This window comes from Chlorocebus sabaeus, chromosome 25 (genome assembly GCF_047675955.1).
Source record: "Chlorocebus sabaeus isolate Y175 chromosome 25, mChlSab1.0.hap1, whole genome shotgun sequence".
Lineage (NCBI taxonomy): Eukaryota > Metazoa > Chordata > Mammalia > Primates > Cercopithecidae > Chlorocebus > Chlorocebus sabaeus.
Window position 1 is genome coordinate 68,926,451 of NC_132928.1, and position 121,896 is coordinate 69,048,346.

General features: G+C 40.5%; 2 protein-coding genes and 1 non-coding gene across 8 annotated transcripts; 1 reads left to right on the forward strand and 2 right to left on the reverse strand.

Annotated features, from left to right (window-relative positions):
• Nucleotides 1-1,454: 1,454 nt before the first annotated feature.
• LOC119619885 (small nucleolar RNA U13) lies at nt 1,455-1,562 on the reverse strand. The gene has a single exon (XR_012091332.1). It is a non-coding gene; the product is annotated as a small nucleolar RNA U13 (small nucleolar RNA).
• Nucleotides 1,563-11,929: 10,367 nt separating this feature from the next.
• Nucleotides 11,930-87,854, reverse strand: TTC13 (tetratricopeptide repeat domain 13). 6 transcript variants are annotated; one of them, XM_007989772.3, is made up of 23 exons: nt 87,531-87,854; nt 68,001-68,095; nt 65,076-65,151; nt 61,186-61,256; nt 52,175-52,240; nt 50,588-50,680; nt 47,616-47,732; nt 46,239-46,349; nt 40,589-40,671; nt 38,459-38,600; nt 38,021-38,195; nt 35,642-35,798; nt 32,148-32,278; nt 31,474-31,606; nt 30,478-30,570; nt 27,746-27,829; nt 26,830-26,914; nt 22,558-22,664; nt 18,345-18,480; nt 17,190-17,269; nt 14,653-14,731; nt 14,424-14,503; nt 11,930-12,699 (listed from the first exon to the last, which is right to left on the reverse strand). In XM_007989772.3, the coding sequence occupies exons 1-23, from the start codon at nt 87,799-87,801 to the stop codon at nt 12,585-12,587; spliced, it is 2,580 nt and encodes an 859-aa protein (XP_007987963.1). In that variant the 5' UTR covers nt 87,802-87,854; the 3' UTR covers nt 11,930-12,584. The 6 variants fall into 6 exon arrangements, with proteins under 6 accessions (XP_007987963.1, XP_007987962.1, XP_007987965.1 ...); XM_007989771.3 differs by having other exon boundaries at nt 22,558-22,667; nt 87,531-87,853; XM_007989774.3 differs by lacking the exons at nt 50,588-50,680; nt 52,175-52,240.
• A 188-nt stretch (nt 87,855-88,042) lies between these two features.
• Nucleotides 88,043-108,409, forward strand: ARV1 (ARV1 homolog, fatty acid homeostasis modulator). Its single transcript, XM_007989770.3, has 6 exons — nt 88,043-88,250; nt 96,535-96,654; nt 98,306-98,459; nt 103,584-103,808; nt 104,932-105,078; nt 107,952-108,409. The coding sequence occupies exons 1-5, from the start codon at nt 88,077-88,079 to the stop codon at nt 105,072-105,074; spliced, it is 816 nt and encodes a 271-aa protein (XP_007987961.2). The 5' UTR covers nt 88,043-88,076; the 3' UTR covers nt 105,075-105,078; nt 107,952-108,409.
• The last annotated feature ends 13,487 nt before the right edge of the window (nt 108,410-121,896 follow it).

Sequence of the window (121,896 nt, forward strand, 5' to 3'; positions counted from 1 at the left end):
CAGAAGCTGTTTCTCATCTCTGTTACACAGACACCATGACTCCTGTCTCCTGTGTGATGGTCTGAGAATCATCTTTATGCCAGTCACCAATATGCTTTTTCCTAAACAAAAAAAATGAGCTATTTTTGTTTTTCCTAAACAAAAAAATGAGCTAATCATTTTTTCAAATGATTGAAAAAAATAGAAGGCGGGGTGTGCCTGTAGGCCCAGTTACTCAGGAGGCTGATGCAGGAGGATCGCTTGAGCCCAGGCATTCTGGGCTGGAATGTGCTATGCAGATTCGGTGTCTGTACTAAGTTCAGTACCAATGAATTCCTGGGAGCAGGGGTCACCCAGTCACCCAGGTTAAGGAGGGGTGTACTGGCCCAGGTTGGAAGCAGAACAGGTCAAAACTCCTGTGCTGATCAATAGTGGGATTGTGCCTGTGAATAACCGCTATAACCACCGTCCCCCAGACTGGACAACATAGTGAAAATTTAAAAAAATAATAAAACTAGAGTAAGTGGGATAGAATAAAAGTGGGATGTGGTTCCTCCTTCACATGCTTTCTCTTTTTTCTTCTTCTCTTGTCCCATTGATCACAAAATCCACACCAATACCTAACTGACACTATGCCTGCCAACACCGAGGCTTTAGTCATACAAGGAAAATAGCCATTTTATAGTGTTCTTTTGTGTTGTCATAATGTTTATGCCTTTTACTTAAAGAATTCCAGAAACTGGCCTTAGGAGATCCAAATATTGAACCAAGGTTCCCGAATGCCCCACCCCAGAAAGGAATGCTGAAAACCTGATGTACAGCCTTGTTGCTACTGGCCAGACTACCAGGCAGCCCCTGCCATCACAGCCAGGTAGGGTACACTGACCTGCACGCCCTTCCCCTCATGTGCCTCGCCCAGCCCAGCCTGCACACCCTACCCCTCCCTGATGCCACGTCCCGTGCTTTGACTGATTAAAAAAAGTCCTACCAGCTCTTCCCAGTGAGCTACCTGGAGAATCCTTGCACCTTCACTGTCTCCCTTCTACTGGAGTACAAGCCCCAAAGTAAAGCCATATCTGGGAAATCTGCTTGGCCCTGTGTTAATTTCCATTACATGGGGGAGCTGAAGAGCCTGTGGTCTTTAGGATAAGTAGTGAGCTATAGTGGTTAAGCTATTTTATCATAAGTGTGACTCTAGAGGATGTTTTCTAATGATGCAAATTGCCACAGATACATCCATAAGCACAAGGAAATGGTAGAGAAACAAACATCTACGGTGAAATTATAAAAAGATGGATGGGCCATATGATCTCAAAACTTAGGGCAACAGTTACCTTTTGGGGATGGCAGGGAATCAGGGGAGAGTGCACGGAGGGCTCCAACTGCATTGGTGAAGCTTGCTTCCTTCACGTAGCTTTTGTGCATCATTATTTATATTCTTTGTGTGTTTCAAATATTTATCTTTTTCATTCTCATGTCCGACAGGTAATGTGCCAACATTGTCACAAGGTTTGAGGGAGGGATATCTCACATATGAGCATGAAAAACCGTGTGTGTTTCACATTTATGAACCACAAAATAATGTGTTTCAAATCTTTCTTAATACATTGAAAGCAACAGCTGAAGATCATGAAGACAGTTCAACAAAGAAATACAAGCTGGTGGCTTGTGCATGTAATCCCAGCTACTCAGGAAGCTGAGGTGGGAGGACTGCTTGAGGCCAGCAGTTCTAAGACCAGAACGGGCATCATAGTGAGACTTCATCTCTAAAAAATTGTTGTAAAACTTAGCTGGGTATATTAATACATTTTGCATTTCTATAAAGGAATACCTGAGGCTGAGTAATTTATAAAGAAAAGAGGCTTATCTGGCTCATGGTTCTGCAGGCTGTACAAGACACACAGTGCTGGCATCTGCTTCCAGTGAGGCCTCAGGAAGCTTCCAGTCATGGCAGAAAGCAAAGAGGGAGCAAGCACTTCACATGATGAGAGAGGGAGCAAGAGAGAAGGGAGGAGGAGGAGATGAGAGGCTCCTTTAAACAACCAGCCAGCTCTCATGTGAACAAAGAGAGCGAGAAGTCACTCATTACCACTGGAAGGGCACCAAGCCACGCATGAGGGACCCATCCCCAGGACCCAAACACCTCCCACTGGATCCCATCTCCAACTTACTGGAGATCACATTTCAACATGAGATTTGGAGGAGACACACATTCAAACCCTATCACTGTGTGTGGTGGGGCATGCCTGTAATTCCAGCTACTCAGGATGCCGAGGCAGGAGGATTGCTTATAACCAGAGTTGGACATCAACCTGGGCAAAAGAGCAAGACCCCATCTCTACAAAAAGTTTTTAAAAAATAACTAGGTGTAATGGTATATGCCTGTAGTCCCAGCTACTCAGGAGGCTGAGGCAAGAGGATCGTCTGAGCCCAGGAGTTCAAGGTTATAGTGAGGAATGATCATGCCATGGCACTCCAGCCTTGGCTACAGACCCTGATTCCAAAAAACAAAAAAAAGAAGGCCAGGCGCGGTGCTCATGCCTGTAATCCCAGCACTTTGGGAGGCCGAGGCAGGCGGATCACCAGGTCAAGAGATTGAGACCATCCTGACCAACATGGTGAAACCCTGTCTCTACTAAAAATACAAAAAATTAGCTGGACATAGTGGCGTTGCAGTGAGCCAAGATTGCGCCACTGCACTCCAGCCTGCTGACAGAGCAAGATTCCATCTCAAAATAATAAATAAATAAATAAATAAAAAAGAAAAGAAATACAAGTGGCCAATAAACACATAAGAGCTGTTTAACTTGGGTTGGGGCAGGAGAAAGTGGAGAGAGAGGGGAGTGAGAGATCCAGCAGAAAGAAACCCTAGACAAAGCAGATCGTAGCTCTACCAACAAGCAAGAGGAAGCAGCTCTGCAGGGACAGCTGCTCTCCCAGCTGTGCTTCTGGAGGGATCAAATAGTGCAAAGCTTTGCCTCCAACTTTTGACGTTAAAGACAGAGTAAGTATCTGTCACTGGGAGCCAGAGAACAAAAAGGAGTTAGAAAGGCTTTCTTGAGAGTGCTTCTGAGTTTTGTTTTTTTACTCTAAGGAGGCAGGAAAAAACAGCAAAGTTTACATTATGAAATTATTTCAGCCCTTGTGACCAAGACAGTCTGGTATGAGGAAAGCAAGAGCCAGAAACTATTATTCTACTGGCCAGTTTTTACGTGTTTGTTTGTTTGTTTGCTTTGAGACATGATCTTGCTCTGCCGCACAGGTTGGAGTATAGTGGCATGACCATGACTCATGGCAACCTCAAACTCCTGAGCTCAAGTGATCCTCCCACCTCAGTCTCCCAAGTAGCTGGGACTACAGGCATGCACAGCCATGACTGCATAGTTTTTAAATTTTTTGTAGAGACAGGGTCTTGCTATGCTGCCCAGGCTGCTCTTGAACTCCTGGGCTCAAACAATCTTCCCACTTCGGCCTCCCAAAGTGCTGGGATTACAGGGATGAGGCACTGTGCCTGTACTGACCAGCGTTTCTTGGCTGGTTTCTCTAATTATCCCTACATCTCCCACATGGGATTCAAAATGCAGAGATCCTTTGATAAGTCTTTATCAGTATAAAAGCCTTGGTTATATCAAAAGCATGAAAAAGGAAAAACTATTTTAAATGAGCTCTGGTTTTTCTGAATCTTCTCAAATTGGCTAGTAAGTTAGAGAAAACTTAAGAATTTGTAATTGGCCCACTATACAATCTATCAAAACTGTAAAACTGGATAACACACTGTAGATGACGTAGTTTCACGCTTTCCTTTTCCAGGTAAAGTGAGGCCAGAGAGATTAAACACTTTGCTTGGTGGTAGGCGGCAGGGTTGGTTTTGGAGCCCACGTGTCCTGACTGAATACTCTACAGCTGGTCATTACTCTAGCTCTTTCTAGAGCATCAGGGAGTCCTGACTCTGGAATCCTGCAGTTCCCTCTGCCAGGGACTTGAGGACGTTCTGGTGTTCACACATGGCACAAGCACTTCCCCCTCCTTTCTTCTGATACCTGCATGCACACCTGAGACGCCTACTCCAAGACTCAACCTGGGGATGAAGTGGCCTGATTTCGTTGTCAAAAAGGCATCCCTGATGGGATTCTCCCAAGTCAGTAATCTTCTGTGAGCTTTATGAATAACAGACATCTTAGCCTTGGATTATGTAGCTAATAAAAATAAGAGGTATATTCTAATATGCCAGAGTCAACAATTGGGAAGTTCATGTCACCCGGTCCAATGTTGCATCCTCTCTGGGGTCTTTCCCAGTCTCCCCAGGCAGAGCTACTCCCTGCTCTTCTGTTCCTACCCAGACTTCTTAGGCTATATCATGACATAATTTGTACAATTTCTGCTGTTAGGACTGTGAGCTCCTTCTGGAAACGGTTACTGTCTTACTCAACTATATCTCCAATATCTAGGACACAGTTTGGTCTCTAGTAGTTGCTGGGTCTGGGAGGAAGGTGCCATGTGGACCAAACAGGGATACAAGTGAACTTTCACACTCACCAAACAAAAGGTCACTTACAGTCAGGGGCACCATAAGAATGGTTATCCAAACCAGGATACTGTTGAATGGAAAGTGGCATTATTAATAATTACAATGGGACAGCAGGCATAAATCAGGACTGTTCTGAGCAAATTGGGGTTTAGGGCTGTCTTCCTTGTAACCTAGGTTTGGAAAGTTTTAGCTCTGGAAATTATGTACAATAAGAAAAGAAACATTAAGTGAACGCATGACTTGAAACCACTAAAAGAGAGCTCTGTTCAAATAAAGCAATTCCATTCTGCCAAAGTATAATATACAATGAAGGGATGGTTAATCCAGAAATCACCATCCCTTTTATGATTTAAACAAGGGGTATCATATGACTCTACCCTATGGCAGTCTGGATTGGTCCAAGTGGTCACCTGACCTAAGGTGGCCCAATCACGAGTCCTTTCCCTGAGATTCTGGGACGAGAACTGCAAAGGATGGGCTGTTTTTAGGTCTCCAGTGCAAAGCTGAACACTGGTAGTAGCCCTGCACCCACCATGTCAGGAGAACAGGTTTGCAGATGGAGAGAGGAGCAGAAAGGAGAGACATCCAGCACAGCTGAAACATTTTGAGGGTCCAGGGCCAGAATATAAATGGACCCACCTATCACATATCTAAAGACTTGGAAGTTACAAATCCATTGTCAAATAAAACATATCCTATCTTCTTACTTTAACAAATGTACTTTCATAAGAAAAAAAATGGATATGGAACATGTATAAAGCTACAGGCTTAACATATTCAAAAGTTTGCAAAATGCCAAAGACCAGCGAATTTAATCATTATTACACATCTGGTGTTCTTGATAGGTTCTGACATCAGCCAGACTAATAAAGATATGCATGATTCAAAAATCACATTAATTCCTTAAAATGTATCATTCTTGCCTTCATTTCAGCAAAATCACTAATGTGGTTATATTCAAGATTTTTACTGAATTTGTGCTCTATCATCAGTAATGGATTAAAAAGAATTTTTAAAAAGATGTAATTGTAGTAAAAATATGCCAGCTCTAATATATTTTCAAAAAATTTAAATAAATGTAAACATTTTTAAACTTGGTTTTTAAAAAATTTTTTAAGTGTTCAATACGATCTATTAAAATTAAAGGCAGTGTGCAGATTATAGTTTACAAATATTAAATTAAAAATCAAACCTTTAAATCTAAATTTTATTTTAAAAATATAATTTCAATTTTAAATATAAAAATTATTTGCAATTCTAGCATTTGATGTCCATTTGGTTGCCAGTGTAAAGAACTGGCATCATGCTTTACGTGTTGTGACTAGACCTGCATATCTAAAGTTATCTCATGCAACTGTCACGTAGTCCATGCTAATTCATGAGAACTTCTTGAATTGGAACAAAGCAAAGAAAAAAACAATCTGGACTACTGGAAAAAGGCACGTCACTATGTAAGAATCCAGTGCATTTATACTATCTGATGGGAAGAATTTGACAAAAGTTTTTTCCCCCCTTATCTAAGGCATTTCAATTGCTCAAATAATTTTTGGAAGGAATGTGCCAGCATGTAATTTCAATATTCTTGGTCTCCCAAGGATGTGGAGCACAGAACTGGGCTGCTCAATGGCCAAGCTAGCATCTCACTCGGAGGGCCACAGCTGTGCTCCTATGTACACACATTACCAAAATCAGAGTATTGGTTAAAGCTGCCCTGAAGGCAGAGCAAGAAGAAACGTAACAGATACAGAAAGGGAAAGTAGAAGGGTCAAGTAGCATAGGAACAGAAGAATGAAGATTATTTTAATGAAAATGTTCTTGTAATGAAAGGATTACGAAGTCAAGATTTTACTTTTAAGTAAAGGCTCTTAAAATAGAAGTGTTCATAGATGATAATTTTTAAAATCACAAACAGAAATATAATATCAATTGTTATAATGATAGGAGTGTTTCTGGAAAAAAGATTGGAGGTGTAAAGGCTGGAGTAAGCCTGAGTTAAGGTGATTTTTCTTATTGGATTAATCTTAACAGAAATCACTTATGGCTGACACAAAATAAACAGGGTGATAATATACTGGATGAAAATCAGATTTCATAATACAAAAGAAAACAGCTATAAGAATGGACTGATATTAGATGACACTTGGTGGAGGTAAAAAGATTAAATGGTAAAGCTTTATTAACAGACACAGCTGCTAGGGAAGACTGAAGTTAAGAGATTTTTAGTTGACTTGGGTCAACAGTGTGACAAAGCTGCCTTCGAGAGCTACTGTATGTAGCTGTGTTTATATGAAATATGTTTATATGAAATATGTGATGTATATTTATTTATACATATACATATATTTATTTATACATTATACATATAAACATATGTTTATATACATTCTGGGGTGCTGGTAATGTTCTGTTTCTTGATCTCAAAGCTGGTTATGTTAGGTTTGTGAAGATTCACCAATGTGCACACACATGTACATTTTTCATATGTGTGTTGTATTTCAGTAAAAAGATTTTATTGGACAGACCACATGTGGACTATTATGTTTAACTATGAACAGTTATTTCATTTTAAGGAGTATGAAGAACAGGTGGGAGGAGCCACAGGAGGAGCTGTTTAGGCTGAACAAGCAAAGTCCTGGCAGGGGAGCTATCTGAAGTATTTTTGTGCATTTCGCTCAATGACGGTGTTTACCTAGGTTGACCACCAGCTCCGTGGCATTCCCTGTGTGACCTTTGGGCAGCTACTCAACCTCTTTTTGTCCCAGCTTCCTCAATGGCAAATTACAGGAGCTTGACTAGATGATCTGAGAACTTAGCTCTCAAGTGCTATGAGCATTGAAAGGCATCTGTATAAAACAAGTATACTTGATCAGTTAGTTGCTTCTCCCACTCATATTTTTCTTACGTGTTGTATTTTTTTTTATCCAGCTGTGAAACTGGATGGTTAACATTTATGTACTTACCTGAAACAGAAAGTGCTATATTCACTTTAGAAGTTACTTCTACACCAAACTGGTAATTCGAGGAGTTAATTTGCATATAAAAATTGTTCTAGTTCTTTGCATTAGAAGCCTACTAAAAGATGCATTGATTCAGAATCTATTTTTGGACAGATATGTATTATTTTAAATTCTGATCCTAGTAAGTGACAATTTCCAGTTTTTGTTGGGCTTATACATAAGCCTTGACAAATCTGTTCATTCTGACATTATCTCTAGAGTTGTGTTATACAACAAGCCAATCCGCCTGGCCCCTAATGGATGACTGCTGGAAGCCCCTTGAGTAATATGGTGTCATTTCTACCTGGTAGATGGCTGAAAGCAATCAAGCTCCTTGACAGAAGGGCTTATTTGTTTAAGGCCAAGAATGTGGCAGTCAAATCCCCACTGGCCCCACCACCACTCTTCACTGAGGACTTAACCTCGCGTGGCAAGCACCCTAGGCAACATTCAAGAGCTATGGCAGGTAAGTCACTTCCCGTACCTGAGCCTGTTTGTCACCTAAGCGGGGATAATACTAGTGCTTATCTCACAGGCCTCTTCAAAGGATTAAATGAGTAAAACAATGTACAAAACTTAAAAAAAAATCGGCCAGGTGCCATGGCTCACGCCTGTAATCCCAGCACTTTGGGAGGCCGAGGTGGGTGGATCACGAGGTCAGGAGATCGAGACCATCCTGGCCAACATGGTAAAACCCCGTCTCTACTAAAAACACAAAAATTAGCCAGGCGTGGTGGCAGGCGCCTGTAGTCCCAGCTACTCGGGAGGCTGAGGCTGAGGCTGAAGAATCGCTTGAACCCGAGAGGTGGAGGTTGCAGCGAGCTGAGATTGCGCCATTGCACTCCAGATTGGGCGACAGAGCGAGACACCGTTTTCAGGATTAAAAAAAAGAAGAAGAAAAATGCCAGCCGCAGGAAGTGCTTAAAACACATTAGCTCCCAAAGGGCCCCAAACTCTGGGGAGAGAAGCATCCGGTTGCAATCCCCCACCCCTCGAGAGGTGGCGGGAAGCCCAAGCCCAGTGTGTCATAGAATAGAGTAGGGGGCCCAAGGGGGACCTCCACAATGGCAGGGCACTTGCTCCGAGTTCTGCATGCTCAGTACTGGCAGCCCAGGGCTCTGGAGGTAGAGAAGTCTGCTGCACAGAGGCCGCGAAAGCAGCAGCGCATGCGCTGTTGGCCAGCGGACCCGAGCGGGCAGAGGTCAAACAACAGTAGACACTGGACCGACCAAGGCTGGCTACCCTAGCACAGGGAACACGAGCTAAATCTCAGTGCGGAGGATCCGGGCAAAGGCCCGAGGGCGGCCGAGACTACAGGCTCAGGAAATCAGACTGTTCCCCGAAAGGCGAAGGCAAGGAGGCTGGGAACTTAAGACAATTTAAAACTACACATGTCTGAGTCACCTTGAATGGGCCCAAGTTAAATTCTTTATTCCCAGTAGGAATTGAAGCTTGTTCAACCAAGCTGCCTGTGTTCAAGACTTAATTACATATATATTTGTATATCCAACTTAAAATGTTACAAATATATTTATTGACATATAATTCATTATGTGTTAACTGAAAAAAGTAAATTTTAAATATTAAGCACAGTGTAGTGTGATCTCATTTTGTATATCCAACTTTCTGTAGACTAGTTTAACTCGTAAAATTTATGTTTACAACATATAAAACTAAAGGGACTCTATATTTATGGGAACACAGTTTGAAGCAAAAAGGACTATTATAAATCTAATCACAGCTCTAATATTCAAAAACATACTTGGTTTCATGATGGCAGTTAGGGAGAAAAAAAAAAATCTCTGGTACAGTGAGGTAGATTTTCATGATATTCTAGTTTGATGTTTCTCGAGTGTGGTTCCTGGACCACTTCTGTGTGAATCACGTGAGGTTCAGGTGAAGCTGGAGATCCCGGGCCTAACCACAGACCCTTTGGATCAGAAAACAGAAGGAAACGTTTTAAGCCAGTCTAGAGGTTTTTTTTCTTTCTCTCATTTGTGCCCCCATGCTGCCACCAAACACTGTGGTTTTGACCCTAAAAGCCCCTGGACCCTTGCTTAAGACCACAGGGATGCAGCAGTGTGCTGGGTTGAGCTGTTTGCTTTCAGGATAGCAGTGCTGCTCAGTGGGATGTCCTGTGGTGATGGGGCTGTCCTATGTCTGCTCTGTCCAATCAGATAGCTGCTAGCCACATGTGGCTGAGCACTTGAAAGGCAGCTAGGGAGACAGAAACAAGCATTCTATTTAGTTTAATTTTAATTAGTTTAGCTTTAAGTAGCTTGGGCTTGGGGGTAACAATGGAGATAGTTAGACATGAATGGATCTGGGATATTCTTAGAGGTAAACAGGATCGGACTGGATGGTGATGATTTGAAAACTGGAGGAGGGCAGTGTAGACTCTTAGAGGCCGCCTGGGTATCTGGTGGAAGCTGCTGAGTGAAGAGGGAGCCATTTCTAACACACAGAAGCATGAGGAGGAACAGACTTTGGGTGAAGGAATGATGGGCTCCATTACAGACATCTTAAGAGGTATTCATGAACCCTCAGATTTTGCTGGTCTGGGACACACTGGGTTTCTTTAGGTGATTTTGCTCATCTCTCCTCTGAGGCATATCAATTTCATTCCATATTTCCAAATTATCAGAGAGTAATGATCACAGAGTTGGAGGTCAGTTTCTTGTCCCTCATTTCTATACCAAAGAAATTCCACACTAAAGTTCTTAATGTACTAGCAAATTTTGCTCTAGATTTTTTCAAGTTAGTTTTTTAAAAGTTTGAACATCTTGATTCACAGGAGCAATTTTATCAATAGAACTGTGATACTGAGGTAATAAGAAAGCTGTATCTGATCTCTGCCCTCCAGTTCCTGGCACAGAGCTCGTAAAACTCTTGGTATTTTCTGAGTGATCAGGGTGAGAAGTGTTTTTTGTTATTAATAAGCATCTTCTAATCATACCTGAATTTATGCTGATGAGATGACTTTTGGAGGATGGGGGTTGGGGGCCAGAGGAACTAACCATGTGATTAGAGGAACTTTCAGTCCTAACCCCCAGCCTCCAGAGAGAAAAGAGGGGCTGAGAATTGAGCTAACTGCCAGTGATTTAATCAATCATGCCTATGCAATGGAATCCCCACAAAAAACCTTAAGTGAAAAGGTTTGGGGGTTTTAGTTGGTGAACACATCGAGGTGGAGGGAGGGTGGTGGGCCTGGAGAGGGCATGGAAGCTCCATGCTGCCCCCCATACCTTGCCCTGTGCACCTCTTCCATTTGACTGTTGATGTGTATCCGATATAACAAATCAGTAATAGTAAGTAAGGAGTGTCCCGGAATTGTGTGAGCCATTCTTGCAAATTATCAAACATGAGGTGGGAGGGTGTGATGGGAATCTCCAACTTATAGACAATCAGTCAGGAGTACAGGAGGCAATGACTTGCAACTGGCGTCTGAAAAGGGGGCAGTCTTGTGAGACTAGCCCTTAACCTCTGGGGTCTGTTTAACTCCAGGAAGTTAGTGTCAGATGTGAATTGCAGGATCCCTCCCCACTCCAGCTGATATATGGAAAGCTGGAGAATTGGTTGGTGTGAGGGGAAAACTCCACACATCTGGTATCAGAACTCTTGTGAATAAAAACGGATCATAGTAAGAGCTTAGCTACTCAGGCAAGTCTATAACCACAAATTCAAAATGATATTAAATTACCCTGGGAGACCACCATTCTGGATCGTTTCTGTGCAAAAACCTTTAAAGTCTCACTAGGAACTCTGTAGGCTGCATGGACCAATACAATAACCACTAGCTACATGCAGCTATTTGAATTTAAATTAATCAAAACTAAATGTGAAACTCAGCTCCTCAGGCACACCAGTTCTGTTTCAAGTGCTCAGTAGCCACATGAGGTTACTGACTACCATACCGGCAGCACATAGAACATTCTGGAACGTCATCACAGAATGTTCTATCGGACAGTGTCAAGTTAACTGAAAAGTTCTCAAGGAAGGAAAAGGCTAGGTGAGTTGATGGTGTAAACAAAGGGGAGTGTGGGGAGTAAGAGATTCAGTTTGAGAAACAGAGCCACGTCAGCTAGGCTATAGCAGGAGATTGCGTTTCATCTTAGGACAAAGGGAGGCTGTGGGGTTTAAATGGAGCAGTAGCAGGAAGATGAGTCAGGAGACTACAGAAGTGGTCCAAGAGAAATTACAATGTACAGGGAGAAGTGGTCAAGCGAAGAGATGGAAGGCGCGTCCTGTAGAAGAGAGAGAAGAGCAGGCTTGCTAATGGATGGTGCCATTTGGAAACAGCAGCAGTTTTGATTAACCCATTTTACTCACTGTCATTTACCGTGCCTGGGGAAAAAAACGAGAGAGATTTTCTGAATGTTCTTATACCTGAAAGTGAAACTGGTTCACAAAATAAACACATACATAATCCAGTGCCAAAAACTGGTGATTTATAGAAATCACCCCGGTTTATTTTTTTCAACAAAGGAAAAAAAAACATGGTTCAATAATTCAGCATTTGGGACATTGGCAAATACTGTCTGTATCATTCAAAATAAGTGTTCCTGGGTGTGAGCTCTGCAACACATACTGATGGCCCAGGAACCTTCTTCCACGGTTCTAATAAAACGAAGGACCCACACATGGAGGTTATGTGAGTCAACAAAAGATGCTCTATCACAATGTGCATAAAAAGAAAGTTTGAAAAATATTCAAATCTCTAAAGGAATACAAACACTCCTATTTGGTTTTGTTTTTGTTCATCTTCATTATTATTTTTTAGTTGTTGAGGAAAATGTTTTTTTTACTGTAAGAAAGAAGTTATATGACTTTATAAGTGGAAACCAACAGGTTGCTGGCTAATACACTTTCCCTCCAAGTCAAGTAGCTTTTTCCCCCGAAAGCCTCTTTCATGATTTTCGTTATGGTTCAGAAAAGTAAAGAAAATGATTTCAAGTATTCAATTCCTATCAAAAATTGGTATCAAAAGTAATAGAGGACCTAATTTCTTTATAATTCCATGTTTTAAAAAATAACTTAAGAAGCAAGAGGTCCGGCCCTTTACTTGTATAAATACAACAGAACTAGAGTTTCTTAAGACAACGTGGAGAAGAGTCCGTGTTTAGCACCTCAATCATCGATCTTAACGTTGGAAACGTTTCTGATACTGACGGAAGAGTCTTATAAGAAGGTGAAATACTGAAAAAGAAAAACACAAAGTAGTGGTATGAAAATTAACAAAATTTGCAAAAAAAAAAAAGGCAGAGCTTATATTTTTTCCTATCATTATATTTATTATATTCATTCTGTAATATCAAACAATGTTAGAAAGGCAGGGAGGAGCTATGAACAGAATGGCTCCTCTCACAGCGGCCTGTGGTATCAGCCGACATGTGACAAGTTGCTTGGAATTTAAACCAGAGCTTTGAAAGAGAAAATTAAACTCTTGATTTACATGTCCAGCTGTGGTGCATGCTGGGCTTGGAATCAAAAGACACAGGTTTTAGGTCCAGCTTCACTCCTTATTAGCTTTCTTTACTTCTCTAGGCTGCACTTCCCTGATCTGTCACAGGGACAGTGTTCTTAACTCGCAGAGTTACCATGAGCTCTGAATGAGATAAGGTATTTCGAGGTACACTGTAAAGTGTCAACTGCAGGATGTAAGGTAGCATTGTTATTCCTTCCTTAAAGAATGTTCAAAAGAGTCACATTGTACAATTATGTAAAAACAGAAGCAAGACCTTTGGCCTGGTGGTCGTATTACTAAAACATGTGCAAACTAATAAACCTGAAACAAGAATGTACCAGGACAAGGTGTAACTGTTAGAAGCTTTCACTGCAAAGCTAAATTACAAATTGAGCAATGGTGGACTACAGGCACACATTTTTCTGTTTTAAACAGAATATAAATTACCCAGAAATAGAATAGTTGCTATGTCAAATAGACGTGAAAGGCAAAACTGGGGGTGGTTGGGATGTAAAAAAGCAGGAGAAGGGGCAAGAATAACTAAGGTTGAACAGTGAGGCTTACTTATTCTTCATTAACTACTGAGGCATCTATGAGTTTAATTTCACACACTTCAAATTCACACAGTCCTCTCCAGTGCTTCTGGAAACAAGAGCCAGGAATGATCACGGTCTGCTAGACTCCTCACACACAGTGACTGTCAGGGATAATTCCTGGCTGCTATAAAATTCCTGGCTGCAATAAAATGCAACTAAGTAGGCTAAGTGCTACCACTCAGAGTAATGTAAAATGGGCTCTGTCTACAAGTTCAAACACTCCTGAATACTGAGCCCAAGAGTAAGTAGGCCAAAAGAAGTGAATACTTGATCATATAAATAAGATTTTGGTAATTTTCTTTCGCCAACTACTTTTTAAATTTTTTATTCATGGTTCTTTTTTTTTTTTTTTTTGAGTCAAGGTGTCACTCTGTCACCCAGGCTGGAGTGCAGTGGTGCAACCATAGCTCACTGTAGCCTCAAACTCCTAGGCTCAAGCGATCCTCTCACTTCAGCTGCCCAGGTAGTTGGGACTACAGGCACACACCACTATGCCCAGCTAATTTTAATTTTTTTTGTAGAGGGGAACAGTTTCACTATGTTGCCCAGGCTGGTCTCAAACTCCTGGCCTCAAATGATCCTCCCACCTCAGTGTCCCAAAGTGCTGCAATTACAGGTGTGAGCTACCGTGCCTGGCCTTCATAGTCCATTTTTATCCATACATTCACCCTTAAAAGGTTATCTTATACAACAGCAAAACACTTTAACCTTGAAAAAGTGGATCAAATTCATTGTACTACATATTAACTTATAAAAATAAGTAAAACAATTCAGGTTTTCACAGAGCTCCAAAGTAACAGGAAACTCCCTTTCCTCCTCCAGTTATGATACCCTTGTGTGGACCCCCCTCAAGTAGTTACCTTTTCAAGTTCATCCAGCTTTTGGCGACTTTGCTAAAGGCCTCTGAACCAGGGGCTGTCATAGCTTCAAAGTCTACTAACTGAAAAAGAAAGACATTTAGGAACATTACTAAACGTGGAGGACACAGGCTCGGCTGGAGATCGGTGTAACTTGTGTACCTTAAAATAAAAATCTGCCAATTGGGACTTAACACACAACCAAGCATGTCTCCCTTCCCCTCCAACGTACCTTCCCTTTGGGAATTTTTCCTGCTACTTCTTTTCCACTTGCCATCAGCGCTCCCACGATGACCGAGTAAGCGATTACACTATTTAAATAAAGAACAGTGGTCAATCCATCCTGAACGGTCTACACTTACCATGGTAAATTTCACCATGGACTTCCCATCATGAAAGATAAAATTTATTCAAAATTTCTTTTGAATAAAACACTAAATGTTTCATTTAACATGAAAATATGTCTATTTATTTAAGAATAGTTTACTATTTACTATTAGAATGTATTTACTGGCCAGGCGAGGTGGCTCACACCTGTAATCCCAGCACTTTGGGAGGCCAAGGCGGGCGGATCATTTGAGGTCAGGAGTTTGAGAACAATATGGTGAAACCCTGTCTCTACTAAAAACACAAACATCAGGCTGGGCATAGTGGCTCATGCCTGTAATCCCAACATTTTGGGAGGCCGAGGCAGGTGGATCACTTGAGGTCAGGAGTTTAAGACTAGCCTGACCAACATGGCAAAACCGCATCTCTAACAAAAATACAAAAAATTATCCAGGAGTGGCAGCACGCGCCTGTAGTCCCAGCGACTTGGGAGACTGAGGCAGGAGAATCGCTTGAACCTGGTAGGCAGAGGGTGCAGTGAGCTGAGATCGTGCCACTGCACTCCAGCAATGCATGTATACAATAAATACAAATACATATGTTAGTTTTACTTTTTAAGCATTAGAAATGCTGGCCTTCAAGGAAGAAATGCAGAATACATTCTCACAATGTACTAACGGATAGATGGTTTGGAGCTTTGGGCGTGCGTGTGAACTGCCAGGGCTCCGAGGTGGCTGTTAGAGGCCAGGAGATTGTGGGATACCTTTGCCTGCTGACTCGGAGGCTCGTGGGGCAAGGTCTGCTGCCCTGTCACTCCAGAACGAGCATAGAGCTGTGAATGTGCAGGTCTGGGGTAGGAGGCGTTTGCAAGGTGCTGTGCTTCTGCTCTTGGTGAGGGGAGAGAGGGAGCTGGCTGGTTCTGGGTGGAAGGAGCTGGCAAAAGGCCATGGGACCCGCTATTGTAACCACAGTGTTGTGCTTTTCCCAAAACAAATCGGCTCAAGATAAAGACAGCTCTCGCCCATGAGATAATGCATCCTAGCAGGGGGAAAGGATGGCATGAGCACCTTCAGAGAAAGCTAACAAGTGCCACAGGTGGACACCAAAAAAAGCGAGTCAAGGTGATTCATGGGGTTCTCCAGCAGGGAAGACTTCAGAGGCTAAAGACATGTGCCCTGCATCCTCCAGGACCCCCAGGCTGAAGATGAAAGTGGCAGAGAAGGCAAGGAGATGCGGCGGATAGCCCATGCGGAGAGCCAAGGGGAGGAGAAAGAGCAGCGGAAGAGAGCGGTGCTGCAGCCAAGGCAAACCGGGGCAGGGCAGGTCTGGCACTGTGCACTGTGCATGCTGCCAAGCTCGGCTTGAGCCCATGGTTTTCAGAAGGTGCTGGAGAGCCGCAGGGCACAGGGAGGAGCAGGAGCAAAGCTAGCTGCAGCGGGTATAGGGAAGAGAGAAACAGAAGTGTAGGAAGCACAACCAACAGACTATTTAGGACTGAAGAGATGTAGGGATGAGGGAGAGTCGAGGACAATCAGAGCTGTACTTCCTTCAATGTCACACAGGAGCCAGCAGAACTGCTGCAAGGACAAAGGACAAAGGACGGATGCTGGCTGTTGAGCACGGTGCCTGCACGTGGGGCCCACAGGCAGTGATGTGTACAGGCCTCACATCACTTATTCAGTGGACACAACTAGCAATATTATGCTGATAAGATAACATTTATGTTTCTATTTCATTTCAATGAGTCTTAAATACTATAACCAAATTTACTATCGCGTTTAGGGGAGTTTTACTTCCTAAAGCATTAATCAAAGATAAAGACATTCAAGTGTATTATTTTTAGCCAAAACATCTTAAGTTCAACTATGTGCCAGCAATGGCAAAAGGCCATTTACGTGATTTACTGCACACAGTACTGGGAAAAGGAGAATGAAATGAAAACTCTACAGTCATAGCCCTTGTTTTAATGATACCTAAAAAACTCCTGATATACAAGTAGCAAGAATTTATCCAAAATAATAAAAATAGTACAGAGTGACTGGTGACCCCAAAGTATAAAACATGAGGATTACAGGTCGCCTGACAGCCCAAAATGGAAAAGGGAGAGGAGGAGGAGGTTCAGTAAGAGGCCGGCAGATACAAAAAATTAAAACACACTGAGCACGGCGCATGGTACACAGTAAACTTCCCATGAACTTGTGTTGAATGGATGAATCCCTATCCTATTAAATGTAAGCACAGTATATTAGAACTGTCTTCTATAATTCTTTTGATGATGTGATAGACTAAGGAAATATTTTTTCGTGTAGATTTTGGAAAAAAAACAGGGAGCTCCTTACCATTTCTTTGTGTACTCTGTACCTACATCCATAACAGGAAGGATAAGCAAAAAAGAACACATTTCTCAATTTAAAATAATTTTAATGACAGGATATTACTTACCTGGATCCTCGAGAGAGTGGCATTAAATTATAAAAGTAATAAACTAAGGATAATATTAAGTTGCAGACAGCATCAGCCTCCTAGAAAAAAAGACACAGGCTCATAAACTTAAATACTAGATTACGAACTAATTTTTCATTAGGTGACAGGACACACAAGAATAATTTACATCAAGAAAACGATTGTTTTCTTCCTCTCCCATAAGAACCTACTTTTCAAATTCTTGAATATTCTATACCCTTTTGTATCATTTTTTCCAATTTAGTTCAATTTAGAGCAATGTTTTCCCAGCTGTTTCTTAAATTGCAACTCTTTGATAAACATAAAATTCTCAGTCTCCTTTAATGTTATTTGAAATGTCAAAATATATATTGTGACTAAAATTTTAAAAGGCATTTATTAACACCAAATATGTTTCCTCAAACAACATGCATCCTTACCCCAAACGATCTGGGTAAGCCCCTTCCCCTACTCTGCATTGAGATTCGGATGATGCTCAATTATGTATATAAACTTAGATGTTTAATTATATGGACGCAGTGATTAAATGTTGGAGAAATAAGCTGACTTTTCAAGGGTAAGGAGCATCCGTCCACTGCAGAACACAGGGAGGGGGCGTGGTGGGGATAGAATGTCCACCATACCCTGCTGCCTGCAACGACGCCACCTCAAGTCCAGGCGGACAACCAAGGGAGGAAGCCACAGACCAGGAAAGGGCCACTAAGTGCAAAGTATACACAACTTCATTGTACTTTCCTTGCCATTAACTCATCAGAATACATCATCCAGTTTACATTCAAAAGCTCATTATAAATATATGGTTATAAGCAACAACCACAATGAAGGGAAGAAAATGGAAGGAAAAGGTGAAGAACAGGTCATTTTCATTATGGACCAACTTTTTTATATCTTGTCAAAGCTCAAACTTATGATAATGTTGTAGCACAGTACTAAATTATTAATTTATTATCCTCCCCATTACTGTAGTTACTAAATACGAGAATTTTTGCCTGTAAGAAATAAGAAATATTTTTTAGGTCAATTCATCCCAATTTCAAGCATAAGATGTACAATCTCAATGAAAGGGCAGAGGTTCAAAAAGTTTTAAAAATAATCATGAGAAGAACAGAAAAATGGAAACAAAGAGAAACCTACCCCAAATTCTGATGAAAGAATCAATACTTTTCCTTTTGCTGTCAAATCTTTATAAAGCGCATCTATTTCAGCATGATATAATTGTGTCCTTTCTTCTGTGGTTTGAGTTTCCACAGAAAATAATATATTGCCAACTCTGAAAATACAAAAATAAGAGTCAAAGGCATATATTATAAGTTCAAACAGCCAAACACACAAAGTTTTTTTAAAAACCAAAGAGCATGCTGATGTGGCACTAAACATACACAAGAATGTGCCTTACCTTTCTAACTACAGACAAGCAAGGCAGGTGTCATGAGAATGCATTATTTCTTCATAAAATGTGATAGTTGCCTCACAGTTAAGTGATCAGTAACTCATTTGCTCACAGTTAAGTCTAACTACATGTACTTATTACACAAACTTAAGCTAATATGTGGAAAACAATTACACACAGTAAAGAATGCATTTAAATGACCAGTAAATATTTTCTAAGCCACCCCATTAGGATTAAAGGTCACAAGCAAGAACTGTGTGTAGGAAGATAGTTCAGGGACGACAACATGTTTTTGTTTTTTATCAAAACAAAAAAAACGTGGAGCTTAAGGTCCACTTAGGTTCTACAGAGGATATAAGTTTGATACAACAGGCATTTTTTGTATAATGCCACTAGCAAAGTTTGCATTTAGTCCTTGGAGCCTACAAAGAAAAGCCCAGCTGCTGCCTTGATTGAGGAAAGAAGGAAGAAACTGGGCCACAAATTATTATTATTAGAGATGGGATCTTGCTCTACCATCCAGGCTGGAGAGCGGTGGCATGATCATAGCTCACCATAGCCTCAAACTCTTGGGCTCAAGTGATCTTCCTGCCTCAGCCTCTTGAGTAGCTGGGACTACTGGTACGCACCTGTAGTTATTTTTAAAAATCCATTGCAGAGGCAGAGTCTTACCATGTCGCCCAGGCTGGTTTCAAACTCCTGGCCTCAAGCAATCTTCCCATCTTGGCCTCCCAATATGCTGGCATGAGCCACCACTTCTGGCCAAGGGCCACAAATTATTATGAAACCATGATTCAGGTCATAATGTAGCTCATCAGAGGTTCAAAAAAAGAATCTAATTTGAACAACATAGAAAAAAGCAGGAAAGGTCTCATGGGAGAAGTGGCCTGACCGTGGGTCGGGATGGGAGTGAGAGACCCAGACATCAGAAAGCAGAGGTGAACTGGGGAACAAGCATTCCAGTCGGACTAGCAGGCCAGGTTCCAACAGGGAAACGGTCCAGGTCAAGCAGGAAATGTCTGAGGCCACTTTGTAAGAGGCTGTGAATGCCTGGCAGGGAAGCTGGTTTGGGTAGCCACAGGAAATGGCTGCGTATGGAGAGGGGAGAGATTTGTGGAGCTAGGGGAACGTCCAGTGAGGTGGAGCTTTAGTAACATTGGTGAAGCACTGCTGAAGCAGGAGACAGGAGATGGGATGCCAGGCAGAGTCGTCTCGAGGGGTCAGGAGGCCCAGAGCAAGGGAGGCAACAAGTGGAGTGAAGCAGGCAATTGAGGAAAGATGTCACATTTCAGGGGGAGAAATTTCATGTACAGTTGACCCTTGAACAACATGGGTTTAAACTGCATGGATCCACTTATATGAGGATTTTCTTCCGCCTCTGCCACTCCTGAGACAGCAAGACCAACTCCTCCTCAGCCTAATCAATGTGAAGATAATGAGGATGAAGACCTTTATGAGGATCCACTTCCACTTAATACATAGTTAAGTTTGTGTTCCTTATGATTTTCTTTTTTTTCTTTTTTTGAGATGGAGTCTCACTCTGTCACCAGGCTGGAGTGCAGTGGCGTGATCTTGGCTCACTGCAACCTCCCCTTGCAGGTGCAAGCGATTCTCCTGCCTCAGCCTCCTGAGTAGCTGGAATTACAGGTGCGTGCCACCATGCCTGGCTAATTTTTGTATTTTTAGTAGAGATGGGATTTCACCATATTGGCCAGGCTGGTCTCGAACTCCTGACCTCATGATCCCCCTGCCTTGGCCTCCCAAAGTGCTAGGATTACAGACGGGAGCCACCGAACCCAGACTACTTTCTTAATAACATTTTCTTTTCCCTAGCCTACTTTACTGTAAGAATACAAAATGTAATACATATAACATATAAAATATGTGTTAATCAGCTGTTTATGTTTTTGGTAAGGCTTCTGGTCAACAGTAGGCTATTAAATTTGGGGGTAGTCAAAAGTTATATACAAATTTTTGCCTGCTAGGGGTGGGAAGGTCAATCCGCCTAACCCCGGAGTTATTCAAAGATCAACTGTACTTAAATAGTAATTTCATTTCTGTTTGGGAATCTGATCTGAGGATACATATCATGGATGTGTGAAAAGGGAGGAGAACACTTTTTACATTAAATAGCACACCCTGCAATCAGGGGAGAATGATCTTTATTGGGAACGTACTTTGATAAGAAGCTTGAGGTGAAGATCAAGACTTCAAAGATATAGAAAAGCCCCGAAATCTGGAAATTGCTGAACTGGTGTTTACTCATGAAGACCTGTTTAAGTTGTTTTTTGTTTATTTGTTTGTTTGTTTGTTTGTTTGAGACAGAGTCTTGCTCTGTCGCCCAAGCTGGAGTATAGTGGCGCAATCTTGGCTCACTGCAACCTCCGCCTCCTGGGCTCATGCCATTCTCTTGCCTCAGCCTCCCAAGTAGCTGGGACCACATGCACCCGCCACCACTCCCAGCTAATTTTTTTGTATTTTTAATAGAGACGGGGTTTCATTGTGTTAGCCAGGATGGTCTTGATCTCCTGACCCCATGATCTGCCCGCCTCAGACTCCCAAAGTGCTGGGATTATAGGTGTGAGTCACCGCGCCCCTCCCTGTTTAAGTTTTGATGTGAAACTTGAAGAGGTGGCTCCTTGTAGCTTAGAGGAAAAGTATGTGAGAAAGTCAGAGCCCAAGAGGCAGAGGGGCTACAGAAAGTGAGTCACAGTCTTACTGTTGAGCAGGTGGAAACCAGGGGGAGGGCATGGCACTTCCCAAGGCTATGCACCTGAAGATGGGGTGTGTGTATGTGGCGGGGGGAGGGGAGGGTGTGTGGGTGTGCACGTGCACAGCTCAAGGCAATTCCACCCACAATTCAAGGAATATGGAGGCTGATAGACAAAGCTTGGATTTCAGATGTAAATAAAACTAGAGTTAACAAAAATGTTTACTACAGTGCTATTTATAAAGTAAAACAATGAGAAATACCCTAAGTGGTAAATAACCAAAAGATCAGAGAAATTCTACATCTATACAGTGGAATATTATGCAATTACTAAAAATACTTTTAAGAATATGACTGGGGAAATGACTGTGATAATGTAATGGTAAGGGTAAATAGTGGAACAGTCTAACCTCAGTTTTTAAAGAAAATAACTTGATTTTTGTTTTGTTAATTTTGCTTATCTGTATATTCTAAATTTTCTATAAGATTATACTACTCATGGGCCAGGCGCGGTGGCTCAAGCCTGTAATCCCAGCACTTTGGGAGGCCGAGACGGGCGGATCACGAGGTCAAGAGTTTGAGACCATCCTGGCTAACACAGCGAAACCCCATCTCTACTAAAAAATACAAAAACTAGCCGGGTGAGGTGGCGGACGCCTGTAGTCCCAGCTACTCGGGAGGCTGAGACAGGAGAATGGCGTAAACCCGGGAGGCGGAGCTTGCAGTGAGCTGAGATCCGGCCACTGCACTCCAGCCTGGGCTACAGAGCGAGACTCCGTCTCAAAAAAAAAAAAAAAAGATTATACTACTCATTAATTATTAAAGCTGTTTCTCTCTCTCTCTCTACATATAGATAGATAGATAGATAGGCTTACATATATATATATTTAAATCTACAATGGACTTCAATCTGTCAACTGCTCATCTTTTTTCATTTTATTAGTAAAAGCCTCCCTCGCGCCCCCCAAGGAACTTCAAAAACCCAGAAGAATGTCTTCCACAAACTACATCATACTTAGTATCTAGAAAGTCCTTAGATTTAGACAGTCAGAAAATGTATCTGCTGGTGTAATACATTAGATGTCACATTTTAAAAAATAACTGGTTATAACTGCTCACTGGACCTTGATACTTTTTATTTCAGGATGGAGCAAAAGTTCAACATGACAAAACTCTACAGCGACAATAAGCACAGGCACCCTTCCTGCCTCGTCTCTAGCTTACATCACATTAAGAAGCGCACATACTTGTCTCCTGTAATCGTGATTGTGAATCCATCATATTCCTTCCCTTGGTCTTTAAGGCTGGGAACTTTCGTGTTCACGGTGAACCCATCCTTTGTTTTAGTATTAAACTGCTTTCAGGGAAAAAGAAAATTCACGTTACTAGTGTTTCATTCACTGTAAACCCCAACTGCAATTCTGTAGTGCTGGCTCTACCTTACATGTTTTTAAAAAGGGCCAAGGAGGTCATCCGATACAAGAGATAGTGTCCTGGTGGCCAAGGACATCTCTGTCTGTCCTCAGGCCCCAACAGAGCCCAGGTTATGCTCCCCACAGCTCCCACCAGAGGCCAGCAGAGAACCTCAGCACCAAAAGCTCACAGGTTCTTTTCATCAAGAAGGGGCACTGCTCACTTCTAAGAGCTCCCTTTGAATGTTTTCTCATGCCCATCTTAGTAGGCAGCAACTTTGAATCATGGCAAAATAGTTGCACCTAACATCCCGTAACTCAAAAATCCAACTTTCATACTAGTGCTCAAAGCAGAGTCTGATTTTTCTGAATAGTAGCGAGGACTATATCCACTAACTGGAGAACTTCATTCACACCCACACCCACACCCACCCAACTCTGTGGGCCACAGAGAAGTTGGTTAAGTTAAAGGAATTACTCAAAGTTAAGAATGGCCTTCGGGGTGGTAAGTGTATGAACACAGTTTCAGATGTTAGCTTTCTGTTTAAAACATTTGGGACAAACCTGCAATGGCAATAAACAAGTTTCAGAAAATGACCCCCAGATTCAGTTAACTTAAGATTGCCTTTTTAAAAAAATTGATGGACGGAAGTTAAGAGAAGCAACAGTAACGTAAGAGGCTGCTGCTTCATGAGGGGAGAGTTTGTCTAGAAACAGAAAGATGCACCACGTGTCACCAGCAGCCCAGAAGCCAGAGGATGAGTGGCACAGGCCATCAGGGCCACAGCAGGCACTGAACAGGCAAGCATCTTTCATGCAAAAAAACTACTTTCAGAAGAAATGCACTAACACACTATGTGCCATTTCTCATCTAATCCTCACAACATACTGATAGCACTAGGTATGGTCTCAATCTTACAGATGAGAAACGAACTAGGTGAGGCAAAGTGTGGCTGAGTCCCAGCCAGCAGGGAAGCCGCAGAGTTGGAATGTGGGCCCAAAGGCCTTGGTGAATTCCAGTCCGCGTTACTTGCTAACAAACCGCCTCTAGGGGGCGCTGACATACACGTTAACTTGGTTTTTCATCAACAGCACCGTTGTGCCTTTCAGTGGAAGCTGACCTGGTGCATTTCACCAAGCACTTTAAACACTGAAATATCTTGTTGCATATTCCGCTGTGTGTGCCTTGCAAAGTACCAATATATCCGTAATCCTGGGTAAAAGCTGGATGTATAATGCTGAAGTGGAATGTCATCCCACCACAGAGAACAAACATCTTACATCTTCCAAACAGTTGGGACTTCACACCAAGAGGCGCACTGAGACTGGCGATGCCGCGTCTCTCCGGCTGCATGCTAAGTGACTACAGTCTTGTAGCCCACTCTGTTTTTCTTCTTAAACAAAGACATATCAAATATTAAAATCTCCCTAAGCTGATGCTGTATTCTGCCTGATACCACAGGACATCTAAATGCCTGACTAGAATACCCACAAGAAGGCAGCTGAAGAGCCCTCGCACACACTCCAGTTTCCTTTCTATATGCTACATCTCAGGGCCTGTGGTGAAGCCATTCTGCCCCCTGTGGGGCACTGAGGGAATTTATGGGAGACTGATTATTACAGGGATTGGAGAGTTGGGAGCCAAGATTACTATATGTCCCACAGTACAGGGGATTGTCACACATAATGTGTAATTTTCTAATGTCCCACTGGATTTTCATGTAGATGAAGAACATGTTTATCATTTAATCAATATGTGGGCCTGGAACCAACTGTTTTGCACTTAAACACTGATTATTTATTATAAGTTTTCATACCACTGAATTTGCCAGGAATGCAAATAGCATATACATTAAGGAGTACACTACATATAGCTTGGAGCTTTGCTAAGCGTGGTTTACCATTTCAGAAAACCACATTGCGAATGACAACGTAGCTCACCAAATAACTCACAGATATGGGGCTGACGGACTTGTAACTGTCACATTCACCATGATTTTATGTGCAGGTGTGAAGCACTGGCTGCTGCTTTCCGGCTTCTAGAGAAGGCATGCCCGAATTTCCACATACTGAGATACACTGTGTGGACATTGTGTGAACTGAGATACTGAGATGACTTTGCGTGGACATTTTTTAGTAGGTGAGACATATTCTCTATGAAGTTCATCCTAGTGCAATAAAAGAGTAAGTAAAGGGGGCATCTGAACATGTTTACTGAGTCAACACAGTGAGTTTGAGAAGGTTGAGGGCCACTGTGTTAGTGCATCAGACCCTCACAATAAACTCTCCAAGGTAGGTCTGGCCAGAATATTTGGTCTTCAGCAGACAAAAACCTGGAATAACTGTAAAATAGGCTCATCCACACCCAGCCAGGCAGATGTGGGTCCTGGGTCAGATGCTCAGCTCTGTTCATGACATGCTACTTCCTCGTTATTCCTTAGAAATGGACACACTTTGCTTATTCATACAAATTTCCTAAATTTTACATGAATCAATCTCATCTACTATAGCTACAAGGAAAACATTTACTGAAGTTCCATGTTAGTGTTCAAATCACTAATTGGAAAAGCAATTCTAACTGCTGTTGGAATGTTTTGGGGTAGTTTTACTCCTAGATGGAGGAAAGGTTCACACAGTTATAATTTCTTAATGGATTATACTTTAGTCAAATAATTTCTGTCCCTTGTAGTGTTCTTCCCATTGAATTCAAATGTTTCCATTATTGATATTGCCACACATACTTTTCTTCTCATTAGCATTTGCCTGGTATACCTGGATCATACTATCTAGCTTTTTTTTTTTTTTTAAGGAGATGGGGTCTCACTCTGTCACCCAGTGTGGGCAAGAGAGCAAGACCCTGTCTCAAAAAAAACAAAAACGACAACAAAAAAAACCCCAGAAATTTATTCTGGAGGCTGGGAAGTCCAAGATCAAGGTACCAGCATCTGATGTGAGCCTTCTTACTGCTGCCTCACATGACGGAAGGTGGAAGGGCAAGAGAGGTCACTCCCCGAAGCCCTTTTTATAACGGCATTAATCCATTCATGAGGGCTCTGCCATTAAACACTTCCCATTAGGCTCCACCTCCCAACATGTGTGTACTGAGGATTCCATTCCGACACATTCATTTTGGGGGGAACACATTCAAACAATGGCATTTACTTCTCTAGTAATTAAAGAGTATAGGTTATTTTGCCTCCCTTTAAAGGGTACTGAGTTTTGACAGGTAGTAAAATCACTAGCAGATCCATTTAATCCTTTAGACTTAGTTTCATTCTTTGTTAGGGCAGTCTATTTAGAAACGGTTCTCAGTCCTAGGTTGTGGGCCTTACTGTAGAGTGTGGTCTTACTTCTACAGCGTGTCCTTTCTGAGGTCTTAACTAAACGCCTGAGGTGTTCACAGGATCCATCCACATTGGCAAGGCCGAAACTCCAATGTCTCTCAGCACATACACCTCTGATACCTCTGCTCAGCTTTCTTCCCCACAGCAGTTACTCTCTGCTGAGCCTCTCATGGTCTTTCACTGCATGTTCATGATCAAGGTCTTAGTCAAGCATGAAAAGGAGTGCTCACATTGACCCCTGAACACTCCCCAGCCTACATGGCCTCCTTCTCTTCTATACTCTGCTCTGCAAATTCCAGCCACTTTGGCAGACCCAAACTCCACTCTCTACCTCCTTAGCTTAGCAAGACCACTGTACTCTGCTTGGGCTCCACATTACCATGCAGTGGTCTAATAAATACTCCCAGTAGAAACCAGGGGTGACAGTGAGGTTCAGAGTCTTGTAATGAGCCAGTGCCTGAAAATAACTGACTTATATTTTGTCCAGTTTTATAACCGCAATCATGTAGAAGGGCAGCTGAAAGCTGTGGCCAGAAGCAGAATTCAATTACAAGTATTTTTAAGTTTTCTTTTTTCTATATTAACTGCTTCCCCGCAAGCTGAGTCTGATGCCTGTATGTTCTTTTATTTTGGTTATTTTTCAGAATGTGTTCATACTAGTGATTTCAAATAGCATTTAATAATTCTGAATTCTTTTTTAAAAAGTGCTGTTGGTTTTCTTTTCCTCTAAAAACATGGACTGCCATGCTGATGTTAAAGTTACCTTCATAATTGGAAGAAGGTCTTCTACTTTGTGTACCTTTTCCAGGGCTTCTCGAACTTCCAGCAATCCTTTAGGATTGTTAGCTCTTAAAGAGAGACAGAGAGAGATGGCAACTGAGATTAATGCAGAATTGTAATAATTAATCATGCTATTATCTTTAAGTTAAATAAATTGACCTCAGTTTTGAGTAGCTCAATATTCAAAATGGTAGGCCACAAATAAAGTTTCTAAATAATGGGATAGTTCAATTCTAATGAGTTTTGGACTACAGATGAAAATTAAGGAAACAGCAGCAGATGAGAATTAAGGAAACATTTAGAAGGCAAAACAGGAAAAAGCAGAATGGATCAATAGCCAGTGTTTGTGTGAACATGTATGGTTATGAGTTTGATTCTGAAACCCTGATTTTCCTGTTCCAGCTCTAAAATTAGATGTAGATGTTTTGTTTTGCTTTTTTCCTTTCTAAAGCTGCTCAAATGAAAGTATTCTGCTAGGTTTTTCCACTAATTTTATATTTACTTGGTGATATTTAAGCATTCAGATCTTTTTCCCCTAGTGTTCTGCTCACTGTTTTGTCTATACCATCCTGCCTTTCAAGTGAAGGAGAATAAGTATTAAAGCTGAAATCCCTAACAGATAAATCCAAAGAAACATCCTGCTTTATAGAAGAAAGAGACTAGAAAAGTCACAATAGTGCATGTAAAGTTAAAAACACTTCAGTTGAGGTCTATGGATTTTGTAGAGTTATTAAAAAGAAAGTGATTATGAAAGGCTTTATGATTCTAAACACTATGTAAAAATTTTATAGACCTTGTTTAGCCTGTCAACAGGCTTAGTTCTCAAGTTTCAAAAATACAACAAATATAAAATACATGAAATCAACTCATTACTAAGAAGGAGAAAATTAAAGGCTTACCCATGATAAACAAGAATTCTATCTTTAATAAAATGAAGTATTTTCTCAAAATATTCCAGGTATCTCATGTTGATCACCTGACCCCTATAAGGCAAAAATAATAAAATTAAGAATATTTTTATAGAAGAATATGCTTAAGCCAACATCTAATTTCAAAGTTAATTTTTAAAAAATAAGAAACTATGAGAATAATGTAGAAAAAAAAAAGTCTGGGAAATTCACTTGTTCATAGTCAATGAGTGGAGAAGCAAAGCACCGTCTTAGCAAGACCGCCTGCAAGCTCACAGGGCCTATCCTGGCAGGAGAGGCATCAAACTCGGCACCAGATCAGTCACAATGGGAAGACAAATCCCCCAGCACTGAAGTGAGCTTCAGACTTTCATATCAGCGTCCTCTGACGGACCCCATCACTTGTGGGCAGAGTGCTGTCCCCTCCCTCAGTTTTCCCAACAGCATTATCTAATACCCTGTCTTGCTCTCTAGCTCACTAGCAGTCTCCTTTCCTCTACCCACTCTGAATATTCTTTTCCTCACATTTCTATCCCTTCTCATCTTTTTCTTTCACATTCTCTCCCAGAACTCCATGTTCAGCCAACATGCTGAGTCACATGACACAGCCGACTGCTCCCAGGACATCGCTCCCTGGGTTCCCACCAGGCATCCCAAACCTCAAAGGTTACTGTCAAGTAAGAATTCCCTCCTGCACCCCACACTTCTCCCAGCCTCCCCACAAAACGTGTTCACCTACTTTTCATTCTGGTGCTCTCTCGCATAATGGAACAACCATGTACCTGAGAGGGAAGGTGGCCTTCCTCTAACTCCATGCCCTCTCTGATTGCAGCCCACTGCCAGTGCTCCTGATTCTATCTTCTAAGAGTCTAGCTCTTCCTCTCCAACTCACTACCATACAGCTTTCGAGACCTTTGCACTTGTCCACCTGAACAACTACACAATTTTCCAACCTCCTCCCTTACCTCCGAGGTTCTTTCCTCCTCTCCAATCTATTTTGCCATCTGCTGCCAAGGTGATCGTCCCAATGTGTAAATCTGTTCCTGTTACTTCTCTGCTTATAATCCCTGAATGACTCACCATTGTCTTCAGGGGAAAAAATTCCTTAGCTTGGACTATAGAATGATTTATGTTCTGACTTCTGCCTATCTTTCTAGCCTCAATTCCTGATACTCCCTTAATTGCAAACTCACTACCAGGCATAACAAGTTAGTCACAGTTTTCTAACCATACCTAACTCATCCATTGGTCCATGTTAATCACCCCACCTCTCTGTTTTCCATTTTTCCAAATAGCTCTGGTAGCACCAGAAGGCTGAATCAGGCACCCCTTCTCCAGGTTCCCATGGCATCCTGTGCATGTGATCACCTCACTCTTAACACATTGCATAGTAGTTGTCTGCTGGTCTGTCTGTTGTGAGCTTTCAGCAGGTGGGGCTGTATTTCCCTTCTGTATCCCCATCACACAGCACAGCACAGCACACTGGCTGATCCACGGTAGTCTTCAATTAAAGTTAGTTGCTTGAGTCTACCTATCTATACCACAAATTATTCCATGAGAAATAGGAATATACAAGTCACAAGGTGAAAATAAATTTGTTTTCTAGAAGTTAAAAAAATAAATATACATACAAATTATATTTCCATTAAAACCCAAACTTAAATGTCAAAGGTGTATAGAATATTTTCCTTTTTCTTTTTTTGAGGCAGAGTCTTGCTCTGTCGCCCAGGCTGGAGTGCAGTGGCACCATCTCGGCTCACCACAAGCTCCGCCTCCCGGCTTCACGCCATTCTCTGCCTCAGTTTCCCGAGTAGCTGGGATTACAGGCGCCCGGCACCACACCGGGCTAATTTTTGTATTTTTAGTAGAGACGGGGTTTCACCGTGTTAGCCAGGATGGTCTCGATCTCCTGACCTCATGATCGGCCCGCCTTGGCCTCCCAAAGTGCTGGGATTACAGGCTTGAGCCACTGCACCTGGCCTGAATAATATTTTCTTAATTCAGCTTCCTTGAACTAGAAGCATTTTAGAGGTGACACAACTACCATATTTATACATTTTATCTAAAATTAAATTCATTAAAAGATGGGCTGATAATATAGGTCCTGTTGAAACTGATATTCCTTAATATTTGTTCACCATTTATTTAGAAGGCAGCTAGGCACATAAAGAAAGGGTAAAGAAGTGAGCATTTCACCCATGTCCCCAACTAGCAGAGGCTCTGGACAAAACAGAAGTTTTCCAGCCAACCTGACTTGCCCTCCCCAGATAGCAGCTTAGTTACCAGATAGTGTTATTTATCCAAGCCCGTTGTGTGTTAAGGTGGGATGGGGAGCCTTTCCTCCACAAGAGACTTGTCAAGAGCCATGTAGTATTATTAACAGAATATTATGGTAAATGTAATATTCTCCATCTAATCATTTTCTATGATGTTTTAGGACTCCTTAAAGACTGACGCCCTAGGAAAACATCTGCAATCTACCCTTTGGTCGTGCTCTATACCAGACAGAAGGGCCTGGGGAAGGAGCATGGCACATACTATGTTTCTTTCTGCAGCTGGGCTACAGGAAAGGAATGCAGGCAGGATTACGTAGGTGTATGTTCCCCGGTCAAAAAGTCACCAGGAAAGGAGCAGTGGGTCACTCCTGGGTCACTCCTGGTCTCCATGGCCTGTGTCTTGAGAAAGTCCTAGGAAAAGAAGAAAGATGCACAAAAGCTTCATACCTGATTAAATTGATGTGGTTGTTAAAACCTCTGCTAAGACTTCGTGCTGGCATTTGATCTAACCACAGCACAGGCTGGTCTGGGTCAGCAATCCTATAAAACAGAGACCTTTATAAAACCAGAAGTGTTCAGAAGCATTCCAAATAAAACATGTAGAAGTGTTTGCAAAGGTGGGGGTAAAGCAATAGCTAGTCCATTATATGATGTTCATACCTACAAATTCCAAACAGATGTTCCAGCTAGACTGGGCGAGAAGCCAGATAAAGGTAAAGGTTTAGGAGCGGAGCACAGTTTTTGTCATGCAAACGAATATCAAAGGTTACTCTAAACTAGCTAGTTGCCAGGTACACCATTAACTATAAAGGGACTGGTCCAGTGAAGTTCATTCAAAGGTACCACAGGTAATAGATCTGTTCTTTCAAAGAGACTGTTTCTAAAATGCTTCAGGTAAACAGGTGACTGGAAATGTGACAACAATCAATTCCTTTTCTTTTTTTTTTTTTTTTGAGATGGAGTCTCACTCTATCTTCTAGGCTGGAGTGCAGTGGCGCCATCTCGGCTCACTGCAAGCTCCGCCTCTCAGGCTCACACCATTCTCCTGCCTCAGCCTCCCGAGTAGCTGGGACTACAGGCGCCTGCCACCATGCCCGGCTAATTTTTTGTACTTTTAGCAGAGACAGGGTTTCACTGTATTAGCCAGGATGGTCTCGATCTCCTGACCTCGTGATCCACCCGCCTTGGCCTCCCAAAGTGCTGGGATTACAGGTGTGAGCCACCGCACCCGGCCAATCAATTCCTATTTTGAAAATATTAGTTAAGTGCATGTCAAAGAATAAAGATGCCAACAATTTCTGACAAACTTTAGAGAGGAAAACCTAACTTAGAAGGCCTGGTGTTAGCAAGCAAAACAGGGTTCATAGCCTGTTAGCTAAAACAGACTGTCGTTATTTGACAATGATAAGACTTACAGTTTATTTTCACTGAGATGTTAGTTACCTTCTCCATTTAACCGCAATGTCAAACATGTCTCTCCACTGCATCAACCGTGTCTTTCCATTCATTCGAACTTTCGAGTTGGTCCATGTACGCTGTACGGCTTGCATGACCTCCAGGGCAGCCAAACCCATAGCTATGAGAAAGGAATATCGAGAAGAGTTAGTATACTTTAGAGGGACTGAGTTCCACCTACTTTACAGAGTCTCAGTGATAAGTCAATAGTTAACACATAAAGGGTCAGCTATACTGGTGATATAACAAGACCCAACGCATGTTTCAGTCATCATGGTGCTACTAAAATTAAAACCCATCAGAGTTAACTAGAGACAGCTCAGTTTGTCTGCTCCCAACTCTGCCTCCTACTAATCCAAGTGGAGGTTTGCATTCTTCCACACAGGGAGTAAGGAAATAGCTCCCTGGATCAGCTGTCTGATTTTAAGTAAGGACTTAAGACCTATATTCTAGTCTATACTATAGTAATAGCAAAAAAGCCAAGTATGGAAGGAGTCTTCTTTCAGAATTCAGTTTGAATGATTCTACACATTTCTATTCTGATCACATGGAGAATGTGAACAAGTACAATAAATAATAATTTTTTAAAACACATGACACGGTTTAACCACCCTTGCTCTTACGCCAGGAATATTTTCATTTTCAGATAGTTTCCAGAATACCTCTGTGTATTCGCTTGTTTGGCAGGAAACCAGGTGTTTCATATTGCATCAGGGATCCCAAACGATCAGCCACACAAATCAGCTCCTGTACTTCAGGCTTATAACTCTCAAAATTCTGATGTAACACATCTCTGGAAGAAACATGTACATGATAAGGACTTTTCAACAGGTATTTGGCAATCCAATTCCACCTGAAAAGCAGTCACCTCCTCCACTGGAAAACTACTGAACCAGTCTACGACCACATAATCCTTACTTTAGTCCTTTGCACCCAACTACACCTCAGTTTAAAAGGGAATCTTTATGACAGCATGTGCATAATTGCCATCACATGCTGGTTAGTAACAGTGAAAACTATGATAACTAGTGTGCAATTCAGAAGACACCCTTTTCCATTATTTGCTTTGTAAACTTCTCCAGAATACATACCTGAATGGATTGCCTTTTTCAACAAGCAACCAAACCTCTGCCCTTTGTCCATTCCTCACTCCTGCCCAAGTTGTATTAGAACAAGTATACTTGGAATGGTACATGGAAATACTATTGTTTAGCTGCCAACCTGCTTGATGCTTTTATAACGAAGACTGAAACTCTAAATTATAGGTTGTTCTGGGGATCTCCAAGACCACCCTTACTCAGGCTCAGAAATTGGCTGGGAGGGTTCAGTGGACTTAGCATATAATGATGCTCACAATAGTGAGTATCATTTTTTGTTTTGTGTCCCTTTCGCTATAATAAATCACAGCACATGTGATTTAATACAGCAAAGGGACACAAAACAAAACCAGCAGAGGGAAGAAGCATATTGGGAGAAGTCTGGAGGAAACCAGGCACAAGCTTCCAAGGGTCCTTTCCCAAGGAAGTCATATATGATACATTAAACTCTCCCAGCAATTAGTTGTGAACATGCGTAAAATGCTGCCAACCAGGAAAGCTCATTAAAGACTCAGTGGCCAGGGTTATAGACACCTTCTGCCTGGCAAGTTCCCAAATTCCAGATACCCAGAAGGAAAGCACGTGTTCAATAGAAACCACGTTGTTTGAACAAACAGTTTAGGCACAGAGAACTACTCCTATTAGTTTTGGGAGTGGTAGGAATCCCCTCGAAATCCAAGTTCCCAGATACCAACCAAGGGTCACTCTTGCAAGCGGTCCTTTCTAAAGGACAGCAGTCATAGGCCTGCTATGTTAACTCTTTTGTGCATAGAAATGTTTCTCAAAAAAGGAGTGGTTAGAGAACATACAAAACTTCCATGAGCAATCAATTTTCTTTTTATTATTTTTGTTCATTTAATAGTTGAGACACATAGAAAACACAAAGTCAAATTACCCAGTTTAAGAACTAGAGTAATTCATGCAGTTGTATCTACTTGTATGCTGCTTTCCTATCCCATCCTCCTGTCTCTTGAAATTTGTCCTCCTGATTCACTTACCTTTTTAAAAACTAGGTTTGTTACACACACACACAGACACACACACACACATATACACACACAATATCCTCTACAGTTTTGTTTATGAACTTTGGGAGAAAAAAATATGTGATAGCACAGCCTACTGACTTGCTGCTTTTATTCAACATTACATTTAAAAATTAATCCACATTGTTGCCTGAGTCATTTGTTTATACTGCTGTATAATATCCCATTGTGTGACTGTGACTGTATCACATTTATCCATTCTTCTGTTGATGGACATTTGGGTTGATTTCCAGTGTTAGCTGTGAACAAATACTGCTGGTAGACCTGTTCAAGTCTCTCCTGGTAGATATGTGCACAAGTACAAAGTTCTCTGAATAGACACAGGAACAGAATCTCATATCAAGTATGAGAATATTCATCTTCACTAGATAATGACAAACTGCTTTCCAAAGTGGTTGTAGGAACTTATACTCTCATCAGGAGTATAAAGGTTCTCCATAATCTCCCTTCTGACCAATATTACCATTATCAGATTTTGTGACATTTGCTCATCTAGTGGCTGAAAAAAATCTCATGAGGCCTTAATTTATGAAGTATCTCTTCATGTTTATCATTCATGTTTTCCCTGTGGTAAAATTACCTGTTCATGTCTTTTGCACACTTTTCTATTGGTTGTCTCTTATTTTTAAATTTGTAGTGATACTTCAAAAATCTGGACACTAATTCTTGGTCAGTTATTAAGTTTGCAAGTACCTTTACTCAATTTGGGCTTATTTTTCTTTCCTTATGGTGTCATTTGTTGAACAGAAGTTCTTAGGTTCAATGTAGTCCAATTTATCAATCTTTTTGTTTCAAATCTATGCTTTGTGCTTCTTAATAAATCCTTGTCTACCCCAAAGTCATAAACATCTTTGTTTATATTTCCTCCTAAAGTTTAAAATATTTTGCCATTCGTACTTCAGATTTTCATCCATTTGGAATTAGATTACTATGCCATCACAAATATCAATTTTATTTTATCCATAAAATAACCTAATTGGCCCACTCCCACATCTTGACCAGTCCCATTCTGATCTGTAACACACCTTTACCATTTATCTAAGGTATCTATTCTCTTCCTTTAGTCCATTGTCTATCCCTGCACCAATACCATTCTGCTCATTATTATATTAAGTTTTGCCACCTGGTAGGATGAGAACCTTCCCCTTCAAGCCTGAGCATCCTCTTCTTTGGGAGTATCTTAATTATTCTTGGTCCTTTGTTCTTCCATAGAATTTACAGAATTTGCTCAACAAGTGCCTCAAAAAAACTTGGGATTTTGAATGGCATTTTATTAAATCTATAATTAATTTGCAGAGAAATGGCCTTCTAATGTTACTGAACTTCCAATCCATAAACACAGTATTTCTCACCATTTATTTGTTTGCTTAGTAACTTTCAATTAAGTTTTGTGATCTCCATACAGGTTTTATACAGATTTTGTTAGATTTTTTCTAAGAATTTGTTACTATTAGAAATGATATTTTTGTTATTCATACATAGAAATGTAACTGATTCTTTTATATTGATTATAAACAATGACCTTGCTAAATCTCATCATTTCCTATAATTTGTAGATCTTCTAGGTTTCCTTTGTAGAAAATTATGTGATCTGCAAACAATGACAGCTTTCTATTTTCCTTTCTAATCCATATCACTGATTTCTTTTTCTTCTCTCTGTACACTGTCTAGGACTTATAGTTCACTATTACAGAGAAGCACTGATTCTAGGCTTTTTGGCTTGACTCCCAATGCTAATGTTAATGTATCTACCATTTCATTAGTTAAAATGATGTTTGCTATAGGTGTTTTTTGTTTTGTTTTGTTTTTAGAGATGGGGTCTCTGCTGTGTTGCTGCAGTGCGATGGATGGCTATTCACAGGCACAAGGATAGCATGCTTGATTGAACTCCTGGGCTCAGGCAATTCTCCTACCTCACCCTCCCAGGTAGCAGGGGGTAGCGTGCCACCATGCCCAGCTTATAACTCAGTTTTGAGAAAGGAAAAAAAAATGATCTTCATTTAAAACACTTACTTTATGTGGGGTTGCAACCCTGGCTGCTCTTCATAGTCTTCTATGAGGAAAGGCAGATTTTTAGCCCAGTGGTCCTTAAAGCTTCCAGGCAGATCCACATCAACGTTATATTCCGTAAGGGGGGTATCAAGGTGCGCATGAAGATATCGAGAATACTCTGCAGAAAGGAAATGAGATCTGACACACCCAAATACTGCTAAAGAAACTTTCTTATGTCTAACTGCTATACAAATACTTTGTAACAAGCTGTTCTTCAATTATAAGAATTCTAAAAAGAGTTTCTAAATTTTAGTAAGTCACTATTAGTATATGATAGAGGTAACCTGCCACTGACTTGAGATAACAAGGTCAAATATAAGTCAGTCAGTCTGGTTCTACTTTGGCTAATTTTTTTTTTTTTTTTTTGAGACGGAGTCTCACTCTGTCGCCCAGGCTGGAGGGCAGTGGCAAGATCTTGGCTCACTGCAAGCTCTGTCTCCCAGGTTCGTGCCATTCTCCTGCTTCAACCTCCAGAGTAGCTAGGACTACAGGTGCCCACCACCATATCCAACTTACTTTTTGTATTTTTAGTAGAGACGGGGTTTCACTGTGTTAGCCAGGATGGTCTCCATCTCCTGATCTCGTGATCCCCCACCTTGGCCTCCCAAAGTGCTGGGATTACAAGCGTGAGCCACCGCGCCTGGCCTACTTTGGCTAAATTTTAATCACCTTTCCAGGAAAACCACTAAAAATCTCATTGTTCTCAATTCCAGAGTTTGAGAATCCAAGTTCTGTGTCGGACAGAGCCTGGTACTCTGTCAACTGGTATATAGATTAATTGGATATATGATTTCACCAACCGACTAATGGACTGCTGCTTATCTCTATGAAAGCACTGTAGGAAAAAACCCAAAGTACAGAGTGCCTGCCCCTTCTGCCTATAATTCACAAGTGCAAGCTCTACTAAACCAGGAAAAAAGGGAATTGTAATTCAGGGTAAAGAAAGATGTTGCCTAATAGGTAGCCCCAAGGCACCTGGCTATTGGATACTTAATGAGGCTAGGGTGATTGAAACTGAGTTTTAAATTTTATTTAATTTGAATTAATTTAAACCTACAAACTGATACTTGATTCAATCATTAGAAAACTTCAGTATGTTTGAAATGACTTGCACATATGAACCTACTTTTTCAACTATAAATATTATAAATTCTAAATTCAGATCAAGTATTTCCAATGAAAATTTAACATCCAAATTGAGATGTACTATAGCATAAAATATACACCAGATTTCAAAGACTTAGTACAAAAAATAATGTGAAGTATCTAATGAATAGCAGTTCCATATTAATTATGTTATATGTTGAACTGATATTTTGGATATACTGAATTTAAAATTATACGTTATTAAAATTAATTCCACTTCTTTGATTTTCACTTTTTTAATGTGGCTACTACAAATTTAAAATTACACACACAGCGTTATACTTTTTTTTCTTTTGGACAGTCATGGTATAAAGGGCTCACAATAACAAAAGAAAATGTAGGCTTTAATAAAAAAAACTGTCTTCAGAGACAGAAGATAAAAGGTGAGTAAAACTACAACTAATAAAAGGGTAACTGCAAGATTTGCTTTCTTCCTCACCTCGTATTTCTCCAAAATATATGAGAATTTTGATATGAAGGAATGAGAAGTCAAATATACCAAGTTCACATTTAACAGTAAGAACTGGCTGGGCATGGTGGCTCACGCCTGTAATCCCAGCACTTTGGGAGGCCGAGGCAGGTGGATCACGAGGTCAAGAGATCAAGACCATCCTGGCCAATATGGTGAAACCCTGTCTCTATGAAAAATACAAAAATTAGCTGGGCATAGTGGCGCATCCCTGTAGTCTCAGCTACTTAGGAGGCTAAGGCAAGAGAATGGGATGAACCGGGAGGCGGAGCTTGCTGTGAGCTGAGATTGCACCACTGTACTCCAGCCTGGTGACAGAGCAAGACTCCGTCTCAAAACAAAACAAAACAAAAAACAGTAAGAACCTCACAGAATGTCAGTTTCCTGCCCTTCCTGTATTCTTGGATAACATGTGATGAGACATAAATACTCCAGATGCTTGTCACATTTAGTTCAAAATATGGCTTTTCAACTTAAGTAAAAAATGTTTTAACTTTAGAAAGTAAAAATTTTAAAAGTGGTAGAAAACGCATTCGACTGATCTTTCGAAGATATAAACATCTAGTCTCAACACTAACACTGACAAGGCGTGGCTGTGGACAAGTCACCTAACCTCTTTCAGACTCCACTGTTTCATATGGAACATAAAAGGGTCAAGCTGTAGAAATATGATTTCTACAGCTTTGAGCATGAAAATCCAACAATTCTGTGATTTTCTGACTTACCTCTGAGATACTTCACTTTAAGATACTCAGGGCTAGCCTTCTGGCCTGGGAGAGGATCATTCAGCATAACTTTTGTTTGTGCTTTTATCCCTTCATAAAACTGTCCCATGGCAACGTGGCTGAGCCCTTTCATATACTGACACACTTCATTATACGGCTCTAGCTGCAGACACCGCTGAGGACAAAATGCTGCATTAGTATCAATACAGTTTAAGAAAACTTTGAAATGCCTTATTCTTTACTCCGGAATTAGTTTTCCCTCCAGGTTAAACCAGACCTGTAAACTAGTCTATAAGACAAGGGCAATGATTTCTTCTCTTTCTTTTTGTTGGAGTAGAAACACTATTCTCAGTCCCCCTTCTCTATTCATTTCACTAAACTTCACTGAAGAATCATCCAAGAATTCCAATTACTGTGTACTTATTTACGGATGCTCACCTTGAAGTTCTTAAGGGCTTCCTGTAAGCTGCCATGGTGGTAGAGCATCATTCCCCGGAGCTGGAGGGTTTGCACATGATTTTGGTTGAGCAACAGTGCCTTTTGAAAGCTCTCAGTGGCTGCTTCAAAGTTGCCCAGTTCTCTAGGTATTTAATAATAGTTATGAATACAGTATAGACATTACAGGAAACATATAGAATAAGCTATCCTCAGAATTATGGGCCAATATGTAAACAAGATACTTTGATGCGGGTGTTCCCTTTGTTACTTTTTTATAGCCTCTGACACATTACATTCTACTTACTTCTAAATCTTACCAGCTTATAGGATAACCACAGAGCTCTTGAAATTCTGTGGGGAAAATTCATCTGCTGATTTCCAAAGGCAGATGCTTATCCAAACCCCTCTCCTTGATTATTCACAATGAGTCCCAAACCCTAAAGAACTGTGTGTAAATTTTAATGTATGGATAAAAACATACTTTTCCCATTTGGAAAAAAGTATACCAATTATAATCATAAACAGTTCATCATTCTCAATCAAATTCATAGCCTTAAAAATGCATTTTTTTTTTTGGTCACCAAAGTTGCTTTGCTTAAAATCTAGTAAATCATTATATAATTTAGAATTCTGAAAAAAGAAGTGTATTTTAGAATTGTAACCATTCCAGGATGGAAATGGTTGTTATGGATCAATCTGCTTTTTATTTGCTTTTTAAATAGGTTTAGAAACTGGGTCTCACTGCATTGCACAGGCTGAAATCAGCCTCCTGGGCTCAGGTGATGCTCTCACCTCACCTCCTGAAAAGCTGGGACCACAGGCACATGCCACAGAGCCTGGCTGTTCATTCTTTTATACATTACAAAGAATAGAAGTAACTTCAAAATGTTCTATACATCAATTCTCTATATATAATGGACATTTTTTAAAAATACAATTCCTGCTTACATTCATACAGCACTTTACAAGGTGCTTTCAAATCTGTTTTCAATTTCTATTCAAAAATTCTGTGAGACAGGAAGCATAAATATCATCCCTTAAACCCCAAACAAATCCAGACACACTTTTTCCAAGTTAGTATAAGAGTTCCGCAAACTATCAGATAAATAAGCTCTTGAATAAAATCCTTCCAGAATAAGGTACCTAATAAAGGGACTTTCTGTCGCTATCTTTCTTTTCTAGCTTTTGTAGCACCTTTACAAGTGAGAAGCCAGAAGCTCAGAGAAGCACTCATACTTGCAGAACGACCAAGGCAGAACTAAGTCATGAGCTCCTTCACTCATGTCATCCTACTTCCTTTTCATAACACAATATACTTTTTTTTTTTCCTGTTTTGAGACGGAGTCTCACTCTGTCGCCCAAGCTGGAGTGCAGTGGCATGATCTCGGCTTACTGCAACCTCTGACTCCCGGGTTCAAGCGATTCTCCAGCCTCAGCCTCCCATGTAGCTGGGATTACAGGCACCCACCATCATGCCCGTCTAATTTTGTATTTTTAGTAGACATGGGGTTTCACCATGTTAGCCAGGCTGGTCTCGAACTGCTGACCTCAAGTGATATGCCTGCCTCAGCCTCCCAAAGTGCTGGGATTACAGGTGTGAGCCATCTCTCCTGGCTTACTTTTTTTTTTTTTTTTTTAAAGCCAAAAGTCACAATAGCTCTATTCATCAGGGCAATGCATGCGGTCAGGAAGCCAAGTTCTAGTTACAACTTTTCATTCTCAATAGATGTACATTATAATCACAACTTTTCCATCCCTTCATTCTAGGACTTTTCAAAGAGATCATAGGAAATTTACCTTAGTTATTGTCTAAGAAAGTAGCAACAGCGTCTATACCTCAACAGCTTATAATGCCACTATTCAAAACAACAACCCTTGAAGGACGAATGTTTTCTAGACCAATACACACACTGAAGTTAAGAGAGAATACTGTGCATCATGACATCCTCTGATACAATTTTTTTCTGCATTCCAGAGAAAATATCAACAAATCTATACATACTTGTGCAATTCAAAATACCCATCTCCTTTGGTTAAGAAATACCATTTCTTTTAAAATATTATGTGAAGCTATCTTGTCTCCCCACTCTTCAGCCTCCCTCCTACCCCAACTGTTATTATTTTACTCACCTATACGCCTGCCCTAGACTTTTATATGCATCAATAAAATCAACTTTCTGCTTCAAAGCTTCTTTGAAGGATTCAATAGCTTCCTGTAAAAAGTGTACAGAAAATTATTTCATTTGCATAACTGTTAAAATTGAGTTTCACTTAAATCATAAAAGGATTTAAATATATATCCTACATAGTCTGACAGATTTTCTTTTAAATAGGAGGACTTTAAAAAAAGACAGGCAGAAAATGCAATAAACTATAAGTCAGAAGGATTTAATTTCAGTAAACAAATGCATTACTATGAAAAATACGAGCCTTAAATTTCTCCCCTTTACAATGGGAAATCAGCTTTCCATTTTACCTACTTTATTACTAGCTACTTCATTAAAACTTTGAATACTAATCATTTCACCTTCATATTATTAATATCATATCCTTAATTAATAAAGGCCCTAGGACCAAAAGCAAGCCTAACAGCTGTGTGAAATAATTTAAAACGATCATAACTGGCAACATTTAAAATTGAACCGAGAGACAAAAAAGAAAGCCCAATGTGAAACTGTTTATAAAACAAGCAAAAAGGCTCCTAGATTCGCCATCTGAAGGATTCCCATGATCTACAAGGAAAAAGAAAAAGTAAAACAAAACAAAACAAAAACCTTAAGTTGGAGGTGTTTGGGGTGAGCTTCCGTCTGCCTAACACCAAGTCTGTGGCTAAGACAGTGAGAACTGCTAAGCAGGCACTATGCTTTGGGAAGCTGTCCTTGGAAATGCATGGTATACTTGGCTACTGCCTAACTCCCTCTCCATCTATGAAAACTATTAATCAAATGAACCATTCTATTTAAGTAGAAACAACCTAGGCTTAAACCAATGTTAAATGTACTTTTCACTGTGACTCATACACTGCAATAAAAAAATTATGACTATATAGCTTACTAACACTTTTCCTAAGGAAAACACATACTTACTAAAGTTACCTGCTATAAGGCATCATGATCTCTAATAGCTTTAATGCAAAAGACTTGACTTTAGATAATTTTACACATGATTAGATAATTCATAGGAGAAAACTACTGAAGATGTCACATACCTTGCACATGGTAGGCACTCAATAAATATTTAATGATTTGGTAAGGCACACAAAATTGTTTTGCAAAAGCAGTACAATTCTAATTGCTTTCAAAAAGGCATTCATTCCCTGCACCTTGATTTTCTCTGAAAGGGAGACAGCAGGACAAGAGAGGCTGGTGTGCAAACTCTTCAAAGGCAACAATGGGATGACAATCTACTAATTAAGGACTCCTGCTGAATATCTACGGTTGGGTAGAGAGATGGGAATGGATAAACTTTAACATTTAAGAAATGTTAAAGATCACTTTTAGTTAGGCTTCTTGCCACAGTGTAATCTTGATCTTTTAAGAGTTTACCACTATATTCTTAATTCAGTAAACATGTATTGAGCGCCTACTATGTGCCAGAGACAGTGTGAGGTGCAGGGGAGGCAAGGATGAGCCAGTCATTATCTCTGTCCTCTAAGAATGGAGTCTAGTTAGAAAGCCAATTGTGTCACCAGGTTATCGGAATACAAATTAAGAGCTACAATAGAGATATAAGTAAGTCTCTGAGAATGAAGAGAAAGAAACCACTAACTGAGCCTGGGGTAACAGAACAGGCTTCAGGGAGGAAGTGACAATTGAGTTGGGTCTTGGGAGAATGAAAAGGAATTTGGGAAAGAAAAAGGGCATTCTGGAGAGGGGAAATAGTACTGTACAGTGGCACAGATCACTCAGAAATGGTGGAAAATTTAGTGAGGCAGGAGTGCAGGGTGCATGGGTGGGTACAGGGGAGAGGGAAAAGATGGGAGACCAGGCTAATGTAGAAAGCTGGGCCAGGAAAGGAAGGCCTCCTGGGCCAAACTGTGCAGGCAGTGAGGACTAGGGGGCTTCACACAGGTGCATGACCTCAGGAAATGTACTTTGTAGAGAGGATTACTACTAGCAGCAACAAAGACAGACTAGGGAGGGAAGAGAATGGAGACAGGGAGCCAAATGAGGGAGTTGCTGCAGTAGTTGGAGCAAGAGATAATGAAAGCTCAAACTAAGAAACTGTCTCTGAGGAGAGAAAAGAAGGGTCAACCTCAGGAGACACTTTGAAAGGCAAACTACAACAGAGCTTGGTGGCTGCCTGGGTATGGGAGATGAGGGAGAAGAAAGGGTAGGAAGCTTTTAAGCTGAAGAGCTCGGGTGGGTGGCGAGAGCATTAACCAAGTAAGGAAGTACAGGAGAAAGGGCAGCTGCAGGTGGGGATGGGGTGGGGCAGAAGGGAATAACGAGCCCATCGGGGCGTGTTAAGTCTGGAGTGCTTGTGGACAGCTAGGTGGAGACGCCCAGGGGGCTGCCCACTCCACTTACAGCATGCTTGGACGCCACAGTTCTTCAAAGTCTGATTTCTCTTCAGCTTTTAAGAGTCTTTGGTTTCAGGGTTCCTGTCTAATCACTGCACAGCTCTCTACCTCATTCTGCCAAAGAGGGGACATAGTAGAATCAAGATTTTAAGGCGTTGGGAACAAAGAAACTACGTTTGAATGAATCAATCTCTAAGCATATGAACTGGCTCTGAATTAATTTGCTTGGCAAATGCCATCCCACCATTTTCAGTCCCCATCTTTCTTACTAGTTGACAGGCGACCACCACCCTAGGGCTGTTCCTTGTTAACTAAGAGAACACTCTCAGAAAACTCTCAAAGTGAAGGCTGATGGTGCTTGGGACACATGGTTTGTGAAATATCCTTACAACATAGATAAAACAATGGAATTCAATAGAAAAGCTTTTGTTGTTTCCCTAGGAAGATCCAAAATGCCTCATATAACCCCTGAATTGGATAGGCATAAAATTTGTAATATTGCCTAATATACTTCTAATGTATTACATCATATAGTAAATAAGCAATCACCCACTTAATTAATTTTTAAATTGCTGTTGGCTAAGAGAGACCACCTTTAGGATATAAAAATAGCTCAAACTTATTGGTCCATTTAATACTTGTCTCTAAGATTAACAAGAGAAACCAAAAAATCTAAACAAAGTTCATTTATTAATTCAGCCATTTCACTATGAACTCAGTTTTCCAATCTGTGTAACAGGGACACCCTCCACTCCTTCTATACCTCATGAGGATGCCGTTGGGATGAAGGAGACAGTAAGTAACCACTCTAACCTCCTCAGACAACAGATCTATAAAAATGCAAAGCAGGAGTTCCCATCTATTATACTTGCTGATGTTGTGCTTATAAGCATGGTGAAAAGGACAGAGCACCAAATAACTTGGTAGGACTAGTTTGCTGAGGGGCTTCTAATGCTCAAAATGAAAGCACTGTTTCTAGGTTCTTATCACGCAGATCTAAAGTAAATCAAAGTGAATTTCAGTTATTGTGCAATTTGTGGTTAGTTTCTCTTTTCTGAAAAATTCTCATTCTCAAATACCCCAAAGAGCCTGTCCATGTTCCTAAACCTGGCTTTACAGTAACAACATTAAAAGTGAAATTGTTTGCATTTGCTTACTTTTAAAAATATTTTTAACCTCTTAATATGAATAGTTTGGTATTTTTTTGTATTTGTAATCTTTTTCTCCTCCATGAGATATCCAAGGGATATAATTTGAGTAGAGTACTGAGGTTCTGAATTTTTAAAATTTAAGGTGAGTGTCAGAGAAGATGAGAGGAACAGAGGGTAGATACAAAATAAACTGGAGTCTATCTGGCAGCTGCTCAAAGCATGTTTTAAGAAATTGCTCTCAAAGTCTACGGCTGCCAGTCTGAATCCTGAGGGGAGAGAGAGGTCTTTATTAGGAGCATCCTCCACATGCTTCCAAAAGGAATGTGAGATTTATGAAACAGAATCTGCAAAATTCCTTTTGGTTTGGCTTTTAGTGGAATGGGAGTTTTCTTTTAGAATCTGTAAAATTTTAAATTTTCGCAGATAAAATAATCTATAATAATTAATATTCGATTCCTGTTTAAAGCTTACAAAGTACTTTTCACATGGAGTATTTTATTGAATCCTCACGATCACTCCAAGAGGCAGAAAGTAGAATTGTTTCCACTTTATAGACGTGGAAGGAGAAACCGATTACCCATGGAGCCTGGAGCAAGAGCTCAAACCAAGACCTTTCAACACCAACTTCAGTGCTCTGTCCTTGAAATTCATTATTCCACTAATACGTATTGAGCACCTCCTATGTGACAGACATTGTCCTTAACACTGAGGATTTGCAATGTGCAGCCTTTTCACAGGTAAACACTCTCCCCACAACCCAAATATGTGTATGTCAGATCCTCAAACCACTTTCAATAATAAAATGTCTGTTCTTTCTGTCAGAATACACATCCCTGCCACACACTACTGAATTTCTTCACAGCCTTCAAAGTTCTCGTTAAGTACCACCTTCTGGGGCTCCTATCAGAACGAATCGCTTTTCAGTTGTGCAGGCTGACTCTATTTCGTTCTCAGGCCCGTCTGTCTTCCATCAGGTAGCTTGGATGTGTCCTTTGTGAAAGCACCTACTATGTGGCAGGCCTTGAGCGGCACTAAGGAAGCCCAGGTGAGAGAGGAAGCTCCTCATCAGGTTCCAGGCCCCCGGCTTCTGGCACAAGCCTTCTCATGGTGGGTTCCCCGCACAGACTCAGAACATGGAATTGAGTGCCTGGGCAGGAGGAAGGGCCAGGCTAGAGGCCACATTTCTGCCCATACTTTCAGTCAGTTCAGATAGCTTTCCTGTTTCCCTCTACCTCCTCTGCCCAGCAGTCAGGCAGTCCTCAAGTGATACTAATACAGTCAGTCTCAGAAGGGTCTCCCAACCTGTCCCTGTGGTCTCTCAAGGAGCTGGGTCAAGTTTCATGCCCACTGACCTAGACCCAAACAATGTCACCCGGTCAGTCCTTCTGTCCCCCATCTCCTCAGCCACCATGCTGTCAGAATCGACTTTCTAAATTACAGATTTGGTCTCAGTGCTGGAACTTATGCATTTTGGCAATCTAGAATTTATGGCTCCTCTGGCCTGCAAATTTGAGTCAAAATGCTTAGCACAGTACTCCAGGATAAGGACCTGCCCTCCACCAACCTTCCAGCTTCATCTCCCTTAAACCACACCCAACTACTTCCCATTCTGTGAACTGCCCATATTTCCATCTCCCCAAGTCTTCACCCACGCTTTCCTCCCTGCCTGATGGGCTTTTCTTCTCCCACTTCCACCCCCTAATCCTACTCAGTCTTCCAGCTCCAGGACAAAGTCCACCTATTCTTTGGAACTTTCTCCAACTCTGCAGTTCCAGTGAATCTTTCTTATCTACATTTTCAAAGCACTGTGTTTATATTATGTTCTTGAGTATGTTTACCATATGATAAATTATATGTAGAAAAAGCTTTGCAAACTGTATCCTCTATAAAGGTAAAGTATCATTTCTCCCACTTATTAACCTTTGATCCTTTCTCTTTCTGTATCTCCCTCCAGGAACCCAGCAAAGAGTAGAAGCTCAATAAATAATAAATATGCTGATTCAGACTACCTTCTACATCAGATCAGCCATCAAGCAAAAGAAATTCCTCCCACCCACAAAAGAGAAGCAGAGTCATCATATGGTACACATATGCACAACACTTTCACCTTCAGAAGTCCTCTGTGAAAGAAAGTTAAACCTTTGTATAGCATAGCTATAGGCTGGTTTTTGTTCAGTTCTAAGGACTGCTGAAAGTCTTCATGGGCTGTTGCATAGTCCTACAAAAAGGAGAGTGGGGGGAAAAATAAAATAGTATTTATTAGATATGTGAACATTTCCTAATTTTTGACTGGTAGAGAAAAAATATCTCAATTCATCCTCTGCCCTTTTTGGCTTCAAAGGAAACATTTCATGATACTATAAATTGGTTAAATGCTTATACTACTCATTCAAATAGTTGGGAGCTTTTTAAGAAAAGCGATTGTGAGAAAAACTCACAAAGGTTTAATTAAGCACTCTGTCTTAACTACAAAAAAATTTATCTCAAATAGTATTATAGTAATAATCTGTTAGAGAAATTTCTGGCACTAGCATTTTATCATACTGGATAGTTCCAAAATAATTGTGCCACAGATTAACATTAAAATGTGTTATGCTGAGACTCTTTTAATATATTTTCTTTATCACAGAAAATTGTTATTTAAAGTACTATAAGCCACAGAAATAATTGGGGCAATCATAAATGTCACTCTGATGATAAAAGACAACTTGTTAGGCTTGGGTCACTTACATAGAGAAGCTATAGTCTGGAAAGCCATGCTAGTTCAGGGTATGTTTCTTGGGTTGTGAAACCCAAAGAAATTCAAATTGTACCTCTAAGTTTAATAATCACATTGACAACATGCACACCTGCTTCTCTATGATGACATTTGCAAGAAAGATTGACATACAATCCACAAACTAAATTTATCTTTCTCTCTCTTTTTTTAATGCCAGTCCAGAATTAGTTATTGCTGACAGCTCAAACAAGAAAATGTTTTTAGTATTTAATGTTCTCCACTGGGTTTAATTTCAGCTACAGAAAATGCTTTTATAATTCTTTATTTTTATTTTTATTTATTTTTTTTGAGACAGAGTCTCGCTCCGTCACCCAGGCTAGAGTGCAGTGGCAGGATCTTTGCTCACTACAAGGTCCGCCTCCTGGGTTCACACCATTCTTCTGCCTCAGACTCCCGAGTAGCTGGGATTACAGATGCCCACCACCTCGCCCGGCTAATTTTTTTGTATTTTTAGTAGAGACTGGGTTTCACTGTGTTAGCCAGGATGGTCTCGATCTCCTGACCTCGCAATCCTCCTGCCTCAGCCTCCCAAAGTGCTGGGATTACAGGTGTGAGCCACCGCGCCCGGCCTATAACTCTTATGACACAGATATATTACTAAATCGCCAAAGCCCAACTCTATCAAAGAGTCACTTTCTGAGGTCAAGGGAAAAATGAAATTTTCATCATCATAAAAAGAAATACTTCAAGACAAAAACAAGTCACCTCTGATATGAAGTACAAGGTTCCCCGATGTCTGTACAGCCGTGCTGAAGGCTGCAGTTGGATAGCTTTAGTGAGGTCATTCACTGCTTCATTAATTCGTCCCAGAGGGGACAGAATCTAGAAATCCCAAACATGTAATCAGGAAAAATACCAATGACCAACCCTAAAATCCCAATGTTTTTGACTCTTCAATTCCACTTCACCCTACTCCACTCACAAAATTACTCTCAGCAGGCTGCAATCCTTGACCCCATATACTATGTGGTGGTGTTCAAAGTCAACCAGCTGAGGTGCCACTAATCTTTGTCCAGTCAAGCAGGAGGCTGATGAACTATGACTGCAGCAACTGCCTTGTCACTATTTCACATTCTGGGTTGTACCAGATGTTACTTTTCTTACAATGTGATTTTTTTTTCTTGACTTTATCTTTTAAATCAAAATTTGGCATATATACACAAAGATGTCAAAATTAACCTGAAAGATAACTTTGAACCATTAAAATAGACAAATTATTGGACACAGATTAGAGTCCTCCATGGACTTTAGCTCTGTCCTCTATGGTAAGAAGAGCTGAATGACAACTTCTAAGATTCCAGATGCTCTTTAAGCCCTTTTGTGTAACAACTTTTAACTCATGAGTCATGATCTGCAGAGTAGGAGGAAAAATATCTGCAAGCCTGTTTGGAAAAGCTCTTTTGAGCCAGCAATCAGTTGTATTCAGGCAACATGAAAATACAGAAGACAGTTCAGAATGCAAAAGTAAACCAAAAAGACATAAGAAAATCCAAAGTGGGTATCAGTGTTCATGCAATCAAGCCCAAGCACTTTATCCTGAATAAATGTCCTTAAATTAGGGTTTATTTTGTTGTTGTTTTAGAGACAGGGTCTCACTCTGTCACCCAAGCTGGAATGTAGTGGAACAATCACAGCTCACTGTAACCTCGGACTCCTGGGCTCATGCAATCCTCCTACCTCAGCCTCTTGAGTAGTTTAGGCTATAGGGTCGTGCCATCATGCCCTGCTAATTTATTTGTTAAAACTTGTTTGCAGAGGTAGGGGTCTCACTACATTGACCAGGCTCGTCTTAAACTCTTGGCCTTGAGCAATCCTCCTGTGTTGGCCTCCCAAAATTTTGGGATTACAGGCATAAACCACTACGCCCAGCCTATTCTATCCTTATTAGACAGGTTATTTCTACCAAATTTTATAATTTCCTACTCTAAAATCAGCGAGAGAGAGGATTCGGGCAGGCCTATCACCAGTAGTAAGCATGATAGCTCAGAAAGAGGAAAGAAATTGAATATAAGCCTGAGAATTCAAAAAGCACAGTGGGCTGGGGTTGTATTTTGGAAGGAAAATCATCCTCCTGAGTTTATCAACCCCTAGGTACATAACTGAATTATCATATCCCAGCACATCAATCAATATGCATAATAATGAGTAACTTTAAAAAGTTAACTTATGTTCATCAAATATAGAATATTTCAGAAAGCATGAAAGTGAAAGATTTCTCATAAAATGACTTCTAACATATATAAATGGTATGTTATAATTTAGCTGGAAAATTCAGTATGTAGTAACATTATTGCCCAATAATGCCAGAAAAAGAGAATATTATTATACATAAGACAATTAAAAATTATTTTTCTAATTACCAATGCCATTCTGATAAACAGTAGCTTTTTATTAGATATGCAAATTGTAAAGACCTGTTAAATAATTCTTACCTAAATATACTTAATTTAATTCATGATTTACCAGATTTTAACACAAACCAGAGTAATATAGGGGAAAAAGCATCAGTCCCCTCTCCCAGAAGCACATGATCACCAAAGTTGTCACCAAATTAGCCACTAAACACCAACTAAATACCAGCAAGTCTCAAGCAGTGATAAACTATAGTCACTTAACCCTTAGGGTTACAATTCAAAATAGGTAAGATGTAAGAAATGAAATCATTCATTGAGAAAGATTTTATTCAGAAAGCCAAATCCCCAACAAAACAAAAATTCACTTTAAGAGACTGAACTGTAAGACACAATAATCTTGAGAACAAAAATATCATAAATACAGTTTTTAAATTCTTACACCCTCAGCACTTCCTTTACTAGTTTTCTCTCCCAAAAGAGAAAATAAAAAGTAATTTTTTCTTTAGTTCAACCATGAGATCATATCAGATGATTAAAAGTTGTTTTATTCAGACTAAATACAGTAACACATATCAATCCTAGATAGTTTATTATTTTCAGAAAGTAAAATAAACACATTTCACTTAAAAACATAAAACAGAATGCCTTTGTACACTCTCTTCCCTGCGCTGAACACTCTCCTCCATCTTGTCCCCACCATACCATGGGATTGCATCAGCTCTAGCCTCGCTTCCTCTGATGGCCTCAGCAAACACTCCTGACATTCCCCTTCTTCTCTTCTCAAAGAAGCACCTCCTGTGTCTACTTGAGCCAGTACTACATGGCATCTTCACCACATGTTATCTGTCTCTATGTCAAGTTCCATTAAGATGTGGCTGTAATCATCCACTTGATCTATGTATCCACGCAGCTAGGTCTATCTCATAAGAATTACAGGTAAGTGCTTACACACATACACATCAGCAGAATGAACACTTCCAAGGGCTGTGAATTCTAGTTTGACAGTCATATCAAGTTTTGCTAGAGTAGGTCACATATACAGTAAATATGTGTTATGTTTTTCAATGAATATCTATAGAAGTAGTACACATCATAACCACATATTTTCATACTAAATATTACTCTTCTGTGTTAGTTCAGGAATATCACTCGGTCCATAGTTTTCTAGTAATTTCAACCATGCTTAAAGGCATTAAGTACCTACATAGAAAAACATAAGAGTTTTAAGGGAGCATTAAAATTTACAAGTAATAAAATGATAGGAAAAATATTGAGATTCAACTATTCCAATAACGACAGAGGGAAAAAGAAAACCACACTCACTTCTGCTCGCTGCTCAAATACCTCTGGACGATCTGGTTCCAAGGTAATTACTCGGCTCAGTTCGAACAGAGCAAGCTCAGCATTCTTAATGTCCTTGAAAAGGCATTAGCTTAGTATGAGACATACTGTTACTCAAAACCAGGCTGAAAAGATTTTCTGAGAAAACTAATAATTTAGTAATGATATAACCAATTGTTTAAAAATAAATATGAACTTCACTTCTATGTAAGAGATGTGCCGTGTCAAATCAGTCATGATATTACAATTATTTAACTCACTCAAGTCTATCTACTTACTCAACAATAACATGTTAGACCCGGCTACCTATCACAAGTTCCACAGATGGCAGGATATTATCTAAACTTAATCTACTTAAACATGGAATCAACGAATCTCAATGGATGAGTATGTGGATACCAGCATGTGAAATGATGCTGACCAGTGGCAATGGGGGAACAGAAATGGGTCAAGATAGTATCTATCAAAAACATAAGCCTATAAATCTATATCTTAAGAAGTTTAGGTAAATTCTCTTTAACATTTGCATGTTACTTTGCCATTAAAAATGCATGTGTAACTTTTTATTAAATATACACGCAAATTTAATCTCAAGATGTATAATTTTAAAAGATGTGAATTAGGAAGAGGCAGCTCTGAACTTTACTAGTGCAACTTCAACATGGTCATTTATTGATGCTCTGAGTAAAGTATCATTTCCTTCCTAAGCACTTCCATCATTCCCAATTCTGAATTCATTCTCAGTCCTCTATGTCTCAGAAGTATACAGATACACAAAGTTTCTCCAGTAGGCCAGCACAAGGTTAGTACAATATTAATTGTAATATGTTATAAATTGTAATAAAATAAAAATGTTAAACATTTAATATTTTTAATGTAAAAGTTGCAAAAGTGGTATTGCTCTCTCAAAGCACAATTTCACACAAATATTTTTAGTATACAATAAGACAATAGAAAAAGTTTGCATATAATGTCCTAGACTAAAAATTTGGAAAACTGAACTTACACCATTTCGTGATTTACTATATAATTTCAGGAGTCTTCATTTTTATACCGTAGTACCTTTGCTTGTGTAAAATATGATTATTATAGTCTTCCTCCAGCCTTCCTCAAAGAAATAAGGGGAATAATTTGATTACAGCTACAAATATATTATACCTATGTGCAAAAAGTATAAAATATAACAAATAAAAATAAATTTTACACACTTAAAAAAAACCTTTTGTTCTTTCATCAACCTTTAATAATTGTGAAAGGAACTCAAACTCTAAGTCCTAGTTCACTATTGATGCCCAGTCTCCACTTGGACCATTGAATATCTCTTAGGAATGCAAGCAGGTTCTCATGCTTTTCTTAGTCTATCCAGTTTATCAAAGTTTACTTCAGAAGATCTGGGTGGAAATCCCCAGTCCACCACTTACTAGCTGCCATTTCCTCATCTGTGAACTGGAACGATAGATACCACTCCACATGCCATCAAGGGTCAATGAACAGTAGCAGTTCTAGCAAAACCCTGGTCTGTGTCAGGTCATGTAGGCGCTATGGCAATCGTAACTATTACATACTCACATGTAGTCCCTTCTTTCCATAGGCTATCCCTCGGCCATAAATTGCACTAACCAGATCAGGCTCCTCCTAGTCAGACCAAAACAGAAACACGTCAAAAACCATAAACAAAACAAAACAAAAAATCAGTTTCTGCTTAAAGCACGTTAATGCCACAAGTGACAGCTCTACTTCTTTATGCTACCACCACTCATAAGTCAATATGCAGTCTCCAACCTGAAAAGTCTATATTCTTAAAGCTCATTTGAATGAAATGTGATAAAAGTTTCATGTTGAAAGAAATAATAAAGAGAGGAGAAGGGAACCAACATTACAGAGCAACATGCTGGTTTCTTTCACAGAGTCATCCTATTAAAAATGCAATCCTCTCAACAACTCTGGCAGCATCAGCAATCATGTCTTACAGAGAAGAAGGCGGCTCAGAGGGGTAAAGAGATGTGAGCAAAGGATTGGGTAATGCCTGTAACTAGTGTGTTTCCTTTCATATATCCATGAAATAACCTGAAGAGGAAAGAACCACTCAGTGCCAATACAATGACGAACTAGAAATGAGGCTGCACTGAAATCTGTTGGAAATTAATCCAACCCTTCATACTAATGGGTCAAAATAAAAAACCAGACTCTTTTTGTAGCCTGCTCCCATGCTTTCTCTGGTTATTCTGCAATCCAGATTGCAGAATAGGTGGAAGAAACACCTATTAGGACCAAGGACAAAACATCTGTTGACCCCGGCCATTGAGTCCTTACATACAGGTTAGTTGGTGAGTGAATGAAATTGCCTCTTATCTACATTTAGCCTCTACAATTTTTACTTCTCTGAATGGTTTGCTATACAGTTAAGAAAGAAGAATAAACAGCCACCTCTGGCTATAAGGTCCTGGGTGGAAGTGTTGCACTGCTAAGGGATTTCATAGAACAGGACTGGATTCTCCAGAAAGAAACTTTGCAAAAACTTGATAGATTAATCTATTGTTCAGTTTCATATCTGAGCTAGGGTATCTGCCAGTATTGTAGAAAATGAACACATCCACTTCAATGATGAGTAAATGGGAAAAAATAAAGGAGAAGATAACACTCATTTACATTTTCTTAAAAGCTACTCAAATAGAATGAGATGCATCTATATCCAGCGGTAAACTGGCATACCACTAGCCACAACCCAGACAGCAGATTGGACTACATGGTGTATGAAAAATCGCAAAATTTAAACTAAACAATTTTAGGTTTCTAGCTTCTCTTAGAACATCAGAAGATTCAACAAACATAGGCCCACATGTTGGCATTCTCACACAGCAATAAATACTTGACTAGAGCTAAGCACTGGCTGTCTCTTTAGATGAGAGGTACAAGTCCATGAGTTCACCACAGGGCCTACCCATCGCAGTCACACTGTGCCAACTCTCTTTGCTCATGTTACCTCCCTGGCCCCTACAACGTTCTGGATTTATAAGTTATAACTTATACGTAACTGGCATAGAGGTTGCCATGCTATTTGCTAAGTGGGGCGGGAAACAGTACATGTTATAGACCTACAGAAAGATGGTATTTACATTTCATAAATCATACTTATACATGATTGTATGAGCCATTATGTGCACAGAAAGAAACTCTCCAAAATGCTACCAGGAATTTCCTCTGGGGAGTGAGATTACTAGATATATTCCCATTGTTTTTAATACATTGTTATATTCCTGTTAATTGTTTAAAACAGACATGCCCATTTATAATCAGAAAAAAAATATGTTTTAAGTAATACATGTTTCACTGTAAAAATTTCAGAAAATGAAGAAAAGTACCAAGCAGAAAGTAAAGGAGTCCTATAAGCCTGGCCCCCCCCAGAGATAAGAACTTTAAACGCTGAAATATTTTTCCTGGCTTAAAGGAAGGCAGAATAAGTTGTTTGGATGGAGAAAGGATACAGGCGTCGGGGGAAAAGGCGAGCAGGAAAAAAGGGAACCTACTGAGGAATTAAAAGTAATACTGGCTTCATGCTTTTCTGTAGCAAAAAAGCCAGAAGACAGAACAGTCAATGGTTGAACAGAACCCTGGCCAGGCTGGTGTGGGAGTCGGTGAGCCCAGGGAGCTCATCCTCTAGAGCAGGGGTGTCCAATCTTTTAGCTTCCCTGGGCCACATGGGAAGAAGAATTGTCTTAGGTCACACATAAAATACTTTAACACTAATGATAGCTAATGAGCTAAAAAAAAAAAAAAAAAAAAAAAGATCTCATAATGTTTTAAGAAACTTTACAAAGCTATGTTGAGCCACGTTCAAAGCCATCCTGGGCTGCATCTGGCCCATGGGTTGGACAAGCTTGCTTAAGGTAACATCGATCTCTAGGAAGAACCAAATCTATGCTCAGATTTGTTATGGTTCAAAATATATTATCTGAGCTGCTTTTCTCCTAACTGAGAAAAAACTTTACTCCAGATGACCAAGAGGTGAAACAGAAAAATATGTAAATAAGCAGTTATTCTACTAACACGACTGGCATCCCCGCACACTCATGGCCGGGGCTGGTGCTCTGGTATCCTCCTGCTCTTCAGCTCACACACCCCTCACCAAATCCTGGCCATCTCACCTCCTGAACAGATCAGCATCCACCCGCCCACTCCATCAGCCACTACCCTATTCTAAGCCTTCTTCTCTCACCTAGGATATTGTGATCACCTTACCTGTTCTCATTTCTTCCCATCTATTCTCCAGATACACACCAAGAATTATCTAACACTAAGGTCTCATCATATCACTTCCCTAATTGAAATTATTCAGTGACTCCCCAACACCTAATACTGTGACATTCAAACTTTTTCAACTCCAAATCACTGAAATACATTTTACATTACAATCCAGTACACACATACACATGTGCACGATATATACACACACGTATTAGAAAACAGTTTCACTAGGTTACACCTAGGACTTACTGTACACTATGGAATCTGATATTCTCTAGTCCAGCATATTTCACTTAAAAAAAAAAAAGTGTTAATCTTAACTTGTCAATTAATTTCAGGACCCACTAAAGGGCAGCAACCCACAAAAAACAAACAAACAAACAAACAAACAAAAGTAACATCTAAATGGCTCTGCAGAAAATATTAATCATTTTCCTGCCTTACTGTTCAGCCTCATCTCTTTCCTCTTTTTTTTTTTTCTTTTTTTCCCATAAAGACAGGGTCTCCCTCTGTCACCCATGCTAGAGTGCCGTGGTGCAAGCCTAACTCACTACAGCCTCAAACTCCTGGGCTCAAGTGATGCTCCCACCTCAGGCTATTTTAGAATTTTTTTGTAGAGATGGAGGTCTCACTTTGTTGCCCAGGCTGGTCTCAAACTCCTGGGCTCAAGTGATCCTCCTGCTTCAACCTCCCAACATGCTGGGGTTACAGGCATGAGCCACCACACCCAGCTTCATTTCATACCCTAGAAATCAGAACTATTTAATAATTCCCTACATACAAGATGCTTTCCCAAATGCAGTGCATTTGCAAATGCTATCCCCTCTGTCTGAAACACTCACCCATTGCCTTGGTCCCCAAGAAATTCCTTTCATCCCTTAAGTCTAAGCTCAAACACCACCTTTGGATTCCTTCCAGACTACCCTAGAAAAAAAATATGCTCCTTCTCCTTTATCCCACTGTACATTGTATGGATGTCAGCCACTCATTCCACAATTATTTACTAAGGGCCTACTGTTAGCTATCTCAGGTTCCATGCACTAGGAATACCACACAAAGCCATGCTATTCTTGCCACCTACTAGGAATAGCAAGCAAAAACCAACACAGAAGACAAGAGATTCGCCTATCAGATCAAAGTCAGCTCTGTTAAGCCTGTTCTTCCCAAAGGGGAAGCAAGCAGGACAACATGGCTAATAATAGTGGGGTGCAGTCAATGGAAAACAAGAGCCCGATCCAGGATAACAGGAAGGCAAAGCTCTATGACAGATATATCACAGTGATTAACGTATGGTGGGCCTCCAGCTCTTGCAGCTAGAACATTTTTGTAGCAATAAAAATTTTAAACTTAAAACAATAACAAAAAAGAAACAAACAAACAAAAAAACCCAGTCATTCAAGTTTGCAACAACTGAAATATCCGAACACTGACAACTTCCTAAAGGTAGCCGTCATCATCTTGACTGCAGGATTGGATGTGTGCCCCACAACAGAGCCCCTCGCATGGGCCTCCCCTCAAGTCACCCCATGGTCTCATCATTACTACAGCACTGAATTGATTACTGTGCTTATCTGTAAAGTATTTAGGTTTTCTGTATTCAATTTATGCTTTCTGTTTGTTTATTTATTTATTTATTTATTTATTTATTTATTTTTGAGACGGGGTCTTACTCTGTCGCCCAGTGCAGTGGCGCGATCTCGGCTCACTGCAAGCTCTGCCTTCCGGGTTCACACTATTCTCCCGCTTCATCCTCCCGAGTAGCTGGGACTACAGGCGCCCGCCACCACACCCGGCTAGTTTTGTTTTGGTATTTTTAGTAGAAATGGGGTTTCACCCTGTTAGCCAGGATGGTCTCGATCTCCTGACCTCATGATCCGCCTGCTTCGTCCTCCCAAAGAGATGAGATTACAGGCCTGAGCCACCGCGCCCGGCCCAATTTATTCTTTCTTTTTAGAATTTTTTCCTAACAGTCAAGAAGGACATATACTTACTGTGGCTGTTATATCTACAGTCCAGTATCAAGCGTTTCTAAATTTAAGTAACAGATTTTATTACTTTTAAAAGTTGATACTTTATTTATTATTTTTTCTATCATTAGCTAAAAAGCCAAAAACTTTTCTTTATGGAATGCCATAGTAAATTTCTGGGTTTTTCCAAATAAAAACCAATGTTTATTTCTAAAAACAAATTAGGCTCTGAAAAGCAATTTTTCAAAACATTTTTATAATATTTATACTTTATAAAGTTTTCAGAAACTTTTTCAAAAGTTTCTTTAAAAAGTTTCTATACTCTTAAACTTAAAAAGAGTGAAATGAAAATGAATACTTCAATCTTCCAATTTTACTTTATGCAACTGCAAAATCATGGTATAACAGTTGCCTAAATGGTGTTGTGTCTACTTAGATGTCTCAATTCTCAAAAAAAAGTCTAATATATTATTCTCATTTTATTACTTATATAGTGACTTTAAATTTTACAGTATTTACTGTATTTACCACTATAAGGCTGGCTTTTTATTCAAACTGGAAAGTCACTGGATCTAAAAACAAACAAGCCGAAACAGTCAGTAGATAAGCAATGTAAAGAGGATTAGATTTCACCTAAGTGATGAACACATGTATCTGCATAAAGGATGTTATTAAAAATTCTGTGCAGAGGAATGTTTTCAATTTTGTATGCTAATGTAAAATAAGGAATAATGTTCTTTTACAAGTTCAGTTCCACTGGAATCAGATCAAAATCAGATGAGCTCAAGATCACACAATGAAGCAAAGGCCAAATTGCCTCATAAAATTGTTGAAGCATTTATGTTATACCCATCCCTGCATGGGGACCAAAGCAACACAGAAATCAGGAAAAAGTTCTACTTTTCAACTCAAGAACACTATTATTGATGCATTGACACACGTGGAAGTGACTTCAGGGCATTGGCATAGAGGCAACACTAACGTATAAGCTTTAAAAATCAAGAGTTTCCAATGCAGACCGACATCTATTAAACCCTGTCATTGTGCTCAGTTAGAAACCTTGATACTTCTGTAAAGGAAAATCAAACCACAGGGAATACACATTCCAATAAACACTTTGAAACACCGAGGATTATGGAAATATTTCCCAGGTTTGTCACCTGCTGGTAAAACCAAGACAACAGGAAAGGTATAAGAGCTTTATATCAAAAAGTCATTCTGGAGTTAAAGTACCCTTTATATGTAGATTTGAAATTCATATTAAATGAGTTTATCAAAATAGCAATTCTAATAAAATCCAAGCCCCCGAGTCCCCATTTGTTGCCTGATTCTATAAATGGAATCATATTCCATGCTCTGCTGCTTCATACTGGAGTTCATGAGCTGTCTCATTAAAAAAAAAAAAAAAAAAAAAAATTGCCAAGAGTTAATGAACTCAAAAAAAACAAAAAATCTGTGCATGAATAGCTACCACTTTGTAGATCTGTTAAAAGACATTTACTGGCTTAAAAATACTGCATTTTTGCATATCTAGAAGGTCCTGCAAGGAACAGGTAAAAATGTATTAGCATATACAGAGAAAAATGGTTCTCAAGTGATATTTAGTTCAGGAACAACCTGAAGAATGAAAAGTAGTACAGCAACATCTGTATATACTTGAAGAAAAGCTTTATCACTATTCTGAAATATTGGATATGAAAAAGTATGATTGAGATAAAAATGTATTTCATACTGCAAGAAATTTTATCACTACGTTTGCCAACAAAAGAAAAAACAAACAAAACAAAAAAGAAAAGAGTAATTAGATTGAGAGAATAATCATAGGTGTAATATATAATTTAAAGAGACTGATTTATGCAAATTATGATTCATGATGAAAAAAGGAGTTTCAGTCAATTGGAGAAGAAGCAAGAACTATTCTTTGGACATTTGCTACCACCTACTTTTATAGTGTCTTGATGACACTAGCTATCGAGAATTTGATGAAATCAACAGAAAACTCAAACAGAGACTGTGTGCATCACTTTCAAACATAAACTCGAATATAGAAAAGTTTTGTCCAGAAAAGTAGGATCAAGTTTCTTATTAAAATTTTTGAAAACAATGTTAGCATTTAACATCGAATCTTGGTATTTCCTTTCTTTTTTTCGGAGACAGGTTCTTGCTCTCTAGCTGGAGTGTAGAATCTTTGAATTTTCTATTTCTTATCAGTCATAAAATATAAAGAAAATGTGACAGATTTTCACAAAGCTTTATCTGGATGCCTCCAAATTATTCTTGCTTACCCATGTGCCATGCAAATATTATTTCCACATGTGCCATGATGTGGAAAGAGCTGGGAAGCACTGAGGTAAAGGGTAAAGGAAGAGAAATCACCAAGGAAAGCACCAGCAGGAAAGCCAAGGGCATTCTTGCTGCTATATAAAAATATGTTATACATGACCACCCAGTTCATTCTTCTGCATTTGAACTTTCCACTGCCTTCATCCCTGCCCCATCGATAGTCTGAAATGCCAGTAAAGCACTCCAACCTTATAATCCACACATTCTCAAAGAGAGATTTCCCAGCTGAAAGCAACCCATTGTATCACAGATTGATGAAAATGCGGTATCACATTTCAATACATTATCTTCTTTGCACTAAGAGAAAAATGCTAATATACTTTCTGAACATAACTGCAAGAGAAATGTCTTACAACTATAAATGGACAAAACAAAGGCATATTATAGAGCCATTAAAAATAAGATTGTAGAAAAATACTGAAAAACATTTATAGCATAGAATTAAGTGAAAAAGTAATACAAAACAGTACACATATTCAGATTATAAAACAACTACATACCTTGAAAAGGCATAAATAAAAAATTTAAACATGTTAAAGTGGCAGAATTCGGAAATTTTTTATTATTTAAAATATTTTCTTTAACAGTATTATATTGTCTTCAACCACAATGGTAATAACATTTTCAGAAAGTTGAATAAAATAATACATCTGCAAATTCCTATTTTCTGCTGGATTCTACACTCCAGCCTGGTTGCCTTAAATTAACTGATATTTGCTCCTATAAATGCATCAAAACCTCCCTTTCAAATCAGGGTCAAGTGTTAACTGTGTAAAAGTGTTTGCTTACCTTTCATAACATTGCCAATACTTAATAGAAATGTGATTTTTAAAACTATCTATAATCTACCCTTTGTACTTTAAATTCCACTGAAGAATAGTGTACCACATGACCACCCAAATACACTGCTTCTTGGATCCAAAGACCTCAAAGTAATAACTAAAAATATCTCATCAATTGTTTGAGAATGAAGATGTTATCAATATAATTAACCTTACTTTTAAAGAGAAAACAAAAGCAGAGCTAACATTTCAAAGTGAATCATTTAAATTAAGTCTGCCTGCTAGACTGTAAGGTATTTGTTGGCACTTGCTATGATTAACATAGATGATTATACCAGAACAGTACTTTGACTAGCCAAAATTTACTAAGCATTTACTATGTGCCAGGCACTAGGTACTAAGTACTTTAATAGGATATTTCATCTAAACCAAAAAAGAATTTTTTTGGAGGTAGTTATTATTATCTCCATAACTCAGGAGTTTAAATAACTTGGTAGCAGGAAGCACAGTGGATTAGAATTAAGGCATCTCTAGCTCTAAAATCCACGTCTTCTTCACTGTACTTTACTGGAAAGACACATCAACAATCAATAAATGGTTAGGCACCAACAGTGCATACAGTTAAATAATGATACAAGATATAAGGCCAATGATGTTGGGCAGCTACCAGCCTTCTCTGCAACTCTTACACATGTAGTGCTTGCATGTTTTATCTTAACTAGACTTTAGCACAGCCACCAATCAGTAAAGACCCAATACTTCATTAAGGAGTCTCATAATTATACTTTAAGGTGAGAAACATACATACGAGTAGAAATTAAGTTAATCATGAAGATCAACTCCTGTGTGAAAATAAGTTGGAATTTCAAGAATTTCCAGTGTCCATATCTCATGGGAGATATTGTGGTAGAGAGGAAAGTGAACTGATGCTAATGTTTTTTTAAAGCTTGCATTTGAATCTCATCTCTGCAACTTGATGGTCGGGAGACTATGAGTAAATTGCTTGACCTGATTAGATTCCCTTTTTCTCATTTAAAATGAAGTTTTATTTAAAATCTTTCAAAGATTAAATGAAAGCATGTCACAAGGACTGGCACCAAGAAAGTGCTCAGTCCATACCAATTTCTTTCGCTTTCTTGTATAATTTAAAAACACGTTGTATTACAGAACTTCAGCTGTGCATTAGTCCATATTTTTGGCATGACCATAAACTCGAAATTCCATAAATAAGAAGAAAAATTACCTGAAGCATTGTTGAAAAATGCCGTATTGCTTCATCATAGAGACCACTGCCAATCAAGACGTAAGCAATAGCTATGAAACAAAATACAAAAATATTAAAGGAAAGAATAAAGTAGCACAAACTAGAATCGATAACTAACTTCTTTGGTAAATCTCCAAAGGCAGCTCCAAGCACTGGAAGCAGTTAAAGAAAACCTAGAAGTTAATAAGGTGTCACTGAATTCTTCCACTTTCACCACGCTGCACTTGCTAATCAGCCTTCCAATTCCATTTAGATTTAAATTGTTAAAGTCATCTATAAAATATCTGCCTACAAGAGATACTTATCTTTTTCTAAGCCCATCATTCATTTTCAGATCCCAAGTAACCTTTGTGATGTCTCCTAGCTATCACAAAAGCTAGTAATAAGCCTAAATAATGTCCACATAACATGGCAATGTGATTTTTACTGTGAATGTTATGAGAAATACCCAAACAGCATCACAAATTTCAATTCCTGAGAGTGCCGAATTTACTGCCAATTACCTAGTAAGAACAAAAACAGGGACTCAAATATGTTAACATAATGCTTAACTGTGGATAATACAAACCACCATAATGCAATGACAGTCTTTCCTACTTCTTCCATTCAAAATATAGTGAAAACGTTACTCAAAATATACACTAAAGATGAATCATTTTGTATCACATTGTTTAGGAGAGTGGTATTTTGAAATTAGAGCCAGGACAATCTCTGAAAACACAGCAATATTCTGACTAAATTCTGCCACCCATCCAAAAAACAATGTTTGAATATTCTAGATTACATTACCATCTATAAAATTTGCCCTGACTGCTTAACCCTTAGGCCCCCCAAAATCCTTGAAAAACATTTTATTCATCACTCAACATAACTATTTTGATAACATTTATTTGCAAAAAAAGCTTTTCTGTAAAACTTTACTGCAATACCCTTTAGGACCAAATAAGTGTTCAAGAAGACGGGCAACGAAAACTTTTACTGTCATTAAAAGCTTATATTTCCTGACAGTTAAAAGTAGTAAAAACATTAAACAAAGCAGAAATAGATATGAAATGCAGAAAGAGTTTAAAATACATTCATAAATCAATAAAGTAAAAATAAAGTTCAAATTGAACACCATAATAATATAAGCACTTCTGGGGGCACTCTTCAAAATAAAAAGAGGGCCCTTTTGCCCCACTTTCTTTGGAAAGATAAATTAAGCCCAAATACATGTTCAGAATGCTGACAATGGATACCATTCAGTTAGCTAACCTCCGGGTAACCAGAGGATACCTTTAGTTTTGGCGGGGGTTGCAGGGGATGGGGGCAGTAATATTAGCAGTGAAAACAGCAGCAAGAATCACAGTGGTTACAGGCATTGCATTCTTAATATGTGTCAGGCATAGTAATATCCTTTACCAGCATTAACTCATTTGCTCCTCCACTGCAATGAGGTAGGTACAATTATTAACCCCATTTTGCAGACAAGGAAATAAAGCAGAAAGTGGTTAAACAAGCTGTCCAAGGACCATAAGCAGAGACTGAGAGGAAGGCAGCAAGCTGCCTGGCTCCGGAGCCTAACCTCCCAGGGAGCCTGGTACGCTGAGAAAACTCAAGGCAGTTCCCAAACCACTGTGCACTGGAGGGATGGCCAAGTGGCTGAAATTCCTTAATGGTCAGATGAACATGGATAAAAACATAAACTTGTACTTTTTTGAATGCAGGAAGATGACGATTGCGCAGAAAGCCAAGATCTGAGCTCGGATTCTGGCTCTGCCACTCACCAGCCGTGTGATCATGGGGACCTCAGTCACTTCTCATAACTGTCTGGGTCTTGCTTAATATGCCTGTAGAAAATTTTCTTAAGATTCCTTTCAAATCTAAATTTTTATTTCCTATTTATTATCCCATAATCAGTAAATATCTGTTGAATGAACAAATCCATCAATGAGCCATAAAAACAAATATGATTTTCAGAGATAAATTTTGTACTTTAGGAACATATTTAAATGGCTGTCCACATCGAAGTGATTGAATTCCACTTCAAATCAAATGCAGTTTTCAAATCTCTCCACCTAAAACTCAACATTTTGTGAACAAAACCAGAAGTATCTATTAATAAAAGAATAATCGGCCGGGCGCAGTGGCTTACGCCTGTAATCCCAGCACTTTGGGAGGCCGAGGCAGGCAGATCACAAGGTCAAGAGATTGAGACCATCCTGGCTAACACAGTGAAACCCCGTCTCTACTAAAAATACAAAAAAATTAGCCGGGCTTGGTGGTGGGCGCCTGTAGTCCCAGCTACTCAGGAGGCTGAGCCAGGAGAATGGCGTGAACCTGGAAGGCGGAGCTTGCAATGAGCTGAGATCGGGCCACTGCACTCCAGCCTGGGTGACACAGCAAGACTGTCTCAAAAAAAAAAATCATAATCCAAATCTTGTGCAAATACAAATAACTATTAGGATCTAAATTTTGCTGTAGGAGTCTAAAGACATAAAGGAAAAGCTGGTATAACTGGACTTCTCTCAGAAATCTCTACTCACCAGCAACCCCACATCTCCGAGCAATGTATATGTTCACAGATGCCATTTTTTCAAGACAAAATACTGGGGACAAAAGATCGTAGGCCAGCTCAGGGGCTATACTACCCCAGGGTCTACTAGGATTATTCTTGGAGAACAAAACAGACCTGGCACATATCAGGCTCTGAACTCATTATTTAATAAATAAATACTACTCTAAGTAGAATCCAAGGACTTCAGAAAAGACCAGATCTGATGTCTTAAAGGGCAGTCGTCAAAGCCTCCTCAAAGAATATCACCACAAAGTAATCAGCATTTTCAAAATAGCACTCTGGGAGGCCAAGGCAGGAGATCCCTGGAGCCCAAGAGTTTGATACCAGCCTGGGCAACATGGGGGGTCCTGGTCTCCACAAAAAATAAAAAAAGATTAGCCAGGCACTGTGGCGTATACCTGTAATCCTACTTATTCAGGAGCCTGAGGCAAGAAGATCATTCGAGCCCAGTTCAAAGTTGTAGTGAGCTATGATTGCACCACTGCACTCCAGCCTGGGCCACAGAGCAAGACCCTACACTAACAGGAAAGAAGCCAGTATAAGGAGCACTTAATCTTAATATCAAACATGTATGGCCATGGTAAGGATAAAATAATTATGCCTAAATTAGATAGAGACGAATTCCTATAGGTGCTTTGGGTGACTGGGCCCCATGCGAGAACATGTGCTTCAACAGACTGCCCAGTTGCACTGCTCAGCCCTATATTCAATTTTGTCTCCACTTCTTCAAATGTAAACTCACTAGACAGTGAGGGAAACACACCCAGTGCATATCTGACACTGACAAAATCAGCCTGTTTTAAAACATGCAATGAACACACCAAACTATGTGACTCGTGCAGATATGAATGAATTCAATTTTTCTACACCCACATTCTTAGACCCAAAAATAAATGACTAGCCAAATGAGTAAAATAACTTAAAGTTAAAATAACTTCAACATTGCTATTTCACTACACAGAAAAGTAGGTAGTCTGAGATTCTATTCTGCTTTCACTTCTTCATTGCTCACATCTGATGACAGCACACAAATAACCTTTTACTGAATCAGAACAGCTCATAAGAGCTCACTGCCATAATTATTAATTTCCATAGAAATGGAGAGCTGAAACAGATTATTCCATCCAAACCTTTTTTTTTTTTGACATATAATAAATGGAATGTCACAAGGGCTGAATGCTCCGTGCAAGATCAAACAGCTCAAATTGGCAAAGCCAGTCTCTCCACACCTTACCATCCTGTCTTCCTGCTAGGCATCTAACCAAAAATTTGAGGCAAATATTACAGGAATATTACCAGATTCAAATCTTACCTAACTCTTCATTTGTGCTGTCATTATCAGTGGCAAATGGAAATCTCTTCTGTTCTGCAATAGACTTGGCCTGGCTCTGGGGAAAAAAAAAAAGAAACATACATTTTAGCTTATCACAAATGAAGGAAAATTTGTATTAAAATCTGTATTTTAAAAAATTACGGCTACATTTGATTTAAGTGGAAGCAAGAAAATGCCACTATTGTGGGAATGTTTTATACTTTATGGCTTTCAGTAAAACCCTGATGACGAGAGGGAAACTCTCATCAGCTCCTTCCAGTTTTGCTAGGCAGCTGGGAGCTTCCACACATGGAACCCGGTAAAGCTTCAAGATGTGGCAGATTGAACAACACGTAAGGGTGTTACTGATGGTATACAGCTGGGTGTGATCAGAACATGAGTCCTTCCTCTTTGTCAAGTGTTTATGGACAAGTTCACAGATGCAAAAGATTTTTCTCCTTAATAAATTGCTTAGATAGATGGGGCATGGTGGCTTACGCCTTTAATTCCAGCACTTTGGGAGATCAAGGCAGGAAGATCACTTGAGCTCCAGAATTTCGAGATCAGCCTGGGCAACACAGTGAGACTTCGTCTCTACTAAAGTTCAAAAAACATTAGCTGGGTATGGTGATGTACGCCGATAGCCCCAGCTACTTTGTTGGGGCTGAGGCAGGAAGATGGCTTGAGCCTAGGAGGTCGAGCCTGCAGGGAGCCCTGCTTGTGCCACTGCACCCCAAATAATTGCTTAGATGGCTTGATTGTGGCAATCATTTCACTATATATATGTATATAAAATCATATTACACACTGTAAATATATAATTTTTATTTGCCAATTACACCTCAGTGAAGCTGGGAAAAAAAGCAAGTAAATTGCTTAGAGCCAAGAAAAAGAGTCTGTAAATATTGCTTTATTTCATATTTGAGGAGAGTCTACCATTTGCCAAGCCTTTCTGCAAAAAGATACTGAGACGAGGACAGAAATAAAATTCCACAAATTGTTTGCTAAGCAACCTGAAGAGTACACTGAAGAATATATTTGATTTCAAGTTGTTTGTATTCATTAGAAAGTGGGCAAGAGAAGGACAGTACAAACAAATCAAATTCTTTTTTTCTGAAATGGAGTTTCACTCTTTTTGCCCAGGCTGGAGTGCAATGGCACGATCTTGGCTCACCGCAACCTCTGCCTCCCAGGTTCAAATGATTCTCCTGCCTCAGCCTCCTGAGTATCTGGGATTACAGGCTTGCACCACCACCCCAGCTACTTTTGTATTTTTTTAGTAGAGATGGGGGTTTCTCCATGTTGGTCAGGCTGGTCTTGAACTCCCGACCTCAGGTGATCCATCCGCCTCAGCCTCCCAAAGTTCTGGGATTACAGGCATGAGACACCGTGCCTGGCCAAACAACAAATAAAATTCTTGATGAAAAAGAATTTTTCCTATTTCTAATACTGCATCTATAGTATCTCCTCTGGACAGAGTTGAGAAGCCATGCTCAAGTAAGTTTGAACACACAGCTCAACATCACTAGTAGACTAATTTCAATCCAACTTTCTCATCCCTGCTTACGTTTCAGTTCCTGAAAGCTGAATTGCCCGATACCCCTAAATAAAGGGAGATTATGTTGACCCTTTGCTATTCCTTCATATGATGTGTACAATCACACTTTTATGTTTATTTGCATAATGATTTGGTTGGTGACTATAGAAGTCATGGCGCAGAGACCAACGCTATCTGGCTTGTTGCTGTATTCCTGTTACTCACCTAGCACAATGCCTGGTACATAATGCAGAGACCAACACTATCTGGCTTACTGCTGTATTCCTAATACTCACCTAGTGCAATGCCTGGCACATCATAGGTACAAAATAAATATTGGGAGACTGGATCAATAAATGAATAGTCTAAGTCCCGTATTTCAACCTCAGGAAAAGGAAAGGCCAAGACTAATGAGCTTTCTCCCATAGGACACTAGCTAGCGCTAGCTTAAACTGGAAATGCAACTAGTAGAAAATATTTTAACTACTCTCAGTAAGAAGACTTTCATAACTCTAAGAATCTAACTGCCTATACAAGATGGGATTATCCAACTTCTACTTAAATACTTTCAGAGATGACCAACTCACTGCTTTACAAGACAGCCCCTTCTGGTTTTAGGCAAGTCTAATTCAAGAATTTTCCATATATCAAGTTGATTACTATGCAGCGAGTTAGTTAAAAGCAGCCGATCATTCTCTAGTTTGCAGTTTCAATCCATCTTCAGTAGTTCTGACATGAAAAGGCAAGGCTTTGTTTGAAAAAAAAGAATATCTTAAAAGGAAATTGTAAACTGAAGATTCAAAGAGTGTCTATGCAGATGTTGAAGGAAAAGGCCTGGAGAAAAAATAGATTAAACTTGTACACGGAAAGAACAATCAGCTTCATAGAGTTGAGTGTGAACAAAAAGAAGACCCATCCCCCCTGAGGCAGCCAGGCTGGAGGAGGAGACACACTAACATGGATAGGCAGACGCAAACATTACCTACCGTCAAGTATTCACCCCTGAAATGGAGAGGTCCACTGTATAGTTCAGTTGGTACTGATAGAAAACATAGATACAAAAGATACCCACATATGCAAAGGTTGGAAAAATAAGAGTCTACTATACTTCCAAATACACAAGGCTGCTAGAAATAAGGTTGAACTATAATGTCCCCTTTATTTCTTGAGACTTGCAAATTAAAAGTTCTATGTCCTGAATGATCAACCATCCAATGCATAAGTCATAATAATTCAATGTGACAAAATACCAGACGACCTATCTTTATCCTATGCATATAGACTCAATGAGGCCCAACTTCTAGTTGGCAGAGGCGACTTCCACTTTTTGGAACTAGTATTACTGGGCTTCAGGTCACAAAAACAGAACACAGAGAGAAGATACATACCAGAATCTTTTCAGTGTTGAGGGAAAGCAAGGAGTCACAGGGTGGTGATCCCTTGGGTTCGCAGTCTGAGTCATGGAAGTTCAAAAAGGATGACTCTGAAAGGCAAGCATTCTTGGTTATTCTCTACACCTTAATTTATGCTCTTAGGTGCTTAACTATGAATCAGAAACTATGAATCCACAGAACCAAAATAAGAATAGGTGTGAACAACACTAAAAGTGGCAACCAGCTGGACACGGTGCCTCACACCTGTAATCCCAGCAACTCGGGAGGCTCGCTTGAGGCAAGGAGTTCAAGACCAGCCTGGGCAACAGCAAACCAACCAGCCTGGGTCTCAAATAGTGAGACCCTGTCTCTAGAAAAACAAAAAATAGAAGTAGCAACCTGTATCCTACTTTTATAATTGGGTAATGTTTTACAGTTTGCAAGTATCTTGCACAACCATTAGTAATGGTCCTCACCACCATTCTCAAATGAGCAAAGCCAGTGAGCTTCCTGGATGGTGAAATGAGGTTTAAATAGGTTGTAACTTATCTAAAGGCAACAGGACAGAAATAGTACTAGTACAATGCTTGTCTCAGGACACATGTGGAACTAATATTGTTGTTAAGATCCTTCAGGGCCGGGCGCGGTGGCTCAAGCCTGTAATCCCAGCACTTTGGGAGGCCGAGACGGGCGGATCACGAGGTCAGGAGATCGAGTCCATCCTGGCTAACACGGTGAAACCCTGTCTCTACTAAAAAATACAAAAAAATAGCCGGGCGAGGTGGTGGGCGCCTGTAGTCCCAGCTACTCCAGAGGCTGAGGCAGGAGAATGGCGTAAACCCGGGAGGCGGAGCTTGCAGTGAGCTGAGATCCGGCCACTGCACTCCAGCCCGGGTGACAGAGCAAGACTCCGTCTCAAAAAAAAAAAAAAAAAAAAGATCCTTCAGTTGAACATCTATGGGGCAGCATTTACCACAGATTAAAAAAAAAAAAAATCACAAAAGGGAGAATAAGCCAAACCAGGGAGACTTAAATGTTAAAAGATACCCCCTAGGCCAGGCACGGGGGCTCACACCTGTAATCCCAGCACTCTGGGAGGTCAAGGCAAGTGGATTACCAAAGGTCAGGAGTTCGAGACCAGCCTGGCCAACATGGCAAAACCCTGTCTCTACTAAAATACAAAAACTAGCCAGGCATGGTGGCAGGCGCCTGTAGTCATAGTTACTTGGGAGGCTGAGGCAGGAGAATCGCTTGAACCCGGGAGACAGAGGTCGCAGTGAGCCGAGACCGCACCATTGCACTCCAGCCTGGACAACAAGAGCAAAACTCTGACTCAAAAAAAAAAAAAAAAAAAAAAAAAAAAGCTACACACTATGAGTCCAGTATGCAACATATATAAAAAACTCTTACAACCCAACTAAGACAACACAATTTACAGGCAAAGGACCTGTATGGGCCATTGAGCACATGAAAAGCTGCTGAACATCATTACTAATTACCAATTAGGGAAATGTAAATCAAACCACAATAAGGTACCTCTTCACACACACACTGGGATGGCTATAACCAAACAGCAGAAAATAACAAGTGATAGCAAGAATGTAGAAAACTTGGAACCCTTGTGCATTGCTGGTGGGAATGTAAAATGGTACACCGGTTATAGAAAACAGTTCCTTAAAAAGTGAATCAGAATTTCCATATGATACAGCAATTCTTCTCCTAGGTATATACCCCAAAATTGAAAAGGGACTCAAACAAGTGTTGTGTATTCATGTTCATAGTAGCCCTAATCACAGTAGCCAAAAGGTAGAAATGGTCCAAGTGTCCATCAACAGATGAATGAATAAACAAATCGTGGTATATACAGAGTAGAATACTATTCAACCATCAAAAAATGAACTAGTGATACACACTGCAACGTGGAAGAACTTCCAAAACATTATGCTAAATGGAAGAAGCCAGACACAAAGGGTCACTTATCATATGACTCCATCTATATGAAATGTCCAGAATAGGTGAATCCATAGAGACAGAATGCAGATTGGTGATTGCTGGGGACAGGGGAAAGAGGGAATGGGAGAAACTGCTTAATGGATAAGGGGTTTTACTTTGGAGTGTTGAAAACAACTTTAGGTGGTTGCACGTGGTGAATGCCACTGAATTGTTGGCTCTAAAATGGTTAATTTTATATTAAAACATCTCACCTTGATAGATTATTGCAAAAAAAGATATGTTCTAATTCAGCAGTCATTAAAGAACATTAAATTATGTTCAAGGAACCATCTGAGGGAGAGAATAAATTATAATATCAAAATCAGTCTGTGTCCTCAAAGAACGTATAATTCAGCTAAATTCTCACATGTTGTACATCTTAACAATAAGAAGCAAGACATGATATGGCAAAGAAGCCCTGGGGTGGTGAATAATTACTGAAGCTGCAATGTTAAATTTCACAAGGCATAAGCAGGGTTTAAAAGAATGGATGGAGGCTGGGCGCGGTGACTCACGCCTGTAATTCCAGCACGGGAGGCTGAGGCAGGCTGATCCCTTGAGCTCAGGAGCTTGAAACCAACCTGGGCAACATGGCAAAACACCATCTCTACAAAAGAAAAAATTAGGTGGGTGTAGTAGTACATGCCTGTAGTCCCAGCTACCCAGAGGCTAAGGTGGGAGGATCACCTGAGCCCAGGAGGTCGAAGCTGTAGTGAACCATGATCATGCCACTGCACTCCAATCTGGATGACACAGTAAGACTCTGTTGGGGAAAAAAAAAAAAAAAAAAAAAAAAAAAAAACAAGAAAGAAAGAAAAGAAAAGAAAAAAGAATGGATGGATTTAGACTGGGGCAGAGAAAGGGAAGGGGTATTCTGGATAGGATGATGAGTGTTACACACGAAGGTGCAAAGGCAAGGAAATGCAAAGGGCAGCGAGGAGACTCCTACTTCTACTCCCTTGCTAGAGCAGGGAGTTTGCGTTGGAAAAGAAAAAGTATGAGTTTGGAAGGTGAGGGGTCAGACTGCAGAAAGTCTGATCTGAACCCCAGGGAAAGGTTTTAGTCCCACAAGAATGAAGATAGTAATAGTTCCTGGCAGATGGTTGGAGAATAATGACTCGAAAGATATTTTGGAAACTTACACATTTATAACCTGTTTCTCCTGCCTTTTCTAAGCTAAGAAAACTTAGCTTACTTACTATATGCCAGGCACTGTGCTAAGCAATGTGTACACATGGCCTTATTCTAACAATCCCTCTCTTTTGTGGAATCCATTTCAGTTTCAATAAATATACACCTACGTAATTGTAAAAGGCTGCACAGCATTCCATAATATGGAACTTAACCATACTTTTATCATTGGATACTTAGGATGTCCCTACTTTTTTCTTAATATGAACAGTATTTCAGTAAGTATTCTTGACCTATATTTTTGAAAATGTACCCACTTATGATAGATTCCAACAAATAAAATTGTCAAGTCAAAGGGTGTACACAATTTTAATATTTTTCATATATATTGCCCCATTTCCTTCCTAGCATATAATAACAATTTCATTCCCACTAGCAGTTTGAGAAGGTCCATTTCCCTCCAGAGTACTGACATTCTTTTTGTCTTTCCCAATCTGAACATAGCACTAATAAAGTTAAACTTTTGGTTTATTGGCCATTTGTATCTCCTCTTTTGTAAATCGCTTATATCCTTTGCTCATTTTTAAGTCATCTAAACCTATCCTTGCATAAAGTATTGAAAAAAATTCCTAATTTTCTGTTTTCCAAATGGTTAGCTGGTTGTCCCAGCACCACTTGTTAAATTATCAATTTGAATGCCACCTTTATAATACATTATAGACATTAGGATCTGTTTCTACACTTTCTTTTAAAGGAAATCTTTAAGAGTATTTAAATCCAGCTATAGTAACCAAAACAGCATGGTACTGGCATAAAAACAGACACACAGACTAACAGAACAAAATAGAGAACCCAGAAACAAATCCACACGCCTACAGTGAACTCATTTTTGACAAAGGTGCCAAGAATACACACTGGGGAAGGCAGTCTCTTCAATAAATGGTGCTGAGAAAACTGAATATCCATATGCAAAAGAATGAAACTAGACCCTTATCTCTCACCATATACAAAATGAAATCCAAATGGATTAAAGACTTAAATCCAGGACCTCAAACTATGAGACTACTACAAGAAAACATTGGGGAAGCTCTCCATGATATTCGTCTGGGCAAAGATCTCTTGAGCAACACCCACAAACACAGGCAACCAAAGCAAACGAGGACAAATGGGATCACATCAAGTTAAAAAAAGCTTCTCCACAGCAAAAGATACAAGCAACAAAGTGAAGAGACAACCCACAGAATGAGAGAAAATATTTGCAAACTACCCCTCTGACAAGCAATTAATAACCAGAATATATAAGGAGCACAAACAACTCTATAGGAAAAAATTTAATAATCCAAAGAAAAAATGGGGAAAGATTTGAATAGACATTTCTCAAAAGACATACAAAAGGCAAACAGGCATATGAAAAAGTACTCAACATCACTGATCATCAAAAAATGCAAATCAAAATGACAATGAGATATCATCTCACCCCAGTTAAAATGGTGTATATTGCAAAAGACAGGCAATAACAAATGCTGGTGAGGATATGGAGAAAGGGGAACCCTTGTACACTGCAGTGAGAATGTAAATGAGCAGAACCATGATAGAGAACAGTTTGGAGTTTCCCCAAAAAACTAAAAATTGAGCTACCATATGATCCAGCAATCCCACTGCTGGGTATATACCCAAAAAATAGGAAATCAGTATATGGAAGAGATATCTGCAATCCTATATTTGCTGCAGCACTGTTTACAATAGCTAAGATTTGTTAGCAACCTAAGCGTTTATCAACAGATGAATGGATAAAGAAAATGTGGAGTACTATTCAGCCATAAAAAACAATGAGATCAGCCTGTAATCCCAGCACTTTGGGAGGTCGAGGTGGGTGGATCACCTGAGGTCAGGAGTTCAAGACCAGCCTGGCCAACAAGGTGAAACCCCGTCTTTACTAAAAATACAAAAATTAGCTGGGCCTGGTGGCAGGCACCTGTAATCCCAGCTACTCAGGAGGCTGAGGCAGGAGAATCACTCGAACCCAGGAGGCAGGGGTTGCAGTGAGCCAAAATCACGCCATTGCATGCCAGCCTAAGTGACAAGAACAAGACTCCATCTAAAAAAAACAAAACACAATGAGATCCAGTCATTTGCAACAACATAGATGGAACTGGAGATCACTATGTTAAGTGGAATACCCCAAGCACAGAAAGACAAACTGCATGTTCTCACTTATTTGTAGGATCTAAAAATCAAATCAATTGAACTCATGGACATAGAGAGTGGAAGGATAGTTATCAGAGGCTGGGAAGTATAGTAGGGGAATGGCGGGGAGGTGGGGATGGTTACAAAAAAGCCCCAGAAAGAATGAATAAGACCTCCTATTTGGTAGCACAAAAGGATGACTATAGTCAATAACAACTTAATTGTATATTTTTAAATAACTTAAAGAATGTATTTGGATTGCAACTCAAAAGATAAATGCTTGAGGGGATGCACACCCCCCCAATTCTTCATGATACGCTTACTTCACATTACATGCCGGTATCAAAACATCTCATGTATTCCATAAATACATACAACTAATATCCATGTACCCATAAATTTTTTTTGAATAAGTTAAAAAACATTTTTTTAAGATTTAAGTGCAACTTCAGCAACAGCTCTAACAAACGTCCAATCTCTGCATGGATATCTACATTTTTTAAAATTACAGTAGTATTTCATGTTCATGTTCATTGTAGAAAATATGAAATATACAGAAAATTGCAGAACATAAATAAAAATCATTTAGAATAGCATCATTCATTGAGAACCACTGAAAATTTTGGCATACGTAATAAAAAGTGGTAATTCTGAAATCAGACAGTCTGGATTTGAATTCCTTCTCTCTGCTACTACTTCCTGGCTCTCAGCCACTGTAATTTTCCAGTTTCATTTGCAAAATAGGGTCAATAATAGTATCAACTTCTCAGGGTGGTTGCAATATTTAAATAAGGAAATATATGAAAAGCATATGGTACAGTTTCTGACACACAGAGCTCAAAAAAAATGTTACCTACTACTATCGTCATTAGGATAATGTGAGAATGGAATGAGATACATTGCTTAGTAACCTGTCCTCTTAACTTAGTAATATAATGTAAATGTTTTCCCATTTGATTAAATTTTATTTTCCTTTTTATGAGACAGGGTCTCACTCTGACACCCAGGCTAGAGTGCAATGGCACAATCTCGGCTAACTGCAGCATTGACCTCAGCATCCCTAGTAGCTGGGAACACAGGCGTGCACCACCACACCTGGCTAATTTTTCATTTTTATTTTTTGTGAAGACAGGGTCCCACTGTGTTGCCCAGAATGGTCTCGAACACTTGGGCTCAAGCAATCCTCTCGCCTCAACTTCCCAAAGAGTACTGGGATTACAGGCATGAATCACTGCACCTGACTTAAATTTTCTCCTAATTACTTAAACTTAGGATTATATATCACTTTTCATTTAATATTTTTAAAATAAATTTTTAGTTCTCTAAAAGAAACTTTTGTTTCTACACTTTCTAATCCCTTATAATGATCTGTTTGTTTTGATTTCAGTATCACATTGTTTCAATTATTGTAGCCTCACAATAAATGTTTTTTGGTTTTTATTATTTTAAATTGATACATAATAATTGTACATTTGGGGTAGAGGGTGATATCTTGATATACAATACATACATTTTAATATAAAGCAAAGCTATTATCAATTTTATTCCAAAACTTTCTTGGCTATTTGTATAAACATTCTTTCTTCAGATAAACTTCAGTTTTTTAAGTTCCAAAACAAAAAATCTCTCTATGATTTGTGTTAGGATGGCATTAAAATTGTAGATTAATAGGAGAATAAATACTTCTTTATAAAATTTTATCTTTTAAAATATTTTATTAAACTACGTGACACTTCATACATTTTATATAGGATTTACATGTGATTTTTTTTTAATTGGGTTGATAACCATTGATTCAATACATATTTGTTGAGCATCTACTATGTTCCTATCACTGTGTTAGCCTCTACTGAGCAAAACCAGAAATGACCCTTCTTCTACATAGAGATTATAGTTCCCTGTGGGAAAACTGATAGCAATCAAAGTACACAAAGAAACGTAAACCAACAACAGTGTGAAAGCTACATATGACAGCACAGTAGGAAGACGTGGACTGGTCAGCTTCCCGCGGATGTGAATAATATCAGCTAACACATAGTTACCTTGTACAGGCAACCTTCAAATCCCCATTTCAAAGATGAGGAAAATGAACCCGAGGAACTTACAGTAATCTTCCTGAGGCTACCCTCTAGCAAAGCAGTGGAGGCCTCCCTGAACCGAGGCAGTCTGGTTCTGGAGTCTGTGCTCTTAGCCATGAATAAGTGGAAGGCGACCTGAAGGAAATTAAGAATTTCACTATAGGAGGCCACGGCACTGGGAGAGCAGTCAGGCAGAAATACCAGCACGTGGTAAATCCTTTGTCTAACTGCCTAGTGCTGAATATTTTATCTGCCCACATTACTGAACTCTTTACAGCCCTATTAATGTCTCCATTTATTCAGTTGATAACTGTATTATCTGTATGTAATTTTATCAAGGTCTTTTAAAATATTTATATTCATTTAGCATCTTATTATACTAGATGAAACTTCCAAAAAGTGCTCAATAACGCCAGTGATTAACAGGCACCCCTGCTTATTCCTGACATTAATACTTCATTTAATAACTAAGATTTCATCAACGTTTGATAAAACTTTTTCATCTAACATTTCTCAACATCCAGTGGAAAGCTGCTCTGTGGTGGTTATGAGTTGAGACTGATATACTTCACCGTATTAAAAGAACTATTTTTTTTTTTTTTTTTTTACCAGAAACTTTAAATCAGGAGAGCTTGCTGACCTTTATCAAGCACCTTTTGAGATTTATTTAGATGTTTCTATGATTTTTCTCCTTTGGCTTATGAACCAATTAATTTTTTCAAGTTGAACCATCTGTGTACTTCTAAAACAAACTCTGATTGAGGTAGATTATTCTTTTAATTGCTTGCTAGTTTCAATTTACTAATATTTTACTTAAAATTTTTATAACTATGTATGCATCTTCTAAGGTCTGCAATAGAGAAATAGTTGCTAGAGTTATAACTATAGTTGTTTGGAACAGGAGGTTAAATTTGTTCTTCAATCTTAAAATATATACTCACAATGGCTTTAATTACTATCATACATGATTATATTAAAGAATAACTACATAATATAATAAATAATTACAGCTCAACCAGCTGTACGTAAATTATATAAATTTCCTTGGATAGGAAAAGCATTAGTTTTCTTCCTTGCTTACGTTGTACAAGTAAAACTAGTGCTGATTACTACAGAAACCATGTGAAAATGCATCACAGAATTCTATCTTGTTCTTCTACATCATCTCCGGACATTTCTTCATTGCGTCAGAGTTTAACTCCTTAGCAGAGATTTCTGCACAGTTGTCTCTTCCTTCTCACGGCCTCTAGAGCTCCGCACATGCCTCTCGTTCACAAATGACACTCGCACCTGCTCCCTCTTTCTGTGGTCACCTTATCAGACTTATCTATTTTATTTTTCTTTTTTGTTTTTTTTAATCACTTAAGAATTTGTTCTCCTGCGGGGGGGAGGGGCTTTTTTTATTGTGGTTAAAACACACACACACACACACACACACACACACACACACACATCAGATAAAAGCAGCCACGTTAGCCATTTTTAGGTTGTATGGTTCAGTAGTATTAGGTATATGTGCACTGATGTGAAACAGACCTCCAGAACTTCTTAAACATCCTTTTTTAAAAAAACAACTCTTGGGTCTATTTCTCAATTCCACTGCTGCTCTATTTCTAATTCACTTATACCAGTTTTGCTGTATTTAGGCCTTCTAATTTCCCTTATTACCTCTTCTCGCAGCTCAAGTTCAGTATCTAGTTCATTTATTCCCTTTCTTCTTAGCATTAAACTAAGAAGGCAGGGTGGGTTTAAGCAGGAGGTGACATCACTAACAGGTGTCTGAGGAGAGAAGGGGCAAGCAGAGCAGGGCGCAGGTGGGAGGCCATGGCCAGTAAAAATGAGCAAAGTCTGAATGGCGGCAGCAGCCATCGAGTTGAAACAGAGGGTCACAGTCTAAAGGATACAGCAAGTAAAAAGCACAAGGCCTTGAGAAAGAGTTAGGCACAGAAAGAGGGAAAAGACACAGGTTTCCAGTTTGTGCAATGAGGGAAGAAGTGGTGCCATCAACGGAAACAGGGAGTTTAAGAGCAAGAGAGGTTTTAGAGGGAAATCAAGAGCTAACTTTGGGTTTGAGTCAAGTGATTATGCTGGAAGCTGTCTAGCATGTAGTTAAGAAAGTCCAGAGAAAGGTAAATGCTACAGATATGGATGTGATGATTGGATAATCATTAACTTACGGTGGATGATAAACTGAGACTGTAAGTACAATCTCTAAGAAAGCTTAGGAAGCTTACGTTTAATAAGAGAAGAGTTAGGCCAGGCACGGTGGCTCAAGCCTGTAATCCCAGCACTTTGGGAGGCCGAGACGGGCGGATCACGAGGTCAGGAGATCGAGACCATCCTGGCTAACACGGTGAAACCCCGTCTCTACTAAAAAATACAAAAAACTAGCCAGGCGAGGTGGCGGGCGCCTGTAGTCCCAGCTACTCGGGAGGCGGAGGCAGGAGAATGGCATAAACCCAGGAGGCGGAGCTCGCAGTGAGCTGAGATCCGGCCACTGCACTCCAGCCTGGGCGACAGAGTGAGACTCTGTCTCAAAAAAATAAAAAAATAAAAAATAAGAGAAGACTTGACCCTGGTGAAGATGAACATTTAAGAGATAGTGGGAGAATCAACTTAGCAATTTATCTTTTGTTAAAAGAACTATCCATTTCTTTGAAAGGTTCTACATCTGGGCCATAAAGCTGGACATAGTTATTGTAACGATTTTCATATTTATTTACTTGCTTATTCCTCAAGCCAAACACTTGTTTCTTCTCACTTTTCTTGATTAGGCTTGCTAGATAACTGTCTAATCTTAAGCTATATTTTCAAAGAACTAGGTCTTATAATTAATTCTAGTATTTCCCTGACTTCAAACTTAATTAATTAGTTTGAAGGCAATGTAACAGTGGTTCAGGGCAGGGCTATGGAGTCAGACTAACCCAGATCGGACGCTTACCTGGCTGTTTGACTTACAGCAAGTCCTTTAGTACGTCTTAGCCTCAGCTCCTTCATCTGTAAAACAGAAATAACCACCCCCAGGTACCTTCACAGGGTTACTGTAAAGAATAAAGGTATAAAGCCCTGTGCATAGAAAAGGATTGTTAAATGTTAGTATATGCTTATAGGCTAAAATCGTAGAGTTTTTCTGCTAAATTTTTCTATCTACTTTCTTTAAGCTTATCTTGGCCTTCACAGTACCTCCCAGCTTCCAAATGCCTCCACAAACCTTATTTCTTCTGATTCTCCATCCTCCAAGGTAGGTACAAGGCACACTATGCCCACTGTACACATGGGGAAATAAACTCAAGGTTAATGAACATGTTTAAAGTCACAAAACAAAGACATAGCACAGCCGGGTCTCGCCACAGCAATGAAGAGCACGGTACATTTGTCACAACTCCTTCTGCCAATGCTGGGTCCTAGTAAGAACAATTTAGGTATAGCAGTGTCTTGAAACTTCTTTCCTCACCTCCTAAACCTCACACACAACTGACCTTAAGAAGAGCAGTTTTGGCACAGTGACGAGGACAAAAGCTAACCATAGAAGGTCCAAGAGAAAGTGGAGTGGTGGAGGCAGTCCATATGAACATCTCCTTTGAGGAATTCTGCTGTAAAAGGAGGTAGATGGATGGGGCAGCGGCTGGAGGGATGTGTGGTCATCTTGGTTGTCTTTTCAGGATGGTAGTTATTAAGACCATCTGTATGCTGATGGAAGATAAGAGGAAATGACAGCCAGTGAACAGAGAGCTGAACTAGGCAGAGGCACCGGCCACTCAGCCACCACAACAGCACAGAAAGCAAAATTGACCAGTCCATCTGCCGGCAGGCCAGCAGCTGGGGTGGTGGGGAGCAAGGAAGTTGTTTTCTCACTGGTTCTTTCTTAGTCAAATAAGATGACAGTCATCACCTCCAAGGAAGGAGAGAAGGTGGCACTGGCAGTAGCATGTATTTCTCACACATCCGTGTGTGAGAAAACTGACTAAAAGCTTATAAGCAGCAAACCCATGGCCAATTTAGAAGCAAATCAATAGCTGCTGGGTAGCACTCATCACTCAACCACCTAGTTATAACAGACGGTACACTGAGCTACTTGAATACAAGGATGACTGGGCTTTTCCCTTGGATAGGCTACAACTTATTTATCGACAATCCTAATCCCAGGTACAGGGTAAACCTGGGAAGAGAAGGCAGAATTCTTGTGGCTGGAAGAACTACCTGAAGGCCAGGTGGCTATGTGGTATCAACTTGTAGTGTCTTTTGCTTTTATCAATTTTTGCATATATAAGACAACCACAGGTGGCCAGGCATGGTGGCTCACACCTGTAATTCCAGCACTTTGGGAGGCCAAGGCAGGCAGATCACGAGGTCAGGAGATCGGGACCATTCTGGCTAACACGGTGAAACCCCGTCTCTACTAAAAATACAAAAAAATTAGCCGGGCGTGGTGGCGGGTGCCTGTAGCCCCAGCTACTTGGGAGGCTGAGGCAGGCGAATGGTGTGGACCCAGGAGGCAGAGCTTGCAGTGAGCGGAGATCGCGCCACTGCACTCCAGCCTGGGCGACAGAGCAAGACTCCATCTCAAAAAAAAAAAAAAAAAAAAAATACAACCACAGTTGACATCGTATACTACATTGCTCAATGGCCCCGAAATATGGTCCCAAGGGATAAATTCCTTTTAGAGTGTAATAACAGACAAAATGCTCTGAAGAATTTATATGCTTCATTTAATGAAATGAAATATTCATCAGTACCTGAGATGTGTTATCGTAAAGCAAACTGAAAATAGAGACTGCCTGCTGAGTATTAAATTATAAAGTAAACATATAATTAATCCATTGGAACCAAGGATCCACAAAAGCCATCTTAAAGAGACAGAAGTTTTGTTTTGTTTTGTTTTTTAATAAAGCTTGAATGTAATCGAATCAAAGGTATCTTAACCCACATACAAATATTAACACATGTAAAGAATCAAAAGAAAAGGAATTCACTGCACAGGATGGAAAAAAAGGCACAGTAGCAAATTACATGAACAGAACAGAAGAAGGATGCCTTAACCAACAAACCGGGTGGCCAGGCCTTCCCCACAAAGGGCAGTTACTTAGCGTAAGTTTATACACTAGACTGAAGATGCATCAGATGCTCAAAGTGACACATACTTTCAAGAGCTAAAAGCTTTCTCATAAGCCCACACATACTGGCAGACAACATCAACTCCACAGGGAATGCTGAAGCAGAGCCAGGCACTGACATGAAACGATTAGTGACAAGGGAATACAGAGTCACTGAGAACATCGCAAACACCAGCAGGGAAAAGTTGCATGAGAAGACAACTGGTCCTCTCTTGTACAGGTGGTCCTGACATGCACCAACTGATTCCTAAGTGAAAGTCTATGGAAAGAACGCCAGCACATGTGCAGTGTAAGTCCACTGCATGGTGCTGGACCCTAAATCAGATATAAAGACGGGCAAAACAGTTCCCAAATGAAACCAGGGTTAGCATGGAATGAGACTATCGGCAATCTTAAAAACAGACAGCTATTGATTTCGGTTCTTTCTGATTACGTAAGTTGTTCAGCTTATGAAAATATATTGAGTTATCTACACTTAGGACATATGTACTTTCCTGTATATATGTTGCATTTCGATAAAAAAGTAAAACCAAAACATAAGAAAAGGAAAATGTCAGAAAGCATTCACCCAAAGTTAAAAGTATTAAAATTCTGCTACTTTGATAAATCGTGTATTTATTCTATCTGCAAGATAAGATGAGCCCAAATAAAATGACCTCTTTAAAACAACGCATTGTGAAAAGGAGAAGTTTTAAAAGTTAGTCATGTATTTATCGAGTGCAATGAAGCTAAGCTGTCTGTACACTGAGTGGTGCACATTGAAGAGCCTTGACTTTCCTACAGTCATGCTCCAAGTAGGTTCTAAAACCCAAGCCATGTAACTTCTGCCTCCACCCAGAGATTAAAAAATAATAATTAACCCTTATCACCTGAAGCTGAACAGGTTTAGCAATGTGTAGATCTTTTAAAAGGTAGATGTAACTCTTAATGACAACAGATATATGTGAAAAAGTGAATGATAGGCTGCCATCACCATAGGGCTTAAGCTATAAAATGTTACTTCTAAACCAGAGGATTTTCTGAAAGACGCTGTTCAGTGAGTAAAAGGGAAACACCCTCTGGCAATGGCACAGGGGCCAGGATGTGGCAAGATCACAATCTCTTCATCACTCTGTGCCTCAGTCTCTGAGCACAGCAACTTTGCCCTGGCAAATTTACTCAGGTATGCCTTGAAAAACAAGACATGGGCCGGGCGCGGTGGCTCGAGCCTGTAATCCCAGCACTTTGGGAGGCCGAGACGGGCGGATCACGAGGTCAGGAGATCGAGACCATCCTGGCTGACACGGTGAAACTCCGTCTCTACTAAAAAATACAAAAAACTGGCCAGGCGAGGTGGCGGGCGCCTGCAGTCCCAGCTACTCGGGGGGGCTGAGGCAGGAGAATGGCGTGAACCCGGGAGGCGGAGCTTGCAGTGAGCTGAGATCCCGCCACTGCACTCCAGCCTGGGCCGCAGAGCGAGACTCCGTCTCAAAAAAAAAAAAAAAAAGAAAAAGAAAAACAAGACATGAAAAGGTCTGCCATGAAACTATGTATGATGACAAACACAAAAAATCAGAGCCAGGAGACGAAAGGATTGACCAAATACACTCACAGTAATGGTTACCACAGTTGCTATGACTGAGCACAAAATGTGGTTCTCAACTTCCTCATAGAGCAAAAAAGGAAATAGCTCTCATATCGTAAGTTTCCTTCTGTTGATTCTCTCCCATCTCTAGGCATAGCAGTGATCCATGTGCCGTGAGCGAAAAGACTGACTTCACGTATTTAAATGGCCAATTCCTTAATTAAGAAAGCTACCATATACGCCGACAGTCTCAGTGTTACCAATTTTGTCAAAAACACAGAGCTAGGTTCACAGCTACTTCCTTATTTTTCTGGCAGTTCATAATTCCCAAATTGGACAGACTCTAAATGCCTTTTCCCATAAAGAACTGTGGAAAAAATAGAACAAACACAATTCTGGGTTCATTAATTTCAACAAACTAAAGAAAATTAAGACATCGAGTACAGGGCTGCATCACTCAAGAGCAGTGAAAAAAAGCTGAAGGCATTGGAAAAAAGATTCTCACAAACTCACTGTTCTTGTTACTACTACTACATTTTCAAGACAAGAGGAGAAAAAAAGTATTTTTAAAACAACTTATAGAAATGCATATGCTTGAACCATAAAATATACCTTATACTGTCTGTAAAGAGTATAAAGATAAAATTTAATACATGATGCATACTACATTTGAAAGAGATACAGTTTAGCTTTGGTAAGAAGAGCAGAGGGGCCAGGTGTGGTGGCTCACGCCTGTAATCCCAGCCTTTTAGGAGGCCAAGGTGGGCAGATCACGAGGTCAGGAGTTCCAGACCAGCCTGGCCAACATGGTGAAACCCCCGTCTCTACTAAAAATACAAAAAATTAGTTGGGCTTGGTGGCAGGCGCCTGTAATTCCAGCTACTTGGGAGGCTGAGGCAGGAGAATCACTTGAACCCAGGAGGCGGAGGTTGCAGTGAGCTGAGATCACACCACTGCACTCCAGCCTGGGTGACAGGGCGAGACTCCATCTCAAAAAACAAAAAAAGAAGAGCAGAGAACCTGAATTTTTAAATCAATGAACAAGTTACAATTTCACAAGACCTTAATTCACTAGATCTATAAAATTAGAGAGGCAAATTAAGATATTTCTAAGATCACTCCAAATCTCACTCTATCCAAGTCTCAGCTCAAATGTCTCCTTACCAGAAGCCATCCCAGGCCACCTCTTAAAGTAGCACCTGCACACTGCTCTTTATCCTGTCACACTGCTTTATTTTCAAGGCATGTATTACCAGGCCCTACTATATAGAGTCATGTGCCACATAATGATTTGGCCAATGATGGACCACATATCTATGAGAATGGTCCCATAAGACAGTAATACCATATTTTTACTGTACATTTTCTATATTTAGATATATAAACACTTGTCACTACGTTACAACTGCCTATAGTATTCAGTACAGTAATATGCTACAGGTCTGTAGCCTGGGAGCAACAGGCTATACCATACAACCAAGGTGTGTAATGGGCTATTCCATCTAGGTCTGTGTAAACACTCTTTGATGTTTGCACCATGATGAAATCGCCTAACGACACATTTCTCAAAACATATTCTGTTGTTAAATGGTACGCAACTGTACTTATTTCTTCCCTCATCAAGACACAGGATCCACACTAGGAACTCAGTCAGCTGTGCTGCATCACCAAGGTCCAGAATACTAAGTAGCATCTAGTAGGTATACAAATACTTTTTCAATGAAAGAACAAACCCATTCTAGCCATGCAGTTCAAAATACTAGGTTCGGTGAAGCATCCTTGTATTTGTAGTCAAATCCAAAATTCTAACAGTGATTTAAGAATGTAACTTTCAACAAAGCTTGAAGGTATAGGACTTTATCATTAATATTAGTAAGAAATTATACTAATATGCAACAATTACTGAAGATAACACACAAATGGCCAGGTCAGGTTCAAATCCTGGCTCCACTCTTCACTGTGTAACCTTAACTTCTCTGTCTCAGTTTGTAAAATGGGAATTAAAAACAGCATTGGCCAGGCATGGTGGTTCACACCTGTAATCCCAACACTTTGGGAGGCTGAGGTGGAAAGACTGCTTGAGTCCAGGAGTTTGACCAACCTAGGCACAACATAGCCAGATGCTGTCTCTACAGAAAAAAAAAAAAGAATAGCTGGGCATGGTGGCACACGTCTGTAGTCCTAGCTACTTGGGAAGCTGAGGCAGGTGGATGGCTTCAAACCAGCAATTTGAGGCTGTGAGCTATGATAGCACCACTGAACTACCTCCGGGGAAACAGAGCAAGACCCTGTCTCTAAAAAAATAGAAAAAAACAACAGCACCTACTTCACTATCAAAAGGATTAAAAAAGATTGCAGAGTGTTTATGACGATATAACTAAAAAAGTGAGGAAAGAATTGGAAAAATACTTCTGTTCATTATTTCCTTCTACAGTTACAAATTAAAGATAGGGCTTTGGCAACAGGAATTTTACTTTTATTTTTAAAATATGTACAACACAGTGTTCCTTTTTTTAAAATATTATTTTCTCTACAAGTAAACAGAGAAGACAAATTTGTGGTTATATATGCTTTTCAAGTAAAAAGGTAAAAATAAAATCAAAAATCAAAAAGGTAATGGTAAAAATGTGGAGTAGAAAATGTTACAAGGGGGAACGGGAAACATGCAAAGCTCAGGCTGAGACATATGGCACCAGAGGGGCATCCATGCCTGTAACCTCTGCAGTGGATCTGGGTAGGACTCAGCCCACTGAACAATTAGGCTGTTCCCTGGGACCTGGATTCCATATGATGGTGGTGTGTATAGCTGGGCCAGCCATTGCCAGTCTGTTGTTTTGGGACTGGTGGGCTCCCACCAGCCATTGTCCTTATATGTACAATCACTGGCAGTTCTGTCTCAAGGGAATAAACATACTGCTTGGAAGAAGCTATGCAGATTTAAATTTAGACCCAAGCAGGCATCAGCTCAGCCATTTGAACCCGAAAGCTGTGGGAAAGATTCTGAAAAGTGGTTGTGCTGCTGTGCTTGTCCTCAGTATATGTGCTGGATTGATATGAACAGGTTTGTGGCTGGACAGGCAAGCAAGAGACGATGGCACGATCAATGCTTAGTAAAGCCAAGTCTGTATGATTCTGAAGAACTGACTAGTTCTGGATCCTGACATTTGTCTAGACCCTAATGTTGCTCAAATGAGTCTCCAGATACAGAGCATCAGCTGCCCCTCAGGCTATGGCATGGTTAGTTGTAAATCCTGAATTCATCCCCACATCCTAGGACAGAGAAGAAATGAAACAGGTTTCATAGGGTCCAGCTTCTACACAGTTGTCCAGGGCGAAGAGGGAGAAATGAGAAGTATTTCAGTAGCCCCTACAACAACAGAGATGGCTTTTGTCGCATACTGCAGCCAGGAAAGCTGAGGGAAACAGCTGGAGTTCCAAGTAGTTGATTCTGGAAATGACTTCTTGGGTGACCACAGCGGCAGCTGCCCGCATTTAGCACCTGTTGGCAGCTACTCACACAGCCAGAGGAGGTGATCTGAAAGACTCAGGTTGTTCATTTGCAACAGTACATTTTAAATTCCAAGCTAGAAAAAATAAGCACTACATGGGAGAGAGAAAAAGAAGGTAGAAACATCTAAATAAATTATGTTTAGAGCTTCATGATACAATGTTCATCCTCCAGGGAAAAATCATAATACAAGTCAGAGCTGGCTTGAACAAGGATTCTTAAATACTGGTGGTTGGCCTGATGCCAAAGAATCAAATGAGGCACCGACATCAATAATACCAATAGATTTCATAGTGTTAATCAATATATACCTTCTACTGTCTAAACGCTGGGGCTCCTTTAGTCAGTAAGCACCACATGACCAAAGGAGAAACGGAAATTTACCCAACATACACCATATGCAAGTAAATACTACAGATGTGGTTTGCCTACCTACAACAACTTAGTGAAGACAAAGGTTTTGTCTGGAGCCTGACTACATGGGTTCCTCCTTTGGCAGCTGTGGGATCTCAAGAAGATGACAATTTCACTATGTTTCAGTTTGTTCATCTGAGAAAATGAGCCACCATCTAATGAGGTGGTTATTGTTTTTCTGACAGACTAATATACTAGGCTCATAGACCTAAAGCACTTAGAACAACACCTGGCATACAGCAAGCACTCAGTATATGTCGGCTACTTCTCATTTCCCTCACAGCACCCTCGTGAGGAAAATAAAACCCCACAATTAGGTGAACAGTGCTTTCCACTTACAGAGGAGGCATTTTACAAAGACAGGTAATTCACTAGCTCAGAGATACAGAAAGTGACAGAGGCAAGTAAACGCCATTCGTTTTCCACTGTGCAAGGCTAGCCGTGTTATGCTGTTACCCGCTACCGCCTACTGCAAAATAAAAAAAGTCACATACCTCTCAGTGAGTGATACTTCCTCAAGGAAGTCAGATTGTGCTAAAAGGAAATCAGATTGTGCTAATCTTGATGTCTCATCTCAACTTAAAAAAAAAAAAAGGTATTGTTTTCCCAGGTACACAATGCTAAAGAAAACCGCTGCCAAGTCTTAAAAGCAACCATCTCCTAATGAGTTTGGTAGATCCAGGCCTTTCCCAAAGCAAACTATAAGGGAACTCACATAGAGAATGAGGAAAGAGAAAGGGAGGGGATTGATGGGTAAAAAGACCCACGACAGAACTTCAAAACAGAAAAAAATGTACACATGTATTTTGTTCCAGAGGCATCTGCTATTATTTATTAAACTGAAGCTAATAGCGCCCATTCTTAATGAATGAGCTGGCGTAGCTCCAATACACACACGGCACTGACACACAGGCTCAAGGCCTGCAGGGGCCTTCTTTCACTCTGGGAGACACCTGACAGATCGCAGGTTAATCTTAAACAACTGGAAGCAAGATGTCAATGAGCAGATAAGAAGGGCTTGCTCTTTTTTTCCATTCCAGGGATCGAATTTTTAGGAACTGTTTTATAGGAGACATTAACCCAGGAGATCAGGAAACCTGATTTCCAGGCCTAAGATGGGCCAGGCGTCTCCCTCCCGGGGCGGGCTCCGCAAGACGCCGGGCTGGGTGCTCATCCGCCCGCCCCTCCCTCGCCCCCTCGGCATCCTCGGGAGGCCGGCGGCGGGAACAGGGCTGTCCCGGGCCACCTGCCGTCTCCCCTGCCACCCTTCCAACAGTCGCTTCAGACTCAGGAGAGGCCGCCCTGGCCCCGGGAGCATGCCGTCAGCTCTTTTCTCGACTCGCCGCCCTGACCAGAGGCGGTTGCAGGAGGGCAAGCGGCGGCGTGGGTGGCAGCGGCGGGAAGCAGCCCGACAGGACCCCTGGCGGAGCCGGCTCCCGCGGATCGCGAGCCGCAGCCGGAGGCGTGAGGCCCGGGCGGCCCGTACCCCGGCCCCGGACCCCAGCCCCGCCGCCCCGTGGCCCCGGCCGACTTAGACGCCCGCCGCCGCCCACTCACCGCCGCACTCGGCAGAGTACTGGTCCCCCCAGTCCCCGGACTGCGGGCTGCAGCCGCCGCCGCCCGCCGGGGCCTCCTGCTGCTGCCGGTGCTGCAGCTCCTGCTTCAGCAGGGAGAGCGGCGAGTAGTGCTCGGTGGCCAGGGCTCCCGGCCGCGGCCCGGCGGACAGGACCGCCAGCAGCAGCAGCAGCAGGACACGCCGGGCGGCGCCCGCGGCGGCCACAGCGCCGCCCCAGAAGCAGCAGCAGCAGCAGCAGCCGGCAGGTGCCATCTTCCCTCAAGGCGCATGTGCGACAGCCCTTGCCTGGCTCTCAGGCCTCCCCGCCTCTAACCCACGACGGGCAGGTGGACCGTGGCAAGGGGGTGGGGCAAAGGGAGAAGCATTGTGTGCTGGGAATGGTAGTCCCAGCTCGACCAGCCCCTGGCCACCTTGCCGGTGCTGGGACTACGAATCCCAAAAGCCCCGCGCGGCGCAAATCTTCCGGTCTGGCGTCTGACGTCTTACCCGCCACAGAATCGGAAGTTCTGGGCTGCAGTTGAGTGGAAATGGGCAACGGCGGGCGGAGCGGGCTGCAGCAAGGGAAAGGGAATGTGGATGGGGTGGCAGCGACTCCTACTGCTGCCTCGGCCTCCTGCCAGTACAGGTGCATCGAATGCAACCAGGAGGCCAAAGAGTTGTACCGAGACTATAACCACGGTGTGCTGAAGATAACCATCTGTGTGAGTTGTCAGATGTGGGGTGTCCTTGAGAAGAAAATGGCGCGGCGGGATTTGGGGACCGCGAGGAGCAGGGTCCTCTGATACAGTCTTTAGATCGGTAGTTGATATTCCTGCCCGGGGTCTTTGCATGAATATCTGTACTGGTAGAGAACTCAGCTACCCGACAGCGCTTTTCTCATCCTGGGGCATATTTCTCATCCTGGGGCATATAAGCTGGCGAACGGACCGGACCACCAGGCAGAGGTAGATGTGGGCATTTTGCAGAGAAATGTAAAGATCAATTCGGTTGACATTTTGGTTCATGCCAAAGCTACTTCCTTGTAGCTCGTCTCCCTTTGACAGAGAGATGGTACCATCCTTACCCTCCACAACTCGTGTTGAATCCACCTACGATGATTTTTAAGGTTTCGTCAATTGTAGTTATTGAATGTCTGCTCTGTACAAAGCACTATGCTAGACGTTGGTGGTACAAAACCCAAAAGTGAGGAAGTAAAAATTCTCATTTCATGGTGTTCGTAGTTTATTAAGAGAGAATAATCCTATGTTTAAAGAGTCTACAAAGTTGGAGGTTCTTTGGGGGTATTAATTAGCAAAGAATGTGTCACAGAATAGAGAGTACATTTTTGTCCCATTTCAGATCCTGTGATTTTCTAATAATCTCTTTAGTAAATTATGGTCTGTAGTAATACACAAGAGAATAGACAAACTGAGTGTATACCTATATAATCTGTCAACCACATAACGTTTTGGTGCATACACCCTCAATTTCCTGTTCCTCTCTCAAATGCTTTCCCTCCTTTGTCAAAATGTCAACCCTTGTTAAATCCAACATATTGCCCGGTCTTGTCCCTGTACCCATGCAGCAGTACGTTGCTGGGGGAAAACAAATTTGTGACCATTAACCTCATGTAGGCCTTTCATGCTGTCTGGCAATCTTATTTCGTTTTTGTTCTTTTTTTTTTTTTTTTTTTTTTTTTTTTTAAGGTGGAGTCTCCCTCTGTCACCCAGGCTGGAGTGCAGTGGGGCAATCTCAGCTCACTACAACCTCTGCCTCCCGAGTTCAAGCGATTCTCCTGTCTCAGCCTCCCGAGTAGCTGGGATTACAGGCCTGCACTACCACGACAGGCTAATTTTTGTATTTTTAGTAGAGACCAGGTTTCACCGTGTTGACCAGGCTGGTCTCGAACTCCTGACCTCAAATGATCCACACACCTCAGCCTCCCAGAGTGCTAGGGTTACAGGCGTGAACCACCGCGAAAACAGAAGAGAACTTCCACCAGGTTTGCAACAACATAAACCAACATAAACACAATACTGGCATTTGTTATTTATTTACTGTATTCTTGTCTTCTTCTGCCTTCTGCTGGATCATGCCCACCAGCATGCATACTATTACCTCTTCCATCAAAAAAATAAAAATAAAACCAACACCACCAACAAAATATGCTTGCTGCCACTTCCCCCTTTAGCTTCTGCTCTTTTTCTTCTTAATTAGAAAGCAGACCTTCTAAGATATGTTTGTACTGTCTATTTCCTTTCCTAGTTTCTCTTGAACCTGCTTTAGTCACATTCGCACCCACATTTCATTAGAAACTGTTCTTGTTAAGATCACCACTTCCACTTTGCTAAATCCAGTAGTCAATTCTCGGTTAATGATCAGCAGCATTTTACCTCATGACTTCCTCCTCCTTGAAATGCCGTGTGCGCTTCCCAGGACTCAGTGCTCTTCTTGTTGTCTTCTTACTTCACTGGCTATTACCCCTCAATCTCCTTTCTGCTTTGGCTTCACCTCCCATAGCTCTTAATCATGGTGTATTCCAAGGCGTAGTCATTGGGCCTCCTTCTATCTGCATGCTTTCCCTGGAAGAGCTCATTCTGTCCCATGGCTTTATATACCGTCAACATTTGGACAATTTCCAAATTTATATTTCTACCCTGAACCTCTTCCCTAAACTCCAGATTTAAATGTCCAACTACCTACTTGACTTCTCCACTTGGATTTCAATAGACAGCTCACATATACCCATCACAGTTCGTGGCAACTTTACCATTTTAACTCCCAAAACCAAGAAACCTTGGTGTCATCCCTATTTCTACTCTTCCTCTCACATCCCATATTCAGTTATTCAGCAAATCCTGTTCTGTCTTCAAATTATGTTCAGAATCCACTACTTCTCACTACTCCTGCTGCTACAATCCTCATCCAAGCCACCATCATGTCTACCCGAACTATTGTTGTAACTCCTATCTGGTCTCCCTACATCATCGTTGCCCTTCTTCAGTCTTCTCTCCACGCGGTAGCCAGGGACTGATCCTTGAAAAATATAATTTAGATCATATCATTCCTTTGACCAAAACTTTCTGATGGTTTTCCATCTCAGAGTTAAGGCCAGAATCCCTGAACTGGCTTATAAGGCCCTGTGTAGTCTCCTGCTACTCTTTCCCTTCCTTATTTTACGGCAGTCCCACTGGCCTCCTGGTGTTTCTCAAACTAGGCAGGTTCCTTTCTCAGGGCCTTTGCACAATGCCTGGAGCACTCTTCTATCAGATATCTGCGTGACTAATTCCCTTACCTCCTTCAAACATCTCAGAGTCTACTCTGACTACCCTATTGAAAAGTATGATAGGCTTCCCAGCTTTGTCTTTCTCTATAACGCCTGTCTTCTTGTAATCTTGTATATAATTGACTTAGTGTTGTGTATCTTCTCCTCCTGGAAAGTAATTTACACAAGGACAGACATTCTGTCTGTTTGATTCATTAACGTAGCTGTATCACTCAGAACAGCGACTGACATTTGGTAGCCACTCAGTAAATATCTGTTGAATAAATGTATCCCTTCCAGGTTTTTAGATTAGCATATGCTTGGCCATCCAGGTAGGAGGAAGAGAACAAGATCTTATATGTGGTCTAAACTTAATAACTTTTGGACTGGTCCAATTAAATGGTTCATTTGGAAGATGATAACCACATAACTGAATATGGTCTGAAGAAAAGCTAGTATTTGTATATGCATTTTAGTAGTCTTTAAAAATACAAAAAATCTCTTTTTTGTTGGCATTAAGCTAACAAAATCCCTTTGCTAAACAACAGGTATTTGTTTTGTTTATGGAAAGGCAAAATAATTATTGGATAGCTGTTTAGGTCAACATTCACTTCCCCCCTCCCCTTTGTTCCCTAACATCATGCTCTTTCTCCCAGGAGATGGATTTTGGAGTTATATTTGGAGTATTGAATGGTGGCACAGTACTTTATGGATTCGTTATTGTCCACAGTCATTCCATAATGAGACAGAGTTTGTAATAGCCTTGTCACTATCATACTAATGCATACTAAACTTTAGACGATAATAGCACAACTCAGGAAAAATCGTTTCGTTGATGCCAGACTAAAAAATTAAACCATGAAGCGACGAATTATTTTAAAGGCTCTCCAACCTCTGAGATACAAAAAGTAAGAAGTTTTTAGACATTAGACCATTTGTTGTGACATAATCTCCAGAGTTTCTAAGTGCTTACTCATACATACTTTGGTCTCTTCCCTACCAAACTTGGAGTCAGCAAGGTACTCAGCCTGATTGCTCACCTGTATTTTTCATCCCAGTCTCCTCTCCTTTTGCTCTGCTTATTTTTTCACTGCCATTCCTCCCAGCTTGCCTTTCTGTGTTTCTCTTTCCTCTGTCTAATATATCATGTGTCCCTTGCTTTTAGCCAATCCTGCTGCTTCAGCTCTTCACAATTTATTATAAGTATGCTTAAAGATACAGTACTTTTGGCCAAGCACGGTGGCTTATACCTGTAATCCCAGCACTTTGGGAGGCCAAGGCAGGCGGATCACGAGGTCAGGAGTTCAAGACCAGCCTGACCAACATGGTGAAAGCCCGTCTCTCTAAAAGTACAAAAATTAGCCAGGCATGGTGGTGCGTGCTTGTAATCCAGCCACTTGGGAGGCTGAGGCAGGAGAATTGCTTGAACCCAGGAGGCAGAGTTTGCAGTGAAGCTGAGATTGCGCCATTGCACTCCAGCCTGGATGACAGAGTGAGATTCTGTCTAAAAAAAAAAAAAAAAAGATACAGTACTCTGTATTTACTATAGGGCTTGGCTTATTTTAAGTGCACAGATATTTAATATATTCATTATTATGTTAACAAAACAAAACTCCTATTTCTCCTAAGTTTCCATTTCCTTCAGCACTACAGCATTCGGCTCCCACCCTTGGGATCCTAGATGTGAAGATGAATAAGACACGGCCCTATCCTTGAGGAGCTTAAAGACTTAAAAAAGGGAAGGGAATGCTCCTAGAGATGACAGGAAGGAAACAGCAGGAATATTTAAGAACAAGTTTGGTTTGGCTGATTTATATTCTAAAAGAGATCTGATTCGTCAGGCATTGGAGAACACAGCAGGACAGAGGAAGTCATATCCATGTTGAGACAGGCAGTGGAAGCAGCCTGCATTCCCAGAGTATGCTTGGTCCTTGTGCTGTAGGGATTCTTTAGAGGAAGATTTTTCTCTTTTCAGGATACTTGCCTATAAAGTAGTAAATGAAACAATTTTGCCAAAATAAGAAACATAAGAAACATAGTTGCTAAATCTGGGCAGGCATGATGGTTCACATCTATAATCCCAGCACTGGGAGACTAAATGGCAGATCACTTGAGGTCAGGAGTTCAAGACCAGCTTTGGCAACATGGTGAGACCACCCCCTGCCCCCGACCCATCTATACTAAACTACAAAAATCAGCTGGGCATGGTGGCACATGCCTGTAGCCCCAACTACTCAGGAGGCTGAGGTGGGAGGTTCACTTGAGCCCAGGAGGCAGAGACTGTAGTGAGACAAGATCCCGCCACTGCACTCCAGGCCTGGGCGACAGAGTGAGACCTTGTCTCAAAAAGGAAAGAGAAGAAACGAAGCATATATACTAAATTGAATAAATACGACTCCCAGTGGTCTGTTTTGGGATATCTACATTTGTTTGTTTCGTGTGTGCGTGCGTGTGTGTGTGTGTGTGTGTATGTGTGTGTGTGTAGTTTTTCTCTTTACATTCAAGGTGAAGGCAGGGGGAAAGGAAGTTGCAAGCAGCACTTAAGGGAAAAGCAAATAACAGAGGGAGAACAAGGAAAGTGAGGTGTAGACTGAGAGGGAACCAGCGAATTCTAATGACTTCTCAGCATTTATAAAACACGCCGAATGCTAAGAAGGGAAATGGGCAAAGCACATAGGATATCACATACTACCAGAAGCTGTCTCCTCTGTTTGATTTCATATCACCCTGTGCTCATCCCATTGTAGCCATTGGATGCTACATAGTCTGATGAACTGTGGTCATCAGACCATATCATAGAGGCATGTTTGTCTTCTGCTTCTAAACTGTTAGGTCCTTGAGGATAGAAACTGTCGCTGAAGGTGAGTATCCAGCACTTTGCAAGTTCCTGGTCCATAAAATGGCCAAGAAAAGAGAGCGATTGTTATGCATGTGATAGCAGCTCCAAAGACATTTGTCAAACAGATGAATGCAAAAGGAATAACAGCTGCTGTGTCTCCTGATGTTGGTTTCTGCCTGCCTCCTTCCAAGTATTGTCCAAATCCCCAGCCTTAGACTTGTGATGCTGTCCAAAAATGGGTTTTAGAGAACATTTAAAGGACAGAGAGGACCCCTGACTTCTTAGGGTTTCCATTTTAACATGAAGCAGCCTCTCTGGTGTCCCAATCTTGCACGTAGAAAGGAAGGAGATATGCTCCCCGTGAGTAGCCAAGGGAGACCTATCAAACAGCTCTTTGTCATGGACATGGAATTTCTGATTCTGGGGCTTCTGTTTAGATGCTGGCTTATTCCCTGCTCAGATAAAGAACTGCAAAAATATTAACTCCTTATGCCTCAGTTTGATTAAGCAGATTTTTTTTTCTTTTTTTGAGACAGAATTTTGCTCTGTCGCCCAGACTGGAGTGCGGTGACATGAACTCGGCTCACTGCAAGCTCTACCTCCCGGGTTCATGCCCCATTTTCCTGCCTCAGCCTCCCAATAGCTGGGACTACAGGCACCTGCCACCACACACGGCTAATTTTTTGTATTTTTTTTTTTTTAGTAAAGATGGGGTTTCACCATGTTAGCCAGGATGGTCTCAATCTCTTGACCTCGTGATCTGCCCACCTTGGCCTCCCAAAGTGCTGGGATTACAGGCATGAGCCACAGCGCCCAGCCCTGATTAAGCAGAATTAAGTTTGAGGTAACAGCACATCTCCCATCATTGGATCACTTGGTAACTGGAAAACATACCTATTCCTGTAATGACGCAAATGAAGCGGAGAAACTATGTAAATTGGGAACACATCCAATTTTTTATTACATTTGAATTGCAGGGTCAGTATTCTTCAGTGCACTTCATTTTTCTTCCAGCACTTTAATGTAGTTAAAAGGCCAGCCTAGACTGTTTTTATACTCGCAACTCTTCTATTTTATCTCCTCAAAGTTTCCAAATGTTATGTGTATGAATTGTAGCCATTCCAGTAGTCCCCATTCTCTTTGGGGGATAAATTCCAGAACCCACAATGAGTGCCTGAAACCGTAGATAGTACGGAACCCAATTACCATCAGTTGGAACACGTTTCTGTTCATGCCTTCCACCCACAAATGTAATACTTTTCCCATCTTTCTTTCTTTCTTTCTTTTTTTTTTTTTTTTTGAGAGAGAGACAGAGACAGTCTTGCTTTGTTGCCCAGGATGGGCTCGAACTTCTGGCTTCAAGTGATCCTCTCACCTCGGACTCCCAAAGTGCTGGTATTACAGATGTGAACCATGGCACCTGGCCCTGCCTTTTCCATCTTAGCACTTCTCACATACTGTGTCCTTAATTTTTGCAGTATGAAGCGCCACAGCAAAACTAGCACAATTTATTTTCTTTACAGTTGCACAGGTAGAAGATTCATTCTTACCATAGATCTTAACCTCAGCATAAGATTGTTTTTTTCCTTATTAGCCGAGAACTTTCACCTTTTCACTTAAAGCATTTTACAGCTTCTCTTTGGCTGTAAAATTGCCAGCATCACTACTCTCGTGCTTTGGGACCATTGTTGAGTCAAAGAAGGGTGACTTGAACCACAAGCACTGCAATACTACGATCCTTAATCCTGTTAACCTGGACAGCAACTAGATGGCTAACAGGCAGGGACCATCTGCAACGTGGACACACTAGACAAAGGGATGATTCACATCCCGGGCAGTGAAGCAGGACAGCATGCAATTTAAAACTTAGGATTATTTCTGGATTTTTCCATTTAATTTTCAGAATGTTGTTGACCTCAGGTTATAAACTGCAGAAAGCAAAACTGTGGCTATGGGAATACTGCTGTAGTTTTATAAAGTGAATAGTAGCTTTGATGCAACTTTGTGACTAGTACTGCTTTAGAGGTCACATTTCTAATGAGCTTGTTTGTGTATACCTGCATTTTTTATGTTCTAATGGTGTGGGAATTTGGTAACATTGTAATCACATGTGTCTAGAGAATCTGAACTCTAAATTGGTGACCCTTTCGGTGGGGGGGGAAGGGGAAGAAAGCCATTTAATGTGAACTGCTAAGAGCCAAGGGAGCCTTGATTTTGGAACCTAGATTAGGCTGCACAACCTAGTTCCTTACACAGCCCAGCACTCTCCACTGCTTCTACTCTAGCAGAGAAAACCCATTTTCTTTCCATATCCTTGATGTTACTGGAGAAAAACCCAGGCTTCCCCTGTTATCAGCCACCTCGGGATCTTTGGAATTGTGCCCCGTTCTTTACCTGCTTGCAGCTCTCAGTAGTTCTGGGGACAAGGTAACTTTACTGAGTACTTTTCTCCAAATCATGTGCCAAGAACCATAAAGTCAGGGGCATCTAGCCAAGAGGCAATAATTTATCAATGAAAGTGCATTATAAATGTATTTATTTTATAGTAATTCCTACAAATTGAAAGTAGAATTGGACATAGAGTCTGTATAGATTGAAAGTAAAATCTTCTAGAATACTTTCCTGCCTAAACTCAGTCTTTAAATTAGATATATTTTTAGCTTCTTGAATATAAAGTTAAAATATTAATACTCCTAGCCTAGAAGATTATATTTAGTCCTTTCTGAAACCCTTTCTTATGTAGACAAACATTTTATATCTGAATGGAAGTTTATATAAATAATTGCTAATATGGCAATATTGCTATATGTGTCCAAAATAGACCCTGCTGTTTTGAAATCCTTGAGGATTCCAGAAAGTATACATTTGCTTGTTCTAATATTATCCTGCATTATTATTTCAGAAATCCTGTCAGAAACCTGTAGACAAATATATCGAGTATGATCCTGTTATCATCTTGATTAATGCTATACTGTGCAAAGCTCAGGCCTACAGACATATTCTTTTCAATACTCAAATAAATGTAAGTTGTGATCATTTTATTTTTTAATTTTATTTGATGCTGTTGCATTTTAAAAAATAAGAATTTTAAGCAGAAGTAAAGAATATTATAAAAGAGAAAAAGAAATTCTAACTTAAGAGGGTCTTTTGTTGCAGTGTATCTGGAAGTTTCTAGAAATAATAGATGTTGATTTTAAAAGGTGCATAATGCTCAGTGAGTGTTTAAGAATGTGGTCACTGGCAGGAAACTGACAAGCCATAATCTGAATTACCTGCTAGTAAATAGAAACAATCATCACTGGTTTTTAACAGAATACAATTAGACATATCCAAGTAGGGAGAGAATTATACCTAAATGAGGTAAGCAAACGTTAAAAGAAAAATGTTTTTTTAAAACATAATGTATTGCATTTTATACTTTGCTATTAAAGGAATGTATAAGATAAATAACATTCAGTTTAATCAAAGTCCTGATTTATAAAGTTGAATAGAATTGTGAACTCTTTAATAGTTTGGGTAGAGTTGACAGATAACATACAGGACGGTCAATTAAATTTGAGTTTCATATACACCACGAATTAATTTTTTAGTATAAGAATATCCCAAATATTGCATGGAACGTACTTGCACAATAAAAATTTATTCATGCTGTATGTGAAACTCAAATTTAACCGGGCATCTTGTTATTTTATTTATTTATTTATTTATTTTTGAGACAGAGTCTTGCTCTGTCACCCAGGGCTGGAGTGCAGTGGTGTGATCTCGGCTCACAGCAGCCTCCGCCTCCCAGGTTCAAGTGATTCTCCTACCTCAGCCTCCCAAGTTGCTGGGATTACAGGCATGCATCACCAAGCCCAGCTAATTTTTGTATTTTTAGTAAAGATGGGGTTTCGCCATGTTGACCAGGCTAGTCTGGAACTCCTGACCTCAAGTGATCCGCCCACCTCTGCCTCCCAAAGTATTGGGATTACAGGCATAAGCCACTGTGCCCAGCCTCTTCCTCACTTTATTTTGATGGAGAAAGTTCAACCTGAAGGAGGACTACATAGAAAAAAGCCAATTTTTGTTGCCTAGTATTTTTTGTTTTAGCCAAAATTTCAGACTCTTAAGAACTTCCATATTTTATTTGTTCTCTTTTAATATATTGAATCATACTCATCCAGGCAGAGGTATTTTTTAAAAATTGATGTTCAGACTAATAGTTTCTTATTCAATATCATGGAATCTTCAGATTAAATCTGTTCTCTTATTGCTGTTCCCACATATACATGAATCACGTAAGTTTTTTGCTTGATTCTGTGGAAAGGACAGAAGTCAAAATTATGTGTAATGAAAGGCAAACTATTATTTAAAGCGGTGATTCTTAACTAGGGGTGCACATTAGAATCCCCCCAGAACTGTTTCAAAATATAGATGTCTATGTTTTACTACAAAGATTCTGAATCAGGACCGGGGCTTAGACATTTAAATTTTTGAGGAAATCTCCCCATGTGCTTCTGGTGGACATTGCTGATTAAAACCCACTGATTACAAAATGACTACAATTAGCCACTTAGTTGGGCAGTTCTGAATTCGAAAAGTGACTAGGTGGGATGCCACAAATACTCTGTACCTGTTGATATTAGTGCAACTGTTTCGTTACCTAATTGAATGGCAATGTCTTTGACTATCAGATCCATGGAAAACTCTGCATATTTTGTTTGCTTTGTGAAGCATACCTGAGGTGGTGGCAGCTTCAAGATTCCAACCAGAATACAGCCCCTGATGACTTGATCAGATATGCTAAGGAATGGGATTTCTATAGAATGTTTGCGATTGCTGCTTTAGGTAAGGAGATGCCATGCTTTCCATCCTTAGTTAACTATTCTTACTTAACTAATCTGGTTAAAACTAAGACATGTAGTCTTAATTGTTGGCAAGAAGAGCTAGTTAATATGGGACTTGAGATTGAATTTTCAGCTCCACCACTACTAACCTACGAGGTGAGTGTGTTTGAATCACCTGCTTTTTAAAAATTTGTTACAACATATATGGTATGGAAATAGTTGTGCTTATCAGATTAGAAAGTTTCATAAAATATTTTGAAGCACAATATTGTTGATAAAATTCTTTTATTTTTATTATTATATATTTTTTGAGACAGGGTCTCACTCTGTTGCCTAGGCTGGAGTGCAGTGGCACAGTCACAGCTCACTGCAGTCCTGACCTCCTGGGCTCAAGCAATCCTCCTGCCTCAGCCCCCCAGGTAGCTGGAACCACAGATATACACCCCCACACCATGCACCACCTCCAGCTAATTTTTATACTTTTTGTTGAGATGGGGGTCTCTCCACGTTGCCCAGGCTGGTCTTGAACTCCTGGCCTCAAGCAGTCTTCCCACCTCAGCCTCCCAATGGGATTACAGGTGTGAGCCCCTGTGCCTGGCCAATAAAATTCTTAATGTTTAAGTTTTGATTATCCAATCTGAAAGTTACTTAGGTCCTATCTTTATTAATAGAGATAATTGCCAGACATTACGCAATGTGTTCTACTAATTCCATTATACTAATGCAGTGTATTTTATAGGGTTCGTTATTTTTTGTTACTTGTTACTTATCTGACTGCATGCAGGGAATTTGGCTGCTTCTTAAAATTCCTTAAGTTCAGGAAGTGCTTTTCAGAATTTGACTTCATAAGTTATTGTTCTCCTATTGTCAGAATTGTGCTGAGCTAATTTCTGTGACTATTTTATTGATAGTTCCATGCTTCTCTGCTTCTCAACTCTTAGTAATACTGAGTCTCCAGTCCACTCCAATATCACATTTCTAGTCTGTGTGTCTTCTTTTGTCCTCTTTTTTTCTCTATCTGCCCTCACTCTTTTGGTCATATAACCTGTCTGCTGAGAACTCTCAAATGTCCATCTCTAATCTAGATCTTTCTCCAGACCTCTAGACTCTGCATCCATCTGCCTTCTCAACATCACCACTTGGATATCACCAAACCCATAATTAAGCTCGTCATCTCTCTGCCTCTACCACAGCCTTCCCCTTCTCAGTTGTAACTCCATTCTTTTAGTTGCATTAACCAGAAAGCCTTGCAGTCATCCCTGGTGCCTCTTTCTTTGATACCCCATAGTCAGGTCATCAGGAAATCCCATTGGCTCCACCTTCAAAGTACTTCTACTTTTTTTTTTTTTTGAGATGGAGTCTCACTCTGTCGCCCAGGCTGGAGTGCAGTGGCACGGTCTTGACTCACTGCAACCTCTGCCTCTCGGGTTCAATCTATTCTCCTGCCTTAGCCTCCCGAGTAGCTGGGATTACAGGCGTGCACCACCATGCCTAGCTAATTTTTGTATTTTTAGTAGAGACAGGGCTTCACCATGTTGGTCAGGCTGGTCTCAAGCTTCTGACCTCATGATCCGCCTGCCTCTGCCTCCCAAAGTGCTAGGATTACAGGCATGAGCCACTGCACCCAGCCACACTTCTACTATTATACTACTACTACTCTCCATTCCCTCCAGGGCTGCCACCCTGGTGCAGGCCACCCTCATCCTTCACCTACATGACTACAGTAGCCTCCTTATATTTGCATGCAACACAAAGTAGTCCTTTTCATCCAAATCAGATCATGTCACTGTTGTGCTAGAACACAGTAGCTCCCCGTTTCACTCAGAGTGCAAGCTGAAGTATTTACAGCGGGCCTTGTACTGGAATCTGCCCCTCCCAGTACGTCTCTCATTTTATCCACAGCTGTCGTCTCCCATGTCTGCTCTGACCCTCCCCGTCTAGTTAACTTGCTTCAGAAACACTGGAAAACTTCCACCTTAAGGCCTTTGAAGTGGCTTTTCCTATGCCTGGAATGCCTGTCCCCCTAATGCCCAGATGTCTGACTCCTGCATACCCCTCAAGAGTTTGCTGAAATGACACTTTCTCAATTAAGTGTACCCTGATCAATGCTACCACCTCCCCTGGCACTCCTGATCTCCTGTTCCTGCTCTACTTTGTTTTTCTTATGGTACTTACCATTTAACATATCACAGAAGTTATTATCTTTTGTTAGTGCCTTTCTCCACTAACATATCAGCTGAATGAGGTCAGGGCTCTTTGTTTTACTCACAGTTGTAGCTCAAGCACTTAGGTGCCTGGCCCATAGTAGGTGCTTAATAAATATTTGCTCAGCTGATTGAATGAATTATTGCATACTACATTCATGTATGCACCCTAACTTGAGCAAGTCACCATCAGTTACACTCGGTGATTATTCATTCACTATTCATTATTATTCATTCCCTTAATAAATATTTTTAAAATACTTATTAGGTGCCAGTTACTACTTTAGGTACTAGAGATATATCCATGGAAAATACATAGAAAAATCTCCGCGTCCATTATTATTTAATTACTAAGGCTTATGACAGCTTAACCGCCATGATGTCCAGTCTATCGATAATTTTATATACAATTTGGACTTTGCAGCAATTTAAAATATTTGAAATATACAAAAGAATATGTTAGCCTTTTTATCTTATGAAACATAATACTACTAAAAACATCCTTGAGCACATCATCTAGCCCAAGAATTAGAACCTAATATGATTTTAAACTTTAAAGCAAAGCCTCTTAAAATTTTTTTTAATTTTTATTTTTTTAAGAGTCAAGGTCTTGCTCTGTCACCAAGGCTAGAGTGCAGTGGCACAGTCATAGCTCACTGCAGCCTGGAGCTCCTGGGCTCAAGGGATCCCCCTGCCTCCGTCTCCTGAGTCGCTGTTACTACAGGTACATGCTACTGTGCCTGGCTAATTTTTAAAAAAAATTATGTAAAGACAGTATCTTACTCTGTTGCCCAGGTTGGTCTTGAACTCCTGGGCTCAAACAGTCCTCCCATATGGGCCTCCCAAAGTGCTGAGACTGCAGGCATCAGCCACTGGTCCTGGCCCTTCTTAAAATTTCTAAAGATAAACTGTTATATGTCCATATTTTGTGTATAGTGTTAAAAACCAGGCTTGTTTTTAAATGGGTTGGAATTCCTATAGCAACTACTCTGTAGTAGACATTTTGATGCTTAATCAGAAGTTTCTTTCTACTATTACTTAACTTTTTTTATGTGTCTCAGTCTAATCCCTAATTAGACTGTATAGTCCAAAAGAATATCTTAGCCGGGCATGGTACCTCACGCCTGTAATACCAGCACTTTGGGAGGCCAAAACAGGTGGATTGCTTGAGCTCAGAAGTTGGAAACCAGCCTGGGCAACATGGCAATACTCTGTCTCTATAAAAAATACAAAACTTAGCTGGGCATGGTGGCATGTGCCTGTAGTCCCAGCTACTTGAGGGGCAGAGACAGGAGGATCACTTGAGCCCAGGAGATCAAAGCTGCAGTGAGTCATGTTCATGCCACTGCACTCTTGCCTGGACGACAAAGTAAGACTCTGTCTCAAAAAAATAAAAGAATATCTTACATAAATAAAGCATTTTATAATTTAAAAACTGCTTTTATAGGAATTATTTAATTTTCACAATCATCCTCTGAGGTAGGTAGGTAGGTAGGTTAGGGGTTCCCCCGTCTATAGCTGCAGAAACATAGATGTATAGATTTTCCGGAAGCCTCACAGTGGGTCACTATCAGTGCTGAGACTGAGGAAAGTCTCCCGACCCTTCAGTGTTTTCCACAGTGGAGTATTCTATAGGTAGGTAGCAGCTCCTACTGAGCTGACCTGACTGATGAGACCTGACTGAGGGCTGGTGTAGTTCCGTAAATCTCTTAAATCCTACATTTAAAAGATGTGGAGGTTATCTAGTCTAGCTTGTCTGGTGCAAGAAATCTTTCTGTCTAGATTCCTGAGAGAGGTTGTAGCTTTGAATGTCTCCAGTGACAGGAGTCAACCCACCATTGTTAGATGGTTCTTGCTATTTGCTATTCATTCACTATTTATTCATTCAAGGAATTAATTATTATTTTTATCCAAAATCCAAGCTTTACAATCTACCCTGAGTAGATTCTTGTAGCTGACAAGCCTTTTAGTTATTTTGAAGGGAGACAGCATGAAATACATCATATTTCATGGAGGTTAACCATCCTAAATTATTTTTATTGATCCTAATCCACCTACATTTGGAACCTCTTTAGTTTGGCTTTATTAAGTTCAAAAAAGAGGATAGTTGTTTCTGCTGTAATGTAATACGTGTGTCCAGAGAAACCTAATTCTGCAGACACCTAAACTGCTAATAACATAGCTTATATGGGAAAAAATAAAATGAGGGACTGGCCACGCAGAATGGATACAGTTGGGTAATCAGATGACTAACAATCCTAATAAAAATTACAGCACAGTTAAAAGAGATGTTAAATTCCTAGTTAGCAGAAGCTGAACAGATTGTGCTGTGTTCTGACCGTAGGGGACAGTGGAACTATTGCTGCTGCTACTCTGGACTCTGTCCTATGAATACTTTCTGGAAGTGTAAGGAATTGCATTTTAAAATGTCGTTAAAATGAGTAAAGGAAGTCTCAATTAACAATATTAAAAATCATGTGGATAATAGGCACTTAAATAGTGGAAGAATGCACAAAGAAAAAGGTCTTCCTGTGTTATCCCATTCTTAGGATGGGTCCCATCTTTCAGGCTGAAAAGCCTCCATTCTCCTGTTTTATTCTTTGGAGAGCTCTTACACTGAAGATGTTTAAGCAGAATCTTACTTCCTTCAAGGAACTTTAGAAAGTTGATGATTACAATTCTAATGAGTTACTTTTTCTTCAGTGGATAATGTTTCTGAAATTATACCAGCAGGATCTGACACAAAAGCCAGGAGTTTATTTAAAAAAAAAAAGAAGAAGAAAAAGAGATTGTGATCTTGAGAAAGTATTTCTTATGAAGTCAGCTGCTAAGCTGTATTTTGGAACTGTGGTTTATTTGTTTTTAGGGGGATATATTTTGGGTGGGGACATTCATACTTTTACTTTCCATTTCTTCTTTAGAACAGACTGCCTATTTTATTGGCATTTTTACCTTCCTGTGGGTAGAACGGCCCATGACGGCGAAAAAAAAGCCCAACTTCATTTTGCTGCTGAAAGCATTATTATTATCTAGCTACGGAAAACTCTTGCTGATTCCAGCTGTCATTTGGGAACATGACTACACACCTCTGTGCCTCAAACTCATTAAAGTATTTGTTCTAACATCAAATTTTCAGGCAATTAGAGGTATGTTTATGTGTTTATTCTGCCTTCTCAGCTTTCAACCCATAAAAAGCTTAAAGCCTTGTTTCTAGGGTGCAGTTTTTATATAACCTGTTGAACACTGGAATTCTTCATCACATAGTAACAATACCTAACACTTCTATAGCAGGTACTCAGTGTTTTGTTACATTTACCCATGTAATGCTTCATAGTTTTCAAAATGCTCTCATATGCATCATCTGTGTCCTGTGAGGTTAGTAGAACAGCCATTATTTGATTTTATGAATGAGCTCCTGGGACTCTGAGGGTTAAGTGACTTGTCCAAAGTTACATGGCTGGGCAGTTATCAAGTCAGGAGAGAATGCTGAGTATCTGCCTCTCAATCCAGGACAATTTCTGCTATGCCAGGAAGAGCAGCCCTGTGTGCCTTCATTTTCCCCATATATTGTACACACTGCTGTTTTATTTATTTTTATTTTATTTATTTTTTTGAGACAGGGTGTCACTCTGTCACCCAGGCTAGAGTGCAGTGATATGATCACAGCTCACTACAGCCTCTACTTCCTGAGCTCAAGTGATCCTCCCACCTCAGCCTCCTGAAAAGCTGGCCACAGGTATATGCCACCACACCCCGCTAATTTTTTGTAGTGACAGGGTTTCAACATGTTGCCAGCCTGGTCTTGAACTCCTGGGTTCAAGCAGTCTGCCCACCTTGGCCTCCCAAAGTGCTGGGAACAGGCATGAGCCACTGTGCCTGGCCGAAGTCCTATTTTAAATGAATTTATTACCTGATACATTTTATCAGAATGCTTGTCATCTTGCAACCTGTGACACTGGAAGTATCATTTTGTTGTTGTTGTCGTTATTCTCTTGTAGCCTTAGAACTTTTTGTTTTCTCCTTTGATATTCATGGGAATCTGCCACTTGATTTGAGGAGGAGGGGCTTAGTGTTTTGTTGTAAGCAGAGGATTTGGTTCTCTAAAAACATGTAGATGGAAAAGTGGGAGAAGGTAACAGCACAGATTAATAAGAACAAAAATAGATTTTTCTAAAAACAGCTTTACAGAACAATTCATACTACACCAAAATTTACATATCAATATCGTTTCATTAATTCTGGACTTATTGGCTGCCTTCTTTTTTCCAGTGACCCTAAACATCAACCGAAAGCTCTCCTTCTTGGCCATGGTGAGTGGCTTACTGCTGGAAAGCATCATGGTCTACTTCTTCCAGAGTATGGAATGGGATGTTGGAAGTGATTGTGCCATCTATAAATCTCAGGACTTCTGAAGAGGTACTGAAAGCATGTGGTGTTCATGCATTCAGACATATAGCCTTCTCAAATTAGACAGATGTCATTGTAAAAGAAGTTGGTGCCCTCACATAACCCATTCTCTAGCGTCTAATTGCCTCTAGGTCACCCTCATCTTCCTCGAGGACTTTAGTACATGGCTCCCAGGGGTCTTCACTTTAGTTCCTTTTGTCACCCTCTGGGACATCAACATCCATGTTTTTGTTGCTTCTAGGGCCCTATCCTCACAATTTTTCTAACACCTCCGCTCCCACCCATTCTACTAGGATTGTAGACTCTAAAACTGTCTCCTACCCTTCCCACCCATTCTCCACCCTCGCTTCCCCCATGCCAGCTTTTTGCTGCCTTTCTCACCTCTAGTCTCTTGACCTCTCACTTTCCTCTGCTTCTGACCTGCCTTGCCTCTTTTTTAACCACACCTGGAACCTGTAGGCTGCGTTGTGCTCTTCTCTTTTAGTACCTTGGCATCTATCAGCCTTTTGCCTTCCATCATACACGCTTTGCTAAGGCTGTTTGGGTGGGTCTTGCCACCTGTCTCCTAGAGAGCCTTGCAGTGTTTCCTGCGCAGCCACCTCTGCCAGTGCACAGAACCTCAGAAGATGTCATGCTGCTCCTGTGCTTTCATAGTCACCTCCAGTGACCCTTCCATCAGAGGGCCATACCTCAGTTGTTTTGTTCTGGTCGTCCCCTGTGTCTGCTCTGACTTTGCTGAGAAGTGAGACCTTCGCAAGTTCCTTAAGCTTCCCTCTTCACTTCAGGTCCTCTTCGATCTTCCTCATTCTTTCTTCCTTCTCTCCTTCCTATCTCATGTTGTGCTCAGCTTCCTCTCTGGGGCTGTTTCTGACCTGTGGGTGTCCCCCTCCCTCCAGTCACAGCCAGACTGTGGATGGCAGCCTCTGTGTTAGGAAGCAGGACCTTAGGCAGGATCCCAGAAGGCTGGGCCAGAGAGTGAGGAAAACACTGGAGGAGAGGGACGCAGACCCCCGTCAGGGAGAGTTGAGGCTGCGCTTTGGTCTCTCCCTTCTTGCTCTGTTACATCCTCCTTCCAAGTAGCGGCTGTAAAGCTTCTTCTAACACGCCATCCTCCACTCCTCCACTCCTGTTGCCTCAGTCTCTCTTCATGCCCAGCTAATCCTCCTTTTTGGGTCTTCAGACATATCGCCGCTTCATTGACCCTGTCTCCTGTAGAGCAGCTCTCTCCCCTCTGCCTGTGTACATGCAAGCTCTTCATTCCAGAACAGTTGATGTAGGCCTGCTTCCCCTCCTTCTTCACTACCTTTTCTCTTTGTAAAACACACTTTCACCGAGAGTCTCCTGAACCTATGCTCCTAAAATTCACAAGGAGAGCAGGGCACAATAGCTCATGTCTATAATCCCAGCACTTTGGGAGGCCGAGTCAGGAAGATGGCTTGAACCCAGGAGATCAAGACCAGCCTGGGCAACATAGTGAGACTCCATCTTTACAGGGAGAAAAAAAAAAAAAACAATAGCTGGGCATGGTGGCATACACCTGTACTCCCATCTACTCAGGAAGCTGAGGTAGGAGGATTGCTTAAGCCCATGAAGTTAAGGCTGCAGTGAGCTGTGATTGCGCCGCTGCACTCCAGCCTGGGTGACAGAACAAGATCCTGTCTCAAAAAAAAAAAAACACAAGGAAGCCAATTCCCGCTTGTTTTCTGAGTCCTCCTCCTCCCTCAGCTCTGCTCCAGAAACCTCTGGCTCCTGGCTCCTCCTGAAACAGGCCACCCAGTCCCTTCCTGTTAGATCTTTCTTCACTGACTTGTTTGCCTGTACCAGGATTCTGTCCTCAGCCCTCTTCCTTCCCCACTCACTATGCACATAACTGTGCACTTTCCTTCCAGGCCTCATACCTCCAGCTTCCCCTCTCTGCCAGGTCCCCTGCCTCCTACCAGGACGGTCCTGCCATTACCTCAAGTGTCCACAGGTCTGATATGGAATTCAGTGTCACCTGCACTCTCCTGTTGAAGCAGAGTCCTTTTCTGATAGTGTTTCTCTTGAAATGCTCCTCATCTCTTTTCACTCAGACCTCACCCTCTCCTGCCTAAAGGTTCTAACACCTCCAAACCAGCCTGCAACCCATTCTGCTGCCATGTAAGTCTTCAGGGAGCACCATTCCTGGGGGCCTTCTCAATTTTTCCACCATTTCTGATTGCTGACATAGGAGTTTCTTGTCTCTTTCCGAAGAATGTCTTTAGTTTTCTCTGAGCATTAGTGTGGCCCTCCATATGTCATCCTAATTGATCTCCCCAGGCATGTTCCTACTTACGTTCCACATCCACCACAGGTCCTCTCTTCTCCAAACTTGCCTTATGCTCTCCTTGGGTCCTGCAGGGCCCTCGTCTCCACCTAACCAAATATGGTCCGCTTTGCCTCTCCATGGAATAAGTGAAGACTTTCCAAAAACTCCAGTTGGCAGTGCTTTTTCCATTTACTTCCTAGTGCTCAACTTAACTCCTACAGCAGTCACTTGCCCAAGAACTTCTGACATTGCCCCAGGGTCAGATCTTTTGTTTCTGCTTTCATAAGTGCATCTGCTTGTCTGACAGTCAATTATAATTTATAGTTAGGAAAATAAGGTCATATATCTTCAATCACTTGAAAGCTATTACACTGTTTTTTTATGATCTCATGTTTTATACTTATCTATGTCTGGCATTAAAATTTCATGTGTTTATGCCTCACTCCCCCAGCCTGCTCAGAAGTCTGGTGCTGGGAGAGGCATGCCTTGGGTTCCTTTGTATCCACCTTAACTCAGGGCCTGCCCTAGTAAGTGTCTGTCAGTTTGATTTTTCAGCAGAATGTGCCATTCTAAATACATCCTTTATTTTTCACAGTTTTATTCATCTTTACTATCTGTGGCATGACCAGCTGTATCTGAAAGAGAAAAGACATGAAATATAAACCAACCTCCTCATTTCTGTTGAGTAAAATGAAGCAAAGATTGGAAACACTTTCTGAAAAAGAAAACAATGATAATAGCAGTGGATACTCACCCCCACAAATGCACCCAAGAGACAAGCCATTTACATACAGATATTCACAGTCACATATAGAAACACCCACACGGACACAAAGAATGTTGCTGCAGAGACTAAATGACATGCAACAGGTGAAGATGTATACGTTATACACAAGCCCAGGTAAGCACTCATAATTCACACATAATAAAACATCTAGATTTCATTCCTTTGACATGTTTATATCTTTTTAATTTAAATGTTGTTACCGGCTTAAAATATTTTGTGTTCTTACAATAGAAACGCTTTTAATAAAGTATTTCAGAATAAACCGAGTTTTTGTAAATTTTCAATTCAGTAATTAAGGTAATCTTTAAAATTGGGTGATCCAAAAATAAATGATAATGAAAACCACTGAGTTATATACTTTACAAGGGTAAATTACATCTGAATAAAGCTGTAATTAAAAACAAATAGCACCTCTCCCCTTTCCACTCTCCGTTTCATTCATTTGTTCTTTCATTATTATTCATGCCACAGATACTTACTGAGCACCTGCTGTCTCTGTGGCAGACCCTGTGGTTACAGGGGTGAATAAAACATGGTCCCCTTGAAGCTTACTGGGCAGTGCTGGACTCGGAAGTATGAGTAGAGAATCACAGGGCAGTGCAATGAAGAGGTGGGACAGGGTGCTCGGGCAGTACAGAGTAGCAACACCTATTGCAGCATTTGAAGTTGGGAGGGCTTTGGAGAGGAAGAGGAAAGGAAAGAAACCTCCCAGTGTCCCCGCTGGAGAGAACAAGAACACATGTTGAATTAGAGGGTGGAGAGTGTGTTGGGGATTGTGCAGGGCCTGAAAGTACATAGATACCTGGACAAGGCTCGGCAGTGGGGGCTTCAGAGTGACACAAGGAAGTCATGTAAATGTTTTATGAAGAGCCTTTTGTAATTTGTCCCCAAGGACTGTGAAACCAGCACAGCTAGTTAAACAGAAGAATCCAAAGATTAGAAAAAATTAATTGGGGTAACATCTCAAAACAGCCACAGGACAGAGAGGACTGTTGACTATCTGTAAGTGTTAAGGGGAGAGAGGGAGAACAGGATTCAAAGGCATACAACCAAAAGGAAAAGGTCAGTTAAAAACAAGTGTCAGAGGCCATCCACGGTGGCTCATGCCCATGATCCCAGCGCTTGGGGAGGCTGAGGTGGGCAGATCACTTGAGCCCAGGAGTTTGAGACCAGTCTGGGAAACATGGCAAAGTCCTGTCTCTACAAAAATAAAAAAAAAAAAAATAGCCAGGCGTGGTGGCACACAGCTGTAGTCCAAGCTACTCAGGAGGCTGAGGTGGGAAGATCACTTGAGCCTGGGAGGCGGAGGTTATGGTAAGCCAAGATCGTGCCACTGCACTCCAGCCTGGGTGACAGAAAAAGATTCGTCTCAGAAAAAAAAAGTGTCAGAAAAAGGACCAAAAAATGTAATATATCAATGATCATAGCTTTGCAAATCTTTGTCTGATCTGTTAACTCAGACAAGTGAAGATAAACACATCATCCATTCATAAATTAATAAATCTCTTTTTTTTTTTGAGACAGAGTCTCGCTCTGTCGCCCAGGCTGGAGTGCAGTGACCGGATCTCAGCTCGCTGCAAGCTCCGCCTCCCGGGTTTACGCCATTCTCCTGCCTCAGCCTCCCAAGTAGCTGGGACCACAGGCGCCCGCCACCTCTCCCGGCTAATTTTTTGTATTTTTTAGTAGAAACGGGGTTTCACTGTGTCAGCCAGGATGGTCTCGATCTCCTGACCTCGTGATCCGCCCGTCTCGGCCTCCCAAAGTGCTGAGAATACAGGCTTGAGCCACCGCGCCCGGCCAATCTCATTTTTTTTTTATCACCACAAAAGTGTTTATTAGTCATTAAAAGAAAAAAAAAATGGTAGCTCTGGAGGAAGATGGTGGATAGGAGACAGGGAGACAGGGCTAACATGCAACTCCCACTTGGACAGACAGAACAGTGTGGAGACTCACCATGGACTTTTGCTCCAAGGACCACCATAGGAACATGCCAGACAAGCCAAAATAATTTACAAATCCTTTGAAAGAAGCAGCACACCACTGCAAATTCTGCAGGACAGGCAAAAAATTGTGAGTTCTCAATGTGTGAAAGAGGGAAAACTTACCTCTGAACACACATCCCCACTGGAGAATCTGAAAATCCAGATCACAGAAGAAGGATTTAACCCTACCTAGAGCTGGAACAGATTTAGGGAACCGCACGAAATACAAAAGTAGAAGCAGCAGTGGGAAGAGCCTTGTAGGCACTCCCAGTCTCCAGTTCAAGGCCAGGAAAGCCATCCCTGACTACCTCTCATAGGAGCCCTCGGGGAAGGCAGACAGCAGAATTAGGGAGGTCTTAAACCGGGTGAAAGCAGCTTCCAACTGAAATTTGTAATAATTTTTACGAGGCATGAATTTTCTTGAGCAGAATCCAGTGGGTAAATGGTAAACTGCAGCAGATATAAGCGCAGGAGCCGCCACCAACGATGTGGGCAGACATGGAGGGGTAAGGCCTGAAACTTGTGCTTAGTTTCTTAGTGGGGAAGCTTACAGCCTGGGGCAAGGGCTGAGCGGGGCACTGCAGGAGTGAGACCAGCCTCACCAACTGCATGGGGAGGCCTCTCGCTACCAGCTATCTCCCACTTCCCTGGTGAACTAGACGACACCGCAGAGGCAGCCATAATCCCTTCTGGAACGTAACCCATTGGCCTGAGAACCACCCCCTCATCCTTAACAATGGTAGTGGCAAGCCCTACCCAAGGAGAGTCTGAGCCTAGACCTACCTATCCCTGCCCAACCCCACCATGGTATTTCTCTACCCACCCTGATAACTGATCACAAAAGACATAAATTCTTGGGGGTTTTATGGCCTCACCTATCATCTGAGAAACCTGAATACTTATCCTCGCCAACTTACGACAAGCTTATAGCCCCCTTCTACTACCAGAGCTGGTGTTCTCTTGAAACCACCACCTTCTGGCTAGAGGCCAGCCAACTCAGGCCATTACAGCAACTCATTGCAGAACAACCCTGTTCCCAGGAAGGAGAAAACAACAGCTAATTCCACTGTCTGCAACATCCTGGCTAACCAGAGGTCCTGAATCTGTCCACGTGACAACTTCACCACTGGCATAACCAGCATTCAAGAAAGCCAGCACACTAAGCATATCTACAACCAAGGACTCTCACAGTCTATTTCACTCCCTGCCACCTCCACCAGAGCAGAAACTGGTATCCATGGCTTGTAGACCTGAAGATGGATCACATCATGAGACTCTGCAGACATTCTCCAGCATCAGCCCAGAGCTTGGTGGACCCACTGAGTGGATGTGCCCAGAAGAACAATAACAATCACTACAGTCCAGGTCTCAGGAAGCTCTATCCCAAGGGAAAGGGGGAGTGCCCCACATCAAGGGAAGAACCCATGGCACAAAAGAATCTGAACAACAGGCCTTGAGTTCTAGGCCTTTCCACTGAAATAGTCTACCCAAATAAGAAGGAACCAGAAAAGTAATTCTGGTAATATGACAAAACAGGGTTCTATAACACCCCCCAAAAGATCACACTAGCTCCCTAGCAATGGATCCAAACCAAGAAGAAATCTCTGAATTGCCAGAAAAAGAATTCAGAAGGTTGATTATTAAGCTACTCAAGGATATACCAGAGAAACTTGAAAATCAACTTAAAGAAATTTAAAAAACAATACAGGATATGGATGAAAAATTCTCCAGAGAAATAAATATAAGGAAAAAACAATCACAATTTCTGGAAATGAAAGACACTTAGAGAAATACAAAATGCACCGGAACGTTTCGACAATAGAACAAGCAGAAGAAAGAACTAAAGAGCTCGAAGACAGGGCTTTCAAATTAACTCAATCTGACAGAGACAAAGAAAAAAGATTTTTTAAAAAATGAACAAGCCTCCAAGAAATTTGGGATTATGATAAATGGCCAAACCTAAGAATAATTGGTGTTCTTGAGAAAGAAAAGAAATCTAAAAGTTTGGAAAACTTATTTGAGGAAATAATTGAGAAAAACTTCCCTGGCCTTGCTAGAGATCTAGATATCCAAATAAAAGAAACTCAAAGAACACCTGGAAAATGCAACGCAAAAAAGATCATCACCTAGGCACACAGTCATCAAGTTATCTAAAGTCAAGATGAAAGAAGAAACTTAAGAGCAGTGAGACAAAAGGATCAGGGAACCTATAAAGGAAAACCTGTCAGATTAACAGCGATTTCTCAGCAGAAACCTTAAAAGCCAGAAGGGATTAGGATCCTATATTTTAGCCTCCTGAAACAAAATGATTGTCAACCAAGAATTCTGTATCCAGATAAACTAAGCTTCACAAATGAAGACAAGAAAAAATCTTTTTCAGACAAACAAATGCTGAGAGAATTCACCAATGCCAAACCAGCACTACAACAAATGCTAAAAGGAGTTCTAAATCTTGAAACAAAACCTTCAAATACACCAAAATAGAACCTTCTTAAAACATAAATCTCACAGGGCCTACAACACACACACACACACACACACACACACAAAATGGGGAAAAAAAGGTATTTAGGTAACAACTAGCATAATGAATAGAACAATGCCTCACATATTAATACTAATGTTGAATGTAAATGGCCTAAATGCTCCTCTTAAAAGATACAGAATGGCAGAATGGATAAAAATCCACCAACCAAGTATCTGCTCTCTTCAAGAGACTCAGCTAACACATAAGGACTCATAAACTTAAGGTAAAGGGGTGGAAAAATATATTCCATGCAAATGGAAACCAAAAGCAAGCACAAGTAGCTATTCTTACATCAGACAAAAGAGACTTTAAAACCACAACAACAACAAAAAGAGAAAGTGGGCATTATATAATGATAAAAGGATTAGTCCAACAGGAAAATATCACAATCCTAAATATATGTGCACCTAGCATTGGAGCTCCCAAATTCATAAAACAACTACTACTAGACCTAAGAAATGAGATAGCAGCACAATAATAGCAGGGGAATTCAGTACTCCACTGACAGCACTAAACCGGTCATCAAGACAGAAGGTCAACAAAGAAACAATGGACTCAAACTATCCTTTAGAACAAATGGACATAACAGATATTTACAGAACATTCTACCCAGCAACTGCAGTATATACATTCTTTTCATTAGCACATGGAACACTGTCCAAGATAGACCATGATAGGTCACAAAACAAGTCTTAATACATTTAAAGAAATCAAAATTACACCTAATATCCTCTCAGATCACAGTGGAATAAAACTGGAAATTAGCTCCAAAAGGAACCCTCGAAACTCTACAAATACATGGAAATTAAATAACCTGCTCTTAATGATCTTTAGGTCAACAATAAAATCAACATGGAAATTTAAAAAGTTATTTGAACCAAACAGTAATAGTGACATAACCTATTAAAACCTCTGGGATACAGCAAAAGCAATGCTAAGAGGAAAGTTCATATCATTAAATGTCTACATCGAAAAGTCTGAAAGAGCACAGACAATCTAAGGTCACACCTCAAGGAACTAGAGAAACAAGAACAAACCAAACCCAAACTCAGCAGAAGAAAAGAAATAACAAACATCAGAGCAGAACTAAATGAAATGTAAACAAAAATATACAAAAGATAAATGAAACAAAAAGCTGGTCTTTGAAAAGATAAGCAAAATTAATAGATTAATAGTGAGCTTAACCAAGGAAAGAAGAGAGAAGATCCAAATAAGCTCAATTAGAAACAAAACAGGAGATATTACAACTGATACTGCAGAAATACAAAAGAACGTCCATAGTTACTATGAACACCTTTACATGCACAAACTAGAAAACCTTGAGGAGACAGATAAATGTCTAGAAATATACAACCCTCCTAGATTAAATCAGGAAGAAATAGAATCTCTGAACAGACCAATTAAAAGTAGCAACATTGAAACGGAAATAAATTCCAACAAAAAAAGTCCAGGGCCAGATGGATTCACAGCTAATTTCTATCAGACATTCAAAGAAGAACTGGTACTAATCTTACTGAAATGATTCCAAAAGATAGAGAAAGAAGGAATCCTCCCTAAATCATTCTATGAAGCTGGTATCACCCTAATACCAAAACGAGGAAAGGACAAGCAACAAAAAAAGAAAACTACAGATCAATATCCTTAATGAACATACATGCAAAACTTCTTGACAAAATACTAGCTAACCAAATCCAACAACATATCAGAAAGATAATCCACCATGGTCAAGTGGGCTTCAGGGATGCAGGGATGGTTTAACGTATGCAAGTCAATAAATAAATAAATGTAATATACCACATAATCAGAATTAAAAACAAAATCATATGATCATCTCAATAGACTCAGAAAAAGCATTTGACAAAATCCAGCATCCATTTATGATTAAAACCCTCAACAAAGTTGACATAGAAGGGACATACCTCAGGGTAATAAAAACCATCCATAAGAAGCCCACAGCCAACATTATACTGAACAGAGAAAAGTTGAAAGCATTCCCCCTGAGAACTGCAACAAGACAAGGATACCCACTTTCACTGCTTCTATACAACATAGTACTGGAAGTCCTAGCCAGAGCAATCAGACAAGAGAAAAAAATAAAGAGCATCCGAATCAGTAAAGAGGAAGTTAAATTGTCACTGCTCATCAATGATATGATCATATACCCAGAAAATCCTAAAGACTCATCCAAAAAGCTCCTAAATTCAATAAATGAATTCAGTGAAGTTTCAGGATACAAAATCAATGTACACAAATCAGTAGCACTGCTATACATGAACAACAATTAAGCTGAGAATCAAATCAATAACTCAATCTCTTTTACAATAGCTGCAAAAAATAAAATACTCAGGAATATACCTAACCAAGGAGGTGAAAGATCTCTACAAGAAAATCTACAAAACACTCCTAAAAGAAATCATCAACAACACAAACAAATGAAAACACATTCCATGCTCATGGATGAGAGGAATCAATATTGTGAAAATGACCATACTGCCAAAAGCAATCTACAAATTCAATGCAATTGCCATCAAAATACCATCATCATTCTTCATAGAACTAGAAAAAACAATCCCAAAACTCATATGGAACCTAAAAACAGCCTGCATAGCCAAAGTAAGCCTAAGCAAAAAGAACAAATCTGGAGGTATCATATTACCTGACTTCAAACTATAGTTCAAGGTCATAGTTACCAAAACAGTATGGTACTGGTATAAAAGCAGGCATGTAGACCAATGGAACAGAATAAAGAACCCAGAAATAAAGTCAAATACTTACAGTCAACTGATCTTCAACAAAGCAAACAAAAACATAAAGTAGAAAAAAACACCCTATTCAACAAATGGTGCTGGGATAATTGGCAAGACACATGTAGAAGAATGAAACTGGATCCTCATCTCTCACCTTATAAAAAATATTAACATGGATCAAAGACTTTAAGACCTGAAACCATAAAAATTCTAGAATATAACATTGGAAAAACTCTTCTGTACATTGGCTTAGGCAGAGTTAATGACAAAGAACCTAAAAGCAAATGCAGCAAAAACGAAAATAAATAGATGAAACCTAATTAAACTAAAAAGCTCCTTCACCCAACAAAGGACTAATATCCAGAATCTACAAGGAACTCAAACAAATAAGAAAAAAAAATTCCATCAAAAATAGGCAAAAGGTATGAATAGACAATTCTCAAAAGAAGATATACTAATGGCCAACAAACATATGAAAAAAATGCTCAACATCACTATCAGGGAAATACAAATTAAAACCACAATGAGATACCACCTTACTCCTGCAAGAATGACCATAATTAAAAAATCAAAAAATAATAAATGTTGGCATGAATGTGGTGAAAAGAGAACATGTTTACACTGCTGGTGGGAAGGTAAGCTAGTGAAACCACTATGGAAAACAGTATGCAAATTCCTTAAAGAACTAAAAGTAGAACAACCATTTGATCCAGCAATCCCAATACTGCGTATCTACCCAGAGGAAAGGAAGTCATTATATGAAAAAGACACTTGCATATGCATGTTTATAGTGGCACAATTCACAATTGCAAAAATATGGAACCAGTCTAAATTCCCATCAACCAATAAGTGAATAAAAAATGTGAAGAGATATATATAATCTATAAGAAAATGTGATATACAAGGAAATACTACTCAGCCATATAAAAAATGAAATAATGGCATTTGCAGCAACCTAGATGGAGTTAGAGACCATTATTCTAAGTGAAGTAACTCAGGAATGGAAAACCAAATATCATACCTTATCACTTATAAGTGGGAGCTAAGCTGTGAGGACACAAAGGTGTAAAAACGATATAATGGACTTTGGGGGCTGGGGGGAAGGGTGGGAGGGAAGTGAAGGATAAAAGACTACACATTGGGTACAGCATGTACTGCTCCAGTGATGAGCATGCCAAAATCTTGGGAATCATCACTAAAGAACTTATCCGTGTAACCAAAAACCACCTGTTTTCCCAAAAACTATTGAAATTAAATTATAAAAAATTTAAAAAGTATTAGAACCCCTTTTCCTAATAACAGCAAGATGTTTGTGAGCGGTGTTCAGCTAAGGGCTGTGGAATGTGGTAGAGGACTGGCCTAGACACACTAGTTGCAAAGGAAGCCCATCTGATTCATCACTAACGTTAGACTCCATTCAGCATATTATTTCTTATATCACTCGTTGAAGTGGGGAAAGAAAGAGTAAGACCCCAGGAAGAAGGCAGAGAGGCTGCCTTCAAGTGGCCTGCTAGGTAGACTTCAAGAGAAAGTAACTCATTATTACCTCCCCACAGTCTTCCCCACACCCAAGCCTGGAGAGTTCATCTCATCTCTACACTGTGAACTCATGACCCTAAACCTTTTCAACACTTTTAGTGTAAAATTTCAAAGATACGGAAAAGTTGAAAGAATGGTACAATGAAAACACATGTCTACCACCTAAATTTTACAGTTGTTAACTTTGCCCTGACTTTGTTTTAAAGCTTGTTTTAAAGACGATTCCTGAGATTAGGCAGAACTGCCCATTTGGTTATGTTGGGAAGTTAGAAGGTGGTGGGATGCTTGGTGCCTTAGAATGATGTCTATATTTCCCAAACCACCCCTCCTGATCACCCTCCTACATTGAGATGCAGTCTAACAACAACAAAATGTATTTATGTGAAAAGCCACTTGAAGTACTAAAAATTAAATCACTTTTAGGTGTCCTATCTTTATTGAAAAGTACATGCACTCCAGCCGTCCTAGAAAACCTGTCTTGGAATCACAATTATGTATCAGTTTTCTTCACACTATGGTTACGCTTTGACAGAGCCCACTGCTGGCTCTTGAGTTTTCAACACAGCAAAGAGCCACAGTAGAAAAAGTACTCAATTTATGAGAGCACAATACAGACTAATAAGTCACATAGAAAATAGACAAGTGGTCTTTTGTTAAAAGATTTTCTACCAGAGTGTTTGAAGTCATTTGAACCAAATTGGGAAGAAAACATCATGGTGAGCCAAAGAAAGGGTATTTTTAGATGTTTACAGCAAGACAAAAAGCATTAACCAGAAAAGTTAAAAGATATTTTTTAAATCACAGTCTTAGAATGGTTAAGGGCCAGATACAGTGGCTCATGCTGTAATCCCTGCACTCTGGGAGGCTGAGGCAGGAAGATCGCTTTAGCACAGGAGTTCAAGACCCTATCTCAACAAATGAATTTTTAAAATTAGCTAGGAGGCGGGGCGCAGTGGCTCACACCTGTAATCCTAGCACTTTGGGAGGCTAAGGCGGGGGGATCACCTGAGGTCAAGAGTTCAAGACCAGTCTGGCCAACATGGCAAAAACCCATCCCTACTAAAAATACAAAAATTAGCCAGGCAGGGTGGTGCACTCCTGTAATCCCAGCTACTCAGGAGGCTGAAGCAGGAGAACTGCTTGAGCCCAAGAGACGGAGGTTGCAGTGAGCTGAGATCGTGCCACTGCACTCCAGCCTGGGTGACAGAGTGACACTCCATCTCAAAAAAAAAAAAAAAAAAAAATTAGCCAGGAGTGGTGGCCTCCACCTGTGGTACCAGCTACTTGGGAGGCTAAAGTGGGAGGGTTGCTTGAGCCTGGGAGTTGGAGGCTACAATAAGCCATGATCATACCACTGCACTCCAGCCTGGGTAAGAGAGTAAGACTTTATATTAAAATAAAATAAAAATGGTTAAGGGCTTTGCTCAAGGTCACACAAGTAGTGACAAAATTGGGTCTGCCTTGGTCTCCACTCCTAGTCTAATAGAGAGTCCCTATTTGTATTCTAATGGTGGATCCCTGCGGGTGCGGGGGGTTGGGGCGTGGTCTGTCTTCCTTTACTGAGAAAGAGGATAATATCCTGTTCTTCAAATACAGGGAATAGGGAACAAAAGAATTTTAAATCAATAGGAACTCAAATGACCAGAACCTGGTTTTAAATCTTAGCCTTTTTTCTCCAAGGGAAGAAGCTGTGGTAGGAAACAAGTATTTTCCTGTATTCTTTCCTTAGTGGAACACCTGTGAGGCTTCATGAGACCTCATGGCTCTAACACTTCTAATCACAACCTTTAGTTATAAAATTGGGAACGTTCTGAAGGGGAATTTTTACATTTAGTCTTTTTAAGCCAAGACTAAATGTAAAATATTCCCTCACTCCTGAACATCCAACAGAGGAAGAGCATTATAAAAGCAAGAACCTTGGTAGGCAAAACAGGATTCTATTTCTTTATCCAATTTAACAAATATTTATAAATACTATCTACTTTGTGCCAGGCACCATTTTAAGGGCTTTAAAAGTATTAGTTTGTTTAATCCCCACAGTATCCCTAGAAGATGCTTGTCAGCTAGAAGAACGCATCAGGAAGTTTTCTGAGAGTACTGGAGGAGTTTGAATAATGTGCTGGGTCTGTAGATTGAGTGATGTTGGTGTAGACTGAGTGATGATGGTGTAGATTGAGTGATAATGGTGCAGATTGAGTGATGATGGCATAGGCTGAGTGACTGGTGCAGACTGAGTGATGACCGTGTAGATTGAGTGATGATGGCATACATTCAGTGATGATAGCACAGACTGAGTGATGATAGTGCAGACTGAGTGATGATGGTGTACACTGAGTGATGATCGTGTAGGCTGAGTGATGATGGCATACATTCCGTGATGGTAGCACAGACTGAGTGATGATAGTGCAGAGTAAGTGATGATTGTGCAGATTGAGTGATGATCATGTAGACTGAGTGATGATGGCATACATTCAGTGATGGTAGCACAGATTGAGTGATGATAGTGCAGATTGAGTGATGATCATGTAGATCGAGTGACGATGGTGCACATTGAGTGATTATAGCACAGAATGAGCGATGGTGGCATACAGAGTGATGATAGCGAGATTGAGGGATGATAGTGCAGACTGAGTGATGATGGTATACATTGAGTGATTCTGATGTAGATTGAGTGACGATGGTGCAGACTGAGTGATGATGGCATAGACTGAGTGGTTGTGTAGACTGAGTGACGATGGTGCAGACTGAGTGATGATGGTGTAGACTGAGTGATGATGGTGTAGACTGAGTGATGATGGTGTAGACTGAGTGATGATTGCGTAGACTGAGTGATGCTGATGCAGATTGAAAGATGGTGATGTAGACTGAGTGACGATGGTGTAGACTGAGTGATGATCGTGCAGACTGAGTGATGATGGTGCAGACTGAGTGATGATGGTGTAGACTGAGTGATGATTGCATAGACTGAGTGAAGATTGTGTAGACTGAGTGATGATGGTGTAGACTGAGTGATGATTGCATAGACTGAGTGATGATGGCACAGACTGAAAGATGATGATGTAGATTGAGTGACGATGGTGCAGACTGAGTGATGATGGTGTAGACTGAGTGAAGATTGTGTAGACTGAGTGGTGATGGTGTAGACTGAGTGAAGATTGTGTAGACTGAATGATGATGGTGTAGACTGAGTGAAGATTGTGTAGACTGAGTGGTGATGGTGTAGACTGAGTGATGATTGTGTAGACTGAGTGGTGATGGTGCAGGTTGAAAGATGATGATGTAGATTGAGTGACTATGGTGCAAACTGAGTGATGATGGCCATCATGGCAGATGAAGGACTGAGGGGAGAGAACATACAGGTGCCCAGAAATCTGCTTGAGATTCCTGCAGCTGCTGAAGCAAATGACCTCACGCTGGGTGAACTGAAACAGCACATTCATTCTCACTAATTATGGAGGCAAGAAGTAAAAAATCAGTTTCACTGGGCCCAAATCAAGTTGTTGGTGGGGCCACACTCCCCACTGGAGGCTCTAGGGCAGAATTCATTCCTCACCTCTTCCAGCTTTCTGTGGCTGCTGCCATTGCTTGGCTTGTGGCCACATCACTCTAATCTCTCTTCCATCTTCACATCATCTCTGTGTGAGTCAAATCTCTCTCTTTCTTTCTCTTGAGACAGGGTCTTGCTCTCTCACCCAGATTGGAGTGCAGTGGTGTGATCATGGCTTACTGTGGCAGCTTCAACCTCCCAGTTTCAAGTGATCCTCCCACCTCAGCCTCCTGAGTAACTGGGACTACAGGCATGCACCAACCATGTCCAGCTAATCCTTTTTTATTTTTTTTAACAGAGATGGGGTTTCACCATGTTGCCCAGGCTGGTCTTGAACTGCTGCACTCAAGCATCCTCCCCACTCAGCCTCACAAAGTGCTAAGATTACAGGTGTGAGCCAGCACACCCAGCCTCCCTCTGCTTCTTTCTTATAAGGACATTTGTGATAGCATTTAGGACCCACCTGGATAATTCAGAATAATCTTTCTAACTCAAGATCCTTAATCACCTCTGCAAAGACCATTTTTTCAAGTAAGGTCACACTTACAAATCCCAGAGAGCTTTGGGGGGGGGGCTGCATTTTTCAGCCTCTCACAAAATCATCTGGCTAGTAGTATCCCTGCCAACCTACCCATCCACGCCCTCCCAAATTTGAGCAAGACTCTGCAAGGGAGCAGAATGCTTTATCTGCAGCTTCATCAAAGTTACAGAAAGGCAGATTTCACGGCATTGCAGGAAGTTTTTGAAAGGCGCCTCAAAATGCAGGAGCCAGTTGCCCTCAGAGCTATGGCCGGATGTCTGTGATGGAGATCCCCACACTGGTCAAGAGGTGGATTTGATACAATGCTAAAGATTCCCTTGCAACATTTAAAGAAAGCCACTCTAACGCTTCCCTGTTTTCCAGAAGTCACCTTACTTGAATGCCTTTGGCAGAGAAACCAAGCAAACACCTGCTCTAGAGCTGAGCATTTACCATCTATCTACGGTCCTTAATTTGCATTCAAGGTCAGTACCTGACTCATTTACATCCTGCAAACAAATACGACTACTTGTCCTTCTCACAGTGAGTGCTGCTTGTACGATTTTATAACTGGTTTCATCTTATCTGTCCTGCCCTTGTATTCCCTTTGTCCCAATTCTAAAACCAGTTCTTAAAATTGCATTTTGTGCTATGTGAATTTTATAATGCATCCTGGAGTAAGTTTAGGAACAAGGGGTATAAAAATAATATCAATCCATTTAATAAACATATGATAAAACATAGCTCTGGTCTAGAACATGTTCCTACCCTATGGGGGCATTTTTGGATTCTCTCTTCAGCACCAAGTGGAGACAAGTGCAACTTCCAGGTCTTATGTTGGAGCTCCTTCCAATTCGAGATTTCTGCACATGAAAATGAGTTGGTAAGGGT

Coding starts and splice junctions, on each gene's coding strand:
- TTC13 (XM_007989771.3), bottom strand. CDS start 87,801: ATGGCACCTGCCGGCTGCTGCTGCTGCTGCTGCTTCTGGGGCGGCGCT. Junction 17,270..18,344: donor TTCTTTCATCAGAATTTGGG/GTAGGTTTCTCT, acceptor CTTTTTTTCTAG/GAGGCTGATGCTGTCTGCAA. Junction 14,732..17,189: donor CCACTCTCTCGAGGATCCAG/GTAAGTAATATC, acceptor TTATTTAAATAG/TGTAATCGCTTACTCGGTCA.
- ARV1 (XM_007989770.3), top strand. CDS start 88,077: ATGGGCAACGGCGGGCGGAGCGGGCTGCAGCAAGGGAAAGGGAATGTG. Junction 96,655..98,305: donor TTTTCAATACTCAAATAAAT/GTAAGTTGTGAT, acceptor TTTGACTATCAG/ATCCATGGAAAACTCTGCAT. Junction 98,460..103,583: donor GTTTGCGATTGCTGCTTTAG/GTAAGGAGATGC, acceptor TTTCTTCTTTAG/AACAGACTGCCTATTTTATT.